This window comes from Rana temporaria, chromosome 11, assembly GCF_905171775.1.
Source record: "Rana temporaria chromosome 11, aRanTem1.1, whole genome shotgun sequence".
Taxonomy (NCBI): Eukaryota; Metazoa; Chordata; class Amphibia; order Anura; family Ranidae; genus Rana; species Rana temporaria.
The window spans coordinates 51,497,269-51,641,447 of NC_053499.1; the positions used below are offsets into that span (position 1 = coordinate 51,497,269).

Sequence of the window (144,179 nt, forward strand, 5' to 3'; positions counted from 1 at the left end):
GTGTGTACAACCATCGTACAGAAGCCCTCTGGCAGACATGTATGGTGAAAACGGTCCGACGGACCGCTTTCACCATACATGTTTGGTCGTGAGTACCCGGCCTGACAGTTACGTTTTAGAGAAATACATGTTAAGCAACATTTTTTTGGTCAAGGTGACATTGTATGTAAACCCTCACAAAAATTGTTTATTATCTCTCCAGCTCCCTTGTTACCTCCACCCATGCTCGCCTCCTAGACTTCTCCAGAGGCTCTCCCATCCTCTGTAACTCCCTGTCCCAGTATGTCCAGTCAGCTCCTACCCTGTCCGCCTTTAGGCAATCTTTGAAAGTTTACTTATTCAGGGAAGCCTACCCCACCTCCACCTAATAACTATAACCGATCATCCCCTGCAGCTACTACCTTTTGTATCACCTCCCCCTCTCTTATGCCGCGTACAAACGACCGTTATTCATGTCTTGGAAAAAAACAATGTTTATCTTGACGTGATTCCTCTCAAGCCTGCCTTGCATACACACGATTGTGGGAAAAAAATGCTCTAGCAAAGCGTGGTGACATACAACACGTACGACGGCACTATAAAGGGGAAGTTCCATTTGAATGGCGCCACCCTTTGGGCTGCTTATGTTAATTTCTCGTCTCATAACTTGATTCTGAGCATGCACGTTTTTTCCCCCTCGTTAAAGCGTACACACGACCGTTTTTCACAACGTGAATAACTACGAGAAAAAATAGAGTAGGTTCTAAATTTTTAACTACAGTTAAAGAGAGAGTGTGTGCCTCTCACCATCTGAGGAGACAACTAGGAGCATGGCTGCTTATCCCTGAACTTGGATACAATTGTTTGCTTTATAAAGAACACTCACCTTAAACCAGGGACTTTGTCAGGCTACGGACAAACCCGCGGATTTGCCTATTTTGGAGAGAGCGGTATCACCATAACCCCATCGGTAACTCCAGGTATGGAGATGAGGAGATCTGGAGGAGTCTAGTGTTCTGGACATCTCGGCTCACCACTTAAACCCCGCAGAGGTATACCTGTAAACCCCCTATGACCTTGCCATCTGAGGTCCAACATATCTGGTAAGGGTCCCCCTTGTACCTGTGTGTGGCACACAAGGAAGAATCCATTGTGGTGGTGGTGGACAGCTGTTTTACTCCCTGTATTCTGCACCCCTATCTTACTATCCTTGTGGGACTGGATTACCGTATCTCCCTTTGGACACAGTAGGCCAGATTCTCGTAGAATCCGCGGCGGCGTAGCGTAAGCCATTTACACTACGCTGCCGCAACTTACTGGAGCAAGTGCCGTATTCTCAAAGCACTTGCTCCGTAATTTGCGGCGGCGTAGTGTAAATGGCCCGGCGTAAGGCCACGTAATTCAAAGGGGGTGGCTTGTAGGCGCGTGCTTGTCCGGCGGAGGCGCGGGCGCGCGCGTCCGGCGTAGGCGCGGGCGCGCGCGTCCGGCGGAGGCGCGGGCGCGCGCGCGTCCGGCGGAGGCGCGCGCGCTCGCCGCATCGCTGAGATGCCGATGCGAGTGCCTGGCGGCCGCGATGTCCGCCAGGGACTCGCGATCGGCGGCTACAGGGACAAGACGTGGAGCTCTGTGTGTAAACACAGAGCTCCACGTCCTGTTAGGGGAGAGAGGAGACCGATCTGTGTCCCTTGTACATAGGGACACAGCATCGGTCACCTCCCCCAGTCACCCCCCTTCCCCCACAGTTAGTAACACAATTTAGGGTACACATTAACCCCTTCCTCACCCCCTAGTGTTAACCCCTTCAATGCCAGTCACATTTATACAGTAATTAGTGCATATTTATTGCACTGATCGCTGTATAAATGTGAATGGCGCCAAAAATGTGTCAAAAGTGTCCGATGTCTCCGCCATAATGTCGCAGTCATGAAAAAAATGCTGATCGCCGCCATTAGTAGTAAAAAAAAATAATAAAAAATAATAATTATGTCCCCTTTTTTGTAAGCGCAATAACTTTTGCGCAAACCAGACGCTTCTTGCGATTTTTTTTTTTTTTTTTTAACAAAAATATGTAGAATAATACGTATCGCCTAGACTGAGAAAAAAAATGTTTTTTTAAAAAAAATTGGGCAATTTATTATAGTAACAAGTAAAAAAAATTGTTTTTTTTTTCAAAATTGTCGCTCTATTTTTGTTTATAGCGCAAAAAAGAAAAAAAAAAGAGGTGATCAAATACCACCAAAAGAAAGCTCTATTTGTGGGGAAAAAAGGACGTCAATTTTGTTTGGGAGCCACGTCGCATGACCGCGCAATTGTCAGTTAAAGCTGAAATTTCACCTGGTCAGGAAGGGGTATATGTGCCCAGTAAGGAAGTGGTTAAGATTATTACGCCAGTCGGATCTTAGCGTAAATCCGGCGTATCCGGGAAATTCAAATTACGCCGGTGTATCTGTAGATACACCAGCATAATTATTTTGAGAATCTGGCCCAGTGGATTTTGTTCCTTCACTGGTGGTCATCCATATTCATTTGGATACTGGGTGTTTGATTGACACATGGACCCTTGATATGACAGTACATGTTTTTGAGATATTATTACGTTTTTTTAGTATTTTTTCTGTACTCAAAAATATAATTATTTATTTAGCTGTTTTTGCACATATATGAATGGTGAATTTTGTCACTATTAGCACCTAATTTTTCACTTCAATTATTTGGCTTACACATTCTATCAGATTTTATTATTTAGCGTGACTATATTATTCTTACATATTTTGTCACACGATTATCACATGTTTTTGTGTTGCAGCTATTTCATACAATTTACGTTTGTCACTCATTTACCATTAGCGCAGGATTTAGCCCCCTTCTTTCTAGATTTTTAACGGCCATTTTTCTCATCGAGAAAAATGCTCTGGAGCCTACACACGACCGTTTTTCACGACAAATTAAAAAAATCGCATTTTTCTCGTCATGAAAAACAGTTGTGTGTACGCGGCATAAGATTGTAAGCACCATGAGCAGGACTCTCTTATTACTTCTGTTTTGAACTGTATTGTAATCACACAAGGAAAAATTAGAGGAACTGAATGTATTCACTCTTGAGAAAAGGAGAATAAGGGGGGATATGATCAACATGTACAAATCTATTAGGGGTCCATATAGTGAACTTGGTGTTGAGTTATTCACTTTATGGTCAACACAAAAGACAAGGAGGCACTCTTTACATCTAGAGGAAAAAAGATTTCATCTCCAAATACGGAAAGGTTTCTTCACAGTAAGAGCTGTGAGAATGTGGAATAGACTCCCTCCAGAGGTGGTTCTGGCCATCTCAGTAGATTGCTTTAAGAAAGGCCTGGATACTTTCCTAAATGTACATAATATAACTGAGTACTAAGATTTGTAGGTAAAGTTGATCCAGGGAAAAACTGATTGCCTCTCAGGGGATCAGGAAGGATTTTTTTCCCCTGCTGTAGCAAATTGGATCATGCTCTGCTTTTTTTTATTTTTTTTTCCTTCCTCTGGATCAACTGTGGGTATAGAATTGGGTATATGGGGTTGTACGGAATTTCTTATTTTATTTGTTTATTTTTTTATGGTTGAACTGGTGTCTTTTTTCAACTTGACTAACTATGTAACTATGTAATTGTACTGTCCCCCCTCTATATTGTAAAGCGCTGCATAAACTGTTGGTGTTATATAAATCCTGTGTAATAATAATAATAATAAAACATATTATTTGCTTATTTTTTGTCTATTAAAAATACCACTGAAAGTGATTTGTTAAATCTGAAAAGTGCCAAAAATACTGTTAAACCAGAAATCCAACGAATGTTTTGTAGTCAGGTGACAATGTTGCATTGAAACCCTAAGCAGTGTTATCCCTTAGTTCTCTCTGTGAGCTACAAAACACTTCTCTACTATGTTAACCCCTTCCATACAGGGCATTTTCACCCCCTTCCTGCCCAGACCAATTTTTAGTTTTCAGCGCTGTTGCACTTTTAATGACAATTGCGTGGTCATGCAACACTGTACCCAAACAAAATCTTTATGTTTTTTCCCCCCCACAAATAGAGCTTTCTTTTGGTGGTATTTGATCATCTCTGAGGTTTTTATTTTTTGCACTATAAACAAAAGAAGAGTGACAATTTAAAAAAAAAACACAGTGGGGCAGATCCACAAAGAGAGTATGCCGGCGTATCTACTGATACGCCGGCGTACTTTCAAATTTCCCGCTGCAAAAACCAGCAAGAAACTTGCTGGGAGACATTTTTTGCAGAGGAAACCGGTCGTGTGTACATTTTCGTCGAGGAAACTGTCGAGAAACTCGACGAGCCAAAAAGAGAGCATGTTCTTTATTTCCTTGATGGGAATGGAGAAAATTGGCTTGTCGAGTTCCTTGACAGCCTAACAAGGAACTCGACAAGCAAAACAATGTGTTTCGCCCTCGGTCGTGTGTACGAGGCCTCAGAATGCCATAATGTTTCTGAGTAATAAACCTTGCTCTGGTTAAGAAGTACATCAGCCTTTGTGTGTAACTTGCTGAGCAGATTCTGACAGCATTGCCAGCAACACCGGAGAGGCACAGAGCGGCAAGGGGACATAACAAAAACCTTTAAATAGTTTAGATAAAAAAGGCAAATCAAAGCACTTACAAACAGATGAGATATCAGGCTTAAGATCATCAGTCAGGTCTGCCCCAGCAGCCAGCCTTCTGTGCTGAACTGTGAGCACCTCACATCAGAGCTCAGGGGGTGTGTGTGTTAGCCTGGAGCCACTAGCAAGCCTCAGTGCAGACTGCAGAGAGGACAGTTGGCAGATGAGTATGCTGGCAGCAGAGAAGAGGACCGATGGGATGACACCCTCGGAGGGATGGGAGGAGGACACATCCTTAGATATCAGGGCAGGGTCTATGCTGGAACTTGTAGTCCTTCACTTTGGGAATGTGACCCCCAAAAGTGAAGGACTAAAAGTCCCATCATGAACCCCTGATATCTAAGGATTTGACTCCCCCAACTAGTAAACTACAGGTCCCAGCATGAACTCCTCAGAGCTAAAGATGTTACACCTCCTGGCCCCTGCGTGGAAGGAGTAACATCAGCAGCCAGTAGCAGGAGGGGCATTCACCTTCTCTAGGCTTCGGTGTGTCAGATTGGTGGTTGGCAAGCAACATGGCTGCAGATGGCAAGGCATCTGGTGGCAGGCTATGAGTGGGAAGTGGCACACTGCATCTGGTGGCAGGTTATGGGTGGCAAGTGGCACTGCATCTGGTGGCAGGCTATGGGTGGCAAGTGGCACACTGCATCTGGTGGCAAGCCATGGATGGCAAGTGGAACATCACATCTGGTGGCAGGCTATGGGTGGCAAGTGGCACATTGCATCTGGTGGCAGGCTATGGGTGGCAAGTGGCACATTGCATCTGGTGGCAGGCTATGGGTGGAAATTGGCACTGCATCTGGTGGCAGGCTATGGGTGGCAAGTGGCACACTGCATCTGGTGGCAGGTTATGAGTGGCAAGTGGCACACTGCAACTGGTGACAGGCTATGGATGGCAAGTGGCACTGCATCTGGTGGCAAGCTATGGGTGGCAAGTGGCACACTGCATCTGGTGGCAGGCTATGGGTGAAAAGTGGCACACTGTATCTTGTGGCAGGCTATGGGGGAAAAGTGGCACACTGCATCTGGTGGCAGGCTATGGGTGGCAAGTGGCTCACTGCATCTGGTGGCAGGCTATGGATGGCAAATGGCACTGTCTCTATGCTATTTGGAGATGTCTCTTTGCTTTATGGAAATGTATATTTGCTGGATGGGCGTGATTTTTTTTGGGGGCCAGCAATTTTTTGTTGCCTGCTGAGATGCAGAGGCTACACGGACAGGGCCACTACTACCTATGTGTCATCTGCTCAGGTGTGTATGTATGGTCCCGATTGCACCCAGGATGAGTTCAGATGTGTATACACCCCATGTGAATGAGGTCTAGGGATTAGAAAATATACATTTTTTGGTCCTGGGTTTAGAGGGCTAAATCTTTTTTTTTAACCTCTTAAGATCTACGCTATAGCCGAATGATGGCTCCAGCGCAGACCTACTTTACCGGGAGGCTGTCATAAGACGTTCTCTCTTTTGTACGCTCCCCATGCACCCCCTGCCAAGCTTTGCCCAATCAGAGCGCAGTAAAAGCTGGTCGTTAAGGAGTGGGGACCTTCAGGTCTGGTATGGTTTTTAAGGGGAGCCCCACGCCAAAAATGTACCCCTTACTCATTCAAATGGGGTGGGTGAGTGGCTGCATCCTCGTACAAGGGTATGGTTTGGACGCCTTGCGCGCGGGAGATTTCCTTTCCGGCATGGGTCGGCGGGGCCGGCCATTCAGCCGAGGATCCCCCCTGCGCATGCGCCGCTGATTGGGTTTACAACTGCTTTAACAACCAGCTTTTCCTGCACTTTGCCCAATTAGGGCGCAGAATGCACGGTGCGCCTTAACTGTGCATGCACTGTTCAAAAGGAATTCATGCTCGGGCCGAACCGTTCACCCAACAGTAGTAGTAAAGCCTCGTACACACGACCGAGGAACTCGATGGGCGAAACACATAGTTTTCCTCGTCGAGTTCCTTGTTCGGCTGTCGAGGAACTCGACAAGCCAATTTTCTCCATTCTCGTCAAGGAAATAGAGAACATGCTCTCTTTTTGGCTCGTCGAGTTTCTCAACAGTTTCCTCGACGAAAATGTACACTCGACCGGTTTCCTGGGCAAAAGAATATATCTCAGAGCAAGTTTCTTGCTGTTTTTTGCCTAGAAACTCGGTCGTGTGTACGAGGCCTAACACAACAATGAATAAAAATCTCTTGCCAAAAAGGTTTGTCAGAAGCATGATAATTTCATCCTTATATTGCATTAACAACTCCAACAATGGAGCCAACAGCATTCCTGGATAACTTTAAACTTTATTTAGGACAACATTACCAAAGCTATTTGTCTCCATCTACAGTAGGTATGGCTGGATAGTTGTTGAGGTTGAAGTTTCTACACTAGTTCTCCCAGAAAAGAGAAAGGAGGAAGAGGCCCTTATGGAAAAAGCACACCAGAAGAGACGGCATTCTGCCAAATAGAAGAAGTAGAATCTTGAAAAGAAGATTACATGACTTTGACACTTGTACACACTCCCCTCCTCCTTTTTGCATGTTTTCTCCTAGATTGTAAGCTCTAACGAGCAGGGCCCTCAGATTCCTCCTGTATTAAATTGTATTGTAACTGTACTGTCTGCCCTCATGTTGTAAAGCGATGCGCAAACTGTTGGCGCTATTTAAATCCTGTATAATAATACAAATAATAATGATAATAATAGACCGTCAAAGTGTTCTTTTGGACAGGAACAACTTTGCACCCTTTTTTACTTTATTCTGGATTCTAGCACATACAGTATATCTGGTGGCACAATGGAGGGAGTAATTGGGTAATTGGCAGAGAAATAAACAAAATGCTAAAAAGGTAGCCTCACATTGAAGTGAATGAGAGCCGTCTTAATGTACACTACTGAAGTCCCTTCGACTTCAGAAAAGGTTCCTGTACTACTTCTAGGCATTAGGGTGACCACATTTCCAAACTACCATTCAGGGACACCCCCCTTCCCAAAAATCAGCTTGTGCTGTAACGAATCACAGCACAGTGATTGGACACAAGATGCGGGATTTATGATTTCTCCAATCACAAGCAGGGGGTGGGATTGTGATCCTCCAGGCATTCCCGGCCAGGACAAGTACTGTCGGTGAGTAAAGCAGCGATAAGGTGACCTTTTTTGGGGGAATCAGATTGGCCCGGGGGTAGCTGTGTCAGTTTCATTCCGGGACACTGTATTGTCCTGGAATGAATGCCCGCTTGACAGACCTGCAAAATGCGGGACTGTCCCGGGCAATCTGGGACACGTGGTCACCCTACTAGGCATCCAGGGCCGGACTGGCCTACCGGGAGATCTCCCGGTAGGCTGCCTGTCCTGCGGCCGGTTTCAGTTGAGGGGGCTGCAGCGATCGACATCTCCTGTGTGTGTGTGTGTATCATCACGGAGCTGGCCTGGCTCTGTGTTCGGCGATGATGCTGTAACACGGACAGTCCCGGCCCCCTAGACCGGCTCATGCGATAGTAGATAGAACCAGTCTTCATCCTATCACACAAGCCTGGTCTAGGGGGGCGGGACCGTGTTACAGCGTCATCACAGACCCAAGCTGAGGCAGCCAGGCCAGCTCAGTGATGATACACACAGGAGATGTCATGCCCGCCGCACAGCCCGCTGAGGATAGGAGGATCGGATTCGACGGGGGGCTGTATATAGATTAATTGAGCTGTCTATATTCCTCCATACAGCCGCTCAATGCTTGCAGGAGAGAGAGGGGGGAGAATCAAGCATTCCGCGGCTGTATGGAGGAATATAGACAGCTCAATTAATCTATATGTAGCCCCCCTGCTTCTCCTTCTATTAGGTTCTCCTTGAAGCTCCCCCCAGTGTTCTCCTCCCCCACCACAGTTCTCTCTAACCCTGTTCTTTTTGCCCCCCCTGATCTCCCCATCCTTCTCCAGCCACCATCCATCCCAGTGTACCCCCCCCACAGTGCTCATCCACCCCTGTCCCCCCCCAGTGCTATCCACCCCTGTTCCCCCCCACAGTGCTTATCCACCCCTGCCCCCCAGTGCTCTCCACCCCTGTCCCCCCCCAGTGCTCTCCACCCCTGCCCCCCCGTTCTCCCCCCCCAGTGCTCTCCACCCCTGTCCTCCCCCCAGTGCTCTCCACCCCTGCCCCCCACAGTGCTCTCCACCCCTGTTCTCCCCCAGTGCTCTCCACCCCTGTTCTCCCCCAGTGCTTTCCACCCCTGTCTTGCTCTCCAACCATGTTCTCCCCACCCCCCCCAGTGTTCTCCACCCCTGTTCTCCCTACCCCCCTGTGCTCTCCGCCCCTGTTCTCCCCCCCCCAGTGCTCTCCACCCCTGTTCTCCCCCCCCCCAGTGCTCTCCACCCCTGTTCTCCCCCCAGTGCCCTTCACCCTTGTTCACCCCCCCAGTGCTCTCCACCCTTGTTCTCCCCCCAGTGCTCTCCACCCCTGTTCTGCTTTCCACCCCTGTTCCCCCCACCCCCCCAGTGCTCTCCACCCCTGTTCCCCCCACCCCCCAGTGCTCTCCACCCCTGTTCTCCCTACCCCCATGTGCTCTCTGCCCCTGTTCTCCCCCCAGTGCTCCCCACCCCTGTTCTTTCTGTCCCCCCCCCGTGCTCTCAAGCTCCACCCATCGCTCTCCAGCCCCCCAGTGCTCTCCACCCCTGTTCTTTTTGGCTCCCCCCAGTGCTCTTAAGCCCACCAGCACTCTCCGCTCCCCACCCCTGTGATCTCCACTCCCCCCTGCTCTTTGCCCCCCTTCTCTCCAGCTCCCATCCAGTGCTCTCACTTCCCCAGGATCAAAGGACAGGCTTACTGAGGGCAGAAAATGAGGACAGCTGAAGGTGCAGGTGGCCAGGGACCACTCCATCTCACAACAAACAGATCCTCTGGAAGGAGCACTGTCCCCATCCAAGACGAGAACAGACCCTGCATGCTGATGGCGATCATGGATATCCGGCTGGCATGGAAAGTACCGAACCAAGCATCAACAACACACCTTCCCACAGACAGGGACTGCAGACTGGGACATGGGCCACAGGAGGGGCTGCAATAATGGGGGCAATGAGACTGCATTTAATGGGCACAGTGAGGCTGCATTTGATGGGCACAGTAAAGCTGCAATGATGGGCACAGTGAGACTGCAATGATGGGCACAGTGAGGCTGCATTTGATGGGTACAGTGAGGCTGCATTTGATGGGCACTGATGAGGCTGTATTGAGCTCTTGTATCATGTCTGCAGCCTCTAAACATCTCCTGTATCATGTCTGCAGTCTCTGAGGGAGTCTGGAGAGGAGTCAAGAGTGGGAGCATCGCTGGGATGGGGGTCATGGGAGAAGTCAGATGTCTGTGGGCTGTGGAGAGGAGACTATATAGGATAAAACTAGAGCCACCAAGCTGGAGCCGACTGACTGAGCCCTGCATGGTGCACCTGAGAGGAAGTTGTGACAGCACCGCTAGGCCAGTCTGAGGGGGGGGGTCACTGATGTAAAGGGGAAGTGAATACGATAATGTAAGGGGGCACTGATATAAAGGTTTCCCCCTTATATCAGTAACCCACTACCCTTACCGTATTCTTTCTGCGGAAGGTGACCCCCCCCCCCAACATTCTGAGTTCCTGGGGTTCCCCTTGATGATTGACCACTTTTACCTGGAATTTGCGTTTATAGATATAAAGCCCTCTGTGCTTTCATATCTGTCTTATCTATATATAATACACTCTTCAAATGTGCTTTAAAATGTACTGTATGGTTTTCCCTTTCATGAACAAGAAAATAATGACGCTGTGTTGTTACGCTGGTATAAAAATGCTGTGGGGCTGGTATGAAATTTTTTCCAGGGCTGGTTTTTATTCCCAGTCCGGCCCTGTAGGCATCTACCCATAGATTTCAATGGAAGTTGCCTCCAAAGTCGGATCACTCTCTTAACCTCCTCAGCGGTATTCCCGAGTCTGGCTCGGGGTGGAATTTCAGCACCAATATCAGTAACCCCGAGCCAGACTCGGGATCACATCGCAGTATCCACAGGCAGAGGTTACTTACCTTGTCCCTGGATCCTGTGATGCCTCCCCGCTGTGTGATCGAGCTGTCTCCTCGCTTGATTCACACAGTGCCGAGTGCCGCCGAGCTCCGTTCCCTGCGACGTTACGACGCACGGGGGCGGAGATCGGTGCCAAATTCAAAAAAGTAAATACACACAATACATACAGTATACTGTAATCTTATAGATTACAGTACTGTATGAAATAAATACACACCCCCTTTGTCCCTAGTGGTCTGCCCAGTGTCCTACATGCTCTTTTATATTATAAATGCTGTTCTTTCTGCCTGCAAACTGGAGATTGTCCATAGCAACCAAAAAGTGTCCCTTTACATCAAAAGTGGTTTTAGACCAGCTAGAAAACAGTGATAATAAATTTGAATCACTTGCAGAATTGAGCGATGGCGATTTGTGGGAAAATTCGTCATTAAACAATAAAAGTAATGACATCGACGATTCTTCAACTGAGCAAATTTAAGTGTTTTTGATTTGATTACATTATTGAATAATTTTTATTATAATTACATTATTATTTGTTATAATTATTTATAGTTATTTATTATATTATAATTTATGATTTTGTTTTTCAAACTTTATCATACCCGGATGTCTACTAGACTCTTGTTTGGACAGATTTAAGTGAGTTATTCCTAAGAATTGCAGGCCTACATTATAAAACGCCAGATTTCCATGCAAAATAATGGTACCGCTTTCAGCACCTAAAACCTGAAATAATCATACCGCCAGGGAGGTTAACTAAAGCAACTTTACAGGAAAATATAATAGTTTACTCAGGCAAACCCCTCCCTCCCTCAGAGCTGATTATTCTGTGATTGCCAACAGGCAAAATTGCCTGTCAAAGTCGCGCTGAAGTCGCCTTGCAAAGTCGCGCTGTAAGTCAGGTTGCCCCTGTGTGAACTGGGTGTAAGGGGCTGAGGAAAGGGGAAATCCTACCCTCTTTATTACATAGGAAGGTGACAATCAAATCCAAAATTTTTATTTATAACATGTTAGAACTAGTTCTAATAATTTTAGCATACATTTAAGAAAAAATCAAACAGAAGACCATCCTTTAATATAAGTGCTTTATTCTTAAAGAGGAAAGACAAACACATTCAGTTTACATACAGGAAAATTATAGATATGGCAGTACAGTTAAGTTACATTTGCCTGTGTATAGGTTATTTAAGTTAAGGTTTGTCTGCTTTGCCGTATGGAGCGGCGAGCTTTGACAGGTGAATGTTCTTCCAATGTCGGGGGCAATCCACACGCAGTGCTGACACAGTTACAGTCTTGCACTTCAACATATTCATGATCCACTAGACTTCCATCATCGCACCTCAGCGTCACATGTTTATTGGCGGTCTGCACGTCCTGGCAACAGGAACACTTATGTGACATTTCTTTGGCAGCTGCTGAGTACCTGGAAGATGGATGGAAATTGATAGAGTTGAGTATGACCATTCTACATAAGTTATGTGGACATGTTTAGCATTGCTGTACACGATAAGGTGAGCAGGCTATGCATTTCTCTGAGGCGATCATCTTTGAGAAGTTTACATTTTATGCACATATCTTTATAAAACCATGGAATGAGTACACATTTTATATATCCACTCTTTACTAGCTTTTCTAATGATGAATTAAAAGTAGATATAAAAGAAACTGATGAATACATCCCTGTACTCATTAATACATCATAGCATGTATTTTTTAAATGCAAGCCGTGTAGTTACCTGATATTTGGTTTGGTATTAGTCTCCCGCAGCTTGCTGTAAAACAGAGCTCAGACTAGGGCAAAGGGGTAGCAGCACAAGGGGCTTATCATTTGTGCTGCAGTTCAAGGTTAATGCTCATAAGAAGAGAGAGTCATGAAGATGTGTTCATCAGTGTTCTACTTCTCCTTTCACTGTCCAGTCACAGGGTGGTTGTGGGAAGGAGATGTGCAGAGGTGGCTCTAGACTTTGTGAGGCCTTAGGCAAAACTTAGACATGAGGCCCCACTCTCGCCCATGATGGGAAAATAATTCAAGCGAGAAACATGGCTGCAGAAAATGCACGGGTGATCAGCACCACTTCCAGGGCACCCTCCTCACCCATCAGACATATTCAGCCAATGCAAGAGGGGGAGGTGAGAAAGAGAGAGGGGTAATAGAGAGATCCAATGATGCTGACATTAGTACTGATCACAGGCAAATTAGGCATCCGTGAGGCCCTGTGAGTTCTAGGCCTTAGGCGACCGCCTAATTTGCCTAATTAGAGAGCCGCCTCTGGAGATGTGTAAGTGTTACCATCTGCATCAGGTCTCCAGCCCTGTCAGACATGTATGTGCTGTGTAACAGAGCTGTGTAAATCTCAGGAATTTCCTTATATGCATGTCATCTATGTTTTTGCCTGTTTGCCTAGAAATCAGCTTTAAATATTGTATATTTAAAATAATGTTTAAATATTGTATACATTCTACTAGAGTTCCAATAGAATTTCACGACCCTTTAAAGTTTAAATGCTGCTAAAGGGACGAAAGACAAGACATATAGGGGGAGATTTACTAAAACTGGTGCACACAGAATCTGGTGCAGTTGTGCATCAGCTTCTAACTTCTGAATGTTTAAGCTTTCACAATAAAACATAGAAGCTGATTGGTTACTATGCAGAGCTGCACCAGATTCTAACTGTATGCACCAGGTTTAGTAAATCTCCCCCACAGTTTCTATGCATTTTCACTAAAGTTGGTTTTCGCATTTGCCATTCAATGTGAAAAGAGACACTGTAAAGTTGATTTACTAAAAGTGGAGAGTGAAAAATCCGGTGCAGCTCTGCATAGAGACCAATCAGCTTCCAATTTTTTTTTTTGTCAAACCTTAATCAATTAAACTAATGTTAGAAGCTGATTAGCTGCCATGCACAGTTGCACCAGATTTTGCACAGTTTAGGTAAATTAACCTCTTTATGTCCATTGTATATCTGATGCCCAAACACCCATTCTGCACAATTTATTAATCATTCCATATGGATTGGGTGACAATTTTCCCTCTATTTTGGCATACCCCATAAAGTGTTCTACTGTAGGCAGTAAGCTGAAAAATCCTGGCTAATAGATTTGCTTTTTCATTTGGAATTTCCCTATTATGACTATTTTTTTAAAAATAAATTGTAAGATATTTTTGAAAATCACCATAACATGGACTGTTTAAGAGTAACGCGGAAGAGAATTTCCCAGGAGAAGGCAATAAGTAGGTTAGAGTGTAGCACGTTTGGTGTGTGTTACACATGAAGGTCATATGTCTTATTGCCCTCACCCCGCAAGTCTTCTGGCCTAAAGTCCCAAACATCGTACTTTTGAGTCCTGTCATTCTCCAGCTCCAACTAGCTGACTTGGCTGTCAGAAATTTTAAGTTGGTTTACTTTAATCGAATACTTAGCTCAGAAAGAGTAATCGACTCATGGCATGTTTAGTTAACAGTTGTAATCAGTCTTTACCTGTTGATTTCAATAACAGTTCACAAGGTGTATTATTAGACGACTAACACTCTAAAATCTGCAAGCATAGAGAACGTTAGTAGTTTTCTTTGCCATGTGTGCCTAGTGTGGCTAGCAAGTCTCAGGCCTCGTACACACGACCGAGTTTCTAGGCAAAAACCAGCAAGAAACTTGCTGGGATTTTTTTTTTGCCGAGGAAACCGGTCGTGTGTACATTTTTCGACGAGGAAACTGTCAAGGATCCTGTCGAGCCAAAAAGAGAGCATGTCTTCTTTTTCCTCGACGGGAATGGAGAAACTTGCCTTGTCGAGTTCCTCGACAGCCTAACAAGGAACTCGACGAGGAAAACAATGTGTTTCAACCGTCACTATACAACATGAAGACTGTTAAAGGAGAAGTATAGCCAAAGCTCTTTTGCCCATACTTCTCCTGTGGGTCACAGGAGTGCACTTAGTTCTGCACTCCCATGACCCAGATTTAGCTGACGTCACAGAGCTGGTCCAGGCTCTGCATGGATCCCCACAATAATGCACCACTGAGAGCCTAAGCAAGCAGTTTCCAAACCCTTCCACAGCCGGGAGCTTCAGTGAGCATTGGATGGGCAGAGCAGAGAGCTGGTGACTGAATATCTGTACTTAGAATGGACTCGAGAACTGAGCAATCAGCGATCTTTGATTACTCAATTCTTGGTGTCGAGTTGGCGGTGGATGGATGCATCATTGGATCGATGCTGCATCTACATAAGTGAGTAAGGATGCTTTTTTTTTCTTTTTAATTCCTGCACTTCTGGTTATGTCTTTCTTCCAAGCTCAAGCTTTGATTTTTGGTTTAGAAAACATTCCTCTTTGCAGGAGTAGAATTGTCCTTGAAAGTCTGTAGAGATGCTGGCACTTCTGAGTGTCAATCCCCTGGTCCAATGTAACTCTCAATGATTTCTTCTGCCATCCTCTACATCACAACTTAGGGACCAGCGGTTTGAACACAGTTGGGTATCAGGATATCAATACTCTCAGAAGTGTTGGTTTCTGAAGAGTGACACACGCCTTGGGAAAGGTAAGTATGTATTTGCCTCTTTGCTGGAAAAGCTTTTGCTGGCATTTATATTTTAGGAGGAGAGTCATTTTCATTTAAATATATACAAATTGACAATTTAGTAGAATTAAGATCTTACATTGAATAGGTGTTGCAGGTCCCTTCACACCGCGTTATCTTCACAAAATCTATTGATCGGCAGTTATTGAAAGTCATGTAGTTATGTTCTACGTGCAGCTCACAAGATTTGCTCTTTTCAATACCTGAATGATTAAAAATATCACATATTATTTAGAGTCATTCTAGGACATAAAACAACAGCATCAAAATACAAAGATAAAATAAAATGTTATTTGCCATATATATCATTATTTTTAGTTATGAGAATGCTTTTTTGCCTGTGATTGTGGAAAATATCACCTGGAACAGTAAAACTAATCATTAAATGATAAGTTTACCTCCTGTAAAAAAAAAAAAGAATAAAAAATGCACATTATTTTGTAGGTAATAAATGTGCATTTATTGATATATATATTTTTTACATTGGAGCCTGTAAAGCATTGCACTCACAAACAGGGGATTACAGGTGCAGTGCTAGGCTCCTGCAGACACTCAGTATAGCTGTTTGCCCATTCCTCCCATATGGCCAGACAGTTACTGAATTGACGGAAGAATCAATGAACTATAAGAGCCGTCATTAGTGCCTTCACAGTTCATTGAGAATTACATGTCACCTGCTGTGCTGGCAAACAGAATTTGTAGTTCATTCATTTACAGAACTCTTTGAATGAATGATGCAGCTGTGTGGGAGGAGCCCTGCACAGTCATGCTGTTTTTTAAAATTGTGACAGTGGGTGCAGGGAGAGGATGCCCTGTCTACTGTCACAGCGGGGGATCGGGGAGAGACTGCAGCACAGCCACATCTTACACCCTATATACAGGTGTAACATGTTACTGGTCTGTAGTAACGCAGCCACGTTTATAATTGGGAACCAATCAGATTTATTCCCTATGATGTGATTACTATGTCTACATCCAGACAAACACCTGAACCACACTAGCTATGTCAGACAGCCTCCCTTGGCCTAATGGCTTGTAAGGTATTGTTAACAATCAAAGCCAAAAGTGATGGTTGTTTTGACTACCCACTGTGTGCACCTAAAACGATCTGCTTTAGCATAAATGTGCAGCCTGGAAATCAAAATAAATATATGTAGCTAGAATCATCCCTATTAAATCAAAGCTCCAGTTATATCTGAATCAAAATGCACTTGTTGCAGTCCATGTTGCACTTGAAGGAATGCTTAAGCACATAGACATATATTGCTAAAGTTAAGAGGTGAGCAATCTTAGTAGCTGGAGCAAGCAAGAGGGTGCTTAATAGGTGCACAGATATAGTGACACATAAAACAGTATAAAAAAGCATGAGTTAAGAGGCAGCCATGAGGGCAGTGGCGGCCTGACCATTAAGGGCACAGGGGCTCCGCCCCCCATCCATGCATCCGTCCTCTAATCTATATTCAGGGTGCCGGATGCATGGATTCCAATGTTTGTTTTTGTTTTTTAAGCATGTGATTAGAGCCAGAGGCCCTGAGCCCACCCAGTTGTGTGACAATAGCGAATGAATAGTGGCTATTGTCACACTATTGTCACACTGATTCTCCTCCCGGCTAATCAGGAAGTGGGTCGTGAGACCCCTTTCCCCATTGTCCAGAAGGAGAAGCCATCCTAATTGCCTATGAGGAGCATGGAGAAGGAGGAGGGAGGAGATGTATGGCCGCCATGATGCACCAAGCAATGTGTCCCAGCTCCAGGTAGTTAATAATAAGTGTCCAGAAATCCAGTACTCCTCTCTATGTCACTCTCACATGCAGGCTTGAGGCTTAAAAAATAGCAACCTCTGCAATTTACACAATGTAATTCGTTTTTTCTTTTTTTTTGCTGTTGGAGGATATACTGCAGTCTACAATTGTCTATAGGTGTTCTAATCTCTTTACACTCTGAGGGCCAGATTGTACCATGTCCTCATAGGAATCACACAAGAACGCACTGTGATTTACAACACAGTCCATTTGTGATCGGCAGTGGTTGCAAATGCAATACATTTGCCCGGATCAGATCAGATGATACAAAAGTGCCATGCAATCTGGTGGAGAGTGTTTCTCAAAGTAGGGCATGCACTACTTTTGGTGCAATGTGACTCTGAATCATAAATGGGCTGAAACTGTACCGCACAGAACCAAATGCGAATAACACAGGAACACACAGCACATTCCTGTGCGATTCTGCCTTAAGTTGTACTTTAAACGGCTATTTCTATGCATTTAGAATAATTGAATAGGTACTTACATATCTTACAGCAGCCATCAGGTAAAACTTGAATTGTGCCCTATAAAAATAAATAACATACAATGTATTCAAAAAGGCATTCCAATAACATAAACATATAACCCCCATTGTCATCTGGGTGGGTAGTACTTTTTCAGCATTCCTAGAGATTGCAGAAAAAAAGTCATTAGGTCATGAATACACAGGCGTCATCTTGCATAACAGAAATGTGTACAGCAAGCCTTTACAAGTATTTGCAAAGCTTTCAGAAAATCTTTAATAGTTTTGCAGCTTTCTTGAAGCTTTTATCTTTAGTTTGGGGATATTAAAGTAAGATCCTAATAGGAGTGCTGGCTGTCATGCTGCTGGCACATTTTCAAAAAGTTTCAGCCCTAATTGAAACGTGAAGATTAAAGCATTTGTAAACATGTCTATACTTGCCTGCTTCGAGCAATGGAATTGCAAAGGGCGGTCATGAACCTCCTATTCTTGGGTCCCCCGCCGATGCTCCAGGCTCCTGTTCTCTGTCCAATCCCCACATGGGAAGCAGCATCCCATGGGGGCACTAATGCATTCTTGCTCCCGAGCCCCGCTGCTGCATCCATTGAGACAGAAAGCAGGACTCAGCCCTCCATGTTACTGGCTTTGATTGACAGCACTGGGAGCCAATGTCCAGCAAAGCCAGCAAGACCCGGAAGTGAGGGGCGTGAAGATCTCCAGACATGCACAGTGCTGGATCGAATGAGGGCTCAGGTAAGTAAAAGAGGGGGGGTGAGGGGGGATACTGATGCCTACACATTTTTTACCTTAATGAAAGGAATGCATTAAGGTAAAAAAAATTGAGCTTTAGAACCAGCTTTGCAAAAAAATCTTGCTGTACACACTGACCTTATACAAGGTGAAGCCTGTGTTCAAGGCCTTAGGAGCAATCCACTAGTAGGTAATGTAAAATCAGAGAGTAATGGTGAGGTGGACTTAAAGCAGGCAAGACGGCCCTGAGTAGGGACCAATAAAGGGAAGAAGTAGAGTTAGGGCTCTTTCACACGGGCAGACCGTATGTCCGCTTTTTCATCCATCTGTGTACGGATGAAAAAGGGACATACATTGATCCCTATGAGATTGTGGGTGTCAGCAGATGAACATCCGCTGACACCAAATCTCACCCGGGTCTGCAATCCTCCGATTCTGCAGATGGAGGAAAACCCTATTTTTCCATCCGTCTGCGGATCGGATCGAGTAAACACGGACAGATGGTCCGTGTTCATCCGATCCCCCCATAAGGGGGAGAGCGGAGATCTGACAGGGTGGTCCCTGAACAGTGTGCAGGGACTGCCCTGTCATGCGGCGGCTCAGCAGGGATCAGCGGAGCGATCCTCGCTGAGCAAGCAGAGGTTCACGACGTGGATCATCACGGATCCGTCCCTTGTGAAAGAGGCCTAATTGTAGGATGACGAGGGACCAAAAGGCAACACGTGTCCATGAGAAGTTGTCCCACTCTCCTGCCTCCCATCAGGCTTAGAACCTGATGTAATAGTGGGTTGGAAAGTTAGGAAAAGGGTTAGGTTCTTGATTGTGCAAAAATAAACTAAACTCAATTGTAAAATTGTAGTTGGGTGATGGGTTGTTGAATGCAACCACCACATAAAATAGACTTGTTATTTATTGGACTCAAGCCAAGTGAAGACTCCCATAGTTTGGGAATATGGTATGTTTTCCCTCTAATGTTGCTTGTTACTTTGTTGATGTTAGTATGGTAACCATGTGTATAAGGGCCTATGTCCTAAAACAGCCATTAGGGGGAGCTTTTTCTTGCACTGGAGGTTTAAAAATGTCCTTTCTTTACTCTTTCCTATAATAATCTGCCATCATTAGACAGCAGATATCATAGATGAAAGGCACAGAGCCAATCAGAGTGGTGCTGAGCCTTCAGATCACTGTGATGGCCAATCACAGTTAAGCATTACTACTGTTTACATTTGTTCATAGGCAAGTCCTTTCCCAACAAAGAAGGAGAAGGTTGCAGTGGATCAATGGAGAGGAGAGAGAGGCTGCAGCAGAGTAAGGCTTCACTGTATATTCTGCCCTGACTGTGCGTTAAAATAAGTGTCATTGTTCAGCTCTAGCAAGACTTTTCACGCTACTTACAGGTTCACAATCTTCTTCTTTAAAGGATGGGCAACTAATATGTGAGGTGGATGAAATGAAACTTGTTTTGATTTGAGTGCAGGTGTAGAATGTACAGTTGTCATCTTGTGCACGCAATGATTCCTGAGGCTGAAAAACATGGAATTATGGTTTAGCAATACTATCATCAAATATTCCAGGATAATAACAGTATAAAGGAGCCGTAAACCTCAAAAGCTATAAGGAACAAGTACTGTATATACAGTATTTGAAACACTCTGAGAAGCCTACCACACCTGAAAATTATTTCTCATAACACAATGAGGTGCATATAAGAAAAATAAAATGCAAGGGCTATACATCCTGTAAAATTACATGTACATTTATTCTGAAAATGCCTGCAAAATTGATATTTGCTTTCATTACTGCGTGTTCGTCATGCATAGGAATAGCATGAACTAGGAAAATACCACATTATGACCACTAGATGGAGATTGCGATCATAGGAAATAAATACTTATTTGTTCCCTGGGTCAGTGTGAGTGGTTTTAAAGTGCCCAGGCACACCCTAATCACCCCATGCGCATTAGTGTTATTGCTCAGTGTAGCAGGAACATGGAAAAGATCTCCCTTTTACTGGCTTTGCCCTAAGAAAAGTGTTTATGCTCTTCTCTTTCACTGTGGCAGCAGGGAGATCAATGTGCCAGGGTCATATATATGTAGATACATGCATACACGCATGTATGTTTGAGCTTAAGGGTGCACACCATAATGCATTAGGCTGCGCACACCTATGATTGGAAAATAAAATTAGACAATATTAAGAGTTATATACCTTCAACAGAATCAAATTATTATTATCTTCGACGACGCAATGAGTTTGTTCACAATCACCGCAGCAATCGGTTGTGCTCGTCTTCAACTCAAAGCCCTACAATAAGCGAAACATATGATTTGTTAATATTTCACACAGACATGTTTATAAAAATCATAACCCACACAAGACAGTCCAGGGTATGTTATATTGTATAAAGGGTAAAATACTCTACTTACCAGTGGGCATGATTTACTGCAAGACACTGCTGTGCATTTTATCTCAACTCCTGCAACTGCAGTGGCATTCTCTGCGCACACGCAGGTCTGGCACATGTCAGAGAGCACTGGAGCGCCGGGCTGTAGAGAGAGAACACCATATCAATAAAAGTACAATATATGGGTAATATAACGTAAAATTGTATGCAGTAAAGTGAAACTCTTCTTAGAACGTGTAAATCTACAAACTTTTCCTTACGTTCTCCTTGTTATACAGGCTATTGGTGGATATTACCAAAATGGTGGTACCCACTTTAAGCTTTTCCTCCTGGTCATTTATTAACCCCCCCCCCCCCATTAGTGACTTACTGGATTCTACAATGGATGCCAAATACATTATGCTGCAATATTGATTAAAGTGTTACTAAATCCACAACAGTAAAATCAATCTGTATATGCAGCATAGCATGCTTGTTATACTCACTGTGGAACTTAAGGGGTTAATCCTCTGCATTGTGTAAAAAGGCTGTATGCATAGATCCTTCCCCTCCTGCACTGTCTATCTGGGGAAGCCCAGCTAAAACAGGCAGGGTAGCCGACCTGCACATGCTCAGTTGCGTCTTTTATGCTGGAGAGAACATTTACTTATTCTCAGAGCGAGCCAGGTCAAATGATATTGACATCACACATCTCCTCCTACCTGAATGTAACTGTGGTATACAGATAATCAAAAAAGGTATATAGTGGAAATATTTTAATATAAAAAGAAGATTTTTAAGCTGTGAGCACTGTGGGGGGCAGGTGAATTATTTTCATATTACTGAGTTTAGTAACACTTTAATTTGTGCTAAAATTGTGTAAACCGTAACAATGAATTCCAATGATATGCTATCTACATATACAAATAGATTTTTTTGTTCAGCCTGTGGGCTGAGCGAAACATAACTGATTCCTCCATCCATGTTATTCAGTGTAGAAAGATGCATCTCCCACTGCAGATATTGTGTTCTGACAACAGGCACCAGCAGCTGTTAGAATACCCAAAGAGCAGCTGCATCAGGTTGGATGAAGATGCTGTTTGGCCAACAGCTTTTCCGCCCAAATCCTTCGATTTTTTAGTTAGGAACCATTAAAAATTCACAGTGGGTATGCATAGCCTTAGTTTATTAGATATACCACTGAATGCATTTTGATTTAGGTCATGGGTGTTCAACCTGGGGCTCTCCAGATCTTGCAAATCTACAAGTCTCACCATGCCTTTGCCTTTGGGAGTCATGCTTGTACCTGTTAGCCTTGCAATGCCTCATGAGACTTGTACCAATGAGTTTGTTGATATTCACCGCAGCAATGGGTTTTGCTCTCCTTTAACACAAAGCCCTATAATAAGCAAAACATATGACTTCTACCATGCAATGGCTCACGGGACTTGTAGTTGCGCAACAGCTGGAGGTTGAGCACCCATGACTTAGGTGTTTAAGTGCAAAAATTCTAACAAAATTATTTGAGCTGATAAGTTCCTGTTCTCTCTGTCTCTGCTGCATGATTTCCAGCTTCTTCTGTTATGGAGAGGAAGAGGTCTTCTGTAGTCATGTCCCACGTAGGGTGACCACATTTTCAAACTACCATTTAGGGACACAATCCCTTCCCAAAAATCAGCTTGTGCTGTAACGAATCACAGCACAGTGATTGGACACAAGAGGCGGGATTTATGATTTCTCCAATCACAAGCAGGTGGTGGGGATTGTGCTCCTCCAGGCATTCCTGGCCAGGACAAGTACTGTCAGTGAGTAAAGCAGTAATGTGGCGGCCTTTTTTGGGGGCATCAGATTGGCCCTGGGTAAGGCTGTGTGAGTTTCATTCCAGGACACTGTATTGTTCTAGAATGAATGTGCCCGGAACAGACCTGCAAAATGCGGGACTGTCCCGGGCAATCCGGGACATGTGTCCCACGGTGACAACACTGTTCCATACATACAGTTTGGTCCAGGAGTATTGGTTAATTAGGTAAATAAGGAGGCTTAATTGAAAACTGATTACCTTTGAAGGAATGCATAAGCAAACTATATACAGATGGTAAATGTGTACCAGTAGTTGTGGTTTCTTGCCCAAACTTCTGTATGGGTTTTCTGTTAAAATGCTGGAGAAAGTTAAGATGAACTAGGAGGGTGCTCATCAGCGCTGTCTGCAGCAGTGAATAAGGCACTTGTAGTTCCTTCATTCACAGATCTCTGTCAATGAATAAATCGGCTGTACAAGTGGAGCCCCACACAGCTACACAATTTTTAAAATGTGACAGCAGGTGTAGGGAGAGATTTCCCCATCCACTGTAACAGTGAATGTGGTGAGGTGGGTGAGCAGGGCACAAGCAGGAACATGTTACATGTTACACCCGAAACATTGGTGTAAATATGTAACATGTAGCAAAGTGAACTTAGCCTTTATTTATCACCAGGTTGTTTCATTTCTTTAAAAAGCTTACCAAGTATTCTGCACTTCCATGTACACAGACTTTCTTCCGGACTGCAAGAGAACACAACAGTTATTTTAAGAATCACATGCTATATTTAATGTGTATGTGAAGACAAAACTTTTTTTTCTTCGTTTTAGATAAGGAAGGGTTAAAACCCCTATCGAAACTGAGGAGATTTCTCTACTCTTCCTGTCCTGGAGACTGTAAAAGAAATGAGAGGAAACCTCTCCAAAGGGAATGGAACTTTGTTACAGAAACTGGTGTCCTCACTTATTTTCCCTCATCTATTGCTTTGATGACAACTCTGAATTTTTGGATTTCCTCTGACTGTGTGTCTCAATGACAGAGATCATCAGGACAAACGGATGTATTAATCTCCCAGCAGGGAAAGAGATAGCAATAAAATTTTGCGAAAAGGATCTATACCTTCGCCAAGCATTCTATAACTTAAAAAGAAATGCCTGAATATACATTTTATTTATATATTTTCTGTTTCAGCAGTCCTTTAAAGTGGTTTTAAAGCCTAATTTTTTTTTACCTTTCTAAGTAAAAAAATGTTTAGGCATCAGCATCCCCCCTTTTACTTACCTGAGCCCTCACACATCTGTAGTTCTTCTCTCCCCTTACTTCTGGGTGTCGCTGGCTTTGCTGGGGCACCGGGAGCCATTGACTCCCACTGCTGTCAATCAAAGCCAGTGACAAGGGTTTGGGGGAGGGCAAAGTCTTGCTGCCTGTGTCAATGGATGCAGCAGTGGGGCTCAGGAGCGAGCACGCACAAGAAGCCAATTCCCATGGGGGCACTGAACGGAGAGGATGGGACAGGAGTGCCGGCGTACGCTCTGTGCAATTCCATTACAGAGAAAGTAAGTATAGACATGTTTGTTATTATTTTTTATTCTTATTTATCTTTACAATTTCTTTAAATGAGAGGGTCAATTTGTAATGGAGAGCAGATTTGTAAAGCACATTGCTGTGCTTTATAAATGTACCTTTTTTTCTTAAGGGATACGTTCACCCATAGAAATATGTTACATGTTATAAGTTACAACCATATTCAGGATGTCACATGAAAAATGTTACCAAAACATCTCCAAAGTAATAAAAAAGTAAGAAAAAATCCTCACTCAGACAGTTGTCAGTGGAACAGAGGTCTCTGTTACAAATGCACTACCACCTCCTTTTCTAGGGACTACTGTAAAATGTCAAAAATGTTTTATACAGTACATTTTAATGTCTGGGGCTTAAAAACAAATTGACGTGGGAATAATATGAATAGTGCAATCAAAAATGCCTTTTATGTGGATGGCATAGATGCAAAATAAGATGTGAATATTTTACCCCCTGCAAGCAACAAAAATGACATAAAATATCAATTTCAACTTACCGCATTGATATATGGGGCAACAGTGTCCATCTGGAATTCCACCGATAGCTTCATATCCAAGTCCACAGTTGGGAGATTTATTTGTGCATTTACTGGGGTCACACTCTGAAACACAAATATCCAATAGTTAGGGTCAGTCAAATAAATTATGATCTCAGTAAATATTACTAAAGGACATTTATGTTCTAATTTCATCAAACACTGGGAATCATATTCATATTGGAACTAATGCGAAAGAGCAGGGATCATTTCCCTTGATAGATTATTCATTATTAATCAGATTTCCAGGTTTGTAAAGCTTTTCCTTCTTTTCTTTACTATGTTTTGAAGATCCCAGCTACTTTCTACAAGGTTACTGCACTGTGTCGATTTAATGCAGCCCTTGAGAATAGGCTTTGGAACAACCCCCCAGTTCTGAAGGCTTCCTGGACAACGAATGTCCCCTTGTCTATGATTCAAACTAATATGTGATAAAGTGTAACTGTGAAGAGATAACCACAACTGTCTAAACATATCCTTTAGGTACCTATAAATATTGACTGATGATTATTGCATACAGCCGAAAATCTCTGGGTAATTTCAAACTGTAGCAGATATGCCTCACTAATGAGACTAGGGGTACGAGATAGATTGATCTTAGTTGGATGAACCTTAAATATACGTAGTGTGGGGAAATACCATTGACAGGCTATACATTTCTTGAAAGAAAGGCAGGAAATAAATTATACGCAGAACTTACGGCATGTAGACTCCTGACAGCAAGCATCATTGGGGTTTCTCTGGGTTTTGGGGTAGAAACCTTCCAGCTCACACTTGATATTCTTCAGCATGGGACATTTATGTTCTTGGCAAATGATGCCACTGCCACCTTCTCTACAGACACAGTCCTGGCAGTCAAACTGGAACACCTCTCCATACTGTAGTGAAGAATAACCAAAATCATGAGAATGTTCAACTACAGGTCACATAATTGCTAATTTTTATTTTTTATTTAAACTGGTAGTAGGGAAAGGCTGATGCAGTGTCCATGGCAACAATCAGACTCTAGTTGTCATTTGTTTAGAGTGTTAAAAATGAAAATATTTCCACTCTCATTTTTTTCATCTAGCTTTTAATTAAAAGAAAAGTGCAGGATTTCAAAAGAACAAACATACATACTCACCTAGGTGGATGCAGCATTAGGTGGATTCAGAACTGAGCAATCAAATACCACTAATTGCTCAGTTCTGGATCTTCTGTGAACAGAAGTCACCGGCTCTCTGCTCCCATCCAGACCTCACTGGAGCGATGGGCTGTGGAGGGGGAAGAAGCGGCTGGCTCAGGCTCTCAGTGGTTCACTGAGAGCCTGGGCCAGCTGCTGGTTGGGAATCTGGGCAGATGCTGACATTAAAGTCAGGATCCCTCCAGAGTCTAGAGCAGCTGAGTGATGTCATCTGACAGTAGACCTTAGCTCGCTGTCAGTTGAATCTGAGTTACAGGAGTGCAGAACTAAGTGCAGTCCTATGACCCACAGGAGAAGTAGGGTTAAAGGAGCTTTGGCCCTACTTCTCCTTCAAACAGACTAAAACAAACAGTCCATGGTCTAATAAAATATTGGCATTCCACCCTGCTGGAATTCTCCTAAACACTGGTATTCAGATGTGTTTTAAAATGCTTGCATGAAGACTTGCATTTAATGGTTTATCTACTATTAGGCACCAGGGCCGTCTTTAATATGGTTTGGGCCCTGGGCAAACATTTTTTTTGGGCCCCCCTCCAGCTTATTTTGGGCCTGGCTGGTTCACATGTATGTTTTGGCGGCCCTCATTTGTGCAGGTACAGCAGCCCATTGATTTGAATGGGCTGCCATGCCTTTGTTTCCTGCAGAAAAAAGGTGCATTCAGCATTTTAAAAATACAGTTGCCTTGAAATCCATTCTGCTTTTGCACCATGCTACTTACCTGCAGTTCTTGCACACACAAACGCACTGTGTTTTTAAAAGCGTGACCTAAACGTCTAAAAATGCAGCAAGTTTGACAGTGCGGGAACTGCAGATAAGTCACAGCAGACAGCAGAATGGACAGACAGTGCTGTATTTCAGTGCTTGATGGGCATAGGCGTGCCGTGTGCGCAGCCTATTACATGAGGCATGCGCTTTTCTTTGCAGGAAACACAGGCATGGCGGCAAATTCAAATGAATGGGCTGCTGTGCCTGCGCAAATGTGGGCCGCCAAAACACATACATGTGAACCAGCCAGGCCCAAAATAAGCCCATCAAGCAGTTAAATACAGACAGTAATGCCATGTGCTCTGAGGCTTTACTCAGCCTGGACTGCAGGTCTGGTCTGTGATTTAAAGAGTTCCTCTATTTTACACATGGCATGGCATGGGGTCCCATGGTGCTAAAGCAGAATGGACAGACGGTGCTGTGACCCCATGCCATGCCATGTGTAAAATAGAGGAACTTTTTAAAACACTGACCAGACCTGCAGTGAATCATCAAATATTATAAAGACTTTGGGCACACTCTACAGAAAACTTCTATTTACAATACAGATTAGCAAACAGTGACATACCTTGAGGAGCAGGACATGAAGAAGTCAGCCTCGGGAAGAGCAAACTGGGGATGTTATAAAATCACATTCTAATTCACTTTTATATACAAGCAGCACCCAGTGGCAGGAATGAAGAAGTGCACGTCTAAAGGGAAGCCAGGGGTGCTGTACATTTTAAAACACTGGGAAGGGAAGCAGTACTGTCACTGGCTGCGTGCCGCTGCTGATTTTCAGCCTGATTTGTGGGCAGCACAGGGGCTAAGGCTAGGTTCACATCACGATTTTTACATCCGATAATCGGACCGTTAAATCGAATGGAATCGTATATGACAAAATCGTATGTAATCGTATGTCAAAATGTATTTTTTAAATCGGATTCATAAATCGCACAGCTAAATTTTCCATCCGATTTTCACTAAAAAATCGGATCCTGATTTTAAATAATGTCTGGCAATGGCCATAAAGTATTATGTAGAGAAGTGCTTTCTGGGAAAAAGAAGATTCTTGAAGTTTCTAGCTCGTTCCAGTGTCTAGTGCGCATGCGTAATAAAAAATCGGGTACGATTTATCGGATAAAAACGCACAGTCATCCGATTTATTACGATTTAGATTGACCACAATATAAAACAAATCGGACACGATTTTAATACGATTTCAAATCAGGACCAAAAATCGTGGTCAAACACGATTTTTGATGCGATTTTAAATCGTATCAAATCTGATGCGGATCAAATCGGATTCACTTGGGGACCTACATTAATGAATGGAAGTGAATGGATACGTTTTGCCATACAGATTTGTACGATTTCAAACCTAAGAATCGTGAGAACAAGTAGGATGATAAAATCGTGGTGTGAATGCACCCTTAACGGGCGGCAGGGCCGCCATCAGGAATTATAGGGCCACTTACACAGCTTCAGGCATGGGCCCCCTGGAGCAGAGAACCGGGATGGGGGGTGCTGCCGCCTGAAATTGAGAAGCAGGGGGGGGCTGCCGCGAATTTAGAATTTAGAATTTATAAAAAAAGAAATAAAGAAAGAAATAAAGAAAAATATATATAAAAAAAGGGGTGTAGCCATCTGGGGCCCTGGGGACCTCTGGGCCCTTTAATAAAAAAAAAAAAAAGAAATAAAAAATATATATAAAAAATATATTTTAAAAAGGGGGTTGCCATCCGGGACCTCTGGGCCCTTTAATAAAAAATAAATATATAAAAAAAGAAACATTTATAAAAATAAAAAAAAGGGGGGGTTGCCATCCAGGGCCCTGGGGACCTCTGGGTCCTTTAATAATAATAATAATAATAACATTTATATTATATTTTATATATATATATATATATATATATATATATATATATATATATATATATATATATATAAAAGAAATATATAAAAAAATATTTTTTTATAAACAAAAGGGGGGTTGTCATCCGGGGCCCTGGGGAACTACGGGCCCCTGGGGACCCCCAAACCTCTAAAAAAAAATTGGCCCTTTAATAAAAAATGAAAAAAAAAATATATTAAAAAAAAAATTTTTTTTATTTAAAAATAAATAAAAAAGGGGGGTTGCCATCTGGGGCCCTGGGGGCCTCCGGGCCCTTGGGGACCCCTAAAAAAAATTGTCCCTTTAATAAAAAATAAAAATATATTAAAAAAAATATTTTTTTTTATTTAAAAAAAAATAAAAAATAAATATTTTTTTAAATTTAAAAATAAATAAAAAAAAGGGGGGTTGCCATCTGAGGCCCTAGGGGCCTCCGGGCCCCTCCGGACCCCTAAAAAAAAAAAAAAAAAAAAAAAAAAATTTTTTTTTTTTTTTTTTTTTTCAAAGAGGTTTGCTTTGGGCCCCCAACAGTGACAGGGCCCAGGGCACCTGCCCCATTTGCCCTGCGGTAAAGACGGCCCTGTTAGGCACTCTGGGGCAGATCCACAAAGATCTGCACCGGTGCAGCGTATGTGAGATACGCTACGCCGCCATAACTTACTTGGCTTTGGTTTGAATCCTCATTCGAATTCGACAGGCGTACTAAGGCGTACGCCTGTCGGATCTAACACAGATGCCGTCGTATCTTGTTTGGTGGATACCAAAACAAAGATACAATGCGCAAAATTTGAAATTACGCAGCGTATCAACAGATACGCTGGCGTAATTTCTTTGAGGATCTGCCCCTCTGTGTCTAGGTCAAAAATCTAAGAGAACAGGAGATTTTAATGATGTTATATGAGATTAAGTTGCAATATGCTTGACTTTTGCACTTTGTGACGTGTTATTTTAATTTTTGTTCTGTAAACTGCAGCCTCCAACTGTAGCAGTAGAAAGGACAATGTTTTTTATATTAGAAAATACATTCAAACTGTGCTTATTTCTACAGATATTTTGATCTCTGCTGTCTCCTGGAATAGTCACAAGGAATGTGAAGGCTTTGCACAGCTGACTTCAGTGAATTCAATCAATAAAAAACATTGAGACTTGTCCCCAAACTCCATTTCTGACCAGACTGGATAAGTATGCTTGTGGACTGTACTGCTCTCATAACTATATCCCTCCACTGATACCTTATCTTTCTCATCTAGACTAATGACTTTCTCAGACCAAATGTATTCCATAGTTTTGGCCATAAAAGTTTCCGCTGTCCCAGTCTCCAGTAATACAGCATCCCCTATTATTCTCTGCTTGAACCCTGGGCTAATGTTCTGCCTTAGCTCACCACCTGTTTTATTGCCCTCTTCCCTCTCTTCAGATCATAGATGCTATCTAGACCTCATCTGTGATTTCAAGGTAATTTAATAATAAAAATGATTCTTAGCAGAATAGTCAATGTGTTTCGGGGGAGCTTCTTTGTTGCATTCACAGATTTATGAAACATCTGCTTTGCTGAGTCCATTTACACACTGTCAAAATTCTTAAGCCCTAATGAAGGAGGAGTGTGTTTAGACCTGAAACGCATTGGATTTATTTTGCTTTGAATCAATTTTATCACTAAATTACCTTGGACTCTTGCATGTTTGTTTGGAGCTCTCATTAAATTATTTATAGATTCTCTAATCTGGGTCTTTTTTTATCTGCCTTTGGATCATCTCATAGTTCCATTTGGATTCTATGGATGCGGGTTTTTAATTTATGTTTTACATTTTGTTGAACTTGATAGACATATGTCTTTTGTCAACCTGACAAAATTAGGCAATTATAGTCGACCTTGGTCAACTTTCCAGCATAATTGAAATGTCTGTTAGACTATCAGCATGAAAATCTGTGGAATCATAAATATTTTATGGAAAATTGCAAGTATAGATAAAAATCATACCTCTCTTGGCACATTGTCTGGTCCAACGCATCCTGAAACAAACAAGATTTTCAGTAAAGCATTACGCTTCAATATCAAGTACAGACAACTAATTATCGGTTTACTGTGCTATTGTACAGTATATAGCATATCGTATCAGAATACACATGCTTTAACCAGTGTGTGTGTACTTTGTGGACATTACTATAACCTACAGTAAGTAATGTAACTTATCTACAATATTAAATATGCTAATTAACGGGATGTGCAGGAACACAAACTGAATACATCAGAACTTTAGCTATAGGACAACCAAGTCCAGATAAAAACCCTTATGTTTTTATGGACTTAAATTGATTCTGACTTTTCTTTGGGGTAAACAACATACATTTTTTGTATGATTCTGGTCATATACTAATATTTCCCCCTAAGCATCTTGGTACTTCCTCTTTCTTTCACCATAGACATAAACCTGCATGCTTGAGCATACTGACCATGCATGTTAGAACCAAATTCTCTGAATAAGTCTTTGAGTGGTTGAAGTATGTTTGTGCTTTCCTCTTTTGTTCTATCTCTGTCTTTTGGGTTAAAGAACTGAGTCAGGGCTGGAGAAGAGGATATACTATGTAGAACTGTGCAGGAATCTAACACTGAGATGGCTATTCTAAAACCTCAAAGCTGCCTCTGTGGACTAAGCTAGAGAACTGTTTGTATTATACTTTGTTTGGTATCCTTTTAGCTAGATATCTGTGAACATGCAGGCGCCCTACTTTACTAATGTCATCCCAAAAGAGTCTTCAAGACTGTTGATGGTCAGGATAATGCACAGGCACAACGTGTTTTTGTTGGCAGGGGGAGGAGGGGAAAAAACAGGACTGGTACAATGTTGACAATATTTCCTATAACAATATATGAAACACCAATTAGAGCTTGGAGCTTGGGACTCCCCAAAAATCCTTTGCTTCAGTTACTAAATTAATACTCTATGACAGTCACCTATTCTGTGAAGCCTTTATGTAAAATGTATATTTAAATAATAATAAACCTTTTATGGCTGTTCAGCTTACTTGACTTCTCCCACCCTCTTTTCCCTGCTAGCCAAAATGTACACTAACACCCCTGAAATAACTTGACAGCATTGGGCTCCGTTTCTGCTACCAGTGGCCCACTACTTCCTTGTGGTTTGCTGGTCAAAGCCAAGGCATAGAGCCATATGTATGTTTTCTGTGTGCCTCAAAAAGGTCTTACCCCAAAATTGGACTTAGTCTGAAGTTAGTAAAAGATTTTCTGGGTTGCCAGTGTTTTTTTAGGCTAGGAAGCACTAGAGGATTGAGGGAGCTAAACGTTTAAGAGTTCACGTGTTCTAGTGATGATATTTTTTTGTTTTCACATTTTATTAGCAATATGATGACCTTTTTACCTATTACCAGGGGGCAGCAACAAACCTCAATTTTCTGGGTAATGAAGTTACAGAAAACCTCAGTGCCCATCAGTATCTTCAGACAGGGACTCTTCTTGTCTTAAAGTAAACCCTCCTATCGTTTTCAGCCTAGGAAGCAGCCATCTTTGCCTCTGTTTAATCTACAACTGCCATTATGCTGCACATGTGATCAGTTATGACACCAGCCATTGGATGGTTTGACAGTTTGGTTGACAGCACAACTAATGGGAGTGTTACATTTCCGGCACATGCATTAACAAAGCAAGATGCCTGTTTAACTGAAAACGTAATAAACATAAACCTTTTAAGAAAAGTAAGCAGGATGTCAGCCTACATGTTATACCAGGCTGGAATTTCTCCAGGTAATAAAAGAGCTTTTTTTTATATGAATACAATATGGAATAAACTTCCTCCAACTTTGCCAAAGAATGACCCATGCCTCCATAAGGCATATGCTAAGATGTTTATTTCGACTCCAATGCAGTTTGTAATACTGAAGTCACAAATAAAAATGCTGGCTAAATAAGTGTTCATCCAAATGCCATATTGTTTGCATGGAATTCCATATTACAAGATCTTACACTGTTTAAAAAGTAGAAAAGTACAGATATCTTACCACAGGTAGATACACAGACATCCACACTAGGACTGAAAGGCTTGGTACCGAATGGACAGAAGCATCCTTCAACCAAATGTTTATCATTCTGCATTTGTTCAATCTCTTCCGGACTAAAAGATAAGCAATTTTGCATCATGTTTTTTGTTCAAAGTTGGAAAATATTTAAAAAACATCCAAAATAAAACCTTCTTCCTATAAAATATTGGTATTATACACTTACGTAGATTCGCATGTAATTGGTACAGCTGCTCCACATGCATTGTAGACTTTGTGTGATGGGCAAGTAATAGCTGGAATAAATAAATGTTTTTTTAAATACATTGTAAAGAATTTAAGAAATAATACAACGTTCATGGTTGTAGATGAAAATGGCACCTTTCCCATCTTAGCTGCCAAATGAAACTTTTTAGATTGGTGAGTTGAAAAAAAATGTATGGCTGAGAGAGGCAATGCAGCATCTAATATTTATGCACGCAAGTAGCAGGAAAGGTGCCACTTTCTATTTACAGTATGTTTCCTCTTATGTTTTTTTGTGTCAGAGAAAAAAGGTAGGTAAAGGCAGGAATGACTACAGATTGTGGGCTCCAGAGTAGTGCTACTCAAATGAAAATGATTGCACTATAAACAAATAATTGGAATAGTACAGTTTAAGGCAGAAAAAAGTTAAATGTACAGTAACAAAAAATGCTAGCAGGTAGTTTTTTATTAAAATCACTGTACTTTCTTGCATATTGTGGCAAGTGATTTGGGGGCTATATGTAACTTTAATTCAGCTTTATTACACTCGTTAATATACTGTACCTGGTTATAAGTGGGGATGAGGTTTGGGTCTGCTGCTACTATATATTTGCATAGAATCATGGAGATTTCACAAACCTTTGGCTGAAAACTTTGCATGTTTGCATTTAGAAACAGGAAACAACCTACAAATCATTGCCTAGCATTTGCCCCAGTCAGCTAAATTATAAGAGCCAATAATTTGTCTCCCCATGCATGTTGTATGACAATAGCTTGCCTATTAAAAGTGGTGGTTATATGGGAGTGCTTGGGTGTTCTATAACACCCCCACAATTTATTTAAGTACTCTTATAACACTTTTATCTCCTGGGCCCCTGCCTATGTTGCAAACCACCATTACATTCACATTTCAGTGCAGCCTCTTCCTGTGCTAAGAACCCAGGTCCTCAGCTAATAATGTACATTAACTCACCCTTGAAATTGCTGCCACATTTGACTAAGCCAAGCCAGGAGAAGACTCAGGGGTACCCATGTGAAAATGGTGAAGCAAAGTGCATGCCTAGTGTAAAATAATGTGGGTGTCCTGTTCCTTGTCTTCTACCTACTGATCACATACTGACTGTGACTGACTGGTGCACAGTTCTTTTTTCTTTGACTAGTTGGACCACTGGTCCCCTTCCCAGAGGTCATGGCATCAGAGGTTGTGTGTGGGATCATCTTCAGATTCCTGCTCCCAGCCCTAACTTGTGATCATGTGGGGGACCCCCATCTGTCCAGCTCTTATCTTTCTCAGTCTCTGCTTTTCCCCTCCTGTTACTCTTTCCGCTCATTCTCTCCCTTGCGCTTTTTCTCTTTCTATCTCCCACCATCCCCATCTCTCTACTTTCTCTTTCTCCCCCCCCCCTCTACACTGTCTCCTCTCTCTCTCTCTCTCTCTCTCTCTCTCTCTCTCTCTCTCTCTCTGTCTCTCTCTCTCTCTCTCTCTCTCTTTCTCTCTCTCTCTCTCTCTCTCTCTCTCTCTCTCTCTATTTTATGTCTGATTTTATTATAACACAGGATTCATGGTCAGGGACTTGGCTTCCCCACTTATATTCACTACACACCCCAACACAAATTATTTGGAGTCACCCCTGCTTATTATCCCTTCAAAGGGTCAAAATTAAATAACAAGGTTTATCCCAATAGACTTCAATAACTTTCAACACAAAGTTCTCAAAATTTGAGAAAACTTTGCAAACCTGTTTAAAAAACAGAACCCAGGGACATTCGCCCATCCTTGGTTAAGAGTTCAAATCACATAATAAGCTGTGTGGTGTCACAGAACAGATAACTAAATAGGATAACTTACAACATTCTGGAGCTTTATCTCTCCATTGAATGCAGACTCCCTGACTTGCACAGAGCTGAGCGTATTGCTGCAAACTGCTACATTCTATGTCGGAGTCGGGTACATGGCAACTGTCAAAATTACAAGCCTGGTAGAAATTATTTGGAGGCAGAGCACTGTGGCATTTCTGGAATGTCCTTTAGAAAAAAAAAACAAAAAAACAGGTTTAAAGAATTATGCTGGTTTATGAGAAAACATTTAAACAAATGCTTGATAATAAAAAAGAGAGTTATACTTTAAATGGAAAATGTTTTACTATATTTGATGGTGCTATTTTTCTTTTGTTTCATAGAAAATAACATTGGCATACTGCTATACTGTACTGATGCTGGCTTGGTTAGTAAAATAAAGTCTTACTTACTTTACTAAGAAAATAAAAGAAAGTCAGTGTCCAATCACAATTTTTTAGTCAATTCTATCCAATTTTCTAAATCAGAGAGACTGACAGCTTAAAGCTGAACTCCATGAATTTAGCTACTTTTTAATATATGCAGACTCACTATGAGTTAAGTCCAATGAGGTGAATGTCACTTTGTAGACTTATCTCGTTTATTTACACCTTTATGGAACGTGGGGGGTAAAGCTATCGTAATGCTGGACCTTTTGGTCCCGAAGCTGCATCGTCAAATGAAACTGATGTGCCCCCTCCTGCCCAATCAAAGAGCATGTTGTGTTATGTGAACCCATTCATACAATACAAAGCCTTCTGTGAATGGACAGCAGAGGGGAGGGGAAAGCAGATGTGGATAAGACAAAGTCTCCCCTCTCAGTGCCCAGCGAGAGTGTACTCTTGGAGCTAACATAAAACTGTCAGATATAGATAAGTCCAGGAGGTGGCATGCACATCTTCTGACTTAACCCCCAGTTTGCCTGTACATCTTTAGAGTGTCTAAATTCCTGGAGTTGAGTTTGAAGCAACCTTTGCTGTGTTGTCTCTAAAGAAGATCCATATAGTTCCAGAAATCCAATCTCAAATGTACAAAATGTATTAAATGTGCATTTTTTTTAAAAACAATTGTATTTGCATTTGTTAATTGCATTTGTTAATCATCATATATATATAAATGTTAATCATTATATATATACCGTATTTATCGGCGTGTAACACGCACAGGCGTATAACACGCATAGGCGTATAACACGCACCCTAACTTTAAGCGGGAAGTTTTAGGGAAAAAACTTTCCACAGCCCCATGCGTATAACACGCAGGCACAGTTTACCCTCTATTTTCAGGGTAAAAAAATGAGTGTTATACGCCAATAAATACAGTATATATTCCTATGGGAAGATTCTTGTTGAAATAAATGGTGACGTGCTGGATTTCTTTAAGGCCTTCAGAACCCTTCCTTATATCCTCAGGCACAAAGCAGGGAATGTCTAATCTAATACTGCCTGTATTCTTTGTGTTTGTTTGCCAAGTTGAATCCATGAAACCGGCAAAGTGTGAAGCCTCGTACACACGACCGAGGAACTCGACGGGCGAAACACATCGTTTTCCTCGTCGAGTTCCTTGTCAGGCTGTCGAGGAACTCAACAAGCCAATTTTCTCCATTGCCATCAAGGAAATAGAGAACATGCTCTCTTTTTGGCTCGTCGAGTTTCTCGGCAGTTTCCTCGACGAAAATGTACACACGACTGGTTTCCTCGGCAAAAAAATATCTCCCAGCAAGTTTCTTGCTGGTTTTTGCAGAGAAACTCGGTCGTGTGTACGCGGCCTGAGAGTTTAACATTGATGCAAATAAATCACAAGTGCTCAAACTGAACCTACCAGGTCACAAAAGTGTTCACGCTAACAGCATACATAAAAATGGCGCCTGCTTATTTTGCTAATTGTTTTCTGTGTAAGTAAGAAGCACTTTAATCCACGATGCATACTAAACACAAATGATCTTTTTTATCTTCGCCATGGTGAAGCCCTGCCCTTGTCATTTAATAGCCCAATACTGAAAGCCTCTACTAGCTGCCATGTTTATTGCATTAGACAGTTTATAGGTTGGATCAGGTCTTATTTTCAGAAAAGGTAAGATTTGTATTTGTAAAAAGTGACAGAGCCACTTTACAAACCAATTCATGTATTTTATAACAATGTTTTAAAATGTTCTATTGGAGAAAAAAATGCTTACGTTCCCAAGATGAGTTCGCATAGTGGAGATGGTTTGCAAGGAGCCTGGGTGACTTTGGGTGGAATTGTGGGTCTCAGACTGCCACATGTAGGTTTTCTTGGATCTTCTACAACCCAAGAATCTGCCATAACTTCGCAGTTTGATACAATTTCACCGCTTTTTGTCAGACAGTCATCTTCTTTATTGTTGTTGCAAGTACCTAAGTAAGAAATATACAGTCAGATACAGATCACAAGTATTTCTGTAGTAAGGAAAAGATATGGTGTAGAAAAGTGTATTTTGCACTTTGTTAACCCAAACCAGTATGAAACTCTACTATTGGGGCCTCGTGCACACTGAGCGTTTTTGCTGGACGCCTTTCCTCCTGGCAGTGGTGCTTTGGTAGAAAAAAACACTTCATGCTTGTAAATGAGTGTAAGCGCTCAGGTGTTAATTAATTTTCTTTGGGCAGAATAATAATTTATTCTGGCCATTGAAATGAATTAACACTCAATCGTGCTTAGTGTTAACACATGTTCACACGCGTTTACACATGTAAAGATTTTTTTTTCTGCCAAAACTGCTCCTGGATGCACTGGCAGTGTTTTTTTTTTTTTCTGTCTGTAAATGCCACTGCCTCTAAACTTCTCTAAACACCTATGTGTTTATGGACACATAGCGGTTGATTTACTAAAGGCAAAAAGACTGTAAATGAGGTAAAGCTTCACTTGGCAAAAAGTACCCAATTATGTGCAAGGAAAAAAAAAATGAATTTTTGCTTGCACATGATTGGATGATGGAAGTCAGTTGAGCTTTTGCTCATTTACTAAGCTCTGGAGCAACTGCTCTTGCAGAGTGAAACTGCACTTTGCAAAGTGTAATTGCCTTTAGTAAATCAACCCTATAGGCTAACATGCAGGGGTGTTTAGAAGGGGAGAAAAACAAGACAGACGCCCCTAGGAGCAGCGTCAAAAATGTCCAGTGTGCATGGGACCTTATGTGTACTTCTGGTGTAAAACCTTTAGCTTTATGCTATATGTTGGAAAAACAAAAAGTCACAATCAGAATTCAATTCAGATACCTTATTTCTCCAGTTTCAAATTATACACAGAATGATATCAACTGTGCTGTTTCCTAATCAAAAACTATTAACTAGAAACATCATAGACTGTATACACAAATGGCATCACATTTTCCATTTGTGTGTAGTCTATGATGTTTCTAGTTAATAATTTTTGATTATCCCGCCACCTAGTGACCATTGTTGGTGTTACTAATGTTCTGTATTTTCCTTCCCCTTATTGTGATGTAATTTCCTTTTTCCTTTTGTGTTAGCTTTTTCATACTTCCTTTCAAGACACACACTGTAGCTAGGAAAGACAATACTAATTTTGACCGCCTTAAACTTCTATATGAAGTCCACCGCATCTTGCATCTTATTGTTTTGTCTCAGTGCTCTGCATGCAATAAAGACATTTGTAGATTTCAATTGTTTGGTGAGTGGAGCTATCTGATAAAGATTGTCCACAGTGATTGTTTCTGCTATATACAGGCCAGGCATAGTGGTCTCAGCAAGGGATAGTCATCATCACAACGAATGGAATCAGAATATCAACCAACCAGATTTTTGAAGTTTCACAAAATGTATACTGTATGTGCAATATTACAGCTGTCCTCCTTTGGCTCTAAGCCCATGAACTGAATGATCACATGACTGTTGGTCGCTCAGTTCTCAGGTCCGCTCTGAGCACAAAGTGGTGACTGTTAATTACTGTCCTGTGCTCTGCCCCTCCAGTGCTCACTGGAGTGCCAGGCTGTGAAGGAGGAAGCATGCTGAGAGACTGAGCCAGCTGTAGCCACAAATCGGTTTGGATCACAACAGAATTGTCCTGATCCCTCCAGAGTCTGGCACGGCTCTGTGACATCAACCAACAGCAAAATTCAGCCCGCTGTCGGCTGATTCTGGATGATGGGAGTGCTCAAGTAAGTGCACTCCTGTTACCCACATGAGAAGTATGGCCAAAGGAGCTTTGACCATACTTCTCTTTTAAATATGAATAGTTTAAAAATATAAATGAAAAAAATAGCAAAAAAATAAAAGCTAAGGGGAGAAGGCGGCGTTAATTAGGGTTAGCTAAGGTTAAATAGAGGTTCAATTGAAAATTATTTTATTAAAAAAAAAAAACTTTTTGGAATTTCCCTTATTTGGCCCCTTTTATTCTAATTATATAATTGAAAGTGTTTTTAGTTTATCTGTTACATAAGTACAAAAAATAAATCTTACTATCCTGCAAACAATCATGTAAGCTGATAACTTCTTGTGTCCCACTGACACCAATCATAGGGCACTAATCCTCCCATTGAGTCCAATGATGAGGTACGATTCCTCCCACTGATACCAATGATGGGTCACTAATCCTCCCACTGACACCAATGATGAGGTACTATTCCTCCCACTGATACCAATGATGGGACACTTTTCCTTCTATTGACATCAATGATGGGGAACTATTCCTCCCATTGACACGAAAGAAGAGGCACTATTCGTCCCATTGACACCAATGATGAGGCACTAATCCTCCTATTGAAACCAATGATGAGGCACTAATCATCCCATTGACACCATTGATGGGGCACTATTTCTCCCATTGATACCAATGGTGGGGCGCTATTCTTACCTTTGACACCAATGGTGGGGCACTATTCCTCCCGTTGATACCAATGATGGTGCACTATTCTTACCTTTGACACCAAATAACGGGACACTATTTCTCCCATTTACACCAATGATGGGGCACTATTATTCCCCCTAATTCCAATCATGGAGCATTGTTTACTCCCACTGACACCAGAACATTTTCTTCCCACTGGCCACAGTCCGGCACCCCCTAAAGTTTGAAGGACCGTAAACTGGCCCTTTGTTTAGAAAGTTTGGAGTCCCCTGCTTTAAACATACTATTGTATATGAGTTAAAAATAAAAACATATCTAAAATGCAGGTAGGAACATGTTAAACGTGTATACACTCTGTCAATGATGACCTCTACATGGGAAATATGTTGACATTTTAATAATTGTTGTCTTAAAGTTTGAAACACAATCCGACACCGTTTGGCTTATGCTCGCCTCTTTCAGAAAGAGGTTTGGGTTTAAAACTGTCTTTGGTAAATGATTCTCAGGGAAAGTAAAAACTTTGCATCTCCCACTGAAAATAAAAGGTTTAAAGTAGCATTCAAGTCAAATCCTAACTCTACCTAAACCTGCTCCCACCCTCATTCTAAGCCTATTCTAACAACCCTGTGAAGGAAAGATGGTTATACTTACCTATGTTGAGGACACGCCAGTCCAGTAACGTGATCAGCTTGCAGCGGCGGCTTCAGTGCCGAGGAGGGGCAGCTCACAACAGATGCCACATAGACATGCCTCGTACACACGTACGGGATTTCTGGCGATAGAAAGTCCACCGGGAATCCCGAGGGGAAAACCGAGAACCTGCTCGGTAACTTTCCCCCTGTACACACGAGAGGTTTTTCCGTCGGGAAAACTGCAGTGAGAGCTTCGGCCGTGTGTATGCTCCACCACAGTTTTTCCCATAGGAAAACTGCCGGGAAAAAGACCGCCAGGAATCCCATGTTCTCTTTTTTTTTTTTTGCAGGTTTTCTTTTTGGGAAAACTGCGATGGAGCATACACGAGGCCGGGATTCCCGGCCAAGAGCTGTCATGGCTGTTTTCCTGCTGAGAAAACCGGTCGTGTGTAAAAGGCATAAGCCTTTGTGTGACATCATCACCCAGGCTCTGCAATAATCATCAAGGGTCTCTCTTCACTGAAGCCGTCCTCGGGGAGATCATTTGATTGGACCAAAGCATCTTTAGAATAGGTAAGTATAGACTTCTCTCCTTTACAGGGTAGTTACAATAGGTTTATAATAGGGGTGGGAGTGAGTATAGCTATAGTTAGGATTTAAATGGAATGCTACTTTGCAAATATACTGTAGATCCCAACAGAAGCTTACCGCACTGTCCCTGCGTATTGTTTCCAAAAAGATGATATGGTAGTTTGACAGAGAAGTCCATGCCGTTGTATGTGATATTAGCCTTCAATTCTGGAATTTCGACCACATAATTGATTCCAGATTTATACACAGACACTCCATACTTTTTAAAGGGGATTGCTACAACCACATCGTTTACAGTAACCTAGATAAACAGGACAAAATAAGAAATTTATAACATTTTTTATTATTAGAGTTGGCAGTAGTAGCTGCATAGAACTTTATGATCTAGTGTCCTAAGGAAGGAACCAATTTTGCAAACTGAGAAACAGAAGGACTGACAGCCAGGGATTTCACACAAAGGAAGGGCAATAGAAAGAGAACAGGACACTTTTTCATTTTTTCATGGTACTGCAGGCACATATTTTTTTAGGTTATGCTATGTGAATGAGAACATGTAACAAATATAAAGTAGCTGTCATCCCAATGTGGTTGTAAAAGTGGAAATACATTTAAAGTGTATTTAAATCTTTTTCTTTTTTCAATTTGGTTAGAGTAAGGAATGGTAAACCTCCTGTCATGCTTTTTATCTTTGGCCCTGAGGAAGATTTTCTTTCACTTCCTGTTCTGGAACAGAACAGAGAATGCGAAAAAATGTATTAAAAATGGAAATAGCCCTTCTGAGACTGCCACTGGAATGGGTGTCCCCATTGGAACATTTCCCTTCTCCTCCTGTACATTAGACAGCTGTAAAATGTTAGATCCTATCACTTTACAATGGTCACCAGGAAGGTGAGGAGGGGAAACTGTCTAGCAAGGAAACCTGCAGCAATAAAAAAAACTGCTCAATTCTAATGCCTCGTACACACGGTTGGAATTTCCGATAAGAAAAGTCTGATGTGAGCGCTTGGTAGGAAATTCCGACCGTGTGTATGCTCCATCGGACTTTTCCTGACGGAATTTCAGGCAACAAAAATTTGAGAACTGGTTTGAAAAAAAAAATCCAATCTGAAATTCCGATCGTCTGTAGCAATTCCCACACGCAAAATTCCAATGCATGCTCAGAAACAATTTGACGCATGCTCGGAAGCATTGAACTTAATTTTCTCGGCTCGTCGTAGTGTTGTACGTCACCGCGTTCTTGACGGTCGAAAGTTCCGAGAACTTTTGTGTGACCGTGTGTATGCAAGCCAAGCCAAACTATCCAAGGTTTTTCCGACGGAAAATCCAATCGTGTCTACGCGGCATAACACTTGCCCACTCAATTCAAAACTCTAAAAAAATAAAAATAAATGTTTACGCTTTAGACGTAAAGAAGGACATGGGAAGGTAAAGGTTAGCGAGCTTCACTTTTGCTCAGAAAAATCAGCAAGGCTCAGATAGCAGGAACCCACCTTGAGCTAGGATTCCCAGCGATCATGAAATGTAACAGCATGTTAAGATTGCTTTAAGATTTACCAGTATTTTATTAAATAAAGTGGTTGACAATGAATCTGTTTGTCGTTATGAACAATTATTATTTTTGCTGCATTTATTTGGTTAAAAGATAAAAAAAAATACAGATGCTTAGCATCACATTATTATTCGTTTCCACTAATCTTAAAGAATGGGAATGCTGTTTTTCAACCAACATAATTAATACATATAAATCCTACCTGTAGGCTGATAGGTATTGCGGTCTTTAAAGCAATGCGTATTGTCTGAGATTCATGACGGACAATGATGTCACGTGGACAAGATACTCGGTCTATAGCTGCACAGTCATAATTATCGATGTATACTCCAAAATTATCAATCTTCTTTGTAATCTCTTCCACTAGAGTATATGTGCAGTTTCCTTGATAGCTGTAGTAGGTGCCATCAAATGTGATATAATGGGGGTCACCCCAACCCATGCAATAACCTTCATGACAAAATAAAAGTTTACAATTATTGAAATAAAAAACACATTTTTGCTACTGTACATAGTAAGCCTTTGTTTTTTGTTTTTTCATTTGATATTATAATCACTTAAAATCACTTATTCAAGGCAGAGTTGGAAGATGTTATAATCTTTATTGAGTTCCAGACTTATTAAGGGCTTGTTCACACTAGTGTTTAGGGGGTAGTAAAACCCAAAGGTTGTGCTGCAGTTTTACCACCAACCTGCAGCGGCAGTGTTGGGGGTGTACACATGCCAGGGCCATAAGCCTTTGCTTCACTGCCTTGACAGGAATTATATCCTCTTTCGCATTCAGCAAGCACTACCACCCATCAAACACGATTTATTCAAGTGAATGGAGCTGCATAGTAGTGCCAAATTTAGGGGGTTAAAACAGGTGTGAATAATCTCCTCCTCACTGCCTGTCAAACGTCCCTGAAAAGTGATCTGAGCATGGATCGTTTTTCAGAGATTCAGCAGTCCTTGCCACTTGTGTGAACGAGCCCTTAGTGAATACATAAATCATTCATTGGCATAATTCCTAATCTACACATATAGAGAAATTCGGCATTTAAGGCTTTTTTTCCCTCCTTTATCTTCACCTGGCAACCCTACAAATAATACACTTCTTGCCCCTGGGTGGCTATGCTCACTTCTGTATCTATAGAGAGAGCAATATTTGCTACACAGGTTGGACTTAAAAAATGTCTGCCGTTGTTTAATTTCTATTACAGGGGGGATGGGTAAATTATTTGTTTGAGTGTGAAAGATAAAAAAATATTTTATGCTTTCATCCAATTAACAGGAATTATGTAGAAAAATGCTTTCTAGCAAGATCAGAAGTTGTTTTCTCTATTAGATTAAAATGTTTTACCCTGAAAAAAGAAAACAAATGCAGCCTCTTTAAGCCTAAAGACTGGGTAAGCTCCAATATATTACCTTTTTCTTTTTTTTGCTTTTCTTTTTGTTGCTTTAATTTTGGGGGCACAGGACTTGTGTTTGTATCCCAGAGCTTGCATGCATTCTGTATGTAGCACCCTCTAGTGTGCTAGAAGAGCGGTACTTATTGTTTTGAGAATAGGTAGATTTCCAGGCTGGGCTGGCAGCCAAGCCTGGGTGTGTTTTTATGATCTGGGTTGGGAGTGACCTAGAATAGAGTTGGGTGACTCACAGGTGGTGTCACTAGGACCTCATACTTCTTTCCAGAATCTGCTAGTGCTTTCTGGAAAGACATGTGAAGAGGGAAGGTGGAGCCACCTGGGGTGTTCTGAGGAGCCCTGACCAATCCCCAATCTAGATTGGCAGGGGGCCTCCTTAAATACCCAGGGTCAGCCCAGCTGGGGAAGAGTTGATCGAGTGGAAAATAGAAATGGAGTGTTAGGCTGTCGGGGCCTTTGAGGGAGCTCCCCAGTCTGGGGGGGTGACATTGGGCCTGGGCTCGGGTGCGGACGGGACCCTCTTACCCTCTTACAGAGGTGTCCTGACCAGGAGGCACAGGAAGCACAAGAGAGGACAGTGGTAGAACACTGCCAGGCAAGTCTCCAATAGATCCACTGAGGCAGCCAGGAGGGCTGGTGAGTGTTCACACAGTCAGGTGGACTGGGAGGCACGCCTGAGAGGACTGAGATGCAGCAGTCTGGGATGGGTGCAGAGCCAATCTGGAGGATTGTGGTGGCATGGGCAATGGAAAGGGGCAGCTGCAGCCAGAAGAGCTGGCAATGCCTGAAGAGATGGTCCTGGGAGCAGCAGCCATAGGGACAGCTAGCACTGGAACTTTCTATTTGTTCTAGACCATAGGGGCCCGCGGTCCTTGTCTGCAAAGGGCATCTGCTTTAAGCCTGGTTGAGCCAGAAGTGTATATAGTTGGTCTCAAAATTGACTGTTGATTACCTGGGGATCTCATAAGTTTCCCATCCTTATCCAAGTTAAATTCCCCTTAATAAAACATAAAAGACTAGTGCAAGGACTGCTTTCATGTCTCTGAGCAAGTGAAAAGTGTGCCTGGCTGGGTAGGGTGACAGACGGACCACTACATACCGTTACATATATATTTGTATTAAGTAGGCAAATTATGAAAAGTTACTGATATGATCCAAATGAAAAACACTTACAGTCACACTCCCAGTGCCAGCAACATAAGTCATCGTCTACTACAGCTATTGGTTCTAACCCACTGGCACATGTTATTTTAGGTGGGGGTTCACACTTCAGTTCAACGATCTGTACTGTGTTGTTTTCAAGACATATTGCCATGGTGCAGTTACACAGCATCCAAGATTCATTAGGCTGGAAAAACGAAAGGGTTGTAAGTATTTGTGAAATATTCATCAAAAAATTATTCTTATATAATATTATCTAATATTCCACTGTGCTGGATGATATTGGCATAATTTGTATATGTTTCTTCAGCATCCATTAGATACAGGACAGCGAAAGTAGGAAAGTAGTTCAGAATCCACAGCCATAAAAAACAATACAAGTCGATTTAATGAAGGAGTTAAGGCTGTTGACTTATCATACTGTATATTTATCTTGCAAAGTGAATTTTCACTGAGCTGAGTAAATAAGGTTGAGCTGTGCTCTCTTCAATCTCCCGCAGTGCTGGGACAAGGTCACCTAAAGCCCAGGGCGAACATGGAAAACTGTGCCGTCTCCCTCAAGATGTATGAGCATTATGTGCCAGCAACCCCCCCCCCCCCCAAAAATGTCAGTCCTTCAATCCCCCCTCAGATAAAAAGCCCCCCCCCCCAAAAAAAAATGTCAGTCCTTTAATCCCCCCTCAGAAAAAATGACCCCCCCCCCCCCAAAAAAAACAGCCCTTCTAGCACAAATCCTCCACCCCTCAAATTTTCCCTCCGAGTACACAATCCCCCCCCCCAACTCCAAATCCACCTCCTAGCACAAATATCGCCCCCTCCTAGCACAGACACCACACAATCATCCCAACTAGCACAAATCCCCCCCCCCTCCCCCATTCTCCTCCTATCACAAATCCCTTCTCCTCTCTACCATTCAACCTCTTCTAACACTCACCCCCAAATGTTCCCACCTAGAGCAGTTTTTTCCCCTGCTCCCTCCCCCCCTCCAAATTCCTTCTCCCAACACAAATCCCCCCCCTCCAATCTCCTTGCAGCCCCCCCCCCCTCCCCCCGCCGCACCTCAAAGGTGCTAGCAAACATACATTTGTTTTATTTCCACCCCTCCAGTGCGTTTTTGGTACGTTTTTGATGCAGTCCAGGGCTTTTTTCATCCCTATTTTCTATTAACTTAAGATAGGGACAAGTGTGTGCCAGTGCATTTTTGGTGCATCTAGGTGCGTTCCAGTGTGTTTTTGATGCGTTTTACAGCGTTCCAGTACAGTCCAGTGCAAGTAAAATGCTGCATGTTCTACTTTTTTTTCTGGAACTGGAACGCACTGGAACTGCAAGCACTGGTGTGAACTATGTCATTGAAAACCATATAAACAACTTTCCATGCATTTTTGATGCAGAAAAAAAAACACACTGGACTGCATGTGGTGTAAACTGGCCTTAAAGTGGAGTTCCACCCATTTTTTTATGTTTGTCTGTGCTGCATGCTCTAATCTCATAGTGTTCAGAACGGACAATTTTTATTTAATTTGTTGCTTGTAAATACCTTTATTTTGTAGTCCTTCATTACTTCCTCCTCCTTATTTGCCTAGGCTATTTGCAAGGGTTTCTGGGATAGGCATCATGTTTCCCAGTAGTCCTTGCAAACCTGACTGAAACCTATTACATTGCTTGTGCACTGAGCATGTGCGAGATATGCAAAGCTGAAATCCAGGAAGTCATACAGTCTGGCTTCATGATACCCACACTTAAGATGGCCACGGTCCATTTCTAGATTATAAACTATCTAAATGCTGTAACAACCTAACAAAACGGACCTTAGTTTACAGACTAACTTTACTAGAATACATTAAGCTTTTGTATTACAGGGGTATTTAAAAAGTGAAATTGTGGGTGGAACTCCCCTTTAAGTCTCAAGGTGTGTTGGTAGGTTTTGGGTCAGTTTTGGGCAGGTCTTCACTGAAGCAGAACAAAAGAACATGAACAAAACAGCTGTAACACTTGTCATTGTCATATATTTACAAAGTGGTATAATGAGCAAAATTAAATGACAACATAGATACACAACTGTAGAAGATTTACAATAAGCTCAGACATTACATTTTATATAGGATTTATTTGTATATGATGTATATAAAGTGAAAAGATTACTCACCTCACGAGGGGGGTCAAATGGGCAGCCAGGTTTTTGTGTGGTTGATGATATAGTAGTTGTTGTAGTAGGGGTTGGTGGTGTGGATGTAGTTGTGGTTGGTGTTGTAGTAGTTGTTGGTGTTGTTGTGGATTTGGTTGTCGTAGGGGTTTCTGTTGTTGTGGTTGTGGTTGTGGTGGGGGTTGTAGTAGTAGTTGTAGTAGTGATTGTTGTGGATTCTGTTGTAGAAGGGGGTTCTGTTGTTGTTGTTGTTGTTGTTGTGGATTCAGTTGTGGTGGGTGTTGTAGTAGCTGTGGTAGTAGTTGTAGAAGTGGTTGTTGGTGGTGGTGTTGTTGTGGATTCCGTTGTGGTTGGTGTTGTAGTAGGTGTGGTAGTAGTTGTGGATTTTGTTGTAGTAGGGGTTTCTGTTGTTGTTGTTGTTGTGGGTTCAGTTGTGGTCGTGGTAGGTGTTGTGGTAGTTGTAGTAGTGGTTGTTGGTGTTGGTGTTGTTGTGGATTCCGTTGTGGTTGTGGTGGGTGTTGTAGTAGGTGTGGTAGTAGTTGTTGTGGATTTTGTTGTAGTAGGGGTTTCTGTTGTTGTTGTGGGTTCAGTTGTGGTTGTGGTAGGTGTTGTGGTAGTTGTAGTAGTGGTTGTTGGTGTTGGTGTTGTTGTGGATTCCGTTGTGGTTGTGGTGGGTGTTGTAGTAGGTGTGGTAGTAGTTGTTGTGGATTTTGTTGTAGTAGGGGTTTCTGTTGTTGTTGTTGTTGTGGGTTCAGTTGTGGTTGTGGTAGGTGTTGTGGTAGTTGTAGTAGGGGTTGGTGTGGGAGTAGTTGTTGTGTTGCAAATAATTGTCTCCAAACCTATTTCACAGTTTGGATAGCAAACCACTATGAAGCACATTGTTTCATTAAGTTGCCCATCAGTCACAGGACCTAAAGAAAGAAACTAACAATTCAGTCAACAGTAATCGAGGTATATGTTACATATATATATATATTTCCTCACTGCGTAATACTGAAACCTCTAAGTAGGCATCTAAGGCTAAATGTTGTCAAATTGCTTAAATATTTATGCAAAATGCAGTAAATCATATACCCCTATAGAAAGTTAATTTACACATTTCTTCCAAAAGCCTATTCATTTGTAGTACTTTTTACTTAGGACTAACCCTGTAAATCATACAAAGCTTTATTTTGGCAAAATTGTCTTGCAAAAATATTTTTAATGTAATCTGTAATCAGTAAGTAACAAAATTAGGTTAAAAACTGACCCCATGTTATTGTTTCACCAGTGGTACTTTAAAAAAGTTAGCATGTTTGCATAATTTTTGTCCTGTTTATAATGATACTAACTGCACAAAGTATTTTTGTATTTTTTCAGTTTTGTTTCAGTGTGACAGTAAAAAGTTAGCAACCAAAATAAAAAAATCTAGGTAAAAAAATCTAGGTAAAAAAAAAATCTAGGTAACAAATATAGCCTAAAAAAATCAATAGAAAAATAATAGCCATGGGGATGAAGGCATTAAATGGGGCTGATTAGGGTTGACCAAGTCCTAATAACAGGATAAATAGGAACCTCTTTGCTCTGTCTGCACATGAATATCTTTTAACAAAACACTGTTTGGATGTTTCATTTTACATTGCAGTGGCTACTAAGAGACAGAGCAAATTCTGGCTGCCATTTTGACAGCCAGGATTTACCAGGCCCCGTACACACGTCCGAGGAACTCGACGGGCAAAACTCATCGTTTTGCTCGTCGAGTTCTGTGTGAAGCCGCCGAGGATCTCGGCGAGCCAAGTTTCCTCATTGAACAATGAGGAAATAGAGAACATGTTCTCTATTTGGCTCGACGAGGAACTCGTCGGCTTCCTCGGCCGAAAGTGTACACACGCCGGGTTTCTCGGCAGAATTCAGCTCCGACAGAGTTTCTGGCTGAATTCTGCCGAGAAACTCGGTCGTGTGTACGGGGCCTCACTGTGACTCAGGAGGGGACGTGTTGTGTCTGTGAGATGTTATCATCTTCTGTACTGCTGCACACTGCTGTCAGTATCACTGTGAGAGTCATTTTCATGTGTGTATACCTGCCCATTCTAATTTCTTGCCCTCCAGCGTCCTGTCCTTGAGCTACTTACTTACTATATGGAAAATAGAATAAGAAATATGTTTTTTGCCTTAATATCTACCTTAAATCACATTGCTAATTGCAAATTCCACGTGTTTGTAACCTAAATACTGGAATTTGCACTTAACACTGTAATTTTGTAACTTTTGGAAATGCCAGTAAAAACTTGGCTATGCCAGTAAATTTTGGATGTCGTGTCATTAAATGTCAATCAGGAGGGTTGGCAACACTGGTAATGGAGTTCTTTGTCAATAGCTTCCTTACATCTATGTAACATGGCTGTAAATTACCTCTATGTCAGTTTGGTTGGATCCATATTTAAAGCGGGGGTTCACCCTTAGAGGGCACTTTTCCCCCTTCGCTTCCTGCTCGTTATTACTAGGGGAATCGGCAATTTATTTTAAAATATGTGCAGTACTTACCCGTTTACGAGACGCATCCTCTCCGTCGCTTCCGGGTATGGGCTTCGGGAATGGGCGGTCCTTCTTGATTGACAGGTTTCCGAGAGGCTTCCGACGGTCGCATCCATCGCGTCACGATTTTCCGAAAGAAGCCGAACGTCGGTGCGCAGGCGCAGTATAGAGCCGCACCGACGTTCGGCTTCTTTCGGCTACGAGTGACGCGATGGATGCGACCGTCGGAAGCCTCTCGGAAGAATGTCAATCAAGAAGGAACGCCCGCTCCCGAAGACCCATACCCGGAAGCGACGGAAGAAGATACAGCTCGAAAACGGGTAAGTACTGCACCTATTTTAATATAAATAGCCGATTCCCCTAGACCGAACGAGCAGGAAGCTAAGGGGAGATTTTTTTTTTTTTTTTAAATGGGTGAACTCCCGCTTTAAGACTGTTTTTGGGCTAAAAGATTTTATTAATATATCCCTTTGACTAATTTGTTAATATATATAAAAAAAAGGAAAGCTTAGTAATGTATGTGTTACCTGGAGGCTTTGTTACCCCATCGTAATTACACACACAAGGTGTAGTAGAACTAGTTGTAGTAGTAGTAGTAGGAGGTGGCGTGGATACAGAAGTGGTAGTGGTCACTGTTTCAGTTGTTGTCGGAACTGTAAGAAAGAAAAAGGAAAAAGATAGGTTTACAAAATGCACTCTGATTGATCTTTCCATAATAAAATGCCATTTTCACTTTTTTCATCCTTTGTTGCATTTTAGCACTGCAAACCTTGTACAGACCTTTTGTAGCCATATCCTGTTTACATGTATGTACTCAGCAGCTGCACATCATTCATTGAGGTACAATATGTTTCCTGATGGTGATAACAGAGGATCATACCAGGGCTGGACTGGGACAGAAATTTGGCCCTGGAATTCATCCAGACTGGCCCACCTCGACAGGTCTCTCCCATGGCGGCCCGACAACTCCCGCAACCCCCCCCTCCCGCCCACCCAAGCCTCCTCTCCCCCTTTACTAGCCACTAGCCGTTCTACTTTATTAGAGTAGAACGGCTGGAGTAGAACGGCTGGTACTGGTACTTATAGGCAGTACCAGTGGGGAAGATAGACATTATTTCACCGGCGCAAAGAATCAGTTCCGTGCCCCCTCCCCTTATGGGACAAGATTAGGCAGAAGCTGTCTGTCCCCTCCACCATGCTCCTCTGTCGTCCCCCCTGCTCCTCTGGTCCTCCCCCTGCTTCTTTGTTCCCCCCAGGTGAGCGCTGCGGGGAGGGAGAGGAGGTGAGCGCTGCGGGAAGGGAGAGACAGAGAAGCGGAAGGGGGAGGCGGTCCGCTGTCACTGAAGCCGGCCCACAGAGCCATCGGCCCACCGGGAAACTCCCTGTAGTCCCAATGGCCAGTCCATCCCTGATCATACCCATGTAATGTGTGAAGCACAGCCACACGTAGTCTGTATTGAGAGCATTTGACAGAGTGACAACACAAGATCAATTGGGAGAGAAGGAGAGAGTGCTGTCACCCTCTAACAGGAAGTGCCTACACAAGGACCTCCATGCCAGAATTACCAGGTATTACTTTAATGAAAGCTGTAGATTGAAACATATTGAACGTGACTTTTGATATTTGTTTAACATGGTAAAGCTTACATGAGATTTTAGTGATTTAATTTGCATCTGCCGCACAATAATATTAAAACGGGTATCTCAGAAAATACTGTTCCTAATAAAAACAATGGAATGTCCTAAATGTCATAAAAAGGGGAGATGTGTGACAGGGGTCACGTTGGGTGGGGGGGTTTGTGCAACTCAGCTTGCTTTGGAGAGCTCTGGAGGCTCCTTGTCTAGCTTCCCCAGGCCCCCTTATGTGTACCTCACCATGTGTCTCTAATAGGGGATGATGCTGGAAGAGAGTCTCCCCTCTAACTCATCCCAAAGGTGTTCTATCGGGTTGAGGCCAGTCAAGTTCCTCCAACCCAAACTCACTCATCCATGTCTTTATCTTGCTTTGTCATTTGGTGGAGGGGGGGTTATGGTATGGGGTTGTTTTTCAGGGGTTGGGCTTGGCCCCTTAGTTCCAGTAAAGTGAACTCTTAAGGTGTCAGCATACCAATACATTTTGGACAATTTCATTCTCCCAACGTTGTGGGAACAGTTTGGGGATGGCCCCTTCCTGTTCCAACATGACTGCGCACCAGTTCACAAAGCAAGGTCCGTAAAAACATGGATGAGCGAGTTTGGGGTGGAAGAAATTGACTGGCCTGCACAGAGTCCTAACCTCAACTGGATAGAATGCCTTTGGAATGAATTAGAGTGGAGACTGCGAGCCAGGCCTCCTATACCAACATTTGTGCCTGACGTTACAAATGCTCTTCTGGAAGAATGGTCAAACATTCCCATAGACACACTCCTAAACCTAGTGGACAGTTGAAGCTGTTGTAGCTGTAAAGGGTGGGTCAACTCAATATTGAACCCCACGGACTAAGACTGGGATGTCATTAAAGTTCATGTGCGTATAAAGGCAGGTGTCCCAATACTTTTGACAATAAAGTGTATGATTTTATAGAAGGTATTTTGGATTTTATTTATTTAATGGTTAGTAGTAAGTGTGGCACCCAATGCTGTATCCTGGCCTAGGCCGACAAGGCCAAGGCCTAGGGCAGCACTTTGCACGGAAAGAGTCCCCGCCGGCTTGTTAGTGTAGCGCTAGTCTTATGGGGCGGACTGGGCCGAGAGGCAAATTAGTCTAGCGCCTCCATAAAGCGTCCGCACTGCTTCCGGTATGCAGGCGGGAGGGGGGAGCCGCTTCTAATTTTGACTGTTCTATCATGCTGGACCACAAACCTTCCTCACTGTGCTATATGTTTTCTGCTGCATCATTGGCATGGTTATATCTTCTTAGTCCTCCCCATAAAATGATCAGAAATTTGTGCTTAAAGTAGAACTTATTTTTTTTTTTTTTCATTTTTGATAGAGTAAGGGAGGGTTTTTGCCCCTGTCAGTTTATTTTTTACCATCCCCGTCCCATTGCAAACATTTCCCTTCACTTCCTGCCCCATAGCCAGGCAGGAAATGAGAGGAAATCTATGCAAATTAAGGGAATCAATTGCCCCTCCCCCAGGCCCTCAGAACTAGTGTCTCCACTCAAAAAATTCAGGGCGGGACTTGAACAGCCAGGGGAGTGGCCTTGACAGGAAGGGGTGGGTCATATTTAAATTAGGGGGTGCACAAGTTTAGTCAGGCCTAGGGCAGCATAAACCCTAAATACACTACTGGCCGCACCAATCTGATATTGACTCCCAAAAATGACACAGACAGAAAATGCATCGCTGGAATTGCTCTGAGGTAACATGTGCAGACATTTTATTTGCATTTTCTTTCCCTTGACAAGGTGTCTTTAACATGACATAGAGACAGAAATAGGATGAAATGTAATAAAGTGTTGTGTTACCTGTTGAAGTAGGCTTAGTGGAAGTAGTAGTTACTTTAGTTGTAGTGGTTTCTGAGGTAACAGGTGTTGTTTCCTCAGGTTCCTCTGTGGTACATGTTGTGGTGCTTGGAGTAATTGTAGTAGTAGTGATAGAAGTTACTTTGCTTGTAGTTGGATTGGATGTGTATGCTTTTGGCACAATTAGTTATTTACAACCGAGTTCAAAAATACAGAACACACAGTTAGTATGTATATTTATATTATGTATGTATGTATGTACCGTATGTATATATTCATATTATGTATATGATCCACATGTACTGTATGTATGTAGGTATATATAGGGAGTGATTTCCCGAAAAGTGCGGACTGTGCGTCACATTAGTAAACCTCAATCAGGGCCTATACAACTTCAAGAGGTTGTAAAGGTTCCTTTTTTTATTTTCTAAATAGGAGAAACAGGAAGTGAGAAATTCAGACAGAGAAAACAAACATTTAGAAGGAAAAGGTGAGTGAACCAACATTGCACTAGCTTAATGGAACCTATTTAGAAAATAAACCTTTAACATGAAAAATAACTTAAAGTGCAACTACATCTACAAATCCATATTATGTGTCCCTAATATTTTTGTAGGCTGCAGAAGACTTGTATTGAAAAGATCATTTCCAGCAGGTTTACAATCTACAGAATGTGAGGCCTCGTACACACGACCGAGGAACTCGACGGGCGAAACACATCGTTTTCCTCGTCGAGTTCCTTGTTAGGCTGTCGAGGAACTCGACAAGGCAAGTTTCTCCATTCCCGTCGAGGAAATAGATAACTTGCTCTCTTTTTGGCTCGGCGGGATCCTCGACAGTTTCCTCGTCGAAAAATGTACACACGACCGGTTTCCTCGGCAAAAAAAAAAATCCCAGCAAGTTTCTTGCTGGTTTTTGCCGAGAAACTCGGTCGTGTGTACGAGGCCTAAGGGTGTCCACCGTTGAAATGGTTTAATAAACCTAAGTGACCATTCATATTTGCTGCAACCTATAAAAATATTTAAAATTAAACAGTTACCTGTATGACTTCAATAACATGGTACAGTGGAACCTTGGATTACGAGCATAATCCATTCCAGGAGAATACTTGTAATTCAAAGCACTCGCATATCAAAGCAAGTTTCCCCATAAAAGTCAATGGAAACAAGAGAGCCGGAGAGACTCAGAAATACTCTGAGACAGCTTGGCTGTACTCAGGAACCCTCCGAAAGGCTCGGAAACACACAAAAAAGTTTTTCTGCATATTTCCGAGTGTTTCAGAGTATTTAGGAACGGCTCCGAGTGTCACCGTGCCCCTGGCCAAATGCGGTACTGCACACTACAGAGGCTTAAATCCTGCTCGTGTTGTGAGACAACACTCGCAAACTGAGTCAGGATTTAAAAAAAAAAATTGCTCGTATTGAGAAGCGCTCGTTACTCGCAATCCGAGGTTCCACTGTACATGATCGGTTGATGTGGATTACTGTTTTTAGGATTTAGCACTTAAATGCTAAAGGCTTTAGGGCCCTTTCACACGTACGGACCGTATGTCCGCATTTTTATCCGTCCGTTGCGGATAAAAATGGGACATACATTGGTCCATATGTGATTACGGGTGTCAGCGGATGACCATCCGCTGACACCCGTAATTGTCCGCAAAGATCTGCATTTGCGGACGGAAGAAAATCCTATTTTTCTTCCTTCTGTCGGATCGGATCGGATGAACACGGACATACGGTCCATGTTCATCCGATCCCCCATAGGGGTGAGCAGAGGAAAGACAGGGCGGTCCTTGCACACTGTGCGGGGACCGCCCTATCAGCTGCCAGCTCAGCGGGGATTTTACGGAGGATCCCCGCTGAGCTTTTGCGGACACGCGGAGCGGATCATTACTGATCCGCCCATGTGAAAGGGCTCTATGGGTGTAACATTGTACCCCACTCACCCCTTTCACTGTGACAGTGAGCAGAGAATCCTCTCCATGTACCCGCTGTCCCATTTTAAAAATGGTGCGGCTGTGTGGGTCTCACAGCCACATCTTTTATTCACAGCAATCTGTAAATGAAGAAACTTCAAGTCCCAGGGAGGTGATGAGAGCCCTCGTAGTCCATTCCCTCTTCTTCCAGCTTTGTAATTGAAAGCCTGTACATGGTTTGGGCACAGAGCTGGAAGGAGAGTGTGCTGGAGCCTGACATTGCACCCATGATCCACTGATTGCGGGTACAATGCTTTGCAGGCTCTTGTAGGTAAAAAAATAAAAAGCTATTTTTTTTCTGCAATTTTTTTTCTGCAAAAATGTGTGCATTTAATATTTTTTTCTAAAAGCTGAACTTATTCTTTAGTGAACATCCAGCCATTTTTTTTTTAATCTTAGATAAAGTGGGGAAGGATTGGAACCTCTGTCAGACTTTCACTGCTATTTGAAGAGGCAGACACTCTCACCCCACTGATGATTTAGCCGGCTGCGCTGTATGTGGATAACCTCTGCTCTCTAAGCTAAGAATGCATACATTGTTAGTTTGTATTGGTGGGGAGGGGGTGGGGGTGGGGGTGTGAGAGTGCCCTCTACTGTTCTGGGGGAGCTGACAGCTTATGTTCATGACTGAATACTGTAGTTCTTTGTAAGTGCATTACAGTTTCTAATTGTAGCCAGGTACTGGCAAAAGACTTTGGAGCAAACTGGACTGAATTGACCTTCTATGGGACAGCAAGTCTCAGTAAAGTCCTAATTTTCAATTGTACCTCCAGGTAAGCCAATAATAAGCCAATAATAAGCCAATAACAAGCCAATAATAAGGCTTACCTGTAGGTACAGTGAATATCTCCTAAACTTGCACAATTTAGGAGATATTCACACTGCAGTGACATCACTGACACATGCACTCTGAAAGGATAGCATACCCGTTCCATCCTTTTAGAGCTCCGTACTGTAGCCACAAATCCCACATGCATGCGCGGGAGTGACGTCACCACAGTTCGGCAAATCAGAAGGCCAGAACACTCAAGCTGGGAAGGAAGACCGGGAGAAGATGGAAGCCCTGTACACAAAAGGTCTATTTTTGTGCAATAGCCAGCGGGGGCTTGCACACGCGCTGATTGACCAGAGAGAGAGCCAATCAGCGGGTCCGGTGGACGCTATGTCCACCGGCCACCCGCATCCGCTCCCCAGAGAGACAGAACGGCATTCTGCTGATGTAAACAAGGCAGTCCGCTGTTCTGTCAGAGATGAATAAAGTGATCTTGTGTTTCTGCTAATAAGGAAAACGGAACACTGGGGGTTATTTATGAAAGGCAAATCCACTTTGCACTACAAGTGCAAACTACAAGTGTAAAGTGCCCTTGAAGTTGCACTGAAAGTGCACTTGGAAGTGCAGTCTCTGTAAATCTGAGGGGTAGATCTGAAATGAGGGGAAGCTCTGCTGATTTTATCATCCAATCGTGTGCAAGCTAAAATGCTGTTTTTTATTTTCCTTCTATGTCCCCCTCGGATCTACAGCGACTGAACATCCAAGTGCACTTTGCACTTGTAGTTTGCACTTGTAGTTTGCACTTGTAGTTTGCACTTGTAGTTTGCACTTGTAGTGCAAGGTGGATTTGACCTTTTGTAAATAACCCCCATTGTGTTCATCTTGTGAGTCAATCCCTCACACAGTTAGAAAGCATCCCCTAGGGACACACTTGACCCCTTGATCGCCACAGGTGTTAACCTCTTCACTGCCAGTGTCATTAGTACAGTAACAGTGCATTTTTTAGCACTGGGGACTGTATATCACTGGTTCCCCCCAAAAATTTCAAAAGTGTCAGTTATCTGTCTACCGCAATGTCGCAGTCCTGCTAAAAATCACTGATTGCCGCCATTACTAGTAAAAACAATTGCATATCTATCCACCTAGTTTGTAGACGCTACAACCTTTGCGCAAACCAATCTATATACGCTTATTGGGATTTATTTTACCAAAACTATGTAGCAGAATACACATTTTTTTTTTTTATTGGATATGTTTTACAGCCGTAAAAAATATAGTTCTATTTCAAAATTGTTGGTCTCTTTTTGTTTCTAGCATGAAAAAAAAATTGCAGAGGTGATCAAATACCACCAAAAGAAAGCTTTATTTGTGAAAAAAAAAGGACATCTATTTTATTTGGGTACAGCGTCGCATGACCATGCAATTGTCAGTTAAAGTAACGCAGTGCCATATCACAAAAAATGGGCTGGTCGCTAAGGCGGTAAAACCTCCCGAGGCTGAAGTGGTTAAAGTCTCGTATAAAAAACAAACAAAAAACAAACATGTTATACTTACCTACTCTATGCAGTTGGTTTTGCACAGAGCAGCCCAGATCCTCCTCTTCTCACATTCCTCTTCAGTGCTCCTGGCCCCTCCCTCCTGTTGAGTGCCCCCACAGCAAGGAAATTGCTATGGTGGCACCCGAGCTGAGTGACAGCTCTGTGTGTCCATTCAGACATGGAACCCCCCCCCCCCCTGTCCTGCCCACTCTCTCCCCTGATTGGCTATGACTATGATTGATATGTCTCATCCAATCAGGTGGAGAGTCCCGGACAGCTAAGACACTTGTGGACATTGCTGGAGAGAGATGGGGCTCAGGTAAGTATTAGTGGGTGCTGGGGAGGCTGCTACACACAGAAGTTAGTTTTGTATCTTCATGCATTCTATCAATAGAAAACCTTCTGCCTTTACAACTCCTTTAAGATCTCTGTGATTGACCCCCCCCCCCCCTTTTTTTCTCTGCCATAAGGAGCCTTCTTGGTTCATTTCAAGAAGCAGTATGGCTTCCTATTGTCTCTACATACCCAAATATGCATCTACAGGGCACAAGACAGCAGCAAGCAGTATCATTGGTACTCTGACCTGTACATGATGCCAGGAGGAAAACACGGAGTGCAAGAGCTCCGGCAGTTACTCTTGTGAAAGTGTAGATACAATAAACATATTGTTATTTTTCTGCCTGAAAGTCTAAACAGTGATCACTGCAAGGAGAAAGCTTACTCTGCACTAACTGAAACATTGTATTAAATGTTTCCTCAAAACTCCTACTTGCAATACAAATGCACAAAAATACTTTACTAATAAAAACTTTTGTGCTGTCTGAGCCACATTTCACTTTTTCAGAAATCTTGAAAAGGCTGCAATTCTGAACTTACCTGTTGTTGGAGTAGGAGTTGGGGTCACTGTGGTTGTTGTTGTAGTAGATGGAGGTGATGGCGTTGTTGTTGTTGTAGTAGATGAAGGTGGTGATGGTGTTGTTGTTGAAGTAGATGGTGTCGTAGTAGTTGTAGGTGGTGTTGTTGTTGTAGTAGATGAAGGTGGTGATGGTGTTGTTGTTGAAGTAGATGGTGTCGTAGTAGTTGTAGGTGGTGTAGTAGTTGTAGGTGGTGTTGTTGTAGTAGTAGGCGGTGTAGTTGTTGTAGTAGTTGAAGGTGTTGCAGTTGTAGTTGTAGATGTTGTAGTAGTTGTAGGTGGTGGTGTTGTTGTAGTAGTTGGAGGTGGTGTAGTAGTTGTAGGTGGTGTTGTTGTAGTAGTAGGTGGTGTAGTTGTTGTAGTAGTTGAAGGTGTTGCAGTTGTAGTTGTGAGTGTTATAGTTGTAGATGTTGTAGTAGTTGTAGGTGGTGGTGTTGTTGTAGTAGTTGGAGGTGGTGTAGTAGTAGTTGTAGGTGGTGTTGTTGTAGTAGTAGGTGGTGTAGTAGTTGAAGGTGTTGTAGTTGTAGTTGTAGGTGTTGTAGTAGTTGTAGGTGGTGGTGTTGTTGTTGTAGTAGTTATAGGTGGTGTAGTAGTTGGAGGTGGTGGTGTTGTTGTAGTAGTTGTAGGTGGTGATGTTGTTGTAGTAGTAGTAGGTGGTGTTGTTTTAGTTGTAGTGGGCTTGGTGGTTGATTTACACCAATCAGGAATGTCAGGTGGACAGCAGACTTTGATCTGATAATTGTAGCAGTTTGGTGGAAATGTCTGGTCTTTGTTTTCACACACAAGGCCCGTGGAGACATCACAGGTCACTTTCTGCCCCAAGTCTTCCAGTGGTGTATCTGGTAATCTGTCTGTTCTGCATTCAATCTCCTCTGGCTTCTCACAAAATTCATAGCCAGCATTTCTGATGTTCACATAAGTCTCATAATCCCCTCCATTTGGTCCAGGTTTCGGGTAACTGACATCAAACCATTGTGTCCAGGTGCAGTTCAGATCACAGACTGAAACACAAATCATAATGATGTAATAAGAGTTGTGTCTGTACATTACTGAGCATTGTACATCATGGAACTTCTACATAAACTGCCCAGATCATATAGACAATGGTTTTTAGTGAACAGACAGGTCATTTCTTTTTAATAACTCTGGGACTTGTCTGTCCCTAAAATACTCAGTAGGTCCCATATTATTTCATGTACCTTCCTTCCAATCTTTCCACCCACCATAAATTCATACAAAAAGGAGAAATAAGTAATAACATTATCCACACCAACTCTGCTACAATTGTATCCCCATAGACAAGTGTAGTCGCAGGGATACTAGAACTATGTTTACTGATTATGTTTTAAGATTTATTCCTGGATTTTATGTCTTGTATTCTCTGTTTCACTCCTTGTACAAACAATGATATGTCGTTTATACAGTATATTGTACCTCTTTTTCTATTTGATGAAATTAGGAATTTCCATAAACTAAAAAAATGTAAAATGCTCCTGATACCATTTTTTTGCCAGCTTTTAACAGCTGTTTGGAGATTTCAGTTTTTTCTTCTGCTGGCAAAACGCTGTCAAAAATGCAAAAGAAAAATGTTTTTTTTTCCCTCGAAACTGAAAGTTTCAAAAACGCTACTAGACGTAGGCCTCTTTCACATTGCGGCGGGAGACGCGGTGGCGGTACCGTTGGCGCTATACCGTCGGAATTGCCGCGGGATTCGGCCACTAGTGGTGTGGTATTAACCCCCGCTAGCGGCCGATAAAGGGTTAGTACCACCCGCAATGCGCCTCTGCAGAGGCGCATTGCGGGCGGTATTGCCGCGGTTTCCCATTGTTTTAAATGGGAAGGAGCAATATACATGCCGCTCCTCTCACCGCTCCAAAGATGCTGCTGGCAGGAGATTTTTTTCTCTCCCGCCAGCGCATCGCCTCAGTGTGAAAGGCCTCCGGCTTTCACATTGAGTATGCAGTGCAGGAGTTTTTCAGGCGGTATAGCAGCGCTATTTTTAGCGCTGTACTGCCTGAAAAACTCCTCAGTGTGAAAGGGGTCTAAAATAGTGGTGAACATGGACCCATAGGATAACACTATTTGCTTCTAAAAGCAGAAACAAAATACTGTATATATACTCGAATATAAGCCGAGGCACCTCATTTTACCACAAAAAAACTGGGAAAAAGTATTGACTCAAGTATAAGCCTATGGTGTCCATCTGCATGCCTCACTGTGCCTCACTTTGCCTCACTGTGTCCATGTGCATGCCTCACTGTGTCCATGCCTCACTGTGCCCATACCTCACTGTGTCCATGCCTCACTGTGCCCATGCCTCACTGTGCCCATGCCTGACTGTGCCCATGACTAGACTTACGTTTAACATGGGAGTATATAGAAGGGGTGCCTGGATTTGAAAAATTAGTGCTTCCTGGCAGTAGGTCCCCCAGACAGCAACCTTTGCACACGTGTAGCGGAGAACTGGGGCTACATGTGTGCCAGGTTTCGGGTCCAGAGGACCTATGGCCAGCCGGTACCGGGTCCCCAAAGTCAGGGAGATCAGGCATAAAAAAGTGACTCGAGTATAAGCCGAGAGGGGCATTTTCAGCACCAAAAAATGTGCTGAAAAACTTGGCTTATACTCGAGTATATACGGTACTTAAAAGCTGCGTTTAGAAGCTTTTAAAATAAAGAAACAAATAAAATAGTAAAAAATGAAAACCCCCTGTAATTGAAACGCGGCTAAACGCAGGTTACAAGCTGTTACAGGCATTTGGCATTTCGAATGCCCCTGAACATCTGTCCTGACGCATTTGTTTGCGTTCCAAAAATTGCTTCTAAACTCAACTGCCTAGAAAGGACCCTGTGTACATGTACTGATAGGATAACAGAAGAGAGTTCAGGGGCAGCTGAAAAAAAACGCCAACTGCTTAATGTTTAATTACAACCTTTCCATTTTTTATAGCATACCTTTTCTTAGGCCGGTTCACATAAAGGCGGCCGCGGGTTGGTGCTTAGGGTCCGGTGCATGTCTGTTCTCCGGTCCAGATGCGATTCAGGTCTGAATTTTTGCCTGAATTCGCACTGGAGGCGGTCCCAAACATGCACAGGACCCTTTTGCAATCAGGAGCGCAGCCGCCCCAGACCTGTGTGAACTGGCTCCATTGAGAACCGGTCACACTCGCCTGTCATGTGAATTTGATGCGGGGTAACTCACATTCAATTCACATAAAAGGGAACCCAACCTTAGACCTGAGTCTCTGTGCTTCTCTATGCAATGAAAACAGATCATGACTGATAAGAGGGGCTAGCAAGATGTGCCCCTTGAAACATCACAGTAGCCTTTCCCAAGAGCCTTCAGTCCTGATGAAAGAAGTGTGTTGGCTCTTAGGAGCAGTTATGTAAATACCAAAAAGCATTTATGGGTGAATGTCAGTCTGGAGGAGTAAATGTTCCTAAGCAGGCGGCATATAAATGCAGATTGCCCTCGGTAATGCCCACGTGTGGTGCTGAGCCTCTATGATTATTTGAACTGAAAATTAAAGAATGAAAGGGGCAGGTCAGGGAAAGTAAAGTTCGGGAGGAAAGGACTAACTTAGAAAATGTAACCAACAGAAAAAAAAATAATAAAAAAGGATTCACGCCAAAATCCTACCGGTGCATGGCCAGCTTAAGATCTCTGTGATTTAACCCCCCCCCCCCCCCCCCCCCCGTCTGCCATAAGGAGCCTTCTTGGTTCATTTCAAGAAGCAGTATGGCTTCCTATTGTCTCTACATACCCAAATATGCATCTACAGGGCACAAGACAGCAGCAAGCAGTATCATCGGTTCTCTGACCTGTACATGATGCCAGGAGGAAAACACGGAGTACAAGAGCTCCGGCATTTCCCCGCTGGTCCTGTCTCTTGTGAAAGTGTAGATACGATAAACATATTGTTATTACAGTGATCACTTCAAGGAGAAAGCTTACTCTGCACTAACTGAAACATTTTATTAAATGTTTCCTCAAAATTCCTACTTGCAATACAAATGCACAAAAATACTTTACTAATAAAAACTTTCGTGCTGTCTGAGCCACATTTCACTTTTTCAGAAATCTTGAAAAGGCTGCAATTCTGAACTTACCTGTTGTTGGAGAAAGGGTGGTGCTTGATAGAGTAGATGTGTACGTTGTACTTTCAGTTGTAGTAGTTGTAGACGTTGTAGTAGTTGTAGGCAGTGTAGTTGTTGTAGTAGGTGGTGTTGTTGTTGTTGTAGTAGTTGAAGGTGGTGGTGTAGTTGTTGTAGTAGGTGGTGTTGTTGTAGTTGAAGGTGGTGGTGTAGTTGTTGTAGAAGTTGAAGGTGGTGGTGTAGCTGTTGTAGTAGTTGAAGGTGGTGGTGTAGCTGTTGTAGAAGTTGAAGGTGGTGGTGTAGCTGTTGTAGTAGTTGAAGGTGGTGGTGTAGTTGTTGTAGTAGTTGTAGGTGGTGTTGTAGCTGTTGTAGTAGTTGAAGGTGGTGGTGTAGCTGTTGTAGTAGTTGAAGGTGGTGGTGTAGCTGTTGTAGTAGTTGAAGGTGGTGGTGTAGTTGTTGTAGTAGTTGAAGGTGTTGTAGTTGTAGTTGTAGGTGTTGTAGTTGTAGGTGTTGTAGTAGTTGTAGGTGGTGTTGTTGTAGTAGTAGGTGGTGTTGTAGTTGTTGAAGGTGTTGTAGTTGTAGGTGTTGTAGTAGATGGAGGTGGTGGTGTAGCTGTTGTAGTAGTTGAAGGTGGTGGTGTAGTTGTTGTAGTAGTTGTAGGTGTTGGTGTAGCTGTTGTAGTAGTTGTAGGTGGTGTTGTAGCTGTTGTAGTAGTTGAAGGTGGTGGTGTAGTTGTTGTAGTAGTTGAAGGTGTTGTAGTTGTAGGTGTTGTAGTTGTAGGTGTTGTAGTAGTTGTAGGTGGTGTTGTTGTAGTAGTTGGAGGTGGTGTTGTTGTAGTAGTAGGTGGTGTTGTAGTTGTTGAAGGTGTTGTAGTTGTAGGTGTTGTAGTAGTTGGAGGTGGTGGTGTTGTTGTAGTAGATGGAGGTGGTGGTGTTGTTGTAGTAGTTGGAGGTGGTGGTGGTGTTGTAGTAGTAGTAGTAGTAGTAGTTGTTGTTGTTTTAGTTGTAGTGGGCTTGGTGGTTGATTTACACCAATCAGGAATGTCAGGTAGACAGCAGACTTTGATCTGATAATTGTAGCACACTGGTGGAAATGTCTGGTCTTTGTTTTCACACACAAGGCCCGTGGAGACATCACAGGTCACTTTCTGCCCCAAGTCTTCCAGTGGTGTATCTGGTAATCTGTCTGTTCTGCATTCAATCTCCTCTGGCTTCTCACAAAATTCATAGCCAGCATTTCTGATGTTCACATAAGTCTCATAATCTCCTCCATTTGGTCCAGGTCTCGGGTAACTGACATCAAACCATTTTGTCCAGGTGCAGTTCAGATCACAGACTGAAACACAAATCATAATGATGTAATAAGAGTTGTGTCTGTACATTACTGAACATTGTACATCATGGAACTTCTACATAAACTGCCCAGATCATATAGACAATGGTTTTTAGTGAACAGACAGGTCATTTCTTTTTAATAACTCTGGGACTTGTCTGTCCCTAAAATACTCAGTAGGTCCCATATTATTTCATGTACCTTCCTTCCAGTCTTTCCACACACCATAAATTCATACAAAAAGGAGAAATGAGTAATAACATTATCCACACCAACTCTGCTACCATTGTATCCCCATAGACAAGTGTAGTCACAGGGATACTAGAACTATGTTTACTGATTATGTTTTAAGATTTATTCCTGGATTTTATGTCTTTTATTCTCTGTTTCACTCCTTGTACAAACAATGATATGTAGTATAAACATCAGCTGTGGTACCAACATCGCTGGACTCCAGGACATGTAAGTGTCCATTTATTAAAAGCCAGCAGCTGTCTCTGTTCTTGGTTCATTCCAAGAAGCAGTATGGCTTCCTATTGTCTCTACATACCTAAATACAGAGCTCCCAACTGTCCCTGATTTCGAGGGACTGTCTCTGATTTGGAGCAATGTCCCTCTGTCCCTCTTTCCTCCTCATTTGTCCCTCATTTTGATCTGATCTATATAGTTGTATATAAAATGCACTTTTTAACTATAAAAACGTGTTTCCCAGTGCTAAACCTTTCATCTGATTTCTAAACTGATGCATTGGTAAATTCCAGAAGCCAATATAAAGGAATAGTAATGGCAAAAAAAAGCACTTGGGGTTTTAACTAAGATTTTTTTTGTATAATTCTCCTTTAGGGGGCGTGGCAAGGGGTGTGTCCTATGCCTACATACGTTTGCTAATAGGTGTCCCTCATTCTCATCTCAAAAGGTTGGGAGGTGTGCGAAATATACATCTACAGGGCACAAGTCGGCAACAAGCAGTATCATTGGTTCTCTGACCTGTACATGATGCCAGAAAGGAAAACACAGAGTACAAGAGCTCCGGCATTTCCCCACTGGTCCTTTCTCTTGTGAAAGTGTAGATACCATTATTATTATTATTATTATACAGGATTTATATTGCGCCAACAATTTACGCAGCGCTTAATAAACATATTGTTATTTTTCTGCCTGAAAGTCTATACAGTGATCACTGCAAGGAGAAAGCTTACTCTGCACTAACTGAAACATTTTATTAAATGTTTCCTCAAAATTCCTACTTGCAATACAAATGCACAAAAATACTTTACTAATAAAAACTTTCGTACTGTCTGAGCCACATTTCACTTTTTCAGAAATCTTAAAAGGCTGCAATTCTGAACTTACCTGTTGTTGGAGAAAGGGTGGTGCTTGATAGAGTAGATGTGGACGTTGTACTTTCAGTTGTAGTAGTTGTAGACCTTGTAGTAGTAGTTGTAGGCGGTGTAGTTGTTGTAGTAGGTGGTGTTGTTGTTATTGTAGTAGTTGTAGGTGGTGGTGTAGTTGTTGTAGTAGTTGAAGGTGGTGTAGGTGTTGTAGTAGTTGTAGGTGGTGTAGTTGTTGCAGTAGTTGTCGTTGTTGTAGGTGGTGTTGTTGTAGTAGTTGAAGGTGGTGTAGGTGTTGTAGTAGTTGTAGGTGGTGTAGTTGTTGCAGTAGTTGTCGTTGTTGTAGGTGGTGTTGTTGTAGTAGTTGAAGGTGGTGTAGGTGTTGTAGTAGTTGTAGGTGGTGTAGTTGTTGCAGTAGTTGTCGTTGTTGTAGGTGGTGTTGTTGTAGTAGTTGAAGGTGGTGTAGGTGTTGTAGTAGTTGTAGGTGGTGTAGTTGTTGCAGTAGTTGTCGTTGTTGTAGGTGGTGTTGTTGTAGTAGTTGTAGGTGGTGTAGTTGTTGCAGTAGTTGTCGTTGTTGTAGGTGGTGTTGTTGTAGTAGTTGGAGGTGGTGTAGTTGTTGTAGGTGGTGTTGTTGTAGTAGTTGGAGGTGGTGTAGTTGGTGTTGTAGTAGTTGTAGTAGTTGTAGGTGGTGTAGTAGTTGTAGGTGGTGTTGTTGTAGTAGTTGTAGGTGGTGATGTTGTTGTAGTAGTAGTAGGTGGTGTTGTTTTAGTTGTAGTGGGCTTGGGAGTTGATATACACCAATCAGGAATGTCAGGTGGACAGCAGACTCTGATCTGATAATTGTAGCACACTGGTGGAAATGTCTGGTCTTTGTTTTCACACACAAGGCCCGTGGAGACATCACAGGTCACTTTCTGCCCCAAGTCTTCCAGTGGTGTATCTGGTAATCTGTCTGTTCTGCATTCAATCTCCTCTGGCTTCTCACAAAATTCATAGCCGAGATTTCTGATGTTCACATAAGTCTCATTATCCACTCCACCTGGTCCAGATTTCGGGTAACTGACATCAAACCATTGTGTCCAGTTGCAGTTCAGATCACAGACTGAAACACAAATCATAATGATGTAATAAGAGTTGTGTCTGTACATTACTGAGCATTGTACATCATGGAACTTCTACATAAACTGCCCAGATCATATAGACAATGGTTTTTAGTGAACAGACAGGTCATTTCTTTTTAATAACTCTGGGACTTGTCTGTCCCTAAAATACTCAGTAGGTCCCATATTATTTCATGTACCTTCCTTCCAGTCTTTCCACCCACCATAAATTCATACAAAATGGAGAAATGAGTAATAACATTATCCACACCAACTCTGCTACCATTGTATCCCCATAGACAAGTGTAGTCACAGGGATACTAGAACTATGTTTACTGATTGTGTTTTAAGATTCATTCCTGGATTTTTTGTCCTTTAGGCCCCTTTCACATATACGGATCCCGTGAGGATCCGTACATGTCTCATCCGCATGCTCAGCGGGATCGCTCTGTTGATCCCCACTGAGCCGGCAGATGACAGGTCTGTCTCTGCACACTATGCAGGGACCGCCCTGTCAGATTTCTGCTCTCCCCTATGGGGGGATCGGATGAACACGGACCGTCTGTCCGTGTTCACCCGATCCGCTCTGCAGACGGATGTAAAAATAGGATTTTCCTCCGTCTGCAGAATAGGAGCATAGCGGGGACCGATGAGATCGGATGTCAGCGGACATCCGCTGACACCCACTATCCCATAGGGATACATGTATGTCCGTATTTCATCCAAAAACGGATGGATGAAATACGGACATTCTGTCCGCTGGTGTGAAAGGGCCCTTACTCTCTGTTTTGACTCCTTTTTCAAACAATGATATGTCGTTTATACAGTATATATATATATATATATATGGTACCTCTTTTTCTAATAGATTAAATTAAGAATTTCCTTAAGGATCCATGCACACTATACGCTAAAAAAAATTACAAAAAAAAGCTAGATGCTCCTAATACCTTTAGTGCCAGTTTTTAGTAACTTTCAGCTTTTTTTCTGCTGGCAAAATTATTTATTTTTCCCCTCAAAACTGAAAACACTTCTAGACTAAAATAGTGGTGTGCATAGACACATAGGATCAGGGCTTTTTTTCAGGGGGAACTCAGTTCCACCACCTCTGGCTCAGACCCTTTGGTGCCTGCTCACCACAATCACTTGTAAACACAGAAGTCTGGTTTCTGTGTTTACAAGCAACAGCTCTGCACTCTGTGTGTAACCCCCCTGAACTCTGCACTCTGTATGTAATGCAATCCTGGTATTTAATGCCCCTTTAATACCCTTCTACTTCTTTGTAAAATCTGAACTGGGTCGTGGTAGAGTTCCTGCACCTAATTTCTGAGAAAAAAAGCTCTGCATAGGATAACACTATTTGCTTCTACAAGCAGAAAAAAACAATGGAAAGCTGCTGCTAGGAGCGCTTTTAAGCAGGTGTGCATGGAGCCTAAAAGGTGCACAATTTACCGTAACTACCAAAATTGTGATGGTACACTAATCTTTTCATCCAATTCCTAAATGATTGCATTTGTTCTTCTGAAAACACAGTATAAAGATAAAGATTAAAGTTTGAACAAAACCTTTCAATTTTTTTATAGATTACCTTATCTTAGGTCGGGTTCACATACAGTATAGGCAGCTGCGGGTTTTGGCCTGGGGTCGGGCACATGTCTGTTCACCGGTTCAAATGAGATTCAGGTCCGAATCTTTGCCTGAATTCACACCTGAAGCGGCCCCAAACACACACAGGACCCTTCTGCAATCTGGACCACGTGTGCCTCGGACCTGTGTGGACTGGCTCCATTGAGAACCAGTCACACTCGCCTGTCATGTGAATTTGATGCGGGGTAACTCACATCCAATTCACATAAAAGAGAAACCAACCTTAGACCTGAGTCTCTGTGCTTCTCAATGCAATGAAAACATAGAGGAAGTGTTCTCTGTGTGATATCTGGGCATACAGCCAAGATATCCAAAATTGTTGATTGGGAGGAAAGGCACACACCCCCTCTCATCATAGGAAGAGACTCTCAGAGGTGTTTTATAATAATATACTTTGAATCTAATTCAGAGATAATTGCCCTTTGTTCCTTGAAGTTCACTATTTCTCATTGACTGATTTTGTTTTTAATTTACTGATACAACTTGAAAAACAAAGTTTACTCACCTGTAGGTGTAGGTGTAGGTAAAGTTGTGATGGTGGTGGTAGTCGAAGTTGTAGTGGGAGTTGTGGTGGTAGGAGTTGTAGTGGGAGTTGTGGTGGTAGGAGTTGTAGTGGGAGTTGTGGTGGTAGGAGTTGTGGTGGTAGGAGTTGTAGTGGGAGTTGTGGTGGTAGGAGTTGTGGTGGTAGGAGTTGTGGTGGTAGGAGTTGTGGTGGTAGGAGTTGTGGTGGTAGGAGTTGTGGTGGTAGGAGTTGTGGTGGTAGGAGTTGTAGTGGGAGTTGTGGTGGTAGGAGTTGTAGTGGGAGTTGGAGCTGTTGAATGGACACACACAATCTCACAGCAGTCCATTCGGACCTCGTAGTTGTAGCACTTCTGCCAGGGGGTGTCAAATAGATTTTGCTCGCTGTTCCGGCAGATTAGCCCAAACGATACATTGCAGTGAACAGTCTGTTGTAAATCATCCAAGCTGACATCAGGGTTATTAACCCCTCTGCACTGAATCTGGTCAGGCACACTACAGAATGTGTGATGTTTTCTTATCTCATCATAGGTTTCAAAATCGCCACTGTCCGGATCATTTTCTGGCTTGCTGACATCAAACCACTGGGTCCATTTGCATACTGTTTCATAAACACAGGCTGTGCAGGACAAAATATATAGGTCATTTATAAAGATATATGCTATTTATTTCAAATGTTTTTGGTTGTCACATGCACTTAAGTTTTAGTACATAGGTTATTCATATCGGGTTATTTCCTTTATAGAGCTAACCTAACTTATCCTTGTTACTTGGGTATGTGAAAATATAACATAACCTTGGGCAGTGTTCATGTCTCTGTCTGTTTAGTAGGTATGAGGATGAGCCTAGATTCATGTGGGGTATTCAACACTGGCTTAAAATTGTGTCTTGGGTTTCAGGCAACCACCCAACCAATAAAATTGCAGGAAACTTCATTCTGATTACAAAGATGCAAAATGGGACCAAACCTTGCAACAACAAACACTGCAAATGGTGCAACCAAATCAATGTATTAAAAAGGACCACACATGCAAAAGGTACCTCCAGTAATACAGGATCATTGCTGCACACCTGTGGAACATCATTTCTCACTACCAGACCACTTTATGGAAGCAAAAGGGACCAGTACAACCTCCATAGTGTAGTAAACAAGGTGAGCAATATTTATTAATAAATAAAAGCGCACTCACAAAAGGGAAGGCTTGTGAAACGTGTAAAAGTCAAACCTACTGCCTCTGGAGCAGAGATCACAACATGCTTTGATGGTCCATGTTCTGATAGCCGCAGAGGATAGCAAGCTCATAGCTATCTGACGCGTTAGCAATAGCCCAAGTTAAAGCCTGTATCTTATGGGTTCTAATCAATGAGAAACTCACATCTAAATTACAAGGCACCATGATGAAATTTAGATGGGTCAGGGACCTCTGTATTTTCCATTGCTCCTTTGACCGCCTTTACCCCTTGCCCTTCTGCCCTTCCCTGCCCCACCATTCTTCTTTTCTACCTTTCCAGGTAAACCTTATCCTTCCGTTCCAATACCTCACAGTAGCCTGTCCTATTACTTTACATGGGCTCGGTCCATATACAATATATATATATATATATATATATATATATATATCCCACACACTGTGGTGACGTGGGGGAGGGGACAGCCCCTTTTCTTACTTTCTCCCCCTCCCACTAAACGTCTCTTCCCAATCCTAAACCTTCTACTATCCTGTACCCTGTTTCCCCAGTCATGTCAGCCCTCCACTTATTTATTTTCTCTCATTTTTGCTCCGGCTTTTCTTACTTGCAGCAAATTCCACTGACTCCTCTTTAACCACTGAGCTGTTCTATACTGACAAAGCCTTATAGTGTTGGAGCCTGCTCTCTTTGAACTGCCACACACATTCTTATTGGCCCATCACTGACCAATAAGAATTCATGGGAGGCAGTAAGGGGAAAAAAGCTACAGAACTTTACTCAATTAAAATAGTTCAGCAGTTGGGCTTAGGGCTAGTTTACACTTACATCAAAACGTGGCTTCGGACAGGCTTTATTAAAGCTTTCTGAATGCCAGTCAAAGCTCCTGTCACTAAATAAAATTGTTAGCTTACAGTCCTGTTTCCATCCTTGCTTTTGCTTGGTGCTTCGATGAGGCTTTGGTGGGGCTTCGATGAGGCTTTGGTGGGGCTTCGATGAGGCTTTGGTGGGACTTCATCGAAGCTTTGGTGAGGCTTTGTGGGGCTTTGATGATGTTTTTTGGGGCTTCGATGATGCTTCAGTGGGGCTTCAAGCGAGCTTTGCCATAGACTTCTATGGAGGCTTTGAATACGCTTTGAAGCACCACTAAAGCTATATGGGGTATAATCTTTGAAGTAAAGCCAAAGCAAAGCAAAAGCAGGTGTAAACAGGACTGTAAGCGTACCATTTTATTTAGTGACAGGAGCTTTGACTAGAGTTCAGAGAGCTTTAACAAAGCGTGTCTGAAGCCTTGTTTTGAAGCAAGTGTAAACTAGCCGTTAATGTGTGTTGAAGCCAAAGCAAGTGTAAATGAGCCCTTATTGGTGCAATGAAAACTGCTCCGCTCTCTGGAATCACCTCTAGGTCTTGCTAGCAGCATTTCTTAGATGGCTTCATTTTGATTTGAGGCCACCGTTTTTTTCTTTTTTTTTTTTGTGAATGTTGTTTGTGGTCATTAAAGTGTTACTGATCTGGTATTCTGTAAAACTCTGTTCCCTAATAACATTTATGCAATAGCAGGGAGAAGATAAATCATATTTATATGCTGGATCAGGTGATTTTTTGGTAATTGTTCATTAATGATAATAACTTACTTGTTGAGGGGGGACTGCTTATTGTAGATGTGGTAGTGACTAAAAAGACAGAGCAGAAACAATATGACAGATCAATATTGATATTAGTACTCTAATCATTCACACACTTACAAAATAGTTTGTAGCAACTGTTGACTGTGGTAGATCAACTGATTTCTCAAAGAAAAAAAGAATGGATATGTTTTTGCATTAAATGGTGCATTCCCACATGTCTGTTAACCTCTTCTGGACCGCCCCTCACATATATACTGCGGCAGGGCGGCTCTCCTGCATGAAATCACGTACCTGTACGCGATTTAGTGCACTGGGTCTGAAATCCCACGTGCATGCACCCACGACCCGCTCCTGCTGTGATTGAAACACAGCAGGAGCCAATCAGTGGGTCCGACGGACCCAATGTTCAACGGAACCCGTTCTCAGGAGAGGCAGAATGGCGATCTGTCAATGTAAACAAGGCAGATCACCGTTCTGTGAGAGGGGAAGATGGAGATCTTGTGTTCCTGCTTATCAGGAACATTGATCTTTGTCTTCCCCCAGTCAAAGCATCCCCCCACACAGAAAGCACCCCCTAGGATCATATTTAACCCTTTGATCACCCCCAACGTTAACCCCTTCCCTGCCAGTGTCATTAGTACAGTGATAGTGTTTTTTTTAGCACTGATCACTGTATTGGTGTCACTGGTCTCCAAAATGTCAGAATTGTCAGGCCCCATACACACGACCAGTTTCCTCGGCAGAATTCAGCTTCCGACCGAGTTTCTGGCTGAATTCTGCCGAGAAACCCGGCCGTGTGTACACTTTCGGCCGAGGAAGCCGACGAGGACCTCGGCGAGGAAATAGAGAACATGTTCTCTATTTCCTCGTTGTTCTATGGGAGCTCTCGGCCCGCCGAGGTCCTCGGCGGCTTCAGGGCTTAACTGGCCGAGGAACTCGATGTGTTTGGCACGTCGAGTTCCTCGGCCGTGTGTACGGGGCCAGAGTTAGGTGTTCGATTTGTCCGCCGTAAAGGCTCGGGAATGGAGCATTTCTGTGTCTTTCCTTCCGAGTCTTTCTGAGCATTACCGAACTGCGCCGATCGGCTTCGATCGGTGTCGTTCAGCTCCACTCCGTTGCCCCCCCACCTCAGGCCAAACGCGGTACTGCACACTGTTTTGGCCTGAATCCTGCTCGAGTTAGGATTTTTTTAAATACAGTGCTCGTATTGCTAAACACTTGTTAACCACGTTACTCGCAATCCGAGGTTCCACTGTAGTACTCTGTGTTATGCTGACTTGACAACCATCCGCAGCTGCTGATTTTATAATTTTGGGCAATATAAGGCTTCTGTTGCCTCATATTTGAGGCCCTGCAGTGAGGTGACTTATACCCACGGGGGGCCTCCTGGTGATGGTGTCATATAGAAGTTTTGGATATCACTTTAATTTGGACTTTTGTGGACTTGTGGGACTGTAATCTTTGTACATAAACTGTTAAATCATTTACGCTTCTTCATGTTGTTTCACGTGTAATAATTTTGTATTTTTTTACAGAAATGTGCTATTCTTATATCATATACATTTTATGTTTTATGTATATTGTTTTGGCGTATAGCACAGCACCAACTAATAAAAAAAAATATTTAATTACACACACACTGGATGTGTATGCAGCTGATATAACTTTAGCGCAAACTAGAATGATGATGCCAAGAACAACACTAAAGGTAAAACTAAAGGTATTTTTGGATAAAGTAAGGGTTATTACCCCTGACAGTTTTTTTTTATCCCAAAGGGGTAGATTTTCCCGCATTTCCTGTTGTGTAGCCACAACAGGAAGTGAGATGAAATCCCTCCAAAGTTAGTGAATCTGTACTAGCATCCCCATTGGAAGATTTCCCCTCTATTCCTGTTCTGGTGACCACTCAGAATTTGGGGTTTTCTTTTACTCTCCATGATAACACTAAACAGGACAGGGGCAATAAAAATCAGACAAGTGTTCCAATGTCTCTGCATTCTATCCAAATTTAAAAAGTTTTGCTTTTAGTTATGCTTTAAATTCTATGTGCTAGTTATTACCTGTTGTTGTTGTTGTTGGTGTAGTGGGAGTGGTGGTAATGGATGTAGTGGTAGGTACAGTAGAGGAGCAGACATCAAACTCTTCCTTCGGTGTGCCATTCACACATCTTATTATATAACATACTCCAGAATGTTCAACACTGGATATGATGTCTCCTTCTTCATATATTGTGCCATTGATAATACAGGCACATTCTGCAACCAACAAAATATATCATTTGTAATAATAATACTTACATTTATTTCAACAGAAATTACTTTAAACATTTTAAAAGTTGCAATAGCACAAAAGATTTGGTTTAGTCTTTTTTTTTTTGCAATGCAGTCTTCCTGTTCACCTTAAATATCATAATTATATACAGTATACATATTGGTGCTTCTATAAAATAAATGCTGACTTTACCTGACTGGTTGTAGACACATTCAACCTTTGCTTCTGGGGTACATACACTAAAAGAGAAAAAAAATGTTTTAATGGTAACTTCTAGGTTGTTCTCTTTCCCAGACACTCTCTTCCCCTCCCCTGTCCATCTACAGAGCATAATAACATCTTTCTACAGACCTCGATCCGTGTGTCCCTGCTCCCCCTCCTCCTCCTGTGTGTGTGTAATCCACTGACACTCTGCTGTGCTGAAACAGGCTGCCGTCGGGTAGGGGAGCCACATCAGATGGCGAGCGGTCTTGTCACTCTCGGTGAAGTCCGGTGTGAATAATGTGTCCGGGTCTCAGTAGGATGAAAACCCAAACACATCATTCAAAAACCGAGAAAACCGGACAGTTGGCAACCCTACTGTACACACAGACCCGTAAACATGCGATGCATATAGCTGAGTCATTTTTTTGGGCAAAACAATATATAACTTTCTTGAGATAAACTGGTGCTGGATATATCTGCAACCCTAACATCCCCACAGTCATAAACATGTATGTTCAGGTGATCTAAGCATGCAAATCTAAGTAAAGATATTTCATTAAGTATCTATTGGGGGATGATTGTCTCATGCCTATAATTTTCTATCTATGACAACTTAAAGGCTGCTCTTTGACCTATTGTTTAATTTCCTTTAGTCCACTAAAATACAACTAAAACTGAAAACAATTCAGATTACTATAAGACTATGACTAAAACTAAATTGAAATGTGACATAAAAATGAACACTGCATCTTACCAAGAGTGACAATTCTCATTACTGGGCACTTTATCCCCATTCTCATAGTGGGTATCGTTAATGTAACAACCACATAGTTCTGCCGTCACGCAAATCATCTTTGACTCATCAAAAATAGGTTTGTCTTCAGGGCATGTTGGGTAGCAGCCTAACAAAATGTAAAAATATCATGTTAGTTATATATAACATGCTGGTTACTGCCTAGTACACACGGGCTGAATATGGGGAGACATTGGCCAGTTTAATAAAAAAACAGCCGCGTACACACGATCGGTCCATCTGATGAGAATGGTCTGATGGACCGTTTTCATCGGTCCAAAACCGATCGTGTGTGGGCCCCATCGGTTAGTTAACCTTCGGTCAAAAAAATAGGAACTTGCTTTAAAATTTAACCGATGGACGCCTAACCGATAGGTCAAAACCGATCCTAGTATGCAAAAGCATCGGTTAAAAACCCGCGCATGCTCAGAATCAAGTCGACGCATGCTTGGAAGCATTGAACTTCGTTTTTTCAGCACATCGTTGTGTTTTACGTCACCGCGTTGTGACACGATAGGTTAATTAACCGATGGTGTGTAGGCGCGACGGACCATCAGTCAGCTTCCTTCGGACCGTTCTTGTTGGATGGACTGATCGTGTGTACGAGGCCTTAATGTGCATATTTGGAGGCAGTGACTAAGAAAATGCTGAAGCCATTTATTTACCATGACAGCCAGGGAAATAGTATTTCCTTACATTGTCAATACAAGTTTCCTTCAATTGTTTTGGACAAATCTTCTAAGCAGAAATATTTTGAAACATAGTTGCAAAAAACTATCTTTAAAAAAATGTTGGTGATCTGTTATTTATCTCTCGTTAAATACAACATTAATGTGAAAACCAAATTTCTGTATTTACACAGCGAGCATTTAAAAGTACAGTAAAACCTTGGTTTGCGAGCATAATTAGTTCCAGAAACATGCTTGTAATACAAAGCACTTGTATATCAAAGCATTTTTTTTACAGGGTATAAAAGAGAAGAGAGGCACCTCTAAATGTAGCAATAAGTTGTTAAATGTTGTACCTTCATTAAATGTAACCATATTGCTACACTTAGAGGCTCCTCTCTTCTTTTTTATACTCAGTTGTGACATGACGCTACTCTTATATCAAGGCAAAATGTTATTAAAACATTTTGCTTGTCTTGCAAAACGCTCTTAAACCAAGTTACTCTCAAACCAAGGTTTTACTGTATATTTAAAGTGTTAGTAAACCCAGGACCCTGCATTCACTATATCTGGTCTCACACAGTACACAGAACAACATGGAAATGCAATTATTTTAGTAAATATAAATTGCTAAATACCTTTTCTTATCAGCAGTATATAGCAGACTTGTGACTTCTACAAGTTCCTGGTAAATCTTGTAGGAAGAGTTTTCATACTGCACTGAGCTGTCCTATCAGGATACAGGACCCCTAACCCTCTGTCTGGACAGTGTCAATTGGCCCTGTGCTGATCACATGCACTCTCCCAAGATTTTTTTTTTTTTTAAACTCTCTACCAATACACACCAAATTGAGCATGTGCAGCCTGACTCCAAAGGCTCTGTACTATCCAGACATGTTCTGGAGTCAGTGGAGAAAAAAAAAAGGATCTGTACATACAAGATCAAGCAGCCTTTTTTCACAATTCAGAGGATTAACCCCTTAGGTTCCACAGTGAGTATAACAAGCATGCTTTACTGCATACACGGACTGATTTTACTGTTTCGGGTTTAGTAACACTTTAACAATGTAATAAGCTGACATTGTGAATTTTTTATATCTGTATTGAGTTCAACTTTAAGCTCCTCTACCATAGCCTTTTGTAAATATGTCTTGGAAATTGGCATATAATATTATAGTTCTGAGAGACTCACCTTCCAGGTAGGTAACGGTGACATTAGTATAGACATTGTTGATAGAACGGCAGGTCTTTATGTTGTGGTAGCCACAAGGGTGATAATGCCACTCACATTCATCTATAGGGTTGTAGTAGTCACAAAATATGGCTAAAGGGAAAACAATTACATTATATGGGTGAAACACAGTTTATAATGATATACGATGCAGTTTTGATATTAGTATTTGAGTTTGGATTGTGTATGTTGTTTAATAGTATCAAACATCCATGAAGTCTTTAGGATCTCAGATTACTGGGAGTTAAAGATCTTGAAGGAAGCATAAGTCATATTCTGCAGTATGTTTCAATGATATCCCTTTCAAAAGTTCCACTTTCAAAAGATACCACAGTATCTGTAAATATATACTATAATAAATACAGTTTGCAGAGCATGGATGGTCTTTCAAGTCATACAAACTTTACTATAAATGGGAAGTTCCACTTTTTCAAATCCAGCATCCCCCCAAACAATATTGGTGGTGTTTTTCTTGGGGGGTATATATTTCTAGCAGGTACCCGCTACCACTTCTGAAACCTCCTGGGACACATTATCGGTCCCAGGGGGCTGCATGTCCATTCACAAAGTGCAGCGTGACTCGCACATGTGCAGTGGGAAACCGACTGTGAAACCACAAAAAGTCACAGCCAGTTTGCACAGTAAACATGCTGGCACTAAGGACTGAAAGACCAGTGAAGAACTGGCCTGGGTGAGGGCAGCGCTGGATCCCTTGACAGGTAAGTGTCCTTTTAATAAAAATCAGCAACTACAGTATTTGTACTTTTTAAGTGGCTGAAGTTCTTCTTTAAATAAAAGTGTGACCATATGCTAAGCTTGCAAAGAAAATGTTAAATACATACCTCTCCCACTACTAGTGCTGCTGGTTGCTGTTTGATTAATCAGAAATACTCCACTTATGTCTGTGCAGAAGCCAACACTTCCAGAAGTGTTGATACCCTGTGTTCCCTTTTGTGTTTAGTGGTTTTCTGCTGACCTTCACATCAATACAGGTCACAGTCACAGACAGTATTGATGTAGGGGTAAATAAACGGAACCATTGAGCTCAGTGGGGGGACACAAAAGATTGACTGCTCCGGAAGTGTCAGTTTCTGCACAGACTTCAATGAGGGACTTCTCACCAATGAAGCAGCATTCAGCAGCACGGGCAGCAAGAGAGCAAAAAATTCCCTTCAAAAATCATGCCTAGTCCTTTAACTGAATGGTGTCTTATTGGCCAAGCTATTGGAATATATTACAGAATTCTGTAATGGGAGGAAGAAGGGAGAGCTGTTGAGAGAAGGACCCAATGTGCTTCAGTTCCTCCGCTGTAAATTTGAGGATGGATCCCTCCACAGTACCTGAAGCTACATAAGTCAGTGAGGTCTTGTTTTTAAGCTCATTTACTGCTTTTTCAGAAAATGTTAATACCTAAATGGACATACCATTGCCACAGACTCACATTAAATGGTAATTAATTGATGTAAGTCAGGAAGAAAGGCAAATTGCTCCAACAGGAATACAGAGCACAAATATGGTGACTGTTCTCACTAGGCTGGGGAAGGGCTATAAGTTAATATCTAGATTGTAAGCTCTAACGAGCAGGGCCCTCTGGTTTCTCTTGTATTGAATGGTATTGTAACTGTACTGTCTGCCCTCATGTTGTAAAGTGTTATATAAATCCTGACTAATAATAATAATAATAATAATAATTACTGTCTATGCCCCATTTCACTCTCTTCCTGTGTGTTTACCAGGACAAGAAATTAGATAAAATCTCCCTAATGGGTACAGAGATAGGAATAAAAACCTTATAGATGTTATAACTCCTCCCCAAAGAGGGGAGGGAGGTTAAAAGTTGATGTTCCACCCCTGAGCTTTATAATACTTTACTCACGGCATACGTCTGGTGTTCTCCAGAAGACACAGGCTCCAGCTTTGGTGCATTCCTGAGCATAGGCAGCTACCGCAGAGCAGAAACATTCACAGTCTCCACCGCTGTCACAGGAGCAAGAGTCAATCACACAAGCTTCAAAGAATGGTTTTGGATCCACCTATCACAACATTAACAATTGTCAGATGACTTTATTGTTGTATAGCATTAAACATCCTAATTTCAACCTAAAGCATGTTCTAAACTTTAGTATGTGTATTTATTGAAATTAAAAACACCCAGCAAAAATGTGTCTTCACTTTTGGATAGAGTGGGGAAGGGTTAAAACATTTGCCAGTTTTAATGCTTTCTTTTGTCCCATTGGGTGATTTTCCCAAGGAGGAGATTTACTAAAGTATGTGCACCCTGAATCTGATGAATCTGTGTATAGTAACCAATGTGTGCCCAAGTTTTAGTAAGTCTCCCCCAAAGTGACTCTAGCCTAGGAAATAATCTAAGGGGGATTTAAAAAGACACACATTGCAATACAAGCACTTCTTTTCAGTATAATAAAGAAAAACTAGAACTCCCATTCTTGTTTTATTGCTTTCTGTCTCTGTTTAAGATCTACCCTAACCCTCTGTCCCAGCGACAACATTGCAACTGAGACAGAAAATGAGAGAAGGAGTCCTTAGACATCAATAAAACATGAGATTGCTTCTTATCATTCCTTACTCTATCTAAAATTTTAAAATGCAATTTTTTAAATTAGTCGTTAAAAATGGTCGTGTGTGGGCTCCAGAGCATTTTTCTCGATGTGAAAAATGGCCATTAAAAATTTAGAACATGCTCTATTTTTTCTCTTTGTTTTTCATGTCGTCATTTTTCTCGCTTTAACGATGGGGGGAAAACGTGCTCAGAAGCAAGTTATGAGAAGGGAAATTTGCATAATCAGCCCAAAGGGTGGCACCATTCGAATGGAACTTCCACTTTATAGTGCCATCATACGTGTTGTACGTCCCCGCACTTTGCTCAAGCACTTTTTTTCACAATCGCGTGTAGGCAAGGCAGGCTAGAGAAGAATAACGTTGAGAAATGACATGAAATGAAAAATGGTCGTGTGTATGCAGCTTTACAATTGGTATTACAAATTCTCAATTTTCCTGGTATTATTTTCCGTACTCCATTCTCATCTTCTTACCTTGCTGTGACAAACTTTGAAGACATCACTTTTGATTAATCCACACTGCTTCTCAGCCCAGGCCTTGCGATGTGGGTTCTGACTGCAGGGGTTGATCACCTCTGTTGCATCAGGACAGTTAGAGTCAACTTTCCAGCTGTTTCCAAACTCCAGCACATCATTCACTTGTAACAAGTGGCTGGTTGTATAGTCATTTTGTGAATTCTGATCAAAGTTTCCACACAAGCCACACATTTTTCCCTGTGGAAAAATATAAATGTGTTTATTATGAAAACAAAAAATGATATGCTGTGGTTAAATGTTAAATCCACAATGTCAAAATCTCTGTTGGTTCGTTATTGATGGTTTTATTGATTGACATGTAACAGTACATTTGTTACAAATCTAGACAAAAAAAATTACAAAATCCCTGTAACACAAAACTATTGATAAAGTCACTGATACATGGCATTGATGGGTTACCAATGGAGGTAAGGCTCTGAGAGTTATATTTAATGTACAGGTCATGAACAGAAGTATCAGGAGGTGAGGGGGTTAATGCATAGGTCATATACAGTGGGAGGATGGAGGTGTGAAGTGGTGAATGCACAAATGTGCAGGATAAAGGGGATGAGAGATTCATATACAGGCCAGATCAGAGTCAGGATGGGGCTTACATATACAGTGGAGAGGTGAATGTTATTATAATTGACATTGTTACTGAATTGCACTGGTTCCAGCTGGCGGCCAGGATGCATTCTTTCCTCTCACACAACGATTAGTGTTTATAAGAAAGCAGCGCATCCTTGATCACCAGCCAGTATGTGAAGCACAGCTGCTAACTGCAGCCTTTGTTTTTGTTGTTTATTTGGTCACAAAGATCATTTGGTACAGAACGACTTCCATTGACTCTGTACTTCCATGTAGATAAAGTCTGCAACCAGGTGAGGATGAATACAATTTCTCTTTATTTCGTCCAAGGAGCCAACACTAATGCATTTCATCCTATCAAGGCCTTACCCATAGTTCAATTGTAATGAGTAAGGCCTTGACACACTAAAACGCATTAGTGTTGGCTCCCTTTGGAACATGTGTACTCCTTGGATGAAATAGTGGGACATTTTATTCATTCTCACCTGGTTGTTGACTTCATCTACATGGAAGGACTCTTGTGTTGGGGGGTGGAGACCGCAAGTAAGGTAGTGAGTAGAAACAGAGAGTTAGTCCCAGGGATGGACTGGCCATTGAGACTACAGGGAGTTTCTCGGTGGGCTGATGGCTCAGTGGGCCAGCTTCAGTGACAGCAGACCGCCGCCCCCTCCGCTCCTCTTTATTTCCCTTCCCGCAGCACTTACCTCCTGTCCCTCTCCACAGCGCTCACCTGGGGGGAACAGAGAAGCAGGGGGAGGACCAGAGGAATGGGGGAGGGGACAGACAGCTGACTCAACAGCTATGGCCTGGGAGTTTCTCACTTCTGCCTAATCTTGTCCCATAAGGGGGGGCACCGAACTGATTATTTTCCCCAGGTGAAATAATGTCTAGCTTCCCCACTGGTACTGCCTATAAAAGTACCAGTACCAGCCGTTCTACTCTAATAAAGTAGAACGGCTAGTGGCTAGTTAAGGGGGAGAGGGGGCTTGGGTGCTTGGGTGGCCGGGGGGGTGTGGGAGTTGTCCGTCCGCCATGGGAGAGACCTGTGAAAGTGGGCCAGTCTGGATGAAGTCCAGGGCCAAATCTTTGTCCCAGTCCAGCCCTGGTCGGCCCTGATTGCATGATTGGGTTGCAGTTCCATTATCTTGCATGTGTCCATTAACTTTTTTCCCTATTGCCTGTGGGCAACTGTGTTCAATCACAATGCAATCACAGGACTGTGCACATGCCAGTGTGCACAGAAATGTAGTCCTGGGATGATGTATTGATATGTCCTCCAGGAATAACAGAGGAGCCAACCAGCCATATATGTACAATGTTCAGTCTGAAAGGGGCTACAATATGTATACCAAATCACTAATATCTTTTATATACTTTGCAGAACATCATATGACACCCACCCAGGATGGGAAAGCTCATGGCCGTCATTTGACTATAGGTCAGGCTGGAAGCAGATAAAAATGGCATTTGTTGATGATACACAGTGCAAATAAACGTCATTCATTAAGGGCTCATTCACACCATTTGTGCATGAAAACTAATGGAAACTGATGGGAAAAGCACACAGATTTCACTTGCAGAAACATGAGTTTATATGAGTTTACATGATTTCACACACGTTTCAGTGAGTCTTTATGCACGTTGATATCAGTTTTCATATGTGCTCTGTTCACACCAGTGTTGAAAACTGTATACACCTTGTAGATTCCTGCACAGAAAAAATCTGCACGTGATACCAGTATTGTGGTGTGAATAGGACACATAGAGAATTGTTGCTTTCTTTGTGCCCTTGCAGAACGTGTGCAGAAAAACTGACCTCTCTGTGCCATAGTGTGAACAAGGCCATTGGGTTTGCATTTATTTTAAAGCAGAACTAACCCTCCTATACTTTTCAGCCAATGAGACTGCCAATTTAGCATCTGCTTGATCTGCAACTGCCATGGTGTGTGCACATGTGATCAGTTATGATACTAGCCACTTGATGGTTTGACAGTTTGGTTGACAGCACAAGAACATGTGGCATTTAGCATGCCCAGTAATGCCAGAGGGGGACCTCAAGAAAAAGAGGTTTGGGGCTGCCCTATGCAAAACCATAGCATAATGAAGGTAAATTTAAAATGTTTGTTATTAAAAGATATCCTTTACAAATATTTTAACATTTAATACTGAATACAATCTTACCTTGTATGCAGGTGACACCTTGATGAATATTGTGGTCTTTCTGTCCCAGATCAAAAGAATACCATTGTTTGTCTCAATGACCAGGTAAATACCAACTTCACGGGTCAGGTACCTCACGTGTTTTCCACCTTGGCCTTCAGTTTCCACTAAGTGTTTATCTGATAATTGTAATACTTTATCCTGAGAAAAGCCAAAAAAATATTATTTATTTTATTTTATTTTATTATATTTATTCATTCAAACAAGTCTTCCTGCATTTAATAGAATTAATACTGTTGGGTGAGATTTTTCTAACATCAATTTTAATGATGTTTTTATTTTATTTTTTACACTTTTGACAAAGCAATTCACGGTTATAAATACAGCAAATTTAAAAGTATGGATACTTTAAAAAATAGATATCACCACCCTATAGGTCACCAACAAACTTCCCCAACTGCTATTTCTACTGTTGCCTTTTCAATAAAGTTCTGGTCTTATTTACACTAATTGGAAATCCTCTGTAACCCAGACAGGGGTGAACTGGTTAAAAAATAGATCATATCACCAGATCTGAAAAAAGCTTTGCATTTAAAGTATAACTAAACCCAATCACTAAAATCTTATTTAACCCTTCCAGTGGGAAGTATATTAATATTTTATTTCTTGAAGCACTGTGGACATTGGGTGTCTCTAAAAGCATGTCTGCCTCTGGATAGGGTAGTGATTTAGCATCCGGTGGGAGGAACAACAGAGCCTATACGGGGACACGTTATCAAACAAACCTGAATGTTTTAGATAAATCCAGAACTCCCCCAGAGAGGAAGGTTTAACACATTACCCACCAGCAAGGTAGGTATAAGTCTTCAATCTTCACAGCGTACATTTGTTTTATTGTTTTATTTGTTCATGGTAACAGGGTCACTTTAAGATGTTAATGTAATTCCACAAGTTTTTTTTTTAAATATGCAGCTTTCATTAAAATAATACCTAGTGACCCTGTCATGCAGGTTCTTGTTCAGATACTTCTTGTTATAGGGCAACAACTGTCTTTGAGGTGGGCTCTTGTATTGACAACCTTTCACTACCCTGGTTTGGAATATGGGATACATTTAAAAGAAAAAAAAAACAGCATGGCTGTACTGGTAAAGAGAGCTCCACACAATACTACTGTGCAGCTGGTGCTTTACATGCACGCACTGAGGAGTCCGAAGGGTTTAGATCTACTTTAGGTTTTTGTTTAATTAAACCAAAGCGGCACATTATCTGATAGTTTTCTTAGAAGAATACATCTGATTGATACACTTAAGCAACTGTTCCGTGTGTATTATTTTCGGATGTCTCTCAGGTCACTGACAGTTATCTTGCATTACCTAAGAGTACACCTGGGTGGTTATATTACCTGTTCCTCTTTAGGTACTTACAGTATTTCAGAAGTGAGAACAAGGTTATGCATTTATGTTTGATAAAAATTGCTATTAACACTGAGCTACAGGCTAATAGCTACAAACACAGATGAAATTTATAATAGGGCTGTTTTTAATATTAACACAGCTCTTCCCCACACAGTAGCCTTGGCTGGTTGGAGAGGAGACCCAATATTTCTCTGTTACAGTAGAGTAACCCTCACTCGCCGTATCCCCATCCTCATCCTGTGACTGAACTACTTCTCCCACCTTGCTGTATAGGGACAATATGAGGCTGCTACTCAGTCAAATGCATATATTTACAATGGTTACATTAAAAACAATGGAATTCAGCGTTGCATTAGTCATAAGTCTTTCCCTACTCGAATGTTTGCAAAAAAAATCCAAAACCAGGATAATGAACTTTCAAGATACTCACCCCAAGAAAAACCTTGATGGATTTGGAACATGTAACTCCTGTAGTGCCACATGGGATGTTCTCTGTGATGACGCTGAAGTTTCCAGTAGAGTGGTTAGGACCGCAATAATCCTAAAAATATATTTTTAAATGTTAACCAGTAATCTGTTCCCTATTGCACTACATGATATAAAGTACAGTATATTATAAGTGAAAAATCACCCTGGATAAGTACAAGTTTAAAAAATGAGGGAAAGTGGTGTGATGAGAAGTGTTAGTAAGAGAGAGAGAGAGAGAGAGAGAGAGTAAGATGTAATCTGGAGAAAATCCAGTGATGTGTGCCTCAATAAAAAATGTTCTTTAAATTGATTTTAATATAAGCAAGAACAATCAGTACATTTGTAATTTTTTTCCAGTGGAAAAAAAAATATTTCCAGTGGAGACACAGACAAAACTAAAAACATAACATAGGTTCTATCCCCTCCCAAATCTATCCAAATTTTTTTTTTTTTAATTGTATTTTCACAAACCAGTTAGGTTGCATTATGTATAACAGGCACACAGCTAAAAAACTATAATTTATAGGGTCACATACCTGTGCAGCTACAAACTCACAATTTCCATCAAAGTCATAATATTTCTCATCAAAAGTGATGTAATGACCATTGCCATAGATTGAACATGTTGCATAACACACAACATCGGTACAGGTCCATCGTCCACTTTGACAAAGACTGAAAAAAAAGCAATCAGAAAATGGATATTCCAAAAGAATTGAATAATTCTAAATTATATCAATTTTGCTTTATTAGATATTTTTTGTCCCACGTTTTTCAACACAGAAATTGAGATATACCGTAATTCTTTTGAAACTTCTGGTGATGAATTAGTATAATTTTTTCCACGAGTCCCCTGCTGCCCCCACGTGATAACGTCACTACTCATTTCTCTACTGAGAGGACCCTCATACCATTCATCCAATATCCATGATTACATCTGCCTCTTATAATGCTTCTCAATGGATAGTTATACACAGCAGCACAGAGAATGCAAGGCATCTTCATCTGGTGAGTGCATATCCAGAGGGGAGTGGAATCACCAAGTGCATGTGGTGTGGTGGAAGATTTCAAGATTACATTTGGCTTAAGACTGTTTGAGGCATTATGGGGGTTATTTACTAAAGAAAAATCCATTTTGCACTACAAGTGCACTTGAAAGTGCACTTGGAAGTGCAGTCGCTGTAGATCCGAGGGGAACATGCAAGGAAAATAAAAAACAGCATTTTAGCTTGCACATAATTGGATGATAAAATCAGCAGAGCTTCCCCTCGTTACAGTTCTACCCCTATAGATTTACAGCGACTGCACTTCCAAGTGTAAAGTGGAGTTGCCTTTCGTAAATAACCCCCAATGTCTCACTTATGGACTATTTGGTCACAGAATATGATCACATTCACATTCATGTGTAATCAGTCTGTTAATTTTAACGCTTAACACTGGGTGTTTTATGATTTGAGTTATTAGTGCCACTATTTACTTTTATTTATTTACAGGCATACCCCACTTTCAAGTACACAGTGGGGTTTATTTACTAAAGCTGGAAAGTGCAATATCAGGCTCACTTCTGCATAGAAACCAATGAGCTAACAGGTTTTATTACCGGGCTTAATTGAACAAGCTGAGGTTAGAAGCTCATTGGTTTCTATTGAGAAGTGAGCCTGATTTTGCACTTTCCAACTTTAGTAAATAAATTTAAACTTTTACTTTTACTTAAAAGTGGGGTATGACTGTATATGGTAAAAGTTTTTTTCATCTATTTAGCTGTCAGCCCACAGACCTCCACAACCACTTGGCCAGGGGTATGGGGAAGATGCTTTTGTCTCCATCAACATAGGAGCAAGGTGCTTTGCTAAGAAGGTCCCCCCTGGCAAGGTACTCCCCATGTTGAATGCATGTGGCCTAATTTGATTCGAGAAAGGTGGTTGCATGTTCATCCCTAATTTCTTGAGCAGCCAGGCTGCATGGTTGGATAAGGTCTTTAAGAGATTTTGTGGGGGGACTTGTTTTTTTTTGTGTGTAGGGTTCCCCATTAAAATTCATACCAGACCCTCACCAAAGACAGGGATTTCTTATATTTTTTTAAGGGGAACCCCATTTTGTTAGTTTTTTTAATGGTGTTCTTCATTAACATCTATACCAGATATAGAAGGTATAGATAAAGGGAATCACTGGTGGTTCATTGGTTTATTTACAAAAAGAAGAGGCCACTTTACAGGCAGGTTAAAGGCATCCCCAGGTATGGTATTTAAAGGAATTTAGCATCTTTAATTTTTCACATAAAGTATTATTAAAATTGCTGCTTTCTTTTTAACTTTTGACTCTGATTCAGCACCCATTCAATGAGATTCAGAATCAACACCCAAACTTAGGTATTTGATAAACTAGCCTTGAACCTAATCCAGGTATGTTTGGTTTATCCTTGTTTCTGAGTAATAGAAGGCCTTTGTTCACTATAATGCTTGAGGTATGATAAGCAACAGCTGGGGCCCTGTATTTAACTCCTGCAGAGCGCTCCCTTTCACTGAATCAGCATTAAATTAGTGCTCAGAAATCTCCTGTCCAGTGCATTATAAGCATACAGAGCCCCTTCTCCAAATTACATCAGCTATGTACAGGCCCCCCCTTTTATTACAATACAAATGTGCATAGCCTGTTCTCCCATACCATCAGCGGTTTGCAGAGAATCTCTGTCCCTTTCTCAGTTTTTTCCCATGTGTAATTAATTAAAGATAGTGGGGGAGGTTAACAGACATCTTCAGAGGAAGAAAATCTGACAAAAGACTAAATATTGCTAAACAGAATGATTCAATTTTGTACTTACCATGTGTTACAATCCACCTTGACTTTAGTCCCATGGGCGTAAATATCATCATTGTGGATACATGGGCACCCTGCCTCAGGAACACAACCACCAGTCCCATCATCTAGAAGTCCATCAGGGCAAACACATCCCGAGATACACTCTGTCTGGAACTGTTAATGCAAACCAAAGATATACCAACACAATGTAATGTAATGTTCATTTATTTGAACATTTTCAAATGTACCTATTTAAAGGGAACCTATAATAGTTTTGGGTCAAGTTTATTTTAATATACAATTCTGTTTTTTTAAACTGTTATCTTATGTTTGTATTATACATTCTAAACACACTACAGTATATGTTTTACAAATAAACATTTACTACCGGAGAAAGGATTCACAGAGGTAAGTCAAAAACAGACACTGATTGATTGTGGCTAAAAGTTTTTCTGATTTAAATTGTGGACTGAAGTATCTGATAAGAAGTGACTCCCTTTACTAAAAGCAAATCAGCAGTTCACTTTGCAAAATAATTTTCACTTAAGTTTCTTTTAGCTAACATCATGAAAACTCACTTTGCTAAAAATACTCAATTACGGGCAATAAAAATGAATAAAAACAGTGTTTTTTAGCATAGGATTGGATAATGAAAGTCAGCAGAGCTTCACCTCATTTACTAAGCAAATGGAAAATTCCCCTGTAAAGTGAAAATCCCTTTGAAAACGTGAACAACCTCTTTGCCTTTAGTAAAGCAACCCCCTTAAGTTCTTTAAAACAGACTTATTTCAGCAAATCTGAAAACTAAAATAACTGAACACTAAATATTACTCTGATTATTATATTGGAATTATATTTTTTTTACCTGTAAAAAAAGATGAAATATTTGTAAATCGTACTTAATTTTTTAATATTGACCATAATAAATGAAGAAAATAGGTTCCCTTTAAATTTACCCTGCTCTAAAATACATAAATAACAAAACACTTACATATTCAGCACCAAGGGTCTTGCAGCTCCTATGGATGGGGGCGCTTTTTTGTTTGTTACAGTCATAATAGACTTTTCCCACAGGACATCCTAGAAAGAGATCTTATATAAGTCTAAAATAACTGAATAAGTTCTTATTGTGTTTGGTCATACAAATGTCTGAGCTATTTCTATTTACCACAAAGGCTCTAATTAGATTATGATTTATGTATATGTACAATCTGTGATTAAAATGTACCGAATATAATAATGCGTAGTATATGTCCTTACCTTCGGGGGCGTGTATAGTGCAAATAAGTTTTCCATGGTGGCAAGTGCTAGTTGAGAAAGTAAGGAAACAAAAAAATACATAATTAGTTTATGTTTATATTCAGTGATATCCATATCCAGTCTTGGTACATGTCCCCCTGGACTATCAGCAATTAAATAAGTACATGATTGGAACATGCAGTTATACAATTGTAAGCAGGTGCAGTGCAGCCTCCTAGCTGTAGGTGTGCTGTTTCGCAGTGCTGCTACAGGAGGAGAATGGAGGATAAGAGAAACTTTGTTCCTCAGAAGCCTCCATACATGTCATCAGGGTAGCAGCTGCCCCCGGTAGGACGCTGCAACCATGGATGACCCTGAGGGCCGTGATTATAAAAAGCATTGGCTCACTACATTGGCGTGCATTATGTGAGTGGGTTAGGTTAGGGCCAAAATTACCAAAGACTAAAATCTGGTTGGTTGTTATGCACATCATTTCTTTTTATTTTAAAGTGTATGAAAACTCTGAACGTCTCTTATTTGCTTCCTTCTGGTCTGGTAGATAACCCATTGAAAGTATTTTTGCAGATCTATTCTTAGAAAGAAAATGCCAAAAGTCAAGTGAGCCGATATCTTCCTGCCTCCCTGCTTGTGCTACACTATAATTGGTTACAATGTTCCAAAATTCCTTTGTGGGCTGCAGAAACCCGCTGTTTTATGTTAGAGAAATGCGAAGAGGTGTTCTATAATTTAAAAAAATCAAATGCCCTGGGGTGACAATGCCGCTCCTCCATAATTACAGTACAGTGAGGACGCAAATCCTAGGATATATAAACCCAACATTTCATATTCCTGATATGTGCCTGCCATATACTTTTGTGAAAAATGATCCTGTTCTCTTTGTATTGCATCCTGTGTGTGAAATCCCTGGTGTTCCTGTCAGTCCCTCTGCTTTCCTATTAAAAACTGACCACACTAAGCAGGAGAACACACTGTGGTCAGTTCGCTAGCTATGCTGGGAACTCAGCCTGCTCTCCTCCAATTATCAGACTTGTTCTGACATACCCACCAACCCTGGACAGCCATTCACTGGGAAGATCAGTGTGCTGCTGTTTTTCCTACCCAGCTTTTCTTCAGCTAATAAAATAGGGTATATAATCACTCATAATAAAAAGGGGAAAAGTGTTTATAATGTGCTTTTATATCTATACAAATATGTTTTGCCTTTCATTTCCTTTCTAAACTAAATGGGTTGTTTTTCCAGGTGAGGGTTTACATATACTAGTGTGTTACTGGCAGGATCACCAGGTGAAAAGATAGGGAAAAATAGCCTGAAAAAAAGACACTAATGCAACCAAAACACCTAAGGACTGGTAAGTGGCAATATATATAAATTCTATATTAGCATATGGATAAACTTGACAAAGAAAAAATCATGCCTGTTTGTTGAATGGAAGAAATGCAGAAATAACATTTCTAGGAGAACATGTAAATAAACTGAAAGACTAAGGAAATTCAGTGTAGATTATACATGTATAATTGTCCTCATTGGCTAGGTGTTGAGCAATGTCATATAGTAAACTACAGCTACTGATTAGAAGTAATCATTTATTATGTTTCCCTCAGTAAGCTACCGAAATCTGATTTGTGATTGGTCACCACAAGTTTATGGCAGCCATAAATGTTATTGTTTTACTTACCAACGCTCATCTTGTTTGTGGATAACATCCAGTGGGTTCAAATATGAGCCCTGGTAGTAACACGAGCACTGAGATACGGGTACACACTGGCTCTTCTCATTCAGAAACTCTCCATCTGGACACCCGCAGCCATCAACTGCAGTAAACCCACTGGCACAGGCTTTGTCACCTTCTCCGAGGGAACGGCAGGTTGGCTGGCATGTGGTCAGGTTATATAGATAGATTTGGGTAGATGGGCAAGAAGAGATGTCCTTGTCTGAAATAGAGAATTATAATATTTTAAATAAATATACATTACTTTATACACTCATATACTGATTATACTAACTGTACTTAAAGCGGAACTCCACCCAAAAGGGAAAGCTCCACTTGTTTGCTTCCTCTGCCTCCGCTGCCACATTTGGCACCTTTTGGGAGGGAGGGAGGGGGAGTGGGTACCTGTTTTTGACAGGTACCCATGCACACTTCCAGTAGACCTCACCACGAAAAGGTCCCCTGGAAGTTTCGGCCCCCCTCCTTCCACCGCTGCCGGGCCATTCAGAAAGCACAGTGCACTTTGCGCATCCGCAGTAGGGAACTGGCTGCCTGTTTCCCTTACAAGGAATGGCGGCGGCAGCACCCGAGAGCCGATTAATAAATTGGCTGGGGTGATGACATTGTGGGATCCCTGGACAGGTAAGTGCCCTAATATTAAAAGTCAGCAGCTACAGTATTAACTTTTTGGTGGGGTTGTTGGAACTCCGTTTTAAGAAGCAATGTAGAGAACTAGTTTTAAATAGAGGTTCAGTTCACAAACAAGTTTCCCAATGTTGCTTAAAGTTCACTAACTTTGTTGCAAAACCTACTGAAGTCTGTGAGAGGGAGAATCGTTATATATTCAATTTTGGACATTTGTGGGAATAATAACCATACTATTGTCAAACAAAGGGCATGGGAAGCCAGGCACTTGGAGACATGTGCCAATGACAACATTTAAAAGAATTACACAGAATTGTCAGCTCTCCCTAAAAGCTTCTATGCACACTGACAATATGGCTGCTTCTGAGCCCACCCTTTTATAGAAAGAGTGCTGGGTTATCTATTTCTTCAGATTATCAGCTCTTGTGATTCAGCTGATCAGGGGCAAAAGCTATGCACCACATAGCATAGTTGTTCCGTATTTCTGGAATCTGCAAAATTTTAAGCCAAAAATGTGCAACTTGCAAACTTTGTAAATCCCTTAGATTTTTTTACAAACCCATGGCAGTAGCACACCTGAACCTCATTCCAAGTTATAAATAGGATTGATTTGTGTTCCTGGTAAAGTACTGAAGATTGTTACAATATCTAAGCAGTGCTACCTACACAATGCTGGAAATCAAGAAATTATTAGCATACCAAAAGTTAAAAGGTAGAGGTAATGCAAAATCTTTAGAAATAGTTATTAAGTAAGATACACAAAAGTGTTAACTTTTTGTCACAATTGCTTACCACATATTCCATTCCTCCAGCCCCACAAAATGATCCCTTTAGCAGCGCAGGCCCTGACATAGGAGGAGATTGCAGCACACATACACTTCTCGCTGTCTTTACAGTTACAAGTATCATAAAGACATCTCTGTGCAAAATGGAAACAAAATTGATGTAAGTGCAAGCATGAGTTTGTAACGCTCTCAGAAAAACACAATGCCATTTTATTCCAAAATAAGAATTTTCCAATATACCATTTTTTTCATTTTTTTATTTAAATAGATAAATAAATATGGTATGGAAAAGAAGAAAGGTAACAGCGCTCTCTGCAGGGACAACCCAATCCATACACCAGATCCACGCACAGGTGCTGAGGCTCGATGTGTCCCAACACACTCCAATGAAACAGTAGTAAGAAGAGCCGGCAAAACTGTAATCCTTGAAGTGTCATTTATTGGTACATCAGAGGGACAATAAAACAATGATGCTGACGCGTTTCAGCAATAGCCGAAACACGTCAGCTTCATTGTTTTATTGTCACGCTGATGTACCAATAAATGACACTTCAAGGATTACAGTTTTTCCGGCTCTTCTTATTACAACAGATAAATATGGACATTAGGTGGCATCATTTGTTTATGAAACAACTCCAGATGGATTCTGGTCTGTTACAATGACTGATTTGTAGCTAAAGTCACTTTTAATCAGGGTCTATTTTTTTACACCCAAGATTTACTTTTACCCAAAAGCCACATATTTCTTATCTAATTTTAGGTGAAAAATGTGTTTATTTTTAGCTAAAGTTTTGTAAATCTTGCAGAAAATAATGACAAGTAGACCCCTAAGCACACCCTGGGTTTGTAAGCTTGCGTCAATTACCCTATGAATTTATATTATATAATTTGGAAAGAGATCGTTTCACTTTGTCATATTCAGTGTTGTATGACAATAAATCATGAGTACTTCAAAGGCTAGGAATAGGTAATATACACACACAAAAACATACATATAAATATATATATATATATATATATATATATATATATATATATATATATATATATATATAGATAGATAGATAGATAGATAGATAGATAGATAGATAGATATATCTGCATATATATGTATATATATATATATATATATATATATATATATATATATATATATATATATATATATATATAGATATATAGATATATAGATATATATATATACTGTATATCTATAAATATATCTATCTATCTATCTATCTATATATATATATATATATATATATATAAAATTCTGTTTATTTATGTATTTATTTAAATTTAGCTGTATCTAAAAATCGAAAATAAAAACATAGTATATTGCAGCTTACTGATCCTTAAAGTGTAGCTAATGGCAAAAAGGGTTATAACCATCCTGTTAGTTTTATTTTTTTCCTCCATAGGGGGGGGTGAAGCAAATCTTCACCTCATTCACTAAGCTCTGGGGCAAATTTCCTTGCAAATTGCAACTTCCTTTGCAAAGTGAACATTCAATTTATTTTAGTAAATCAACCCTGAGATGTGACCACACACAGTACAAAACTCACCTTTTTATACCCAGCTGGGTCTACTGCTAAATGGCATTTAGCAAAAGGAGACTCCTCTTTTTCTATTTTAGAGCACCAATGTTCTGCGTAGTGTCCTAGAAAGAATGGTGTGCTGTGATTAATGCATGTGAGCAGCATATAAAAATTTAACAGAATAAAGGAAAAACTTTACTGTTTACTGAAATATAAATTCCTGTTTTTCAAGTGGCAGGCATAATTTATTCGCTCAAGGCACCACACACTGTCTCCCGGAATTCGGGTGCTGGTTGAAAGGGAGCTGTCTGTGCTCCAAACCCACTCCAAAGAAAAGATGACACAGGTGCACACTGATAATGTAACCAGCATTAAGGCTTTATTCTAGTGATTCTGCCCACAGACCACCCCGTTGACGCATTTCGCCACTCAAGGCTTAGTCATAGAAACTACCATTAAGTCTTGAGTAGTGAAATGTCAGAGTGGGTGGTCTCTGGGTGGGGATTAGGGCCAAGGTCTTTTGCTGGACCAAAGCCTGAATGCTGAATACGTTGCATCTTTTCTTTGGAATTGAAGTCTTGGACTGATGTAACTTATAAACAAATAGAACAGAGGCCTGCTGTGGAGGCTCAATAAACAGACCTGTCTATGACTGTAAGAGACGCGGGAATCCCATTGTATGAACTGTATTTCTGTTTTAAAAGAAATGGATGTAGAAAACTCTCCTGTATTAGTTGACCCTCGAGGCAACATGTTTACCTGTTTGGGTTTATCAGGGAGCTTGATGGACAGAACTTGTTTTCTACATTAAGCAACAGAGACATTAGATGTGTTTGTCACAGTAGCTTCTCGTTTGTTTAAAAGTGACTTTGACACCAGACTATTTCAACAACAATGTTTTTCATAATATTATATATGCATATAACATATTAGAACCCTATAAAAAACAGCCTAGTGATTGGTGGTCTCTGGGCAGTGAGTGGCTGACATCCAACCAACAATAAGATTACAGGCATACCGAACATTTGAGTACACAATGGTCTTTATTTCCTATCCATGGAGAGTGCAAAATGAGGTTCACTTCTGCATAGAAACCAATGAGCTTCCAGGTTTAAGTACCAGGATAAATTGAACAAGCTGGGGTTATAAGCTCATTGGTTTCTATGCAGAAGTGAGGCCCCGTACACACGACCAGTTTCCTCGGCAGAATTCAGCTTCCGACCGAGTTTCTGGCTGAATTCTGCCGAGGAAACTGGCCGTGTGTACACTTTCGGCCGAGGAAGCCGACGAGGAGCTCGGCGAGGAAATAGAGAACATGTTCTCTATTTCCTCGTTGTTCTATGGGAGAACTCGTCCCGCCGAGCTCCTCGGCGGCTTCAGTGCTGAACTGGCCGAGGAACTCGATGTGTTTGGCACGTCGAGTTCCTCGGCCGTGTGTACGAGGCTTGAGCCTGATTTTGCACACTCCAGCGATAGGAAATAAAGCCTATTGTGTACTTAATAGTGGGGTATGCCTACATTTTGAGTTGTCATTTTTTTTACAATTAATATTTCAAGTCTTTTCTTTAATACACAGCATAGACTGTGAGGTATTCTAACTACTGTATTTATTGGCGTATAACACTCACTTTTTTACCCTGAAAATAGAGGGTAAACTGTGCCTGCGTGTTATACACAGGGGGCTGTGGAAAGTTTTTTTCCTGAAACTTCCACCTTAAAGTTAGGGTGCGTGTTATACACCTGTACGTGTTTTACGCCGATAAATACGGTAAATCTTTTCAATTAAAGAAATGGTATTTCATGTAGAGATTACTGGATATGTGAATAGGTAAAATGGGGGATCTTAGAATTTCAACCAGGAGAACCCTATGATCAAAAAACTATTTCAGCATAGGGAAAGGTCTCAGTGGGAATTTCTGGACATTAGTTAGACTTCTATTGATCTAAAACCATATCCTGCACTGGAGATCAGATATGTGATAGTAATAAGATGAAAAATAGTGTCTTACCGCTCTCAATGCTGAGGCTGCAGGGATCATCCATCAGGTCTGACACATCATGGCAGTTGGGTTGGGCTTTCCATGTGTTGGCAAAGGCAGATGCTGTGGCTTCTACTAGACCACCCGATGTTTTAAAATCATCTCCCTCCTTTGAATTAAAGTTTCCACAAAGACCTGCAAAACATGTGTTAGTTCCTTACTGTGTTTCCTGGTATCACAACTTTGCCATAAATATCTCTGCAAAATAGGTTTCTTAAGCAAATAAATGTTTTATGAATTTGTTACAAAGTCTCTTACGTGGAGCCCCTGCCAGTAATATAACCTTCTGTTATAGGCTGACAAATCTAAGTCCTTATATGCCTCACAATTTGCATCAATGTTGTCAACCTGCTATGTGGGCTCAATTAGTTATTCATTGGACAACTTATCTGATAGACCTGATTGGCAGCCAAACTGCCAACTCAAGCAGGCTGACAGGGCTGCTGCTAAGTGTATGGCAGTGGCTTAACAATGTTAGCCTGCAGCGGAAAGTGTTTGTCCAGGCAGGATTTCCAGGTACAAAACAGATTTACAAGAAACAAGAAACAATTTTCTTGAACCTAATCACTGAGCATCCCCTCTATCTCCCCCGACCCCAATCCCCCTCTAAATAATCACTGGCATAAAAAAAACTCTTTAACTCAACTAAATTCCTGGTCAGATGTGCTGTAGCCCTGAGTACATTTTTACCAGAAGGGAGAAAGTGGGCACCCACTTTAAAATACAATTGGAAACTCACTAGATTAACTGGGTTTAATGCTACACTTAAAGCTACACCCAATGAGTTGTCAACCGTATTTTAATAATGTGGATCATTTAAATGCCACACTTAGTGGACACTTCCTTTCTCTCTTTTTGTTTCATTACAGATGCTATCTGTTCAAGTTGGACTTTTATGAACTTGGGCTGCTCGCCCTATTAGCACCATTTATCTTTTAGATTTTTTTACCAGAGGTTTTAAAAAAATGTAGAACAATAAATTATGATGTCAAAACGGGTTCACCTACAGTTTGTATACCATTCCAGGCCTTCCACTCTCTTCATTTAGTCACAGGTGAAGGTGCCTCTGGAGTCTGTCATTCTCCCCTCTAGACCCAGTAGCACATACAAGGATGCACTCTGTACTCCTTCTGGCTAAAAACAAAGTTTTTGTTCAAGTTCATCATGAACACATGAAGCGCAAAGAAGCGCATCAGAAGATGTGGATTGAAGTATCAGTGTTCATGCTGGAACAATAATGTTGTATTTAGTCCAAAAGAGTACAGAGTGCAGCCTTGTATGGGCTACTGTTGACGCCAAAACATACTGAAAAATATATTTAGGGTTTACATACACTTTAAAATATAAATTTTCTGAACTGAATTTTAATAGTTCTACACTATTTGTGAATTCAAAGAGTGCGTAGGAAATTTCCTATTGTTATGCTTTAGTTATTGCCAATGTCATACAAATGTTATTCCAGTTATTTTAACCAATTTTTTGGCAGGACAGAGGTGGTCTATAAAGTCATCTGCAATATTTTTCTCTGAGGGTAAAATTGTATAATGGAAATGTTATCAGTTAATACCACCATGACTATTCCGAACCAAGAGCTTGCAGCATGAAAATAAAGAGCATTCTCTATGTTAATAAATTAGTTGTTCACACAAAGATATTTATATCAGCCTATATGAAGACATATTTAAAAAGCTATAATATGGATATATATATATATATATATATATATATATATATATATATATATATATATATATATATATATATATATATATATATATATATATATATGGAAACATGCAGTATGGTCCGGTGTAGTTATCATGTACTATTGTCCATAGGTGACAAGTCTTCTTCAACTGACCTTGAAGTCGCCCCCTGGCAGATTTCTGCACAGTGATGTAAAGCTGCATCATGGGTTGCAGCTGAATCTGCATCTGAAGGCCAAAGGCAGCTTGTACGATGATGTAAGGACCAGAGGGCTGCATGATGGAGAAACTGGCTGTAAAGGAAAGCACAAGAAAACTTAATTAAATAACCATACTAGATATATAGTATACTTTAGGTGTAAACTAGCAGTTTATATGTTGCTTTTTTCCTCACGTGTAGGAGTTTGTAAAAACTGGGTTTCCACATTAACATAAATATACATGTAATATCTCTATAAAAATAACAGTATTTCTTGCATACATTTAAATACACATTTCAAGTTGTTTTTGTTTTTTTCGCGAAGCCACTTTTATGATTTACACTTACAGTATATGCCACACTGCACAGTCAGGAAGATGCCTATACTCATACCTCCCAAAATTCTGGGATGGGACAAACCTCTGCCACATCCTCAGTTTCATGGGCCATAAAGAATTAACACACAAACAAGGATTGATTAAACTCACTACTGTATTGCTTCTTTTCACATTACTTTTCATTTATACTGTTTTTTTAAAGTGAAACGGGTCCTCTAAATGAGAGATAGTAGGGAAATATGCTATACTAATTCCTAATTCAGCTTTTACTTTTTCCTTTCCTGCCTTTAACATCAGCTCCCTGATCATTGGACAGAGGTGACAATGTTGAACATTGTATAATGAGCAGGTTGGAGGTAGAGGTGCCATAGCCATAGGAATCTGCAGTGATAAACCAAAAAGTAAGCATGTCTTCTGCTTGGCTGTGCAATGCGAAAGAGGTATGCAAATCACAAAAAACACTGAACAGACAAATTCCTTGGGAGTAAAAAAAAAGTTAAAGGCTAAGTTCACCTTTCATTCAAAAATAATAAATGCACATCATTTTGAAGGTAAAACATGCATTAATTGTTTTTTAAAAGAAGAGCCTGCAAAGCACTGCACTATCAATCAGCAGACGGCGGGTGCAATATCAGGTTCCTGGGCACACTGCCTACAGCTCTGTTGCCCGTACCTCTGTACAGGATGTCCCTTTAGAGCTATAGGCAGTGTGAATGAACTGTGGGCATGCTGATCAGCTTGCCCGCAGTTCATTCAAACTACAAGTTAGTCTGCTGCAGTGGCAGATGAGACTTGTAGTTTTTTCATTCACAGATTCCTGTGAATGAATGATGTAGCTGTGTGGGCCGGGCCTGGCACAGCAATTTGGTTTTCAAAATCTGACAGTGGGTACAGGGAGAGGATCCCCCACCCGCTGTCACACTGAGGGGATGATGGGAGAAACAAGAACTTGTTACCTGTTACACCCTAAATATGGGTGAATTTAACCTTTAATATATATCAGTTTCAAGTTATTTTTTAGCTGTTTTCCTGACAAAGGCAACTGCTCTAATACAGTGCAGTATGTTTTAATAAACAGAGTTTTTGCAGTATACATTGTCAAGTGATATTACCTGTGACATGAGGAAGTGTTACTGTCAGTTCATTCAATAGAACTGTGCCATCGGCCTTGAAAGTCACCACCTAGATCAAGGAATGAAAACTATAATTATTTTGTTCAGTAGTTTTAATAGAAAGTCACCTTTAGGACATTGCTAGCTAACAGGATGTTTTAGTTTTTCATGGTTGAACTCCCTGACAAGTTGACTCTATACAGCTCTTTTAACCTTCAACCCCCTAGAAGACCAGAGTTCTTGGTATAAACATCCTAACAAACCTCAAAAAAAAACATGTACTGTGAATTCTACAGGCCATACAAAAAAAAAATGAAAATGATTAACCGAAAGAAAATGTATACCAAAAACAAAAATGAAATCTTTTTATTAATACACTTTTTATAAATAAATAAAAGCAAAGAAACGCTTTAACTGTATCAACCTCAAAGCTATACAATGCAGCCTCAATAGTGAGTGGGATTTTGCAATATTTCGGCAAGCAAGGGGCAGACACAGTAGAAACAAATAAGGGTTCGATGTAGTGATCATGTTACTTGTAAGCTGCCAGCTTGCCACCAGTGATAGGATCACTAGTGGGACATGGGTCTCAATGCCTAAATAGGTAGACACTGTGTACCGTATTTATCGGCGTATAACACGCACAGGCGTATAACACGCACCCTAAATTTAAGAGGGAAGTTTCAGGAAAAAAACTTTCCACAGCCCCCTGAGTATAACACGCAGGCACAGTTTACCCTCTATTTTTAGGGTAAAAAAGTGAGTGTTATACGCCAATAAATACAGTATTTCATGTTCAGGGAAATACTTCTGTTAGAGCCTCCAAGAGATATAAGAAGTCAGAGGGTGATTCAACCAGATGAAATTTTTTAATTTTGGTTATTACTCTTAAATATAATTCTGCAAATTTGGGGATTAAATATAATTCTGCAAATGTTGGGATTATCATAAAGACAAACTTCTGGTAGTATTGGGAGCAAACATGGGGTGCCCAGAATTAATTTTTCTTTAATTTGTTTCTTGAAATCATTAGAGCTATTTATGATTGGTTGTTTTTTTATGTTGCTCTTATCCAAACTAACTGATATACTCACATTTTTCAGGTTATCTGTTAGGAGTATAATGGACTTGAGACAGGTCTCTCTCGCCAAGGAACTGCAAGCAGTCATTTCCCCCAAGATCACATGGGATTCATTTCTATAACCCTGTAGCAGTAACAAGTAACACAGTTATAAATTTGAATCTGTTCAGGAACAATTGTTTTTATTATTATTGTATTATATACAAAGCATATACTGTATGAAAAGAAGCATTCAATATAAGGCCTGCTTCAGACCAGACCATAGAATTGTGGAACATTGCATTAAACAGAACTAAACTCTCTCAAAATTAACTATTTTTAACCCTTTTCTACTAGCTTTAGTAAATAGAGAGGAAACTATATTATATTTAAATGTTTTAACAGGCCAAGCCAAGATGTAATTTTATTCATTTTATGTATCATAGAAATCCTCAAATGGGGGTTCAAAAAGTCCACCTTCATCAGACCTTGTTATAGTTAAATGAAGCGTTTACTGGACTGATAAAATTCAATCGATTCTGAGGGGTTAGTTAGTATGAGTGCTCCAGATGCCAGTTAAGCATTGCCATTGTATGATACAAGAGTCTGAATAAAATTAATCTGTTGTTTATATGGTCTATAGATTACTTTTTAAGCTTTCCTTCTGCTTTCTGAGGTATGTATTGCTGTTTGTGTCCACATTAGGGAGTTTCACTTTCCCTATTTGTAAACTGCTCAAATGTACAAAGTTCTGTTCAACTTTGTGAATCGATGACTGGTTGTCTTTAAGCATTTGCTGCAATACACCATCTACCTTTAACCTAAGCATTATTTTCATACATAAGTCACGCTTAGAATATACTTTTGATGATTGATGGAGATCATAAATATGTGCCGCTCTTTAGCCACACATTGGTATTTGTGTATATTATTCCTGACCTTGAATTCTGAATAGTGCCTTTGTGTTATGGCAATGTGTAACACCCAGGTACCTCCTTATAGATCATTCTGTTTTTGATCCTTTAAATAGAAAATTTGTAAAACCTACCTTTCACATTTTTCATTTGTTGTTCAACTTCAATGAGTTCAAATTGATTTGAGAATTGTACACAGTGACCATGAGCACTGTTATCACCATAGCAAACTAAAACTTTCAAGAAAATTGTTTTTTGTACCTACCTACATTATATCTGCCACAAAAGAACAGCTTCAACCTGTCACTCTAAGCTTGGTTTCACCAAATAGTAAATCATTGACCCAACTTATTCATGAAGCCAATAAAGTGTTTGGACACTTGATATATACATGCAGTACTTATTCTAGGTCATTATTAAAAATGGTAGGAAAGGAATGATAACTTAGGCTGAAAAATGTCCAGTTTAATCCAAAATTTTGGTTTAAATATGTACCAATAATTTGTGCATAATGTCTTGCTGTTTCTTTTGACAAAAAAGATTGTGTGAGTTTTTTCCCCCCATTGTATTAAATGTTTAGAATAGTTTTTGGAAGATGATGGCTCCCGAGTATAAGTTATAATTTTTGGAGGTTAGATAATTCTCTCATAACTGTAACTATTGCCAATGCCAAACTAAGCTATTTCATGTCCTTTTTTTATTGTACTTGATATTTTGACTTTAACAAACAGGTAGGGTTGAAAACTGAGCAATAGATTAACTAAAAAGTTCCTTGCCTTGGACAGCACATAGTAGCAGTCACCATGGAAGGTATAGGACTTCCCATCAAAGGTGGCGATATGGGCTCCTCCTTCAATAGAGCAAGATCCAGGGCATGCATGGTCTGTGCAGCTCCATCTTCCGGATATACAGTGGCTGTAACAGAAATACTTGTGTAATGATATTGTAAGTGAAGCCCAGCTTATATACTTCATGGAAAATATAACTTGCTGAAGGCATAAATACATGCCGTTTATCCTTTCAGTTTAGGTTATCATGGATCTAAATACTGTAATCTGATGTATGTAATACCGAAATGTGCATTATCAGTTTAAATATGCATTCCACTGCAACAGGAAAACTCAAACCTCTATGGGGACCTCCCCTATTAATTTCTTTGTTGGAATGTTATGTTACCTGTTATTAAAAGTCAATGTTTTGCCCAAAAAATTGAGACAGCTGGGGCCAATGCTTCTCTGATATAAAAAAAATCATGACAGATATAAACGTAAATTTTACAGGTACAAGAGAATGCAAGCTCTAGGAATTCATCATCGGTTATTATGCACTATGCAATAATGTCAATTTGCTAGCCCAGACTACAGATTGTTGTTAGATCTGTAATGAGCTCCACTGCCAGGACCTCCTGTCTGCCTTGAGACTCCGTTTGTCTAAAATAGAAACCTGAAACTCCAGACAATCATCTGGTCAGTGACGAGTCACTGCAATGTGTTTCCACTGCAATTTCAGCATAAGCAGTTGAGGTCTTTATATAATAGTTTTTTGCTTCAAATAAACAAACAGAAATTTTAAAACAATGAAAGGAGCCTGAAGCTCCATCTTCTGGCTCATAAAGAAAATTACAAAAATATTTTATCTATATTATATCTGCAACATATAATATTTTTGTATTTTGTACTTATTTTTTATATATGTTTGTCTTGACCATAAATAAAGAAATAAATGATATACAAAACACCCTTTAAAACTAAAATGGCTGAAGGGACATCCAGGGCAATACAGTTTAAGTAGCAAATGCTGAACATTATGAAACAGAGGAGCTGATGTATGAAACTGTGCACATTAGGAATTATTTTTCACACAGGATTTACTTACATGTCGGCTCTGGTGTGTGTTACATTTTATTTTGTAATGGTCTGCAGATAATGCACCTATCAATTAGGCCCCTTTCACATGGGAGATCCGATCAGATCCGCTTGTCAGTTTTTCAGGCAGACATGATCAGATGGGCAGGCCACTGTGCTGTAAATGGAATTGTGTCCATTTACACTCGCCTACCTCTAGTCTGCTCAAAAAAACAAAAGGAGAGCCCTCCCCTTCTGTTTAGGCAGATCACATTGGAGGGTAGTCTGGTGTAAAACGGAGTCCATCTACACCTGGCTACCCAAAGAGCAGAGCGGGCTCTGTCCATGTCCACTTTGCAAAAACTGAGCGGACATGAATGTGTCATCCACTTGCTCTGCTCTGATCAGCAGGGGATCTGTGAGTGGATTCCCTGCTGATCGTAACAGAGTCCACCCATGTGAAAAGGTCTTTAGTGGATATAAAGCAATAATAAACTTTTGTCAGGCATAATATGTAGGCATTTTTTTCACACATACTTATACGCCATCCTAAAACCTACAGTTGTGGCAGATGCCCAGTCCGCTGTGGCTAGACAGTTCCTGGTAGTGTTGATGTTTGTCAATCCTTTTCTGCCTCACACATTTTCCCATTGGCCAGGGTGGTCAGAAGGGCCAGAGAGTTGGCTATATTGGTGGGGACTTGGAGGCCACTACAGACATGTTTAGACACCTGTAGGTGCCTGCAATGTACACCCTATGGAAGTTTTTTCTTTTAAGTAACAGATTATCTAACTTTTTTCCTGATGTTTTTCAAGAAATGCTTACCATTCATCACACTCATGCTGCATTTTTTCGCCTGGAGCATACAGAGTCCCTCTGTGTTTACAGTGACATTCACTAACTTTAATACATCCTTTATCAGTGTAGTCATCCTGTACAGTGCCTGAAAACAAGGAAAACAAATAGTCAATTCTCCTAAGCCTTTGGCCCAATCAAATAATAATATCAATGATAAAATTGAATACAAATTTCACTTTCAAATTCCCAAATCCTCCCTACCCTGTTTCTCATCCCCTCCCCTATACTGCATAGGATCTCCTTTTTTTTCTTTTGGTTGGTCAGCGGGTATCCTAACTGACATGGATCTATATACATCACTGGATGATGCAATTGATGGTGGATGTTCATCACTGGACTTTTTTATGATTTTTTTATCTTATTAATAGACTTGTCAAATACTGTGTATGTGTGTGTTTTTTTTTTCTTTTTTTTACTGTTTAACTTTTTTTTCATGAATGAGTAGGGATGCAATGTTCCCTTACTGATTCACATAGGGGGGCTGTATCTCAGGGGGCCCTTTATAATTAAAATGGGCTTCCAGATTCTGATAGGACCCTTCCCACAGACCTCACCAGGGGCTTTTGTTTTATGTAAATGTCATTTTGCTGTACTGGGTTGTATACATCGCACAGATGTGCCATTTCACTGGCAGGGTCAAGGCATCTCTCAGGCCGGTAAATTAATGGAATTTGAATTTTTAATGTTTCACTGTAAACATTATTAAAATTACTGCTCTCTCTAAACAGAGTTGAATTATTATTTTTTTGCCTTGTTACATTTTCCTAGGCAGTAGTCAGCCTAGAAAATGGCCATTATTAACTTTTAACATTCAGCGCCTATTGACTTTAATGGGGTTTAGATTCAGAACCTGAACTTTGGTCATATTCTCAGAATTTTCCTCAAACTGAACCCAGGTATGTGCAGTTCAGAACTAATTAGAACCATTCACCTCTTTGTTATAACAAGTTTTTGTTATTATCCCATTTGGAGAACTTTCCCAACAAAAACCTTACAACTCCACTGGTTTTGGGGCAAAATAAAATAAAATGCTTCACAGTTACTTTTTCTTCGTTTTTTTTTTTTAGTAACAGGGGAAATCAGAAAGTTACATGTTACATGTTAAAAAAAAATCTATACCAAAAGCAAGATCTCTGTCCACTAAAACGTGGATAACGTGAGCGGTAGGTTATTTACATATGAACCCACCCATTGAATATTACATTGTTAAGAAGAGCGCAGTGTGCCCGTGTAGTTGGTATATCAGCCCCATGGTACTCACCTTCAGGGCAGAAGCAGCCATCCATATAGTGCTCCTCACACAAGCTGTGTATCTCTAGGTGGGAGCAGGAATTCTTGCAGGGGGAGGCGCTCTCATGATAAATCATATTGGCAGGACATTGTTTTGCTAGAAAAAGAATAAATAAATGTTTACATTATCCAATCACTAATATATATATATATATATATATATATATATATATATATATATATATATATATATATATATATATATATATATATATATATATATATATATATATGACAAATGGGTCACAAGTTGTGAATCACAATATTAATCAGATTTCAGATTTTCACATTTTGGGAGGTTTCCTTCCGGACACACTCTTACTGACAGTAAAGAAAACTCTTAATCCCTAATCTAAAATAGTAACAATAGTCCTCCTTACAGTATTCAAAATTAAAAAATTACTTTTGTCTTGCATACACTTTAATTTTTTTGATCAAACAGATGGAAATATATGTGTGTGTTGCCAGCATTATCTTGTTTGTGCCCAAATGTTCCAAAATTCTAAGTAGATGTTAACAGTTTAAATTGTGAATCCTGTGAAGGGGCGCTGCTCATACTGTGTGAGAGAGGGTGAGATAAAACTAAGTAAAACTGGGCCTAATTTACTAAAGTGTAAAGTGAAGTGAAATGAAGTGAACCTAGGTCTAATTTACTTAAGTCTAAAGTGAAGTAAAGTGAACTTGGGCCTAATTTACCAAAGTGTAAAATGAGGTGAAGCAAAGTGAACCTGGGCCTAATTTATTAAAGTGTAAAGTGAGGTGAAGTGAAGTGAATCTGGGCCTAATTTACTATAGTGAAAAGTAAGGTGAAGTGAATTGAAACTGGGCCTCGGCCTAAGGGCCCCGGGCCTAAGTTACCAAAGTATAAAGTGAGGTGAAGGGAACCTGGGCCTAATTTACTGAAGTGTGATGTGAAGTGAAACTGGGCCTCGGTGACGCAAAGTGAACCCAGGCCTAATTTACTAAAATGTAAAGTGAGGTGAAGTGAAATGTAATGGGGCCAACATTTTTTAAGTGTATAGTGAGCTGAAGTAAAGTAAATCTAGGCCTAAATTACCAAAGTGTAAAGTCAACGCAACTTTATTATATTGAATTTTTTCCATGTTTCAGTATATCAGGGCCTAATTAAGTTCAGCTCACTTCAAAGTTAAGTAAACCAATCCTAGTGATGGTCAGATAGAACCTTTGCTGCCAGAGCAGTACCAATTTTTAACCCAAAGCATGTTGTCATTTCACATGGCTTAGTATGTTGTGTAAAATAAGGCTCATATAAGATGATTGTATTTTTGCTTATGATGATTGAATATGTGTGGCCAATAGCTATTCAAGGATAATCAACCTATTTGTCTCCTATAGACAGGGGCCTACAGTGCCTAAAAGAAAATCTGACCCTGTCCCCACTGAGTTAGAGTAGTGGAAAAGTGACCCCCCTATCCCCTTCCTCCTGTCTATCCTGCATACCATGTATCGAAAAATATGTGTTGTTACCTATTTTAGTCCAGTCCAGTCATAATTCAGAAGCTTTGTCTCCCTTGTGTAAGGGAGTGTTCAACAATGGCTGTGAATTTCAGGAGCCATGATGTCACCCATAGGCTCCCATGGCCCAGCCACTGTCTTCACTCCCTCATCTCCCCTGCAGCTGTCACTCACTGACATAGGGGAGCTGCTGTCTTATATGACCAGACTGGATTAAAAATAGGTAACAACACAGGCCAAGCTGAAGCCATTTTTTACAAAGAGGAGTTTATTATATGACATGACAGTGTGTGGCCAGGTGCCATTTTGTTGATGCTCAGCTATTAAAGGCCTTTGTGTAAAGTAAACTTACGACAGAAGCTGTCAGTCCTCCAGGTTTCTGGGCGACCTCCAGCATGGGAACACTGCCTGGAATATTCACTGATTGTACTACACAGGCAGAATGATTCCTGGGATTGGCTACAGGAGCACATGTCCAGCACACAGGCATTAATGTAAGCTTCCACATTGAGTAGATCTTGACAGCTGGAAAATGCAGAATGTCCCAAGTGTTTTTCACACACCGAGCGCTAAAAAAAAAAAAAAAAAAAAAAATTGAAATGAATGCAGCTGATTGATGACAGGTGAAGGTGTTTGTGTTACATAATCCACTCATCAGATTTAAGATTTTCTGAGAAATCATTAACTGAGACATGACTGGTCGCTATGGGCAAAATGCAGAAAGCTTCTGAGACACTTAAAGGGGTTGTAAAGGTTTGTTTTTTATTTTCTAAATAGGTTCCTTTAAGCTAGTGCATTGTTGGTTCACTACCTTTTCCTTCCATTTCCCTTCTAAATTTATTTTTTCTTTGTCTAAATTTCTCACTTCCTGTTTCTCCTCAGTAAGCTTGCTCCCATCATCTGACAGGGGGTATGTCAGCCAGAACAGCTTACTGAGGAGGAACAGGAAGTGACAAATTCAGACAAAGAAAACAAAGAAAACATTTTTAGAAGGGAAATTGAAGGAAAAGCTTAAAAATCTTAAAGGATTTAGAAAATAAAAAACAAACCTTTACAACCCCTTTAAGTGATAAACAAAAGAAAAAAACATCATAAATTTCTAAATCCGGAGGACATTGTTAAACTTTACTATTTAAATGTACATAAGTTAATAGCCCCATTTAATTTTCAGAGTATGGAACCTGCACTGCAAAAATATTGACATGAGACTGTTACTTACATATTGGGAACAATGGGATGTGTCCATTTGCTGAGTATAATCTACATCTGTACAGATAACACTAGGGTCGTGAATTTTCTGCATGTTTCCAAACTGTACAGCATTGTAAAACATGTCTGTGGACAAGAAAAAAATCACCAAATGTTTACCAATGCACACCTTACGCTGATCTCATTACAACAGATACGTATTTGATTCAAACATCTACAGTACAATAAAGGAACTTAAAGCCTGCCTCCAACCATTTGCTATTTTAGCTTTAGATAAAGTGGATTTAGATACAGTTTATATTTCTATTAAGCTTTTATTTGTGCCTTTGACCCTGTTGAGGGGATTTCCCCTCACTTCCTGTTTGTGTTTCTCCCATACAATAAATAAAGGATAAAGGGGTCACCAGGAGAGGAAGACACAAAGAGCAAGAAAAACATTGTTAGAGGTTCTAATGCCTAGTACACACGTGCAGGATTCCCGTGGGTCAAAGTTCCCGTCGGAAATCCCGAGGGGAAAGCCGAGAACCTGCTCGGACAATCTTTCCCCCTACATGCAAGAGGTTTTCCCGACAGGAAAATTGCCAAAAAACGCCGGGGAAAAGTCCGCCGGTTTTCCCAGCGGGAAAAAAGAGAGTCGGTTTTGGGCAGTTTTCCCGTCGGAAAAACCGGCCATGTGTACGAGGCTTAAGGCTTCCGCACTCTAAAAATGTGTTTTTGTCTGTGGCCCTGTTGGAGAGATTTCTTAATGGCCTGTCAGAAAGAGAGTAAAAATATGTCCCTTACTGACAGATAACAACCCATAAAAGACAGAGACCCTGTTCTGTTTAAAACTAAATTCAGCTTTTTAGCTTGAGATGTACTTTAACTATGAAAGAAGGGGCTCCACTGCAAAAAGATAACAAACTTCATTCAAATTCATTGTCTTAATTTTTACTTCATAGCGATCTAATGAACATGCCTTGAGTACATATCCTTATTTTTAAAATGTTAGATTTGCACTTTGCCACTTGGGGGATTCCTACCACTCCACCACCCCACGGTCACAGTGCACCCCACACCCACTCGCCCCGCTCTCTCACTGTGCCCCCTCACACCCACCATTCCCTCTTCCATCACATCACTCACCTTACCCCATATGTCACAGCACCCCCTAACACCCACCTCTCCCCCACTCATCACAGTCCCCCCCACTTTCCCTATTGAGTCACAGCTCACTCAATCATCCACCTTGCAAACCTCAGTCACAGCTTTCCCACTTCCATATACCTTGCTCTACTAGATCACAGGTCCTAATTCCAACCCATCTCACCCATGGTCACAGCACCCCTATCACAGCATCCCAACTTCCTCTGTCACAGTGGCCTCCCTCCACGTACCTTGCCCCCTCAGTAATGGTTCCCCCTTCCACCCCCCCCAGTCACAGCACCCCCTCCCTCACCCCTCTATCACAGCACCTCAACCCCTTCTACCTCACCACCCAATCACAGCACTTAGCTTTTTCCCAACCTTCTCTCCCTTTGGTCACTGTGCCTATCATTGATCTACATTGCCTCTGATTCAAAGAGCTTCCCCCACATTTTTTGCCCAGGACAGAGTGCCCCTTTTTCATCCATTTTGCCCCCCAATCACAATGCCTCCCTTCTGCTCCCACCTACCTTGTCCTCGGTTCACAGCACCCAATTCCCACCCTTCTTGGCCTGTATTTCACAGCCCCATCAACCTCACCCTACAGTCGCAGCACCTCCATCCCTCCCATCCACCTCATCTCCCTGACTCCACTGTTACAGTCAACTCTGCTGCACAATCCTTCGTATTCTGGAATGTACACATTTGCTAGTGTATGTGATAAAAATTATTATACCACCAGATAATAATGTACACCCTGTGTTGTGGGACCCAGCTACAGTTGCATAATGTCACTTCTACAGATAAGGGTTCATTTTAAAGTGTTACAAAGTGTTACAGTCTTATGTATCTTTCAGGCGACTAACCATTTTGACATGCAGCACTCTGTATCCTATATTCAGTTTGAATTTACTAGATTTCTGACTTAGTACCCCTTGAGGCTTATTCAATAACAATAATAATAATAACAATAACAATAATAATTTAATGAGAAGTGTAGTGTAATGTCCTTCAAAATCTGGCCAAATCAGATTTTAGTAGCAGAAGACAACATAATACTGCATCTGGCCACTTGTTTAACACAATTACAATCAGGTTAAACAGGTAACAAAGGCATACTGATTCTGTGTGCTTAGTTGCTGGAGATACTTTCTATGTTGCTCATTGTGGCGCATGTATTAAAACAGTAATATTACTAATGTAAAGGAGACTGTCTGCTCCATCGGACAATTGTTGTCCGATTTTCCGCGGACAAATGTGGGATAGCATGCTTTTAAATTGTCAGCCAACAAATGTGGGTTGTCGGACTATCCGATCGTTTGTACACATTGTTTCGTGTTTGTTGGCCGACAATTCTTTGCTGTTTGTATGCAATACAAGTTCACGGCCAATGCCCTTCGGACAAAAGTCCTGCGCTTTGTCCGCTGAAAATCTGATCGTGTGTACAAGGCTTTATACAGCAATGAGCTGGCATCTATCCAGTTTACTCACCATTATCAATAAATTCATTATAAGCAGGTATGCCATTGTAGTCACCGCACAGTCCACAGGTATGGTTGTTATACTTTGGATCAAGCTCCACCTGTACAGAGGGTGACACAGTATTTATACTGATGCTTTTACAACATATTCATAGATATTGTTACTGGTCTGACCATTTGGTTAAACCAGGTAGATCTGAGTTACTGTGTTTCACAATTGACTATAATAAAAGGCAAACAAGAGTCATGTAACAATAGACCTAGCAGCCCATGCAGCTACTATGGGGCCTCAGTGTGGAAGGTCTCCTTATTAAGGGGGATGTTGAGGAAATTTAAACATAGAAAATATGTTGGCATTTGTGAAGATAACACAAATTCAGTGCTCTACTATTAATTAATTAAGATTGCACAGGTTTACTGATGACACTGACCCTGTACCCCCTGGGACATGTTTTTCAATCAAGATCTGACATCAGCAGTACAGGAACAAACTTCAGAATCATTCTCCCTTTTCACAGATCCCCTTTGCAGTAAAGAGAATTTGTTCAGCTGTCTCAGTATTGTAGCTATTGCCCTCAGAGCTGTCTGCTGGTCATCCTGGCCTGCGCTGATATTAAACCGCATTATGTTTATTGCAGTATTTCTCAGGGTATACAAATCCCAGAGTATCATCTCAGCTAAAAATTGAGAGCTTTAAAGAAGTCTGTATAAAGCTGGGTATACACACCAAAAATTGGCCAGTACAGCAGAAAACGGAAAAAAATATGTTGTCTGTCTATACTGCAGTCTGTTCAACAGAAGCCGGTCTAATGGTTGGCTTCTACCAAACGGTCATGCTAAAAAACTAGCATTCGATCAGCGCTTGCAGCCAATAGCTGCAGCACTGATCTGTGTATTCTTCCAGAAGGAGGGGGCAATTGCCACGGTCAGAGTACAATAGAACAGTGGGAGAGATCCCTTCATCAATATTGTTTGTGTTACATAGTTACATAGTAGGCAAGGTTGAATAAAGACAATAGTCCATCCAGTTCAACCTGTGTAGGTTTATGTGTGTCAGTTTTGATAATCATTTCCCATATCCCTGTATATTGTGTTCACTAAGATGCAGGGATCTGTCAGTTTCTTTTTAGTTCAACCTGCTGGGTAAATGAAAAAAATAATTGTATACCCAGCTTTAAAGCTTTTGTTACACCAACCCTTTATATTCCTAATATGTGCCTGCTATGCCATGTACTTGTATGATAAAGTATCCTGTTCTCTTTGTATTGCTTCCTGGTGTTCCTGCTAGTCCCCTTGCTTTTCTATTAAAAACTGACCACATTAAAGCGGAGCTCCACCCTAAAGTGTAACTCCCGCTGATCGGAACCCTTCCCCCCTCCGGTGTCACATTTGACACCTTTCAGGGGGGAGGGGGGTGCAGATACATGTCTAAAGACAGGTATTTGCACCCACTTCTGGCCACACAGTCTCGGGCAGACTGCGGGCATGACGTCACCTCCCCCCCCCGTTGTGTTCTGGGAACACTCGGCTCCCAGTACACAGCGGGAGCCAATGGGCAGACGTAGCGCGACTCACACAAGCGACATAGGGAACTGGGCAGTGAATCCGGAGCGCTTCACTTCCGGGTTCCCTCACCGAGGATGGCGGGGGGGCAGCAGAGTGACGAGCGATCGCTCGTCCTGTGCTGCGGACGGCGCTGGACTCCAGGACAGGTAAGTGTCCTAATATTAAAAGTCATCAGTTGCAGTATTTGTAGCTGCTGGCTTTTAATTTTTTTTTTTCAGCGGAGCTCCGCTTTAAGCAGGTGAGCACAGTGTGGTTCTCTATGCTGGGAACTCAGCATGCTCTCCTTCAATGATCAGACTTGATACGCCCTTGCTGCACAGCCATTCACTGGGAAGCTCATAGTGTTGCTGCTTCTCCTCCCCCAAGCTCCAATGCAGCTGAGGACAGAGGCAAGGTATTTTCTTGAATGTTTTTATTTTATAGCTATACAAAAATGTTTTGCATTTCATTTCTATTTTAAACTGAATGAGTTGATTTACAAGGTGACCGTTTACAATCACTTTAAGGTTATTGAGCAATTGTGTACAGTATAGGAGTACTAGCAATTATGCCATAAAGTAAAATATGGACATTCTTACTGACACTTCAACTCTTTTTATTATTTTTATGGACTACTAGACCATCCCTTTTAACATTTGCTTATTCTGATCATAGGAGGGGTGGGAGGAAGTAGAATTTATACCGAGATACCGTACTTCCCCCCCTGTTGGTAACATGCACATGTCCATGGAGCTTGTATGTGCATCCTTTAGCTCACCCCACCTCAAGGCCCTTTGCCACCTTTCCCAGTTCTCAATCCTCATTTCCCTTCCACCTTCTTTACCCCTTACCACAGCCTTCCTCCCTTCTTTTTTTCTGTTTAATGAGTCTCTCTCCTCTTTTTCTCTACTTGCTACTTCTGCCTGTGGGTTTCCTCTGTTACTGGTCAACCGCCCTAATGGATGGTTACTGAGGTAACATCATCTACATGTCCTGTTTCACCAATGTGAGACCCTGTAAGTATAATGATGCCCTCTCCTCTTCTACTTATTATATTACTTGGCTTAATCACCGTATCCTTCTCACATAGTCCTGTACCTCTTGGACCCAATAGCTATGGTTAAAGGAGTTAACACCAAAAAATGGCTTCAATAGTTACTAGTTACCCACCCTAATGGATGGTTACTGAAGTAACATCATCCACCTGTCCTGTTTCACCAACATGAGACCCTGTAAATGTGAGGGTTCCCTCTCCTCCATACTATATTGCTTGAATTGATCACTGTAACCTTCTCATAGTTATGTACCTCTTGTACCCAAGAGGGTCCAAGGAGCTATGGTCACAGGAGTTGCCACACCGAAAAAGTGTATTAATAGGATTTATGAAAGTCTCTGTTAGGATTATGAGATTTGAGTGACAATGAGAAACTAATTGTGGTAATATGAATCTAACTCTGACTTTCAGATACCTCCTAGCATATCAGGGACTGTGTCCCCATTATTTAGCTATGACATTAGGCATGCTCTTTGTTATTTCTGCATTGCTTCTTTGGTTGTACTTCTTGTATTTGCATTGTTGCAATATAATGTTTGAACAAGAAGTTATACTGAGATTTGAGCTACTAAAAAAACTCGGGAGCTACTGAGAACAGATGAATTAGCTGGAAAGAGTTAAAAGTTATTTCCCTGCATTCCTTATTTCCTTATCTTCCCTGACAACTTCTACTGTGTCAATATTTACTATCAGGTAAGCAAATATTATTTAAATCTATAGCATTCAAAGAAATAGCAGTTTTCTATGTTTTCCTGGCAACACATTTCATGTCAATTAATTCTATGTAGGTATAGCTTTTGTGTGAATATTCACGTCAATTATCCAATCAAGTCAATGTCAAATTTCTGTTTACTTATTAAAGCTGCACATGACTTGGTATTCAAATTGAACAGGAATTTGCTTTTCACATAATTGGATAATTGATGTGAATATTTACACAATTTATTAAGTGAAAATTCTCAGCTCAATAAGGAAATCAACCTCATAATGTTCACTAATTCCTACACAGGATCATCTTTCATAGTTCTCACAACTGAAGCCCGATGAAGAGTGAGATGTGGTTGTTTGATGGGGGTTACTGCCCATCAATGATCAACGCTCTAAGTAACCGCCCTTTGTATCAGCAATGCAGAAGATGTAATTCAACTGGGGTTCATGTGGAGGTGTATATTATAATACAATAACAAAAGATGACAGAAAATGATTGGATGTTTTACAGTGACATTCTTCGTTATAAGAGAAAGCAGAAGGCATTTTGTTGGATTGGTACAGCAAGATTCCTCACCATGACTGCATCTTCTTTGTTCCACATGAGGGTTAAACCTGTCTTCGTATACAACTTAAAGTATGTATCAGTTTTCTGAATGAGGATCCCAAAACTGTAGTATGGTGTCTTAACACTGAAAAATACAGTAATTTGAACATATTCAGTGCAAGGTTATTTTTCTAAGAATAATTCGAAAGTTTGTAAAGAATAAGCAACAAAATCACATAAAATATTCCTCAATGAGCTACTTTCTAAAGATGTAAAGCTAAACTAAAATGGGTGGCTGCAGAAGTATGGGGATTTTAGGCGTCTGTGTTTCTAGCTTCAAATAGACTTTCCATGAGAAATATTCTGATTAGGGATAACATGATTATGTTGAAATTGATGTTGCAGCAAAAGAGATACTTGATGAACTTTGTTTGAGAAAAATCCAACTTTTTTTAGGGGTGAAGTATTATTTGCATTTATATTTTATTTCCTTTTCTTATGTATTTGATTGTTTTTTGTGTACTGTCACAAGATTTTATTACTTTATCTTTCACTGTCTTTTTTTATTCTGTGAAATAGAAAAACAAATAATGAGACTAAAGAGAAGCCCCTTTCTGGCACAAGAACAGGTCCAGGATAGTTAAAATGAGCATTCATAACCCCAAGGAGTCATTTAACACCCAGTGAACCATTAAATACCACCAACAACAATATGAAGTTGGCCCTTTATGTTGACTTCCACACTCCTGACAAAAATTGTTAAATTTTGTCAAAATCCCACAACTCACTAAAATGTTGTCATGAAAACTTTGTTTGGCCCATCACCATATTGTAATATGGTGTTGGTTTGATTCTAAGATTCTAGTGAATCAAATTTCAGTTGTTAAAAATGGTGAAATCTAAAAACAAATAAAAAAATTAAGTATTTTTTAAAACTCACTTACCTGTATTCATTTTATATTAACTAGCAAACTCATTGTCTTTACATGCACATAACAGAGGAGGATTTTTAAATGTATGTTGTTTGATAACAGCATGGTATAAGTTGGAAATCTTATTTATTGATGCTAGTTAATTTTCTATTACAGAAGAAATGTTCTATAATATAGCATAATGACCTTTACCAAACATGGTGTGTATATCTGTACTATTGTAACAAAATATACAGAGCTAGGGTGCATAGAACAAGTCACCTTTTGTCATTAAATTAGCTGTACTTTCATATGATTTAACTCAATTTAATTTTAACTTTTATACTCCAAACACTATTGAAAGAATTATATTTAACAGCTATTTTAGTATGCAATGTTTACAAACTAGGGTTGATATCATATATTTTTTTCTCATTTGCCAGATATTGGGCAAGTACATCTAAGCTTACATCTAAAAAAATAAGTGTGGTTTAGTATTCAATTTCCAATCCTTTCTATAGTTATAAGCATTGGCAGACTGATTTTGCAATATGGTTCACTTCCGTTTTTGAGAATCCATGATTAAAAACAGAAGGGTAGACTTCTATTTAAATGTCCAGTAATTGAAACTGCTATAAATGTTTATGACTTCTCTCAGGGCAACACCTTACAGTGCTCACCATATGTTCTGGGTTACTTACAAGGCTTGGTCTATCTATTAAGGAACCTCATTGTAATTGCTTTATCTAATACACCACACCCAGGAGAACACCTTGTACAAATGTCATAGAATACACTTGTCCTCACAAAAGACAGCTCCTTTACCCAAAATGCAATTCTGCCAAGAATTATGGATATTGTTGAACAGATGATGGACTTATAAAAGCTTAAGTAGTTTTGCAAGCCCAGAGAAAAAATTACACCCATAAGAATGGTTTACATTACAAATATTCCTGTTTCATAATAAAGTATCATTGACTTTAGTAAAAGTAATAGCTACCAGGAATGACATTCAATTAGATAACCAAATAATGTTGAGTTTAATTCCTTCCTGACACCTTTTCACGTAAGTCATGATTTTTGTAGCCTGTCTTCAAAACAGCAACTGGTAGTATAATTTGGCATTTCTGTACTTTCTAATTAGTCAACTATTTCATATTTCGGCTTCCCATAAAAAAATTGAAGATTCTCATCCAATCAGGATCAAAAGACGCTAAAATGTTTAAAATGCACAATATATTTAATGTAGTACCACTGTGAAAGCACTAATTCTTGTAGTTACTTGGAACACGGTCGCAGGGGGCTTTTAAACTACTAAATATGCTAGGTTTTATATAAAAATTTGTTTAAAGGTTACACTGTGCAACACCTGAAAAGCCATTCTTTTTGATATACAACAATCTTTATAGTTCAATGAAGATATAGAATTTTCCTTGCGCAGACATTTCCAGCTTTTGTTTTTATGCCGTTGTCATGACATAAAAATTATAATGTCTAGATGATTTTTATTGCTCTTCTCAGATATAGCTGGGCGGTGGAGGCCTATAAATGTCCTTGCTCAACTTTCATTTTATGCCATGACCATTAGACAGAATGATCCTTCACCAGTAAGAAGATCCAACCACAGTCTCTTGTCTATGGCTATGAATAGAAAACATACACACCCATGTGATGTGGTTGAATCTTGCTTAGAACTATTAGTTATAAAGTTTAAACTATAATCTATAAAGTGTAAACTATAAAGTTTAAAAAAGACGTGTGCCACTGTTTTTCTTCTGGTTCCTGCTGAACCCGTCAAGGTTCAAACCACCTTTGGCCGGCTTTAGAACTATTTTTTTTCTTCTACCTACTGTCCCAACTAATATGATTACATAAAAAAAACTTTTCCTTCTCCCCACATGTTTCAAAATGATTTGTGGGCTTGTCAGGTTACAGAAGATAATGATGTGGAATACTTGGCCTAATACTGCAGTTTATCAGTACTGGTAGCCTGAAAAATACTATAACACAAAATAAAAGGCCTTTAAGGAAAAAGAGCATACCTGACCCTAGTAATCCTGTACAGACACTTTTACTTAAATTGAAAGCCCTAATGCCAGGAGATCTTTCAAGTTGGTCATCTACATGTGAGTTCTAGAACAGGATTCTATAAGATGCATTCCATGCACCACATATGTAATAGCAAATGTTTATAATAACAAGTTGTGCTGTTGACTTTTTAGTGATAATTGTAGTCACCAATCTGTACAGAGATTTAAATCAAACTCAACTGTTTATAATATAAAGACAGAGAAGTACATTTTTATCAAAGCAGGTACAGGTACAACTTTTTAAAACTCTCTCAAAGTAGAAATAAAACAAATTATTATTATTACATTTAGCAAAAACATGATAAAATACTACAGGCATTCACTTACGCATCCCCATTCACCACTACAAAAGCTTTTTGCAGTAGAATGACGACATCTTTGATAGTAACGGTGAGCTTGTTTATGAATGGGTGATCACTGTCAGATGACCGATGGACATGCACTGAAAATTCCTTATATGCGTCCCGACAGTCTGAAGCCAAGTTGTAGCTGCATTTCCCCTGAAATTGGTAATAGTCCCCATCAAATGTCTTGAAGTGAGAGTTTCCCCATGTACTGCAGACGTAGTGACCATGGTTGCGTAACCGTCCTGTTAATAGATGGTATAGATGGTTAGAACTGCTAATAGATAAACAAAGCTTGTGAACATTCAGTTTCAGGACAAAAGAATCAGTGAAAGTAGCCATATCATGCAACAATCTCATGGTTATGGCACCAACTGACAGCTCTTATCTGACTTATCCTGGACAAACCCTCCATATGTATGTCTATTCAGAAGATGCTAATAATAAAAGCAATATTAGCTTTTACTTCTCTATAAAAAGTTACACACTAAATATGTCCCTTTCACTATGTTTGGTATACGTTGTAAAGGGAATTTTTGGAGATCTTGACAGTAACAGCAAGCACTTCATGTTTCTAGCTGACAATGCTATGTCACTGCCTCACAATTAGCAGCAGAGTTGTCAGCCTGCTGAGTCCACTCCTTCAGTTTGCTGCTGCAAGTTTATCAGATAGAAAGCCCAAAGGCAAACCTGATGGATTAATGGATTGCACACAGCAGGCTGACAATGCTGTGCCTAATTGCAAGGCAGTGGTTTACCACAGTCAGCCAGCAACAGATAGTGCTGTTACTGGCAGGGTATCAAATAAAGAATCCTTGCAACGGATTAACAAAAGATTTGCTTAAGAAACCTGTATACAGTGAGACACGATGCCAAACATACTGAAAATTGCATTTTGAGTTTGCAAACATCTAATTGCATTTTACCATGTCTCTGTTAGAGTCTTAAAACAAAAATACATCTTGTTTGACTTTTTCTTATATATACAAATGTGTATATCCCATAAGAATAACTCAAACTACATAGGCATCCTCCATAATATTAACATGCATTAACCTGGTCTCCCTCCCCCACTGCTAGGTCTATGGACGACCTACAGGAGCACATAGGGCCCGGGGGTTGATTTACTCAAGGCAAATAGACTGTGCACTTTACAAAGTGCAGTTGCACTCTGCAAGTGAAGTTGTTTCAGAGCTTAGTGAATGAGGTAAAGCTTACCTTTGAAAATAATACCCAATTACATGCAAGGAAAATAAAAAAAACATAGTTTTTGCTTGCACATCTTTGGAGGATGGAAGTCAGCAGAGCTTCTGCTCATTTACTAAGCTCCGGAACAAATGCTCTTGAAGAGTGCAATCAAGAGCAATTATATTTTAATGAATGATGTCAATCTTCATGTACAGCAGTTATCCCAGAAAAAAAAAAAAACAAGAGTCCAATTTCAGTTGAAATGGAAAATGACTAGACTTGCTACATTTAAAATATATCTAAAGCCATTTTTTAGTTCTGGGTAGAGTATGGGGTAGTTAGAACCCTTGTAAGGTTTATTTAGCTGTACACAGTAGGAAGCAAGACCTCCTGCACATAGCAGCTGTCACCTATTTTACAGGCAGTTGACTTTTTTTTTGCCCCTAAACGTCTCTCTATGTTAGACTATGTGTCTATGCCTAAGGCCAGGGTGTTTAAGGGCAGAAATCTGAACGCACCAAAATCACATTCAGGAGAGGAGCTTTTAGGCAGAAAAATTTAAACGCTAGGCACATTTAGCGTTGGAACATTTATTCGATTAAATGGTCAGAATACAATAATATTCTGGCCAATGAAATTAATAAATGCCCAAATGCTTGATGTGCCTGTATGCGTCAAAACGCGTCTAAACATGTTTGAAAAATATGGTTTTAACACTGCTTTTCTCCTATCAAGAGAAAGGCATTCAGAAGAGCCTAGTGTGCATGAGGCCTAGGAGGAAATATCTCCAAAGTGAGGAGAATTCTTCTCGTAGACAGTTTCCATCACTTTCTGGCCCAGTGACATCAGGATAAAAAAGAGACATTGCAATAAAAACCCACCAGGCGCTCTAATCCTCAGTTATTCCATCCAAAACTAAGCAAAACTATTTTTGGCTTAGCATACACCTTAACAGTTTCGTACTTGGTATGGAAAACCATACAAGAAAAACAATAATTCAACCAGATACATTTTAAGACCTTTTGCTCTTTGATTTTTATCTTTATGTTCATATTAACAATAAAACGTATTTCTACAAACTTATCTTGGCATATTTTTGTAAATCATATCAGAATTGTAATTGACAACTGATATTGTGATCTTAAATAAAGTATTTCTCCTCTCAGAATTTTTTTTTTCATTTATGTTCTATAAATTACCAGGGTGTTAGAAGGAATCTATGACAATGTTTGCCTGACACTTACAGACGCCTATATTTTGAGATCATTGACACATACTCACTTATCACAAGTGATGTTCTACTTTTATTGCTTGTAAAAATTTAGTTTTTTATGGCCAACAATCTTTTAATGTCAGAAGATGTAAACCTCCAGAACATCCTAAAAAAAATCTTTCAAAGTGAACATTACAAAATACTCCTATGTCTATCCCAATCACTTTACATTCCACAATGCCATACTTTTAATTTATCATCACCTATCATTTCAAAATAAAAAAATTCTTAGCCCATTGCAAATGATGGGCAAATAGTGGGTAGGTTAAGAAAAAGGTAATTACCTGATTTTACAGTAAAGGCACTTGATTGAGCCAATGCCAGCCACAGCACCACCAAGCTGGCAGTCTTGAACCCCATTGTATGCCCTGGGGTGATGTCCCTTGAGGAATACAAGGTACAGTTACTTCTTGGTATTTATAGGATTATTTGACGTGTTGTGACCTCACACCAGGAGGGGCAGGGAAAAGTTCAATCTTTACAATCAGAGTAAACATGATTTTTTCCTATTATATTATACTGTCTGGGAGGGATCTTCTGAGAGATGTTTATTTCTTTAACCAAGTAACTGCTGGTCAGACCTTTGATACACATCAGTTTCTGAGAATGCCAATACTTAATGCAATACCACATTTCCTATATAAGTTACATACTAAAACAAAACATGTATTTCAACCCATGTTAGAGGAAATAATAAAGTCCTTTTTGACCTTGTCTTATATATGCAGTTGGTATATTCCTTTCTTTGAAAATGTGTACTTATATTTTTATATGATCATATAACCCTTGCTTCTCATTTCACAATTCCATATAGCCCTCTTTTTGTAACTAGGTATATGTTGGCTTTCAGGGTTTCTGGGGATTCCCTGAACCCGTTAACTTTATCTAGGTATATGACTTTGTAGCACAATTTGTTCTACATTTGAAAAAAGGAAATAAACATAAATTTGACCTAAAAAGGTTCATTTGCATTTGCTTTCACGTTGCACAAGTATGAGGCATTATTTCTTTACATTATTTGTTCTATTGCAGAAATGTCTTGATTAGTACCATTTATTCTCTTGTACCCTGAATACAGCATTTCAAAAAGCTTCTACATATATAAATATTCAACTTCCCTTTGTATAATAATCTAAACCAATATTTACACAGTTTAGTATTTATATTTCTCAGTAGGGAATTATTGTTAACAATTGTTTCATGTTATGTGTGTTTTATCATTATTTCATCATACTATCATTTGTGATTTTTTTTTTGTATTGATTTTGATAACTAAAACAGTAAGGGAAGAATCATCACACCAGGTCAATCTGTCTGAATATGCCACTATTACACTGATAGGTATCGGCCCATTTCACAGCTATAATGATCTGAAGAAAGAATTTCTAACAGCCGCTCTACAGGAACCACTTTTATTAACAACTGATTATCAAATCAAATATAATTCATCAAACAAGCAGTGGACGGGTGAAAGAACACCCAACGCATTTCATGTTAAACTAGCGCTTATTCACAGTAATTAATGCTCTGATTAAGTGCAAGTTTAGCGTGAAATGTGTTATCTGGTCTTTTACCCCTCTACTGCTTGTTTAATGTCTTCTGTTTGGTTTTATGGACAGTTTTCCATAAAGGTTGTACCAGTTCTGCAGTTGTCCAGACTTCGTTCTTTTGGTTTTGATAACTGCTGTATGTATTAACCACTTAAGACCCGGACCAAAATGCAGGTAAAGGACCCGGCCAGTTTTTGCAATTCGGCACTGCGTCGCTTTAACTGACAATTGCACGGTCGTGCGACGTGGCTCCCAAATAAAATTGGCGTCCTTATTTCCCCACAAATATAGCTTTCTTTTGGTGTTATTTGATCACCTCTGCGGTTTTTATTTTCTGCGCTATAAACAAAAATAGAGCGACAATTTTGAAAAAAATGCAATATTTTTTCCTTTTTGCTATAATAAATATCCCCCAAAAATATATAAAAAAACATTTTTTCCCTCAGTTTAGGCCGATACGTATTCTTCTACCTATTTTTGGTAAAAAAATCGCAATAAGCATTTATCGATTGGTTTGCGCAAAATTTATAGTGTTTACACAATAGGGGATATCATTGATCGTGTTTCCCTATATTAGGGAACACACGATCAATGACAGCGCCACAGTGAAGAATGGGGAAGCTGTGTTTACACACAGCTCTCCTTGTTCTTCAGCTCCAGGGACCGATCGCGGGACTCCAGCGGCGATCGGGTCCGCGGGTCCCGCGGCCGCGGTCACGGAGCTTCGGACCGGGTTGCATGCACGCGCCGGCGGCGCACGCGGGCGACCCCGCGGCTGGGCTTAAAGGGCTATGTACAGGTACGTGGATGTGCCCAGCCATGCCATTCTGCCGACGTATATCGGCGTGAAGGGGTCCTTAAGTGGTTAAAGAGTATTATTGAAAAAATTATATATAGACTCTGCATGAAAGATTAAAGACACACTACAGAAATTTCCTTTGTACTTTTAATCAAATGGACACAATTAACAAAATATGTGTTATTTTCAAATTATACAATTTATTTAACTCACTCATGCATGCTGATGTACAAGTACTGCAGGGTGTGTTGGGATATTGTATGCTATGTAGTATACGTGACTAATGAGGTAGTGTTACAAGGACGCTTCCCAGCTGTCACTGCCTTGATGGACTTGTTCCAATTTCTGTACCAGGAAAAAAATGATTGCACGCAAATGGAATCATTTTGTCTTATGCCACGTACACACGATCGGAATTTCCGATGGAAAAGGTTCGACTGACTTTTTCCATCGGAAATTCCGACCGTGTATATGCCCCATCTGACTTTTTTCATCGAAAATTCAGAGGAATTTCATCGGAGTTTAGATAGAGAACATGTTTCACATCATGTTGGGGTTTTCAAAGAAAGCCCAACTTTCTCCTACGCTGAAAAAAATCATGAAGCGCCAAGTGCAATTGAGCTTCTGGATCAGTTGTCAACATGCAGGGGGTATGAAAGCAGGGAGCCCTAGAAAGGTACACAGGGAAAGAGTTTAACTTTTTCCCTATTCATTAAGGGGGTGATTTGATCGCCCAGAAAATTGCTGCAATTACAAATGTTTAGGCATTCTCAATGTTATTTCTTATGTCTGTGTTGTTTGTTTTGTTTGTTATGACACAAAAAAGGGGAAAAACAAAAAAGCCACTATTATTCACACTTAACATGCTGTTTCTATTTGCGTGTGAATTTATATAAAATATTAGTTGGTCACATCTTCCACACAGGGGAGACATTAACCACTTCAAGCCCGGGCCAATTCTGACACTTTGTTACTACATGTAAAGATTATCTTTTTTGGCAATTTTTTGCTAGAATATTACATAGAACCCCCAAACACTAAATATATTTTTTAGCAGAGACCCTAGAGAATACAATGGCGGTCATTGCAAGTTTTTATCTAGCACAGTATTTGCGCAGCAATTTTTCAAACCTTTTAAAAAAAAAAAAAACAGTTTCATGCTTTAAAAAAACAAAACAGTAAAGTTAGCCCAATTTTTTTGTATAATGTAAAAGATTAAGTTACACTGAGTAAATAGATACCTAACATGTCACGCTTCAAAATTGCACACGCTCGTGGAATGACGCCAGTACTTAAAAATCTCCATAGGCCACACTTTAATTTTTTTTACTGGTTACATGTTTTGAGTTACAGAGGAGGTCTAGGGCTAGAATTACTGCTCTCGCTCTAACGTTCGCGGTGATACCTCACATGTGTGGTTTGAACACCATTTTCATATGTGGGCGGGTCTTACGTATGCGTTCGCTTCTGTTACCCTGTGAATCTGATCACACGGGGACGGGGGCACTTTAAAAAAAATATTGTATTATTATTGTTAATTTTACTTATTTTTTTTTACATTTTGACACTTTAACAGGTTAAGCCCCGGACCTTTAGGCAGCTAAATGCCCAAGCCAGGTTTTGCGATTCGGCACTGCGTCGCTTTAACAGACAATTGCGCGGTCGTGTGACGTGGCTCCCAAACAAAATTGGCGTCCTTTTTTCCCCGCAAATAGAGCTTTCTTTTGGTGGTATTTGATCACCTCTGCGGTTTTTATTTTTTGCGCTATAAACAAAAATAAAGCGACAATTTTGAAAAAAATTCAATATTTTTTACTTTTTGCTGTAATAAATATCCCCCAAAAACATATATATAACATTTTTTTTCCCCCAGTTTAGGCCGATACGTATTCTTCTACATATTTTTGGTAAAAAAAATCGCAATAAGCGTTTATCGATTGGTTTGCGCAAAATTTATAGCGTTTACAAAATAGGGGATAGATAGATAGATAGTTTTTAAAAATGTGATTTTATTTCATGCCGAAAAATGACCGTGTGTACGCAGCATCAGACTGGGATGCCATTAAAGTTCATGTGCATGTAAAGAAAGGTGTCCCAATGCTTTTGGTAATCTAGTGTATTTTTATATGGATCCAAATCTATAATCAAATCTGTGCTAAATACTGTAGTTAAATTGGTAGGATTTTAAGAACAGAAGAAACAGGACAGGATTTTAGCCAAGTCCCCCCCAACTTCCCACTGGTCACTACAACTGTACATGCAGTTGACATATGCATTTCACTATAAATATCAGTGTGTGACTGGAATGGGTGATTCTCCTATCCCACAATACAGTTAGTGCAGTGTTTTTTTTATTTTTATAAAGGGCCTGTAAAATGTAGGCCTTGATGTATGCAGCCCTGCTTAGAAATGATAGCGTTAGGCCTCGTACACACAACCGAGTTTCTCGGCAAAAACCAGCAAGAAACTTGCTGGGAGATATTTTTTTGCTGAGGAAACCGGTCGTGTGTATATTTTCGTCGAGGAAACTGTCGAGAAACTCGACGAGCCAAAAAGAAAGCATGTTCTCTATTTCCTTGACGGGAATGGAGAAAATTGGCTTGTCGAGTTTCTCGACGACTTCACAAGGAACTCGACGAGGAAAACGTTGTGTTTCGCCCGTCGAGTTTCTCGGTCGTGTGTACGAGGCCCGATTCATAATTATAAACGTGCCCCATGTACTATATCGTTTCTATGTTTTCATTCAAGTTATGTTGGTCGTCAGGCAAGTTTATCACGATTATCTGTATATTCTGGTGCCACCCATTTCTTAAATAAATAAATGGATCAGGTAAAATACCTATAATTCTGTAGAAATAAGAGTATACAATGCCAGGAACATATAATTGATGACCTCTTTAATACCTGTGATTTGATATATAAACTCAATTCCAAACCTGAGAAACAAGTTTTTGTTTTTTTTCAGCATTCATCGCAATCACTCTAAAACAGGCATGGGTATGCAATTGGAATTGACTGGTTGTAGTACAATATCTTAAGCAAATATAATATTAAGTTTCAAAGCATTCACAGCTGCTGTTTGTTCAGTGCGTAAACTGCAAAATCTATTTACTTGTCATATATTGCCATTTCTATATAACTCAGTGTACAGCGTGACAAATGGTGCCCCATCCCATCACCCTATCGATATGGTTTTATTATTCCAAGTAGATTCCCCATTAAATATCTTTATAGCACCACAGGCTTTTTTGTAAAGTTTAAAGCCAAACTCCAACCATGTATAAATATTCGCCAATGAATGTATCCATGTATTCATTAAAAACGAATTTAAATGTATTCATAAAAAACATGTAATATGAACTGTAGCTGAAAAATGCTTCTAAAATTCTTCCTCTTTTGCTGTTGTATTATTCTCCTGCGGTGTGGACAGGGTTAAACTCCAGCTAACATTTTATAAGCAATTACAACAAACAGAATTCTTTTTTCTTTTGCTATAAAGGTTTCACTTTTTTTTTGTTTGTATGCAGGTGCAGTTAGTTAGAATTCCACTAGGTGTCTCTGTCTCACAACAGTGTGTGTTGACAGAGCTTAGTGTAGTCAGGTGCTAGGCCCCTGTTAGCAGGAGCCGTCATGTAAAGAAGTCATGAATCAGTCAATGCCCAAATATAAGTCAGATTGGGAGGAGCTTTAGTGCAGTTGGGGCATGGGAGCCAGGTACCCAACAGGCATGCAGATGTCATCAGCTAGTGTAGAGGACCTGGAGAGGCCAAAGTGAGATAATTCTGCACCCAGAAGAGCCAGCTGTAGTCATGCTGTCTCTTATGATTGGTGGAGGATAGAGTAGGTTGCAAAAGGCCTTTCAGGCCAGTCCAAGTGTTCTCTACAGTGAATTATATCCCCTTGGAGCCCCTGGAAGAAATGGTAGAACTGCAGTGATCCCATCTCTGTAACTCGTGAGCTGGATACATAGAGCCCATGGCAAGTCAGAGCCCTCTGAGTGAGTACTAACGACCCTGGGAAGGTATGAAACTTTGCAAATGATGGCTAAAGGGTGATGAACTGTGTGCTGTCTTCACATAATAACCGCTGCAGTTCATCCACTATATGTTATTGACAAAGCAATGTCAAAGCAATGCCAAATGTCCCCAGATAGTATGTCTATGTGATGTTATTTGTCACTGCCGTCTTCTGAAGTAACATCAGTAAAGTGTGGAATTTATATCTTTTTTGTGGACATTCTGGGCCAGATTCTCAAAAGAGATACGCCGGCGTATCGCCTAATACGCCGTCGTATCTCTGAGTCTGCCCGTCGTATCTATGCGCCTGATTCATAGAATCAGTTACGCATAGATAAGCATTAGATCCGACAGGCGTAAGGCTCTTACGCTGTCGGATCTTAAATGCAATTTTTTTTTTCGCCCGCTAGGTGTCGCCGACGTCGTTTTTCCGATCGAGTATGCAAATTAGCAAAATACGCAAATTCCCGAACGTACGCCCGACCGACGCAGTGGAGTTACGACGTTTACGTAAGATTTGCGAGGCCTAAAGTTGCCCCTGGGTATATGAGGCGCAGTCAATGTTAAGTATGGCCGTCGTTCCCACGTCGAAATTTGAAAATTTACGTTGTTTGCGTAAGTCGTCCGTGAATGGCGCTGGAAGCCATTTACGTTAAAGTCGAAACCAATGACGTCCTTGCGACGTCATTTACCGCAATGCACGTCGGGAAATTTTAGGGACGGCGCAAGCGCAGTACGTTCGGCGCGGGAACGCGCCTAATTTAAATGATCCACACCCCCTAGCCGGATCATTTGAATTAGGCGGGCTTGCGCCGGAGGATTTACGTTACGCCATCGCAACTTTACAGGCAAGTGCTTTGTGAATCAAGCACTTGCCCGTAAAACTTGCGGCGGCGTAATGTAAATGTGATACGTTACGCCGCCGCAGATTTACGCGATTATACGTGAATCTGGCCCTCTGTTCTTTTGAATATAAATGCTAATTGCTGGGGGTGTGTCATGAACAGGTGTGACCAGAACCATGTGAACTGCGACAGAGGACACCAAAACGTATATACGTGAATAATTAAGTTTATTTAAAGATAAGTGATATAAACACCTCCAATACAGAAAACAGTGAACAACCAACCAGACAGTGACCCTCAAACGACAAATAACTATATACAACAGATGGGGAGTACCCGAATCTCCAGGCCAGGGTCATTCACAGGAGATCAGCAGATGGGGGCAAGGAACAGGACAGGATAGGGAGAAGGTGGACTGGATCAGGCTGCAGGGCAGGAATGCAAGGTAACAGAGAGACAGGATCAGAATCAGGATCAGATTCACAGGGTAACAGACAGGATCAGGTGCACAGGTTACAGGGTCCGGTTCACAGGTTACAGGATCAGGGTCACAGGTTACAGGATCAGGTACACAGGTTACAGAATCAGGTTCACAGGTTACAGGATAAGGTACACAGGTTACAGGATCAGGTACACAGGTTACAGGATAAGTTCACAGGTTACAGGATAAGGTTCACAGATTACAGGATAAGGTTCACAGGTTACAGGATCAGGTTAACAGGTTACAGGATCAGGTACACAGGTTACAGGATCAGGTTAAGAGATTACAGGATAAGGTTCACAGGTTACAGGATCAGGTTCACGGGTTACAGGATCAGGTTCACGGGTTACAGGATCAGGTTCACGGGTTACAGGATCAGGTTCACGGGTTACAGGATCAGGCACACAGGTTACAGGATAAGGTTCACAGGTTACAGGATCAGGTTAAGAGGTTACAGGATCAGGTTAAGAGGTTACAGGATACGGTTCACAGGTTACAGGATCAGGTTAAGAGGTTACAGGATAAGGTTCACAGGTTACAGGATCAGGTTCACAGGTTACAGGATCAGGTACACAGGTTACAGGATCAGGTTCACAGGTTACAGGATCAGGTACACAGGTTACAGGATCAGGTTCATAGGTTACAGGATCAGGTACACAGGTTACAGGATCAGGTTCACAGGTTACAGGATCAGGTTCATGGGTTAAAGGATCAGGTTAACAGGTTACAGGATAAGTTCACAGGTTACAGGATAAGGTTCACAGGTTACAGGATCAGGTTAACAGGTTACAGGATACGGTTCACAGGTTACAGGATCAGGTTAACAGGTTACAGGATCAGGTTCACAGGTTACAGGATCAGGTACACAGGTTACAGGATCAGGTTCACAGGTTACAGGATCAGGTACACAGGTTACAGGATCAGGTTCATAGGTTACAGGATCAGGTACACAGGTTACAGGAATAGGTTTACAGGTTACAGGATCAGGTTCATGGGTTAAAGGATCAGGTTAACAGGTTACAGGATAAGTTCACAGGTTACAGGATAAGGTTCACAGGTTACAGGATCAGGTTAACAGGTTACAGGATAAGGTTCACAGGTTACAGGATCAGGTTAAGAGGTTACAGGATAAGGTTCACAGGTTACAGGATCAGGTTAACAGGTTACAGGATCAGGTTCACAGGTTACAGAATCAGGTTCACGGGTTACAGGATCAGGTACACAGGTTACAGGATCAGGTTAAGAGGTTACAGGATAAGGTTCACAGGTTACAGGATCAGGTTCACAGGTTACAGGATCAGGTTAAGAGGTTACAGGATAAGGTTCACAGGTTACAGGATCAAGTTAACAGGTTACAGGATCAGGTACACAGGTTACAGGATCAGGTTAAGAGGTTACAGGATCAGGTACACAGGTTACAGGATCAGGTTCACAGGTTACAGGATCAGGTTAAGAGGTTACAGGATAAGGTTCACAGGTTACAGGATCAGGTAACAGGTTACAGGATCAGGTACACAGGTTACAGGATCAGGTTCACAGGTTATAGGATCAGGTACACAGGTTACAGGATCAGGTTCACAGGTTACAGGGTCAGGTTCATGGGTTACAGGATCAGGTTCACAGGTTACAGGATCAGGTACACAGGTTACAGTATCAGGTTAACAGGTTAAGTGGCGCAGTCACCCGGGACATCTGCCGCCCTGGGTCCCGCAGCGTCATTCGGCTACAGTGCAGCGGTCCCTCTCTCTCCACTGACTGCAATACATAGTCACACTTTGGCTCCTCCCCCCCTCTTGGCTCAATGTGTACACAGCCAGGAGGAGGAGCCGAGGAGAGACAAGACTGAGAGAGCCGGGCTGCACAGTAACCAGGAGGTAATGGGGGGGGGAGCAGATACGAGGTGAACTAATGAAGTGATGAGAGAGGAGAGGGTGGTATGGGGATATGTGCTGGGGAGTGATTTAAGAGGAAAGATGATATGTGTTAGGCCTCATACAGACGAGAGGATATCCGTTGGAAACGATCTGCCGGACCGTTTCCAGCGGACATTTCTGCTCCCGATTTTGATCTGATGGGCTGTACACACCATCAGATCAAAATCCCCGCGGAAAACATACGCGGTGACGTGCCGCGCCGTCGCCGCGATGATGACGCAGCGACGCGCGCGACCCTGGAAGGTAAATACTTCCACGCATGCGTCGAATAACTTTGACGCATGCGAGGGATGGGGATCGGGCGGACTTATCCGGTGAGTCTGTACAGACGACCGGATAAGTCCGAGGGACTGGATTCCAGCGGATAGATTTCTTAGCATGCTAAGAAATTTTTATCCGCTGGAAATCCGTCGGCTGGATTTTTATCCGCTGGGAAATGTCCGCTCGGGCCTACACACGACCGGATCTGTCCGCTGGAACTGATCCGCGGATAAATCCCAGCGGACAGATCCGGTCGTGTGTACGGGGCCTTAGTGGGGGGTCCGATTCCCCCCCCCCACTAGCACATATCTTCTTCCCTCTCAAATCACTCCCCAGCACATATCCCCATACCACCCTCTCCCCCCAAATTAAAAGATGCTCTGTCCCCCTGTACTCATCCCACCCTGTGCTCATCCCACCCTGTCCCCCTGTGCTCATCCCACCCTGTGCTCATCCCACCCTGTCCCCCTGTGCTCATCCCACCCTGTCCCCCTGTGGTCATCCCACCCTGTCCCCCTGCCACTCTGTCCCCCTGTGCTCATGCCACCCTATCCCCCTGTGATCATGCCACCCTGTCCCCCTGCCACCCTGCCCCCTGTGCTCATGCCACCCTGTGCTCATGCCACCCTGTGCTCATGCCACCCTGTGCCCCTGTGCTCATGCCACCCTGTCCCCCTGTGCTCATTCCAGCCTGTCTCCCTGTGCTCATTCCACCCTGTCTCCCTGTGCTCATGCCACCCTGTCCCCCTGTGCTCATGCCACCCTGTGCTCATCCCACCCTGTCCTCATCCCCCCCTGTCCTCATCCCACCCTGTCCCCCTGTCCTCATCCCACCCTGTCCCTCTATCCTCATCCAATGAAAATTACAGGACGAGTCTTAAAAAGGAAGGCGTGCATCATACATAAAGTAGGGGGTGCCCGAGTTTCACCAGGCCTAGGGCAGCACAAAACCTAAATACACCCCTGTATATATATATATATATATATATATATATATATATATATATATATATATAAGCATATGAAAGAATAATAAATACATTATGTGCATCTGTACCCATTCATTTAGTAGCCACAAGGAGTTATAAAATCCGATATGAAACAAATGTAATGGTTTAAATATTTTGATAATAATATAATCATTCATATTGGATGGGCAGAAAGAATGAATGGGTGTGGAAAATATAGCCGTTCTATAAATGAGAATAATCTCTGTATTAGATGTATATGTAGATTGATGTAAATATAGAACAAATTGAGTGGGACACAAGAAATTGAGATAGATGTTTGAAAAGAGGGAAAATAGAATAATAGAAAAAATATACATCACAGCAAAAGCTGTATGGAAATATAAAAATAAAAGTGAAAATATATTTATTGTCAATGTATAGGACCTCATGCTATTGGTGACTATTTGGCCACTATTGTATTACTATAACCCCAAACTGGCATATACTATGGCGAGTAACCTACTATGGTGAAAATCCTAATCAAAAATCTGTCAATGTGATCGAACGATATGTTCAGAAACAATGTAGTAAATCAGTTAGTAAGCTCGGCATCCTCCTAGCATGTATTACAATGTATTACAACCAATGACCAAAGTATGTATCCTATGAATGACATTAAATTAATAAGTCAATCAAATCGATCGATGTGTTTAGGAGCAATATTATGATTCAAATAATAGGATGAATTTGTGTCTAAATGATAGATAGCCATCGTGGCATGTACCCATGTCTGTGTATCCTGAGGCCTCGTACACACGACCGAACATGTCCGCTGAAACTGGTCCGCGGACATGTTCGGTCGTGTGTAGGGCCGACCGGACAATTTTCCGGCCTAGCGGACAGGTTTCCAGCGGACAAAAGTTACTAAGCATGCTAAGAAACTTGTCCGCTGGAACCATGTCCGTCGGACATGTCCGATGGTCAGTATGACTCATCGGATATGTCCGCTGGCCCGAGAACCCGCGCATGGCGTCGAAGCATTGAACTTCCGGGGTCGTGCACGTCGCCGCGTCATCGTCGCCGCCACGTCACCGCGTCATCACCGCGTCGTCACCGCGTATTCTGTCCGCGGGGAATTTGGTCTGATGGTGTGTACACACATCAGACCAAATGATCCCAGCAGACATGTCCGATGAAAACGGTCTGCTTGTCTGTACGAGGCCTCAGAGGGGAGAAAAAAGGGGGAAATAAAAGAGAAAATGGGGGGGGGGGGGGAAGAAAAATGAAAAGAAAAACATAGGGGAGCAGACTATTTGAAAAAATGTGTATATATCTCAGACTACATGTTGTTAACCAATGATATATGACAGTCATGCCGGTTTAGCACGTGTCAATGTAAATAACTATGACCCATGTCCTATAAAATAGAGTCATTGAATCAGTCTATCAAAGAGATCAGTAAACATATAAAGAGAAGAGGACAATGGATCAGTGTAACTCAAAACTATATCTTATATGTTATATAAAACATTCAATTGAGTAAGATGTTTGAGAAGAGGGAAGATGAAAAAATTGAAAAATATACATTGCAGCAAAAGCTGTATAGAAATATGAAGATAAAAGGAAAAATGTATATTATCTGTGTACAGAACCTTATGCTATTAGCGACTATTTGGCCACTATTATATAGCAAATATTATGGCGAGTAGCCTAGATCTGTATCCTATGAAAAACCTACAATTAATCAGTTGATGTGATCGATCCATATGTTCAGAAACAATATAACAAATCAATTAATGTACTTGGCATCGTCCTAGCATGTATTGCAACAAATCATCAAAATGTGTATTTTTTAAATAACGTTAAATTAATTGGTCAATGAAATCGATCGATATGTTTAGAAACAATGTTATGATTCAAATGATAAGATCAATTTGTATCTTAAATGATAGAAAACCATGCTGGCATGTGCCCATATCTATCTATCCTCAGAGGTGAAAAAAGGGTAAAGTAAAAGAAAAGCAGGAGGAGGCGGGAGGGGGAGGGGGAAAAAATTAACATAGGGGAGCAGACCATTTGAAAAAATGTGCATATGTCTTATGCCGCATACATGCGATCGGTTCGTCTGAGGAAAGCGGTATGATGGACCATTTTCATCAGACGAACCGATCGTGTGTGGGCCCCATCGTTTTTTTATCCATCGGTGAAAAAACTAGGAACTTGTTTTAAAATTATCTGATGGTTAAAACAACGATAGAAAAAAACGATCGTCTGTGGGCACGTCCATCGGTTAAAAATCCACGCATGCTCAGAATCAAGTCGACGCATGCTCGGAAGCATTGAACATCATTTTTCTCAGCACGTCGTTGTGTTTTACGTCACCGCGTTCTGACACGATTGGTCTTTTAACTGATGGTGTGTAGGCAAGACTGATGAAAGTCAGCTTCATCGGATATCTGATGAAAAAATCCATCAGACCGTTTTCATCGGATGAACAGATCGTGTGTACAGGGCATAAGACTACATGCTGTTGACCAATGATATATAAGAGATAAAAAAGAGGAAAACGGAGGGCGCACCGACCTAGTGTGATACTGATTGGTGGATTTTATTAAAATAGTAAAAACAAATCATAATACTCACAAAGGGAGTGTTAAAAACAGGCCTTGAGTAACAATGCAGCAAAGAACCAACACCATCGGCATAACACGATATAGTTTCGATCCGTGACCGTGGCTAGGGCTGACGCGTTTCAGGGGAGAACCCCTTTCCTCAGAGCTTGGTGGTCTGCAGTGCTTCCTCACCATGGGACTTGTCTCAATAAATACTAACTTAGGTAAGTGGAAAGAACACCCCTCCCATAAAGAAGGAGGTGCATAGCCGGGAGCCCACCCACATGTCCACCGCCACGGTCACGGATCGAAACTATATCGTGTTATGCCGATGGTGTTGGTTCTTTGCTGCATTGTTACTCAAGGCCTGTTTTTAACACTCCCTTTGTGAGTATTATGATTTGTTTTTACTATTTTAATAAAATCCACCAATCAGTATCACACTAGGTCGGTGCGCCCTCCGTTTTCCTCTTTTTTATCTCTTTTAGTTCTATGAATTCCAACGATTCAGAGGAGTTCTTCAAGACTTTGGAAGATACCTTTTAATTGAGTTGCAATTGAGTTCCACCTTTTCTTCAAACACTTTTCCAAAAAATACCGGAGCGCAGGAGATTTGTCTTTGTTTTGACCAATGATATATAACATTCATGCCGGTCCAGCACATGTCAATACAAATGACTATGATCCATGTCCTATAAAATAAATTTACTGAATCAATCGATCAAAAATTCAATAAATATATAGAGAGAACAGGACAATGGTTGATCAGTGAATGGGCTCTGCTAGGTCTAGCATATATAATGATAAGTAACCAAAATCTATGTCTTATATGAAACATTAAATTGACAAGTTTGATCGATGAATTCTTTTGGGGTTTGCGTGACCGACCAGAGAAAAATTAAGTTTTTTTTCCCACACATAGACGTTGTTACTTTCGTAGTTTATGCGATCTCTGGTTATTTTATCTCTCTTGTTTTCAATGGCGTCCTTTTCCATTTTGTTGGAAAAAAAACACTGTGGGTTTGTAAAGTGGTAAGGTCTTTCTGTATCGTGGATATGTCAGCTTGTGAATTTCCAAGTTCCTTCTATTTTGATGAGACAGTAATGTCCATAAGTTTAAATGAGCAGGTTGATAATGTGACCATTTTTCATGACGAGAAAAATGCAATTTTTTAAATTGGTCATTAAAAACGATTGTGTGTAGGCTCCAGAGCATTTTTCTCGACGTGAAAAATAGCCATTCAAATTTTAGAACATGCTCTATTTTTTCTTAACGTTTTTCACGTCGTGAAAAATGGTCGTGTGTAGGCTTTAACGACGGGGAAAAAAACGCGCATGCTCAGAAGCAAGTTATGAGAAGGGAAATTTGCATAATCAAGCCCAAAGTACGGGGCTTGTTCACCATTTAAGGGCCCCCTACCGATGATAAACGTCGGCAGAATGGCACGGCTGGGCACAATCACGTACCTGTACGTGTCTCTTTAAGGCGCTCACGACCCGAAGCTCTGTGACCGTGCCCGCGGGACCTGCAGACCCGATCGCCGCCGGTGTCCCACGATCGGTCACCGGAGCTGAAGAACAGGGAGAGGTGTGTGTAAACACACCTTCCCCGTTCTTCATTGTGGCAGTGGCAGTGATCGTCTGTTTCCTGATATAGGGAAAGACCATCACTGACGTCACACATCCAGCCCCACCCCCCTACAGTTAGAAACACATATAAGGTCACACTTAACACCTACAGTGCCCCCTAGTGGTTAACTCCTAAACTGCAATTGTCATTTTCACAGTAATCAATGCATTTTTATAGCACTTTTTGCTGTGAAAATGACAATGGTCCCAAAAATGTGTCAAAATTGTCCGATGTGTACGCCATAATGTCGCAGTCACGAAAAAAATTGCTGATCGCCGCCATTAGTAGTAAAAAAATAAATTATTAATAAAAATGCAATAAAACTATCCCCTATTTTGTAAATGCTATACATTTGCGCAAACAAATCGATAAACGCTTATTGAGATTTTTTTTACCAAAAATAGGTATAAGAATACGTATCGGCCTAAACTGAGGAAAAAAAAGTTTTGTTATATATTTTCGGGGGATATTTATTATAGTAAAAAATATTGCATTTTTTTCAAAATTGTCGCTCTATTTCTGTTTATAGCGCAAAAATTCAAAACCGCAGAGGTGATCAAATACCACCAAAAGAAAGCTCTATTTGTGGGAAAAAAAGGACGCCAATTTTGTAAAGAGATGCAGTGCCGAATCACAAAAAGGGGCAAGGTCCTTAACCTGCATAATGGTCCGGGTCTTAAGTGGTTAATAAGTGAGGCAGAGGTCAGAGATCAGTAGTAAGCAAGGCAGAGGTCATAGATCATAAGTCAGTGACGCAGAGGTCAGAGGTAAGTGACACAGAGGTCAGGGATCAGTAGTAAGAGGGGTAGAAGCTTCTGGTAAAGACTAAGGCCCCATACACACCATAGAATCTATCCGCAGATAAATCCCATCAAATGGGTTTCTGCGGATAGATCCTATGGTGTGTACACGCCAACGGATATTTATCCGCAGATAAATCTCCCCTGGAATGGATTTCCAGCAGATAAATATTTGTCAACATGCACAGAATATCTATCTGCTGGAATCCATTCCAACGGATGGATCCGCTCGTCTGTACAGACTTACCGGATCCATCCGTCCAAAGGGATTCCCCGCACGCGCCGTAATGAATAGACGCATGCGTGGAATTCCTTATATGACAGCGTCGCGCCCGTCGCCGCGTCATAATAGCGGCGACGGCGCGACACGTCATCGGCAGAGGATTTCAGCGCGGATTTCAATGCGATGGTGTGTACACGCCATCGCATAGAAATCCTCTGAAATCTTAGAGAGGATTTATCCGCGGATACGGTCCGCTGAACCGTATTCGCGGATAAATTCTATCGTGTGTATGGGGCCTCATATGTAAACCAACTACAAAATAGTCTAATTATAGCTTAACCCCCCCCCCCCCCACCCCCAAAAAAAAATGATATTCTTAATACATGGTATATAAAGAATGAGGCTGCTGTGATTATTGAAATATTGCATATACACTTTATTAATATACCCATTCTTAAAAACACACCATGATGAAATAAAAACCCCAACTATATCCACATGATATGTAAAAAGCATGCTTTTCTATAAATACAAATTAAGGAGCAATATACAGTATACATACAATTTTTTTTAAATTGTGTTAATTAAGTGAATACACTATATTTTAATGGTCACAGCACCCTCACTCTTTAGATTACATGTATTATGAATAGAATGTTGGGGGGTTTGTGGAACTCTAATCAGATTTTATTTTCTTGACGTTCGGATACATCACAGTCGTCTGTGTCTGCTGGGGAAGGAGACCAATGAGAATTCAACCTTATAGTTGCCGGATGTGTCTATACTACGTAACCAGTGGGCGCTAGTGAAAAGATTGGGCGCTGGGGTGGGAGTGGCAGGGGGAGAGGGTCAGAAGAGACATGCCTTCTGTTATAGATGACAGCTGTCAAGTAACCAGTGAGCACTTTGGTAGTATAGTATAGATGCCTGGCAGCTGAGGTGTTCGGCTCCCACTGGGCTACACCTCCAGCACAATGCACGATTGACTGTGATTTGTGACCTACTAAGTTCTTCCCCCAGACACATAAAAAGAAAAGAAAGGGAACCGGTGTCTCCCCATGTTGTGCAATGTGTGATGGTACAGTGCCCCCCTCCTTGGGACCCATGGATAGTACACCACTGAGAAGACAAATGCATTACATTTATTACCAACTAAACCTTTTTCTTTATATAGTGCTACTACCTTTTCAATAATGAAAGACATGATATACATTTCTAAAAAAGAAGCAAAGGAAAAAACCTGCACCTTCCTTATCTAATTCCTGCTTCGTCAATGTGTATCCCTGTTTACTGAAGGAGCCCTTATATTACTAAAGCAAATAGAGAAATAATAATAGGCGCGTGACTTAGTGCATTTTATCAAAACATCAAACATCTAAAAGGTCAAATGACAGTGCTCATATCCCATAAATCTCCCATATCCCATAAATCCTCAAAACGCATCAGCCGATACTCTACCCAAGTACCCCACTGGGGTAGAGTGAAGGCTGACGCGTTTTGAGGATTTTTCTTCTTCCCCAGAGTCTAATGGAACCAAGTCTGGTCTACATATTAATATGTAGTGGACTGGATGGATGGTATAATTTTGAGGGAATAGTCCTTCTTCACTGATGGAATGTTCTTTACTCATCACAGCACACCAATATACGTGACGATGTGGCCCTTCTACCACATCCTGTCCCATTGATAGACATCCAGGAGTGGGCTGAGCTGAACTTGCAGTGCCTTTAAGGTCCTCTGGGCGGATGTTGTGCGGAATGCACAGCGGTGCTCGGATGGTAAGGTTCCCCGGTGATCCAAGTCCTGCAAGCTATGTACGCAAAGGGAATTAATAGCAGTGACAGGGCACCGCGTGTGTCTGTCTGATGGCGTGTGCTTTTGAATAAACGTTTTACCAAGAATAATGCGCAATTCTACACACCTTTTATTCTTTCTCTCTTTCCTTTAGTATTTTGGTCTCCCCCTAGTTGGCTAAGTCAGTGGACATGCAGTATCCACTCACTAGCACTATATAGGAAGTACAACAATTTATACACAGGCCCTCCGCACAGCACAGGAGAGATTTTTCTGTTGATGTTAGTCCTTATATTACTCCTGTCCTCCTAGAGAAGATGAGCAGCTTCTTCTCTTAAAGTGATTGTAAATGATCACCATGTAAAACAACCCATTCCATTTAAAATAAAAATGAAAGGCAAAACATGTACAGATAAAAAACATTATAAATACCTTGTTTCCCTTTTTTATAAGTGATCAAATTCCCTCTGTTCTCTGCTGCATAAGAGCTGGGGAAGGAGAAGCAACAGCACATTGAGCTTCTTAGTGAAATTCTGTGGGGGTGGGGAAAGTCAGGGCACGTCTGATCATTGGAGGAGAGGAGGGTGTGTTCCTAGAATAGCTAGAGCAGTGGTCATCAACCCTGTCCTCAGGGCCCACTAACAGGCCAGGTTTTATGTATTACCTTGGGGACATACAGACTAGAATACTGCAATCACTGAGCAGCAAATAATATCACCTGTGATGTATTTCCGTTATCTTGCAAACCTGGCCTGTTATGCCCTGTACACACGACTGGTTTTCCCATAGAAATAAACTCCAGTTCACATCAGGTTGTCGTTGGAGGGAGAAGAGAGTAGAATCCTCCCTCCAGCTGTTGTTGCAGTCCCACTCTGTGCTCCATTTTCCATAGGCCTGAGACGGCAGCATGATCACTCCTGTCACATTCAGGCAGATGGAGAAGGGAACACTGACAAGCTCCTAGTGCCCCCTCCTTGACAAGACCACACAGTGTCCAAGGCAGGTGCCCCCCTCCCCTTATCCTAGCCCTGAACTCTATGTCCTCACACTCTCTGTCACCACCTTCAGGAGTGTTGGGCAGGAAGAGCCCCCTCATCTACTCGGTCTCACAGGTAATGCAAGAGGCTTAAATCAGGTCAAATTCTGTTACTTGCTAGTATTTAAAAAAATATATATATTTTATTTTTTATGATGGATTAATAACTACAGCGCTGCAGTGTTTTTTTTTTGTATATATATATATGGCTGGAGTTCAGCTTTAAAGGTAAATAAATTCTTGCAATGGCTCCATTAGGGATAATCAGACCTTAGAATATTTTATTTTTCCATCAACATGCAAATCTTCAGAATTATACAGGCTGGGAAAATCGTCTTTGAATGGTATTCACAGCATTTCTTAAAGCGGAGTTCCACCCAAAAGTGGACCTTCCATTTAATCCACTCCCTGCCCCCTTACATGCCACATTTGGCATGTAATTTTTGTTGGGGGGGGGAGTGGGGGCTTCAGGAGGATTGGGACTTCCTGTCCTACTTCCTCCTTCTGCCCAGGGGCCGCTAAGGTGATATGTCATATCACCTTTTGGCGGCCCCTCCCTGTAGGCGATCGCCTGGGACACGTGACAGGTCCCAGGCGATCGCCTGTCCAATCAGATAGCGCAGCGCCCGCTCGCGCATGCGGAGTGAGTGCCCGGCCGTGAAGCCAAAACCTGTCACGACTGGGTGCCCACAGTAACAATGAGGACGCCCGCCGGAGAGGCGAGGAGAGGAGCGGAGCTCCGGCCGGCGCGTCTCTGGACTGTGGAGCAGGTGAGTGCATGTTTATTAAAGGCCAGCAGCTACACTTTTTGTAGCTGCTGACTTTTAATAAACATTAAAAATGCCTGGAACTCCCCTTTAAGGAGCATCTAAACCCTAAAACAAAAATGTTATATATTGCAGCTAATCAGACTTTGATGTGGTAACTGCATTCGTTTTAAATTTTTCAGGCTTTTTTTTCTGTATTTTTAATAGGTAATCCTGCAAACACCTCAATTATTGTCCTTGGGTGTCTACTTCAATAAATCCTTTGTATCTATGGAGGAAGTCATGGTTGTTGCCAAGCCTGAACTTCAAACATTTCTTTCTCTCTTCATTTCTATAATTCAATTACATGTGGATGAAAGGGATTAGAAGTTGACAGAAAAAAGACATTGTTTGAGCTTTCAGTTAAACTCACAGAAAGTGACAGACACAGCATTTAAGGTAAGATCAACAGGTATTTTTGGTATTTGCTTATGTAGCGGGGTATCACCCCTTTTAATGTGATATAAAGACTACCATTTGCTGATCGAGAAGGATCTCAGCTTCCTCCTGTGGCCGAGATGAGTTAAAGCCACCTGTTGTTTAGTTTTTGTACTGGTACCGAGTGTTGGGAGATTGAGTACAGGGAGAAAAGAGACTCCATTTGCCCTGGCCTGTTATAGTCTACATTACCCAGAGAGCAACTGTACAATCCCAGAATGCCTTGCCTTCCGCGCGGCCTGCTGGGGGAGGGAATTTAAGGGAGAGGACGTACTTGGCGCGCTCTTTTTGGAACGCCTCTTCAACCCAGGAGGACACCTGTGGAAGCGTCTCCACGGATGTAGGCCGGAATTGAGGCCTACCTACGGCCGGGCGGAGCGCCATTGAGGAAGAGAGACAGGACCTCTGAGGGAGAATCGGACGGGCTTCCGGTATCCCTGTGACCTGTCTGAGGATCAGAGGCTGCCGTTTAGCAAGACTGTGATTGGAAATCACGTACGGAGTGTCACGGAAGGACAAGGCCTGAACTGGTTGGGTGAAACGGGCACCTGCCCAAGACCTACTGACTGTGTTATTGGAGGGTGGATCATCCACATTTGCCATTGTGATATATTTTGGGCTCTTTTGGCAGTTTGTTTATTACCACATTGAATTACAAATTACCCCTTGCGCGCCAACGCATGCCTACGTATCAGTGCACAGACTCTTGGGATAATTTGAACTGGGGTTTGGTCTGATCAACCAAACCACGTTATTTAGGTATACCACTTAAAGACTACGGCCCGGATTCAGAGACAACTTACGCAGACGTATCTGTTGATACGCCGCGTAAGTTCTAGGATGCACCGTCGTATCTATGAGCCGTATTCAGGAAACAAGATACGCCTGAATTTTGGCTTAATACGACCAACGTAAGTCTCCTACGCCGTCGTATCTTGGGTGCATATTTACGCTGGCCGCTAGGGGCGCTTCCATTGATTTACGCGTTGAATATGTAAATGAGCAAGATACGCCGATTCAAGTATGTACTTACGTCCGTCGCAGTAATCTACGTCGTTTACGTAAGACGTACGTCTGGTGTAAGTTTACCCCTCATAAAGCAGGGATAAGTCATGTTAAGGTATGGACGTCGGAAGCGTCGGAACAACCGTCGTATTTTACATCGTTTGCGTAAGTCGTACGTGAATGGGGCTGGGCGTAAGTTACGTTCACGTCGTACGCATTGAGCCGTCGTATCTTAGGGAGTATATGCAACGTGATTCTGAGCATGCGCGCGTATGAGCCGTTCATACGACCATGCATTTACATGGGGTCACGGTTAATTTTAATACAACACGCCCACTGCCTTGCTACTTTGAATTAGGCGGGCTTACGCCGGCCATTTTACGTTACGCCGGCGCAAGAAAGGGAGCAAGTGCTTTGTGAATACAGTACGAGCCTCTCTATGTTACGTCGGCGTAGCGCATATCAGACGCTCTAAAGATACGCCGATCTCTCTGAATCCGGCCCTACCTGTTTAATTGTTGCAGATTACGGATATCCATTTTATAATCTCTGATTGAGTAACTGGGTTTATTTTACTGTACAGTATTGTTAATAGAGAGAGAGCTGGGTGAGGCTTAGACGGGGGTGCTTCAATGCGAATACCTTATTGAGGGAATCCCCTTGATGTGTGCTTGCACAGGTCTATATAGACACTAGTTTAACTTACACCTATTTGTTATTACTGTTGCCAGGGCCGGACTTACCATTGGCCTTGACTGGGCTCAAGCCCAGGGGCCCCACCCAATAGGGGGCCCCCTTTAAAAAAAAAAAAAAAAAATTTTTTTTTTTTTTTTTTTTTTTTTAGGGGTCCGGAGGTCCCCAGGGGCTCGGAGGCCCCCAGGGCCCCGGACGGCAACCCCCCTTTTTTTTTTTTTGTAAAAAAAAATTTTTTTTTATATATTTTTTATTTTTATATATATATATATATATATATATATATATATATATATATATATATATATATATATATATATATATATATATATATATATATATATATATATATATATATATATATATTTTTTTTTTTTTATTATTATTATTAAAGGGCCCAGGGGTCTCCAGGGCCCCGGATGGCAACCCCCCTTTTTTTTATTTTTTTTTTGTAAAAAAATGTTTTTTTTATATATTTTTTATTTTTATATATATAATATATATATATGTATATATATATATATATATTTTATTATTATTATTAAAGGGCCCAGGGGTCTCCAGGGCCCCCGAATGGCAACCCACCTTTTTTATTTTTTTATAAAAAAAATTACATTTATATATATATATATATATATATATATATATATTTTTATTAAAGGGCTCAGAGGTCCCCAGGGCCCCATGTGGCAACCCCCCCTTTTTTATTTTTTTTATAAATGTTTATTTTTTTATTTTTGTTTATTTTTTTATTTTTTATTAAAAGGCCCAGAGGTTCCCAGGGGCCCAGAGGTCCCCAGGGCCCCCGGGTTTGGCAACCTCCCTTTTTTTATGTATTTTTTATAAATGTTTTTTTTTTTTATTATTAAAGGGCCCAGAGGTTTATTTTTTCTTTTTATTAAAAGGCCCAGAGGTCCCCAGGGCCCCGGATCGCTACATATATTTATATATATTTGTTTTCTTCTTTATTTCTTCTTTTTTTTGTAAAGGCCCCCCCGCTTCTCAATTTGCGGCAGCCCCCACGCTTCTCAATTTCAGGCGGCAGCACCCCCACCCCCCCTAGGTTCTCTGCTTCAGGGGGCCCATGCCTTAAGCTGTGCAAGGGGCCCCAAAATTCCTGATGGCGGCCCTGCGCATACCTCCCAACACGCACGGATTCTGTGGGACTTTCCTGCACAGACAGCTTCTTCCCGCAGTCCCGCAAAAGGGTTAATTTTCCCGCACTGCAAGAGGAGGCAGCACGGAAGCAGGAGGAACCGGAGTGGTGTGTGGAGGACTGTGGCTGCTGAAGGGAAGAAAGCCGAGAGCCGGGCTAATGACAGTCTGTGGCCCCGGCTGTTGGCACAGGTGAGAGGCACTCCCCCCCTCAACAACTGCAAAATCCCCCCCCGCTCAACAACTTTAATGCGCTCCCCCCGCTCAACAACTTCAATTCCCCCCTCCCGCTCAACAACTTCGATCCCCCCCAATTCTCGACTCCAGGGGGCCCCTTCAACACTCAAGCCCAGGGGCCCCCACCACCCTAAGTCCTGCCCTGACTGTTGCTGACTCTGCAGGGCTCTGCGAGCAGTTCACTACTGTTTTACTCTTGTTTCCTCGCTTTATTCTTGCCAGTAAAGTATCCCTTTGTTTAAGCTGAAATCTGTGTCCAGTCTACTTGTCATATCGCAGGATCCGTTCAGTTCAAGGTAACCATTAATTTATACATAATTTACTGTGATGTGTTGGGATATTGTGCCCTTCAACAAACTATTGGGGTCCCCAATTCCTACTATACCAGTTGTGCCAAGGGAGGGTTTTGAGACAATTTCAGGGGTTGGCAAGCAAAACGTAGACCCAAAACAAACCAGCAGCTCCTCCGGGGGTAGTGCTACACGTTGGGGCTCATCCCGGATTTCTACGGCTTTGGCGGTTAACCTCCCCCTAGACAAAACCTTGCCAACATCACAATGGATCCTGCTGCTGCCACCAGGTGGTGTGAGGAGAAGAATGCCTCTCCTGACGCCTGCCTGGTGATTGAGATAAAAGGGGAAGCTTGGACAGAAAACAAATTGACTCCAGTTCTGAAAGCACTGTCCCTGGATAGGAAACCCTGGGTGATTGATGTGAAGACAAACACCCAAGCTCCACACACTTATGCATTGTGTGAATAGAAAAAAGGGATCCCTGACTTCTGATCAGACTGAACTGTTCTTAATACGTCCAGATCTATCAGGAGGGAGCCCTACATCCACTAGTCAAGCAGCTCCCAATTCAAGTGGGGGATCAAAACCCTCCTCTCTATCGTCCCTTAGTCCTGAACTGTGTGCTGTCCTTAGTGAAATTGTTGCCAAATGCAAAAAGGACCTTTCAGACTATGTGATGGCTGGGTACAGGAAGCTCAGAATCTTCTCAGGAAGACAGCCAGTGCCTTCAGCAGAAGATGGGTTTGAGGAGTGGTTGGATTGCGCCACTCAGGCCTTAGAGGCGTGGGAGGTCCCTGAACCACAGAAGAAAAAAAGGGTCACAGAGAGCTTGAGGGGCACTGCCCTAGAGATCATACGCAACTTAAAGCTAAGCAAGAAAAATTGTATTGCACAATATTACCTGAGCGCCCTTCAAGATGTGTATGGTCGAACTGAAAAGGCCACTGAACTCCTTTATCAGTTGGAGCACTGTTACCAGAAGGAAGGGGAGAAAATGTCGGTGTTCATAAGGCATTTGGACCGGATCATATACCAGATTCTAGTAAAGAAGGGAATGGATCTGAAGAAGGTTGATGAGGTCCGTACACAACAAGTTATACAAGGTGCCCAACCTTTAGACCCCATTGCTCTTGTGCTGCGAACCCGCCCGGCGGGGAGCATCCTAGAATACCCTGATCTAATCCAGTTAGTGAGGGAAGAAGAAATTATCCTGGACAATAAGAGAGAACCTCAGAAGTCCGAACCCACTGCTAAAGTCAGAACGATCAGGGCAGAGGAGGGAGACAACCAGGTGGAACTCTTGAAGTCCCAAGTGTCTCAGTTGATAGAATTGGTGACTGCCCTGACGAGTCAAGCAACTAAGTCACCTAGCAGGAACGCTTCAGCAGAACCAAGGAAGCCTCCCACTTCCAATACTGACTCACTAAAGAAACAGTGGAAGTTACCAATTTGCTTCAACTGTGGAGGAGTCGGGCATGTCATGGAAGTGTGTCCAAGTCCTGAGAAGGCCGCAGCCCAGTATCGCCAGCCGGCGGAAAACTTCAGAGGGAGTCAACCGGGTGTCCGTGGGTCTCAGTTGACTCCAAGACACTCCCTAGCAAGAACAGGCAGCGTCGGGGGTACAAGTCTACACCAAGTGCCCCTGTTGTTGTCTCTGGGCGGTCAGGTACTTTCCCTCCCTCTGCCCAAACTGCTAAAAGGCGGGAGATAGGTGCCCACCAGACCCAACAAGGGTCCAAATCTAATAAAAATTCACAGAAGAAAGGAGTAAGGGTACAGAAAACGAAGGGATAGAGATGGTCCCTGACATAGTCCCATTGAAGGCATTGCAGAGGAACCGTGGGTAGGTCTCGGTGAGCATCAGAAACACCATGACCACCCCTGTGAAGGTACCGGCCAGAATGTTGCTGGGCCAAGTGAACAC

The 144,179-nt window shown here is 41.2% G+C and overlaps 1 protein-coding gene across 1 annotated transcript; it reads right to left on the reverse strand.

The window, feature by feature from the left end:
- Positions 1 to 11,723: 11,723 nt before the first annotated feature.
- Positions 11,724 to 119,086, reverse strand: LOC120916797 (mucin-2-like). The gene is made up of 54 exons (XM_040327735.1): positions 118,982 to 119,086; positions 116,220 to 116,481; positions 112,922 to 113,036; positions 109,048 to 109,138; positions 106,442 to 106,557; positions 105,575 to 105,791; positions 103,718 to 103,843; positions 102,424 to 102,541; positions 100,531 to 100,669; positions 98,875 to 98,985; positions 97,781 to 97,850; positions 96,287 to 96,424; positions 94,396 to 94,560; positions 92,414 to 92,508; positions 90,856 to 90,982; positions 89,386 to 89,641; positions 87,710 to 87,756; positions 87,441 to 87,529; positions 86,472 to 86,623; positions 84,187 to 84,325; positions 83,613 to 83,723; positions 81,789 to 81,968; positions 78,978 to 79,217; positions 77,801 to 77,957; positions 75,886 to 76,017; positions 73,987 to 74,134; positions 73,221 to 73,267; positions 72,818 to 73,012; positions 70,764 to 70,802; positions 67,928 to 68,560; positions 64,698 to 65,777; positions 62,028 to 63,347; positions 57,884 to 58,921; positions 52,726 to 52,893; positions 49,805 to 49,930; positions 47,343 to 47,674; positions 46,767 to 47,186; positions 44,633 to 44,807; positions 42,256 to 42,503; positions 40,622 to 40,805; positions 36,631 to 36,829; positions 34,468 to 34,643; positions 32,602 to 32,671; positions 32,379 to 32,491; positions 30,343 to 30,374; positions 25,241 to 25,418; positions 24,502 to 24,606; positions 23,127 to 23,167; positions 20,669 to 20,788; positions 20,451 to 20,546; positions 19,637 to 19,765; positions 17,513 to 17,552; positions 15,303 to 15,426; positions 11,724 to 12,075 (listed from the first exon to the last, which is right to left on the reverse strand). Exons 1-54 carry the CDS (start codon positions 119,055 to 119,057, stop codon positions 11,838 to 11,840), a joined length of 11,283 nt encoding a protein of 3,760 aa, XP_040183669.1. The 5' UTR covers positions 119,058 to 119,086; the 3' UTR covers positions 11,724 to 11,837.
- Positions 119,087 to 144,179: the final 25,093 nt, after the last annotated feature.

Coding starts and splice junctions, on each gene's coding strand:
- LOC120916797 (XM_040327735.1), bottom strand. CDS start 119,057: ATGGGGTTCAAGACTGCCAGCTTGGTGGTGCTGTGGCTGGCATTGGCT. Junction 98,986..100,530: donor GCTACTATGTGCTGTCCAAG/GCAAGGAACTTT, acceptor TTACTGCTACAG/GGTTATAGAAATGAATCCCA. Junction 17,553..19,636: donor AAGAAGAAGATTGTGAACCT/GTAAGTAGCGTG, acceptor TTATTTTTATAG/GGCACAATTCAAGTTTTACC.